At 40.7% G+C, this 119275-nt stretch overlaps 9 protein-coding genes and 1 long non-coding RNA gene across 13 annotated transcripts; all 10 read left to right on the forward strand.

The window, feature by feature from the left end:
* The first annotated feature begins 10188 nt into the window (after positions 1 to 10188).
* On the forward strand, positions 10189 to 24073 carry gprc5c (G protein-coupled receptor, class C, group 5, member C). Of its 2 annotated transcripts, none has more exons than XM_072373563.1 (5): positions 10189 to 10495; positions 15486 to 16546; positions 19415 to 19515; positions 20509 to 20634; positions 22624 to 24073. In XM_072373563.1, exons 2-5 carry the CDS (start codon positions 15562 to 15564, stop codon positions 22654 to 22656), a joined length of 1245 nt encoding a protein of 414 aa, XP_072229664.1. In that variant the 5' UTR covers positions 10189 to 10495; positions 15486 to 15561; the 3' UTR covers positions 22657 to 24073. The 2 variants fall into 2 exon arrangements, with proteins under 2 accessions (XP_072229664.1, XP_072229663.1); XM_072373562.1 differs by having other exon boundaries at positions 10190 to 10495; positions 15524 to 16546.
* A 4116-nt stretch (positions 24074 to 28189) lies between these two features.
* On the forward strand, positions 28190 to 33307 carry LOC140278541 (uncharacterized). The gene is made up of 2 exons (XR_011909201.1): positions 28190 to 28382; positions 30386 to 33307. It is a non-coding gene; the product is annotated as an uncharacterized lncRNA (long non-coding RNA).
* An 88-nt stretch (positions 33308 to 33395) lies between these two features.
* On the forward strand, positions 33396 to 35803 carry oxld1 (oxidoreductase-like domain containing 1). Its single transcript, XM_072373571.1, has 2 exons — positions 33396 to 33720; positions 34830 to 35803. Exons 1-2 carry the CDS (start codon positions 33670 to 33672, stop codon positions 35154 to 35156), a joined length of 378 nt encoding a protein of 125 aa, XP_072229672.1. The 5' UTR covers positions 33396 to 33669; the 3' UTR covers positions 35157 to 35803.
* A 3185-nt stretch (positions 35804 to 38988) lies between these two features.
* pde6gb (phosphodiesterase 6G, cGMP-specific, rod, gamma, paralog b) lies at positions 38989 to 41857 on the forward strand. The gene is made up of 4 exons (XM_072373572.1): positions 38989 to 39060; positions 40148 to 40366; positions 40456 to 40496; positions 40579 to 41857. The coding sequence occupies exons 2-4, from the start codon at positions 40221 to 40223 to the stop codon at positions 40653 to 40655; spliced, it is 264 nt and encodes an 87-aa protein (XP_072229673.1). The 5' UTR covers positions 38989 to 39060; positions 40148 to 40220; the 3' UTR covers positions 40656 to 41857.
* A 1035-nt stretch (positions 41858 to 42892) lies between these two features.
* On the forward strand, positions 42893 to 60480 carry LOC140278499 (uncharacterized). Of its 2 annotated transcripts, XM_072373521.1 has the most exons (6): positions 42893 to 43188; positions 44027 to 44227; positions 44868 to 46261; positions 53717 to 57311; positions 59929 to 60024; positions 60405 to 60480. In XM_072373521.1, exons 2-4 carry the CDS (start codon positions 44113 to 44115, stop codon positions 55004 to 55006), a joined length of 2799 nt encoding a protein of 932 aa, XP_072229622.1. In that variant the 5' UTR covers positions 42893 to 43188; positions 44027 to 44112; the 3' UTR covers positions 55007 to 57311; positions 59929 to 60024; positions 60405 to 60480. The 2 variants fall into 2 exon arrangements, with proteins under 2 accessions (XP_072229622.1, XP_072229621.1); XM_072373520.1 differs by lacking the exons at positions 42893 to 43188; positions 44027 to 44227; positions 44868 to 46261 and adding exons at positions 49016 to 49105; positions 50610 to 50783 and having other exon boundaries at positions 52701 to 57311.
* On the forward strand, positions 49032 to 93611 carry LOC140278860 (uncharacterized). Its single transcript, XM_072373956.1, has 5 exons — positions 49032 to 49105; positions 85466 to 85697; positions 86662 to 87948; positions 91741 to 91896; positions 92192 to 93611. The coding sequence occupies exons 2-5, from the start codon at positions 85583 to 85585 to the stop codon at positions 93592 to 93594; spliced, it is 2961 nt and encodes a 986-aa protein (XP_072230057.1). The 5' UTR covers positions 49032 to 49105; positions 85466 to 85582; the 3' UTR covers positions 93595 to 93611.
* On the forward strand, positions 60517 to 67183 carry LOC140278496 (uncharacterized). Its single transcript, XM_072373516.1, has 2 exons — positions 60517 to 60642; positions 61729 to 67183. Exons 1-2 carry the CDS (start codon positions 60528 to 60530, stop codon positions 65025 to 65027), a joined length of 3414 nt encoding a protein of 1137 aa, XP_072229617.1. The 5' UTR covers positions 60517 to 60527; the 3' UTR covers positions 65028 to 67183.
* On the forward strand, positions 71733 to 75152 carry LOC140278510 (uncharacterized). The gene is made up of 3 exons (XM_072373537.1): positions 71733 to 71822; positions 72328 to 72567; positions 72865 to 75152. The coding sequence occupies exons 2-3, from the start codon at positions 72453 to 72455 to the stop codon at positions 74496 to 74498; spliced, it is 1749 nt and encodes a 582-aa protein (XP_072229638.1). The 5' UTR covers positions 71733 to 71822; positions 72328 to 72452; the 3' UTR covers positions 74499 to 75152.
* LOC140278502 (uncharacterized) lies at positions 80718 to 83690 on the forward strand. 2 transcript variants are annotated; one of them, XM_072373526.1, is made up of 2 exons: positions 80718 to 81016; positions 81324 to 83690. In XM_072373526.1, the coding sequence occupies exons 1-2, from the start codon at positions 80902 to 80904 to the stop codon at positions 83114 to 83116; spliced, it is 1908 nt and encodes a 635-aa protein (XP_072229627.1). In that variant the 5' UTR covers positions 80718 to 80901; the 3' UTR covers positions 83117 to 83690. The 2 variants fall into 2 exon arrangements, with proteins under 2 accessions (XP_072229627.1, XP_072229626.1); XM_072373525.1 differs by having other exon boundaries at positions 81312 to 83689.
* Positions 93612 to 95084: 1473 nt separating the features above from the next.
* On the forward strand, positions 95085 to 114688 carry LOC140278861 (uncharacterized). The gene is made up of 11 exons (XM_072373957.1): positions 95085 to 96211; positions 96832 to 96932; positions 97045 to 97099; positions 97278 to 97515; positions 98083 to 99449; positions 104228 to 104411; positions 106703 to 108277; positions 109584 to 109773; positions 111146 to 111246; positions 111765 to 111920; positions 112446 to 114688. Exons 4-11 carry the CDS (start codon positions 97401 to 97403, stop codon positions 113780 to 113782), a joined length of 5025 nt encoding a protein of 1674 aa, XP_072230058.1. The 5' UTR covers positions 95085 to 96211; positions 96832 to 96932; positions 97045 to 97099; positions 97278 to 97400; the 3' UTR covers positions 113783 to 114688.
* The last annotated feature ends 4587 nt before the right edge of the window (positions 114689 to 119275 follow it).

The following is a 119275-nucleotide window of genomic DNA, read 5'->3' on the forward strand; positions in this document are numbered from 1 at the left end:
TATATATATAACGCCAAATTACAACAAATGTCATCTCAAGTCCAATTCAAGCCAATTGGAGTTCAATTCATTGTAGTCATAATCCAACCAAATGCTGTTAATTAAATTTATACAAACAAAGTCAATTCAAAAACAGTTTCCCAGCTCAGGAAACCAACAGATTGGACCGAAACTTCTCTTTGATCCAATCGCCGTCCTGAGCGTGCACAAGAGAAAAAAACTCCCTTTAACAGGAAGAAACCTCCATCAGAACCAGAACCAGGAAGGGTCCATCTGCCTGGACCAGCTGGGGCTGAGAGGACAGGAAAGAGGGGGCAACAAGCACTGTAACACCAGGCCAGAGATACCTGCTGAGAGAGAGAAACAAGTTAATGACAACAATGATGTCATCTGTACATGGAGGGAGGAGAGGTGCATCATGGGAGCTCCCCCAGCAGGCTGGGCCTATAGCAGCAGAACTATGGGATGTTTCAGGCTCACCTGAGCCATAACTATAAGCTTTATCAGAAAGGAAAGTTTCAGCCTGATCTTAAAGGTAGAGAGGGTGTCTGCAAAAGACAAAATAAATAAATAATCATTTCTTTAGTATTTCATGCTATCAGATTTAAAAAATGACTTCCTAACGTTACACAACATTTCCTAAAACACTAACCGTAACCCGAGGGTCTAAAGGTCCAATTTACTGCTCAGGTCCAACTTTTTGTTGGTCATCACTCGTTAAAGTGGCCAACATTTACCAAACTAAACCTTCCCCCAAATGCTTTTTAAGTCCAGCTACTCACTGGTCTCCTGCTGGCTGACGCCTGATCATCCATCATGTTTAAAAAGACTTCCGTTTGTGCAGAATTATGACGAGTGTCCATCAAGACTGAGGTTGCATTGCAAAAAAATCCGATTTATGACCTCATACTGAAGTGGGCCAAACTGGAATTGAACAAATCAGATTCCATGTGACTTGTGCTGTTCACAGAGTCATGAAAAAATCTGATCTGAGTCACATATGAGCAAACGAATAGGATTTGGGTCACATTTGACATTCAGACTGAACGTGTTTGTGAAAAGCGCGACATAAGTACAGTTCATTTACCTTTTACAATCTGTTTTGTGTCCATAGACACCGATTTCTGCTGTTTTTTCAAGCCATCGATGTGAAAATAACCAACATGTCACAACGTTTTCTGAAATAGTCCCAAAATGACGTCATTTTTCAAAGTCGTAGCTAGCAGAATGAAATCAGGAAGAATCTCATAAGAGTTGTTTGGCTCATCGTTTGGTTTAAGGTGGTCATAAAACTCAATCCAGACTGTTTTAAGGCGGTATTTCTCACATCAAAGTTTAATGTTACCGTGAGTCCTTTGCCTTGTTTTATGCAAACTGAGTCATTCTGCGTTTTCACGTGCACTGTTGTCACTTCCAAACAGGAGGCAGTGGAAGCTGTGGCTGAGAGTAACCATGGTGATGAAGCAGAAAACACACGGTTCAGCTGGACCGTGCAAAAGGAGGAGCAACTAACTGCATTATGGCAACAGAACGAATGTTGTCTTAAAGATGCAGCTGTGGGTAAAAGCTGCTTATCAGTCGACTTCATCGTTGTTAATCATTTCCAACAGATGCACGATGGAAAATAACCTCAGAACAATCCAGTTGAAAATGGTGACCCTGCAAGAGCTCGAGTCATTGCTAAATCTTTCCTCTGTCTCAGAACTCAGTGACTGTCTTTGATGTCAGGGGTCTGAGTGAAGCATCAGACAGAGTTATGTAAGGGAGGCATTAGATGGATGATCTAATCCTGTCCCATTTGTAAAATACACAAACATACTCTGAAAGTCACGCCGGGTCTCACAATTTATGTCCATCAGGATAAAAAGTTTGTTTTTTTACTATGAGATCAGCATATTGTGTTCAGTTTTGTGCAGAAGAGGAAGTGGCGGCTCGTTTATTTGCCAAACTTGAGTTGTGAGCTTATAATAATGTCATTATTCACATGCTGTAGTTTCTGTAACTGAACAACCAAGCCGTGTTGTCTGCAGCTTTTTGTCAACGCCGCTGAAAGGCTTCTTGAAAGCACTGATGGATAAAACTGATTAGGGTTTTGCATCAGCTCCTTCTCATAGGGCTACGGTGACTGGTTTAGATTTTGAATGTGCAGAAAGTGCAGTAACACCGTCTGGAAATGTAGTTTTCAGCAGAAATCTGCCTCAGAAAGATGTTGTGTCTCCTTTGAGGTGAATTTTTCAGGCTATGTTTGAGTAACCTTCCTCTGACTGTTCATTAACTCTCGGATGTTTCTTCTGAGTGAGTGAATCTATCCGTTGCCCTCTGAAGTACTCGGTCTTGTTTGAAGCCTTGTGACACCTGCTGAGCAACAGGAAGGCCTGAATGGGAGCTGAATCATGGGACATCAGCAGGTGTTTGAACAGGCACAAAAGGCAGGTGGGAGGCAGACGTGCTGCTGCAGGGGTTTACCTGCTGTATAGGGTCCTCACCTCCACCCCATCCACCTGCTGTCACACACCAGCAGCAGCAGCTCCAAGCCTTTCTGACATGTCAGTGCAGTATTTCTTTAAATGCTTTCCTTAACTTCCTGCTGTTCTCACTAGCATCGGGTCGCTGCCGCTACACGCTCTCTTACCCCTCCTCTGTTATTGTCAGGCAGCAGGAGACAGCTTCAAAGAAAATGTTCATATCTGCATCTGCGTACCAACTCTCAGAACTCAGTGCGGCCCGACCGAGGGCCACATGGGTCGGCTGAGATGGAGAACCGACGCTGTGTCCGGTTCTGTTACTGTAAACACAGCCTGGGGGGACGGGAACAGGTGGTGGGCCTGCACTGGAAATATTAGACCTGAACAAGAGGAATAAATGGGGAGCATGTACATATAGTATGTGTACACCTCCAAGTGTTTATCCTTCTCGCCCGGTCTCACAGGAAAGTAGAGCAAAGGAGAGTCACTATATTTCCAAGTTACGCTACAGTTATACCTTGACTTGGGCCATTTCATTAGACCGCCATCCTGTGGGCTTTTAAAGAAACCTGCACAGCTTCCTGCTGCCTCTAACTTCCTCTGTGGGAGTGCATGAAAGTCCAGCTGAACTCAGATGAGGCTGTGGTTATAAAATCAGGATTTTATTAGAGCAGAGCGACAGTCTGGAAATGCTTTAAAGGGGAAATCCGGTGTTTTTAAACCGTATTTCTGGCATGAAATACGTTCATCTGCTCACCGAGAACAGTTTGGTGAAAGATGGAAGATATTTAGATATTTGATAAATATCCTGCCATGTTGCACAAAACTAGCAGTAGCAAACTCCAGGTGAAGTTAGCCGACTTTCCGCCTCAGTAGGAGAGCTTGGCCTTGTTTTGTCATCATTCAAAGCTTTTCTGTTTTCCTCCTCGAGGTTTTTTTGTTCATGTTAACTTTCAGAGCTGCACTCATCCTCAGTCGTAGTTACTGAGGAGAGCACTTAGGTTTTTCACAGCCCTGTTAATTTGCTCTGTGAGGAGGTCCTCAACCTGCCTCGCTGTGTTTTAAAATAAATCTGAACCGACCCTGCATTTGTGTCCTGAGGCCGTGATAAATGCCAGTTAATCGTCATTTTCTCAGTCGTCCAGTCGCCCGTTTTGTGAATTTTCTGTTTGGAGTTTGCTAATCCTGCCTCAGAAACCACTTGTTTTCCAGAAATAAAGCTTCACCACCAGTCTTCACGTCCTCCTCTCACTATAGTCCTGCGTTTGGGTCCTTTTCCCTCATTATGATTCATAAAATATGCTGTTGGTGCCTCTAAAAGGGGCCCTTTGACATTAAACTTGGGAAAGCTTGAGGCTGACTTGAATGTTTCAGGCAAAAAAATAACAGACATTAAATCTAGGCTAAAAACATATTTATTTCAGATGGCTTTTAATACCCAGTAGTATGGTGACACTTTTATATTATCTTATTCACTTTTGCTGTATTTCATTGCGTTTACTGTTATTTTATTGTTTTGTACTTATTCTTTTCTTTATTTATTATCTGCTGTAAAGCACTTTGGTACCGAAATGGATTGTTGTAAAGAGCTGTAGAAATAAATTACATTTACAATTACAATTACATTAAAATCAGTCCCATATTATTATAGTTTATTGGTAACCTTGTTCCTGTCCTGGAAATAGTGTGTCTGATTGTTTGAAACTACTGTTGTGATTGTTTTGAATTTATTCGACCTCTAAATTAATTTATGCACATTTTGACGAGTTAGTTGTTGGATTCAAGCATTGATCTGATCTTTTAATGGCTAATTCTAACTATTACGGTTGTAATTCGAAGGGATGAGGAGAAAACCAGACAGAACACCTTGTGGGGCGGCTGAAGCTCAGGAGGAGGAGCAATCGCCCACCAAGAAGGTTGAAGCGTCCTTGAGCGAGACACTTAACCCCACATTGCTTACCGATGTGTGAATGTAGCAGGAAGCACGTAGCTGGATTGACTAAGACGGCCAAACTAGTGTGTGAGTGACTGTGTTAAAAGCACTTTGAGTACAGGTCCAGTCCATTTTACCTGAGCAAGATGGCGGCTGCAGTGACACATTTCAAAAGACCACAGACCGGCATGTAAATGTATCTGTCTGTGTTCACAGACTGAATACAGGTGAGAGTTAAACTGAAAACCACAGTCAGGACAACTACAGATGAGGAAGTGGAACAAGAGGCAAAACAGAACTGAGGCAAGACAAACCCACCCAGAGCAATAATAACAAAGAGTGGAACAAGAAGAAAACAACTAAAGACTTGACTGATCCAAACGGAGGAAATCCTGATTAAAAACCAATAACTTCAGAACACAAACAAACTACAACCTGAAACAAAATGCCAACTAAGGGCAGAGAAATAATCAAACCCAAAGGACAAGAAAGCCAAAACACAGATAACCATTGATCAAACTCAGTGATTTCTTGTCTTGTAATGGGAAGAAATCCATCAGGTAAGATGGATCTGTTTTACTGGTCAAACATTTAGTTCTTTTAACCTTAAACAGCCATTTAATGTTGTATGGATCCTTAATTACAAGGTAAGGATCGATCGCTGCTGGTATCTTTAAAGCAGTTTAAACACCTTGAATCGTGACGTTTGTGCTTACAAAATAAGTATATATTAGATTCATAATGGACCAAAGCCATTTAAAACACACCTGTGGGGTTGGGAGCTCCAGAAAAGAACAATGCTTCATCGCTAAAGTCTCTCTGGGGGTTTGCATCGATCAATAAAACGCAGCCTTAAAGACCTCCACAGATGATGCGATGTAGACGAGCCCATGAATGAGACTCTGTGGAGGTCCGATGTTTCTGATGGATATCTGGAAACGGACAGCTGATGACCACGAGGAGCCCGACGGATGGAATCGATGAGAGAAATTCAACCCACGATAACAGGTTCCAAGGCCAGGCGGAGGACCTAATTACAGAGAATGGAAAGCTAAAAGCATGGCTTCCTATCAGTGAGGGCCAGATGGAGGAGAAAATGTAAGTTCAAACCATTCTGTCGAGATCAGCCTCGCTGAGGCAAATGAAGCAGCAAAAATCAGCTCTTGAGCAACAAGTGTGAGTCTGAGCATGGACTGGTCCTTTAATCATTGACTGAAACCATACTCACATCTCCACAGTCCTGCTGGCATGTACAACCTGTCTCCAGGAAAGCTTTTTATCACATCAGCTTCACAGCTGCTTGATTGAATACATTTTGAATCTGCTTCTGGATCTGTAGTAGCAGTGAAACTTATGCTTAAAGGCAGGAATACTGAGCATTTTCACAAGAAAATAATCACCTGATTCCCTCCTGAAAGCTGAAATTGTGAAATTAATGCTATTAAATGACAGTAAGCAGGTCGTTATCTCTGTCAAAACTGTTTCCTTTCAGAGTCAGAAGCAGCTTTATTGTCCAGGTATGTAAATACTCCGGTTAGCTTAGCTTAGCTAGAAAACCACTGTGGCTGGTTTGAAACAGACACTGTAATAAAGCATCACATCAAAATATATCCTTTTCCTCCCAGACTGAGTCTCAACCCTCCACTGAACACAAAAGGAACCAGGTGCCCCTTGGAGGATGACATATTACAGATGTTCATGAGCACAAATACTATGTTTTCTGTTTGTTCTACGTTTTGATGATCTGTGTTTCTTTTGTCTTTCTTTCTTTAAACACTGCGTCCTTTGGTTCGATGTTCTTAGTTCGCTCACTTTATCTCTGTATTCAGGCCTGTGTTTAGATCTGGTCATTACTTAACTTTGTCCTCAGTTTCCACACCTGTCTCCAACTCAATCAGCCCCAGCTGCAGTCACTTCCTCATTAGTTTCCCTCAGTATATATTCCCCTCGGTGTGCCTCAGTCCTGCTCAGATCTTTGCTGTAACCGTCGTTACCTGGACTTCTGCTGCTCTCTGTGACAAACTGAATCCTTGTGAAGCATTGATTCTTTCTTGCTTCTTGAACCAAAAATTATTTGAAGCTTTGGGGCTTCACTTTTGAGGGAAACAGTGACACCTGGTGGCAGACTGCAATTACAGCAGCGGTTTTGTAATTTGCCCGAAGCACGAGCTCAAAACATTGTTTCAGTGCCAAATGTGGGCAGTAAAACTAATTTAAAGCTGCATGTTCACAAACAGATTTAAAGCTGCCACAACTTTTAGCAATGTGGCTTCTGTCTGTTCTTGTACAACAATAAAAGTAAATGTTAGACAAAGATTTAGAGCCCAAAGTGAGAGGAAAACCATAATACCTGAAAGCAACCTGCGGAGCTACATCAGCACAACTTTTATGCGTTAAATGTTGTATCAGTATAGATTTTAGGCTGCATTTCATTCATCCAAAGGTATATATTATGTTTGTTTTATGCCATATTAGTGAAGTATGATCTGACGGAAGTGTTAATAGGTGTGCTCGTGAACGTTAAAAAGTGGCCCAACGAAACGCTCCAGTGACGTGGCAGCGCGTGAACGACAGAAGCTCAGAAACAACGATTGAAACCAAAGCGCTTCAGGAAGACTGACACAAGCCTCAAAGCCTCCGTATCATCGGCCCATCCCTGTTTAGGGACAGTAAAGAACAGTTTTCTGTGCCACACCTTCCTCTCTGCTGCACTTCTACATGTTTATCAGCTGATTTATATTTAATTTAGTCATTTATCTGTCACTGCAACATATTTTTTTAATAATAATCAGTACTGCAGCAATATAATTCCCCTTTGTGGATTAAAAAAGATTATATTGAATTGAATCCAGCTGAAGTGAACTGTAAGCTCAGAGAAAGGACAGCAGATAAAAATGCTCCATGATAATTCAGAATAAATCTCAAACCCACCTGTTTAATATGTTACTATAGCGCCATCTGTTGGTGAAACCCTGTAAGACTCAGATTTGAACCTGCAGTTGACGTTTAACTACATTTAACACAAAATATATACAATTAACGTTTTGCCTTGACTTCTTATGATAATATTGTATATTTAGAGAAGACTGGGTCAAATGTGCCAGAGAAGTTAACCCAAAAATCATGATTTAGAGACTCTTAACTTTGAATTATTTATAATTCGTGTAATTAGTGCAGAGTATTGTGTTGCATTCAAGTACCAGTCAGGATACACGAGTCATCATTTATTTTTGTACAGTTTGAAGGGAAGGGAAACACATGGGAAAGATTATATTAATTAAAGAAACTGAGCTTTGGGTGTTTGGGCCACTTTCAGGAAAAAGATCTCTCCACAACTTTTCAGGTTTTGACAAATATCATCAAATTAGTGATTCGTGTTTCTAATTTAGACATAAAAACTTATATTTGCATCTGACAGAGTCAGTGTTGGAGCTGTCAAACACGCTGAGGTACTTTTCCCGATTTAATAATCTGTTAGAGCTAATTTCTTCCTTTTGGGGCCAAATCATCAAAAATGTCTTAAACTCTATTCTTGTGATTATCAGTTATTTTAATTTCTTCCTAGATTAGTTGTTATTAATTTAACTTACTTTAGCTTGACCTGTGTTAGCTTCAACATGCAGTCATACCATGGAGATGGGAACAGAAGAGACAAGATGTCCATACTTAATTTAATTTCTATTATGCACCATTCAACTAAACTTTGCCCCATCTGCCCTCTCACCCAGCTCCAACTTTAACTTCCCGTCCCGGAACCAATTAAATGCACATAAACCCCTGGAGAACTCTTTTGTCCACGTGGCCCTAATTTTTATTGATAAAGATACAGATACAAAGATACAGTCCAACTGAAGCCAATTCCTCACTTCCACCACCAGATGTCACTGTACACCACTCCTTTGTTCAGCTAACACGTCTGTGTTGACCTCAAGTGCTTCATTTAACATCCAGTTTGGAAAGTTTCCAGTAGGAAAGAGATTTATTGTCATGTGTAAAAGACAGTTGTGGAGTAAATTGGGATGAACTGCCACGGTGGGGTTTTTGTAGTGTGTCCGAGCCTCATAAGCTACAAAACGACGACATAGTCTCATAAATGAGGAGCGGAGCTGTAACAGGGTGAGCTGGAGGTTCTGTGAGGGTTAGAAGACCAAAAGAAATTCAATTTAAGTTTAATTAAATTTCATTTATAAAGTGCCAAATAACAACAAATCCCATCTTAAGGCTTCAAAGATGCAGTCTAGTTTAAGACCGTTACAGTCATAATCCAATCAAATCTAATTAATTAACTTCTAAATTGGTCCAATTCATACAGAACCAGTTCAAATATAAGTAGCCGAGCTAAAGAAACCAACAGATTGCACCGAAACTACTCTTCAGTCCAATCCCCGTCCTGAGCCTGAGGCGACTGTGGAGAGGAAAAAACTCCCTTTTAACAGGAAGAAACCTCCATCAGAACCAGAACCAGGAAGGGTCCGTCTGCCTGGACCAGCTGGGGCTGAGAGGACAGGAAAGAGGGGACAACAAGCAGCGTAACACCAGGCCAGAGACACCTGCTGAGAGAGAGAAACACAAGTTAATGACAGCAATGATGTCAGAGGGAGGAGAGGTGCATCATGGGAGCTCCCCCAGCAGTCTGGGCCTATAGCAGCAGAACTATGGGATGTTTCAGGCTCACCTGAGCCATCCCTAACTATAAGCTTTATCAGAAAGGAAAGTTTCAGCCTGATCTTAAAGGTAGAGAGGGTGTCTGCTTCCTGAAGCCAAACTGGCAGCTGGTTCCACAGAGAGGGGCCTGATAACTGAAGGCTCTGCCTCCCATTCTGCTTTTAGGGGCCTGATAACTGAAGGCTCTGCCTCCCATTCTGCTTTTAGGGGCCTCATAACTGAAGGCTCTGCCTCCCATTGTGCTTTTAGGGGCCTGATAACTGAAGGCTCTGCCTCCCATTCTGCTTTTAGGGGCCTGATAACTGAAGGCTCTGCCTCCCATTCTGCTTTTAGGGGCCTGATAACTGAAGGCTCTGCCTCCCATTCTGCTTTTAGGGGCCTGATAACTGAAGGCTCTGCCTCCCATTCTGCTTTTAGGGGCCTGATAACTGAAGGCTCTGCCTCCCATTCTGCTTTTAGGGGCCTGATAACTGAAGGCTCTGCCTCCCATTCTGCTTTTAGGGGCCTGATAACTGAAGGCTCTGCCTCCCATTCTGCTTTTAGGGGCCTGATAACTGAAGGCTCTGCCTCCCATTCTGCTTTTAGAAACTCTGGGAACCACAAGGAAACCTGCAGCCTGAGAGCAAAGTGCTCTGTTGGGGAAATATCCAACTGTGAGATCTTTAAGATGTGATGGAGCTCGGTCATTAAGAGATTTATATGTGAGGAGAAGAAGCTTAAATTGTTGGTTTAAAGTGTAGAAATGTGTGAACACAATGAAAAATAGACCTGATAAGCACCCTTTCAGTGTATGTATGTATTATTTAAATGTCTATAAAGGAAAGTATCCCTCTTTTTAATCTGTATTCAGTTAATAGTGACGTGGTTAGTTTGAACCTCCTGTTATTTTGTGCACAACATGCTCTGAGAAGGAGTTTTTAAACCAAAATGACTGAAGAAATCTTACTGATTTTGACCTCAAAATGGAACAAATATAATTTTAAATGTTAAAATAAAAAACTGCTCCAAAATCCCATTGTTTCAAAACAGAGCAGGAAATAACTGGAGCTTTTGGAGGATGATAAATGTATTAAAAACTCATCAGACACGCTTCAAACACAAAAAGGGTTCTTTGGGAAACTTTAGAGCTTCGGGAGGTAAACTCGCGTTAATTGTGCAGTTGGGACACGTTGGTTTCCCGGATATTAAAGTCCTCAGAGGAAAGAAAGCAGGACTGTGTGACAGAAAGCGGGAGGGGTGCAGAGGGCTCGAGAGGAAAGGCTCGTGAAGGGATTCAGAAACTTTGATCGGCGCGCGTGTCTGTATCAGTCCGCTGCGGCTCTTTGCGGGATTTTGTTGCCCACTGCGGATGGTTTCTGTCCAACTGTTTTCTGTCGCAGGTGAAGATCAGCGAGCAGCGAACAGCGAGGTGTAGGCAGCTGAAAACATCCAGGTAGGTCACCATCCTCCTCCTCACTTCCCGAAGCTTTGCTGTGACATCCACGGCTCCGCTGCACGCTTTGGGGTGTTTTTCAGGAGATTTAGTGCAAGTTTTGGGGTGTTTTTCAGGAGATTTAGTGCAAGCTTTGGGGTGTTTTTCAGGAGATTTACTGGAAGCTTTGGGGTGTTTTTCAGGAGATTTAGTGGAAGCTTTGGGGTGTTTTTCAGGAGATTTAGTGCAAGCTTTGGGGTGTTTTTCAGGAGATTTAGTGCAAGTTTTGGGGTGTTTTTCAGGAGATTTAGTGGAAGTTTTGGGGTGTTTTTCAGGAGATTTAGTGCAAGCTTTGGGGTGTTTTTCAGGAGATTTAGTGCAAGTTTTGGGGTGTTTTTCAGGAGATTTAGTGGAAGTTTTGGGGTGTTTTTCAGGAGATTTAGTGCAAGCTTTGGGGTGTTTTTCAGGAGATTTAGTGGAAGCTTTGGGGTGTTTTTCAGGAGATTTAGTGCAAGTTTTGGGGTGTTTTTCAGGAGATTTAGTGCAAGTTTTGGGGTGTTTTTCAGGAGATTTAGTGGAAGTTTTGGGGTGTTTTTCAGGAGATTTAGTGCAAGCTTTGGGGTGTTTTTCAGGAGATGTAGTGGAAGTTTTGGGGTGTTTTTCAGGAGATTTAGACTCTGTTTGACATGTGGAGACCAGCTGTGTCTGCTAATGATAAATCAACTTCATCAATAAGGCAAAAATGACCAATGAAAAGGCAAAATATTGACTTTGAATAGTTTTTTCTGATGATGTGACAGTTTAGACTTCAGTTTCAGTCATTATGCTGTAAAACATAATCTCATTCTGCTTAACTGAAGAGCTCAATGTTTATTTACTCTAATATATAACATATGATTTAGAGGATTAAAAAGAATATTTATGATTCTTATATTTAAAAAATGACTTTTTACATCATGAAAAAGGAGTATCAGAGCTGTAGATCCAGCCTCAGCTGAACTGTGTCTTCATTTATTGAACAAAAACTGAGATAAAACCCAGAAGCAGAGTGTGAAAAACTAAGTGAACCCCTGATCCAGCAGCTTGCAGCAGCACCTTCAGCAGCAGTGAGTGTAAAACTAAGTGAACCCCTGATCCAGCAGCTTGCAGCAGCACCTTCAGCAGCAGTGAGTGTAAAACTAAGTGAACCCCTGATCCAGCAGCTTCAGCAGCAGTGAGTGTAAAACTAAGTGAACCCCTGATCCAGCAGCTTCAGCAGCAGTGAGCTGCAGTGATGGTTTCCTGTGGGACGTTATCAGTCTCTCTCATGGTTCTGGAGGAATCTCGGCCACTCTTCTCTCCAGCGGTTCTTCAGCTCTTTGAGGTTTGCAGCTTTGGTTTCTGCACAGCTCTCTTAAGGTCCCACCACAGCATTTCAGTCAGGCTGAGGTCTGGACTCTGACTGGACCATTGCAACACCTTGATTCTTTTCTTTTTCACACATTCTGCTGTAGATCTGCTGCTGTGTTTGGGATCTTTGTCCTGTTGATGAGCCAGTTTCAGCCCAGCTTTAGCTGTGGGACAGATGGCCTCACATTTGACTCTAGAATACTTTGGTATCCAGAGGAGTTCATGGTGGACTCAATGACTGCAAGGTGCCCAGGTCCTGTGGCTGCAGAACCAGCCCAGATCATCAGCCCTCCACCACCGTGCTTGACAGCTGGTATGAGGTGTTTGTGCTGATCTGCTGTGTTTGGTTTCCTCCAAACGTGCTGCTGTGCATTAGGACCAAACATCTCCACTTTGCTCTGGTCTGTCCAAAGGACATTGTTCCAGAAGTCTTGAGCTTTGTTCAGATGCAGCTTTGCAAACCTAAGCTGTGCTGCCATGTTCTTTTTAGAGAGAAGAGGCTTTCTCCTGCAGCCCTTCCAAACAAGCCATCCTTGTTCAGTCTTTTTCTAACTGTGCTGTCATGACCTTTGACCTTTAACATGCTAACTGAGGCCTGTAGAGTCTGAGATGTAGCTCTGGGCTTCTTCACCTTGGGGTGACCTTTAACCTTTAACATGCTAACTGAGGCCTGTAGAGTCTGAGATGTAGCTCTGGGCTTCTTCACCTTGGGGTGAACTTTAACCTTTAACATGCTAACTGAGGCCTGGAGAGTCTGAGATGTAGCTCTGGGCTTCTTCACCTTGGGGTGACCTTGCTGGGACGTCCACTCCTGGGAAGATTGACAGCTGTCCTGAATGTTTTCCACTTGTGAATAATCTTTCTCTCTGTAGAATGATGGACTCCAGATAGTCTGGAAATGGCCTTATAACCCTTCCCAGACTGATGGGCAGCAGCAGCTGCTTCTCTGAGATCATTGCTGATGGGTGTACTTAGTTTTTCACACACTTACTCCGCGTTTTGTCTCAATTTTCTTGAACACATTTTAAAACCTGTTATGGACCAGATGAACTAGAAGAAGTTGTACTTCTTCTTTCAGATGACTGTCGCCCTCCCACCAAAAAGCTCAGTCCGCTCTGATTGGTCATCCGTAAACTCAGTTAGATACAGAAATCCATATTCTCTGAGAGTAGCTGTTCGCTTCTCACTGCTGATATCCAGTCCCAGTGAAATGGTTTCAAGCTATATTAAAAGTTCCTGTTTCTAATAGTCTGTCAGCACCTCGCTGTCCTTGTATAATAAAAGCAAGATAACACTGGCCTTAGAAGAGATATTGCCATTAAATTAAATTGAATTAAACCTTAGTTTTCCCAGATTATAGTCTGTACAATTCAGTGTAATAAAAGTAGTACAAAACTGACCTGTAGTGAAGTACAAATGTAAGCCTTTTAACTCCTAATTGGACTTCTTACTTATTGTTTTGACCCATTAAGCCATTATTTTAAGGTGTTAGCTCTTCATATTCAGCTTCTTTATTTCCTGACAGAAATGGCATCAAACATACTACCAGAACTCTTTGTTTTCCTGCTCCAAACAAAGGCTAAATGCTGCAGAAAGAAACCAAATGGGAAATTGATCTGTATTCTTTTACAGGTGAGTTATTGTTGCCAGGCAACATGTGTTGTCACAGTCCTTTTTGCACCATTCTGAGACCTCGGCTGTCCCAGCAACACCCCAGCGGTGACGTGGGCTAAGTGCTTGAGAGTTGGGTGGATGACGACAGTGGAGACTGGGCCAATAAATCAGTGTCAAATATAGGCTTCTATCGAGATAAGAGACTCATAAAAACACGTAATTACTGCTGATCACTGACAGCGATTTTAAAGAAGCAGAGGAAAATAACATGTACGCTTTGACTCACAACACCTGGAACGTAAAGCCCTTTTCAGGCTGCTTAAAGATCATCTCAGTGTCCTTTACTGCAGTTTTAATTATTTTTAAATAGCAACAACTGCATCTGTTGTACAACTTAAAGTTTGCAGATTTTATGAGAATAAACATCAGACATAAAGACAAAAAAAGGTGGAAATAAAACCCCGAAGGCTCCAGCTAATATTAAGAATAGTACTTCTCTATCAAGGCTGATTTTTGGGGAAAATATCTACCTGGAACTTAACTGTGGTTAAGTTAACTGTGGTGTTCAATAATCTTTGTTTACATGAACCCAAGCTGCAGCCTTTAATAATGAAAGCTGAGTTTAGTGGTTCAATATTTGCTTTAAGGGTGATTTCACCACTGAAAGTCCACGCAGTGCACTGAACTGTGAACATGCTTTTGTTGGATTTGGTTTCACGCAAACACACCAAACAACTTCTTCCTTATATCATCACCTATGTGGCATAAATGTCTCTAAACTTTAAAGTTACTGGTTTAGAGACTAATTCTGAGCTTTAAATTGACCAGAAACAAGAAAAATAACAAGGAGATAGATCATTAAGTGCCTGATAAGTGAACAATGACACCTTAAAATCAATCCTTGGGTCAGAATTGATCTGTTTGGTCTGTAATTTTAGTCCAGATCAAACTAAATTTTGTCTGAAAGTTCAGAGTTTAGTGGCCAGTCGGGAACTTTCAGAATATCTTGGCTTCCGTTTCAGTCAGAAAATAGAAACAAAGAAAGGCTACTTTCCCTCTAACATCACTGAACCCGCTCAGATTAGTTTGATTAGACAAACTAATCAGAACTAAACAGTATTCAGACTTTAACTGTTTAATTGATCCAGTTTCCTCCACACTGAAAAGAACCGTTTGGTGTGAAAACACCAAAATAATCCTCACAAACGTTAGTTTATAGGATTATTTTGGTTTTATTGTCAATCTACTGATTTGATTGGTTGCTGCTGCAGTTTCAGATTATCTCAACACAACTTTAAGCATGAAAAACACAACCTCTGCGTCCTTGGTCTTATCTCTCTCAGTGGTTTTAGGTGGCTGACTGGTGAGGTACGTTAAATATGTGGAAAATCCTACTTTTCCTAATAGTAGCATGAAAATCAGCCTTGTTTCTGCGCCTTGAGGGATTAGAAACGTCAGTAATGCAGTGAAGTGACTGGTCCTTCAGGTCTCCATTGTCACAGTCCTGAAATGTTGTAAGTCAGATGACAGCGAAGCCAGTTTTTAGTTTGTTACACTCCATTAGGTGCTCAAACCGTGCATGCATGAGCACATGCACAACAGGAAAGGCTGGTATCTTTGAGCCGCAGAATCCGTATCGATTCGGCTCTGAAACCGGGTTCAGTTTGGTGTAAATGGATCTGAAACACAGCACCGGGGCCACAGTCTTCATATCTTTATGTTGTTTCATAGAAAGCATTGGGTTCATTGCACTTTCAGCTCAGTGACCTGTGAATTTTGTGATAAATCCTGTGAATTATTAACATCAGACATGGAAACATTTCAGTTTAACGTTCCTCTGGTCATTTTGGTTCTGACATACCTTCCAGGTAAATGTAATGGCATTATATTTATGTCTGTGTGTGTATTGGCTCATGTCGGTGTAATATTTGCACAGCTGGGTGTGGACCACAGTAATCTGAGTTATCTTTGGTGACGTATTCTGAGTCTTAATATCTCCCTTCATCAGATCTTTCTCAGTCACTCCCTGTTTCTCCATCTGAACAGACGCCGTCAGAGTCCAAGAAAAACTCCTTCTCGCCTCCATGGCCACCAACGGCACCCCTCAGGGCTGCGGCCCTAACATGGACTCCCTTTACTACAACCTGTGTGACCTCAGCGCCGTCTGGGGGGTCGTCGTGGAGGCTGTAGCAGCGGCTGGCGTCGTCTTCTCCTTTGTGCTGTTCGTCTCGCTGCTGGCCAGCCTGCCCTTCATGAATGCCTCCAGCAAGAAGAGGTCACTGGCTCTTCAGGTGTGCTTCCTGGTATTCACCGCCGGCCTCCTCTGCCTCTCATTCGCCTTCATCGTGGGGAAGGACTTTGCCACCTGCGCCTCGCGCAGGTTCCTCTTCGGGGTGCTGTTTGCAGGCTGCTTCGCCTGCCACTTGATGGAGTGTGTGCGGCTGAACGTCTTGGTGAGGGGGCACAAAGAGCCCCAGTGTTGGATCTTGTGTCTGGGCACGCTGGGGCTGTGGCTGGTGGAGGTGGTCATCAACACAGAGTGGCTGATCATTACCGTGGTGCGCCATCCCCTGGGGCCGCCCAACGCCACGGCTGAAACTGGAAGAGCGACAGCGACACCGTGCAACATTGCCAACGAGGACTTTGTCATGGCACTGATTTATGTGATGACCCTGATCCTGATTGTGGTGGTGGCAAGTCTGGCCATCATGGCGGGCAAACACGCTCAGTGGAAGAAGGAAGGCGCTCTTATACTCGTCACAAACCTGCTCTCGGTGGGTATCTGGGTGGCATGGATCGTCATGTACGTGTACGGTAATGAGCGGACTGGGGGTCCGACATGGGACGATCCCACCTTGGCCATCGCCTTGGTGGCAAACGCCTGGGTCTTCATCATCATCTACACCATTCCTCAGTTCTGCTGCATGAGCAGTGACAACGAGGAGCAGCCAGACGACAGCGAGAACGTATACGTGAACCGAGTCGGATACGAGACGATCCTGAAGGAGCAGAGCTCCCAGAACATGTTCATGGAAAATAAAGCGTTTTCCATGGACGAGCCCAGCCAAGGTACGTCACCTCCCAGAATACTTCACGTAAAGGATCATTCAAAAGTCTCTTTACTAACCAGTAACAGTCGCTTTCTTGAGTTTTCTCCTCTTGATTTTGACGCTTCAGCTAATGAAACTGGATTCGGGTTAATAGTGGAGATGCCATCTGAATCCAGAGTCACACCAATTAAACCCAAAGATCATTTAAAAAGACAATAAGATGAGAGACCCGCAGTAAGAAAAGGCCTTCGGGTCTGAGATGGGTTCCAATGACCCAAAAATGTCCGTAAACATGGCAGAAAAGCAGAAAAACATCCATAAAACTTGTCCAAACTCCACATCACAGTCCACTTATTTGCGATCGAGTTCTCCACTGCAAAGCCACAGGCTAATGATGTTTAAAATGTTTTCTTTTTGAGCCTCTATGTCTCGTCTTCTGTCCATGTTTATTGGGATTAATAGTTGGCTAAAGTCACTTTTTATCGGATAAATTTTCAATTTAATGTCATTCTCAACTCGTCACGTTCTTATATTTGGTAAAGAGCCTCTTGCTTTAGTTTCCAACGTGATGGAAACTGCTTTACAGTCACTTTCAGAGGCTCAGGACACTGCTCTTCAGCTGCATGTCGCCTGTTATGATTCTGCACCTGTTGTCGTGTTGGGAGGAGGCGAATAGACATCCGACGCCCAACCGCTCAGAGTTCAACCCTGACACTGCTGGTGTTGATCTGGTTTTTATTCATTTTTGGTCTTTTCTTTCACTCTACTAATGTACTACTTTGTTACACATAAAGGTACTGGGTTTAGCCTGGTAAAACATCTTGGTTAGCTCTTAAAATTCACCTTTCAAAAGCTTATCCATCAAAAAATGACACTTTATCTGTACTTTAATTTTTTTTAAAGTTTAAAATGTGTCAAACATTTTCTAACATTGAAAAGGAGGGAAAAAAAGACCAATTTTGACAAAATGATACTTAAAATTGTTGTTTTTGTTATATAAAAAGGTAAAAACGTAAAAATGAACCCACGAACAAGGCTTTGGAGTTCATGTTTTCCTGTCTGAAATGTCCCGTCCTTCTTTTTCTCAGAGAGAACATGAACATTACGTCAGGCTATGCAAATCATCTCATTTTCATCAGGATGGAAGCGCTATCTCTGTTTCCTGTAAAGCAAATATTTGCCCCGTTAGGGGATTGAAAGGGTTTCTGTTAGTGAGCAAACTGAACCCAGAGGAAAGTTAAGGCACATACTGTTAACTTACTCACATGTGACGAATGACATGTCAGCCACACCTTCTCCTGCCTCCATGAAACCATTCATGAAGGCTTTCTTTCCACATTCTCTGCTTATCAGAGGACCTGCACAGTGCATTTGTTATAATAACACTCAGAAAATGTCCTCTGAAGGTTGTTTCCTGTCTGTTTGATGAGCCCACAGAATCTGATACGTTGCAGTATAAAACCTGAGACCTTCGGTCTGTCGCTGCTGCATGACCACTCAGATTTGACTGATCATTGATGGTGAGGAGGATGGTGCTATATGGCTGCTAACATCCTGAAAGTTTACTCTGTGTTCATATTTCAGACTTTACAGCCACCCACAGGTTTTACTTTTATCGTGAGATAAATTCCATAAAGCGAAGACTGATGACTGAGCAGGAAAATGGCTTCATGGGCTTCATGTCTGAGATGGGTTCCAGTGATCCAAGAGGGTCCGTAAACATGGCAGAAAAGGCCGAAAAACATCCATAAAATGTGTCAAAAAGCTCTCCACTTCAAAGCCACGAACTAAAGATCTTTAAAATGTCAGTCAATGGTTTCCAAAGTTTTTATTCTTGATTTATAGGATGATTTGTGGAATGATTGATCCCAGAATGGCGCTGCCCCAGAGGCAGCAGCTCTGGACATTTTGTGTGTTTCCACAGCAGTCTGGGCCTATAGCAGCAGAACTATGGGATGTTTCAGGGTCACCTGAGCCATCCCTAACTATTAACTTTATCAAAAAATAAAGAGTTTAGTTGTAAAGTTTCCAGAAAGTCAACTTCTCAAAAAATAATCAACTAAAGCTGCGTGTGCAGATGGATTCAGATGCAGCATCTGATGAGATTTTAGCTGAATAAAATCCTGTTTTTCTCTCCCTTTGATAAAAGAACTAACATTTCTGAACAATTTATGTGAAAATGTGGGTTTATTTTGGACATCACACAGTTTTGAGCTTCTTCTTGTTTCCCAGAAATTCTGCAGTGGAGGTGAAGAGTGCAAAGTTGACTCATACAAACACAACAAACTACTCGCAGAAATGAAAGAAACCAATAAAAGAATAATTATCCTTTAAGAATCTGATGGCATTGAGCCTTTGGATGATTTTGGTATCTGAATTTGAGCTAAAAAGCCACAAATAGAAGGACCTGAATGTTTTTTTTGGGTTAATGTTACAACAACAAGGACTATAAATTAAATTCTTGATTCATGTCAGTATAATTTAACAGGGAGCAGCAACATTTGATCATTAATCACCAACTCCTCATACAGTCAGACTGTGTCTTTGTTAGCTGATGTGATCATCAACTCCTGCACAGAGTTTTCAGTGTTTGAGTGAGAAATTCAGAGGGAGTGAACCTCCTGAATCACTCCTGTTAATGTCTAACTGCTGCACCACACCTGCCTCTGATTCCCACCTGAAACATCCCGCTCTGTTTTATATCGTCTCCACAGAGACGAAGGTGTGGCACCGCTTTAAGCTGCTGGATCATTATTTATCATTAGATAGTAAAAGATTATGGTCATCCCAGAGATAAAAGCTGACAAACAGCTAAACAGAAGAGGTGTAAATACATCCTGCAGAGTGATAAAAGTGACATTTGCTGTTTTTTCTCTGTCCACCGCAGCATCCAAGCCTGTGTCTCCATACAGCGGTTACACCGGTCAGGTGCGCAGCTCAGTCTATCAGCCCACTGAGCTGGCTCTCATCACCAAACAACTGGGAAATGTGAGTGTAAAGGTTTTACAGACACTCGTATTTGAATATGTTCTAAAAGCTGAAGCTTTACGACACACACACAAGCAGACTTTTCCTCATGTAGGCAAATTATTATGAAAATGAGGAACCTTTTCCAGTTTTTAGGCATTATTCAGTCGCAAATTTAGAAGAAAAACAAATGAAGAGTCGTTGCCCTGAAGCAGTTCATTTAAAAGCAGAAGTAAGCATGACATTTAAAATGACACGAACAGTAACTTCATGGTAAGAGTATGAGGAAAAAGTTGTGGAATTTCATATCTAAACTATGTGGTGGACATAGTTTCGGTTGGTTTACTTAATCTTGTTGGTAAGATAAAGAATAAACACCCAAAAAATGTGCTCCATCAAATAACAGAGCAGGGCATTAAAGCTTTAACTCCTCGGAGTCTGTAATATAAATGTCCCTGATTGCTATATCTGCTTATAATCATCCTTTACGGCACTTCATATAACCTGATGCCCCATGTGTTGCGGATCAAAATGTGCAGAATAGACTCAGCTACCAAACCGGAAGCGCTAACTAATGTCTGAGACGTCGGAGCACTCAAAAAAATCTCAAAACCCACCCAAAGATGGTGTAAAGGGATGTAAAAAATGATCCCGGGGCGAGCTCAGACTCCGATGGGTTAAAGCTCCACCAGAAAAGTTTCTGAACCTTAAAACTATGTGCTTCTGACTTGTTTTGAAGTACAGAAATAGAACCAACAAACAGAAGTTAAGAGGAACAACAACCACAGGGAAATTACAGCAACAGTGACTGCGCTGACCTGAGAGCTATAAATACTGGAAGGGTTGATAAACAGAGTAATAACAGATGAGGTGTGAATGAGTTGAGATGGAGACCACGACCCTGTCGACACAAAACAAATCCTCCAGGGTTTGATTTGGGGTACGAGGCTCCAGCTGAGCCCACCCCCCGACTCTGTGAATGTTTTTGTGATGCCTCTGATCTAACTCACACAGCATGCTCCGGCCCAGTCCTTTGACATGATCATTCCCAGAGCTTCTGCCGGCTCTGCAGCCAACAGCGGGAGCAGCACCCCCTCAACACACAACCAGGCCGGGAACGCAGCGCACACACCGCAGAGCGTAGGTCGAACCCCCTGACGCCGCTCTACTGCTCTTGTTATCACTCGCTTGCCTCCAGATGCTTTTCTATTCCCTGCCTCTGAGCATGTTGGCCTCTCAGCTCCTGCTGTATCCATAGCAACTTCTTCTTCTGGTTTACTATGAATCACTTCTTTGTCTGGAGGTTTTTTTTTCTTTTTTCTTCCTCTGTAGTGTCCACTCTTTCAAGGCTGTGTATCTTATACCTGCTCTGTGCAATACTCGTGTGGGACTCCATGCTTTTTGTACTCTTACATCATTTATCTTGATAATATGCAAGAAACAATGTTACTGAAAAGGGTCATTTTTTCTTTTTATTGATGGGTCTTCTCTGTGGTCATTATTTGCCTTCTGAAACTTAGACTTTCTTTAAAATAAGACTCTCTGGCCTCAAGGCTTTTAAAGTGGCTCTAAATATCTGTATCCATCTCATTTGTCCTCACTGCAACAATGGACTGTTGACAGACATTGTAACGGTTAAATTAATGCAATCAACTAGTTAGCAATCATGCTAACTAGTGGATTGCATGCTAGGTATTTGGCTTCTGTGATGATAATGTTAACAATGTTAGCAATCAAGTTAGCAATCATGCTAACTAGTTGATTGCATGCTAGGTATTTGGCTTCTGTGATGATAATGTTAACAATGTTAGCAATCAAGCTAGCAATCATGCTAACTAGTAAGCATGATTAGCTACTCAGATTGGAAATTTAACTTAACTAACAAAAATTACAAAATATATTTAGCCATATTTTTGGTACTTATCTAAACATGAATGGCAGTATCTTTTTTTGTCATCTTAGAACAAGTATTCTTATGGTGTAGTGGCAGCTAAACTATACATGTAGCTGGTGACTAACAATTAGGAAACATTTAACTTCCAAAAATAGCTAAAATATTCCTGTAGTTAGTGAATTACAAAATCCAAAGTTTGTATTTAACTATGCTTCTGGGCTAAATACACACATTTTTAAATTTCCTTAGCATAGTTGATTACTGATTTAAAAGTAATTTGACTGTTAACATACAACACTTACAACAACTAACTGACTAAGAGAATTTTTTTATTTGTCATCCATGTCAAAAAAATCATTTAATTTTTGTTTTGTCATATATAATTTTTGCAGCTAAATATCACTTGTAACTACTAATTTACATAGATTATAGTGGAAATTTAGCTGTACTTTGAGCTGAAAACATAGCTATTGAATGCCGTTAGCACAATTAGCTGCTAACTGCAACTAATCATAAACTCTTACATTTTGTCCTTTTTTCATTTTCTTTTTTGCAATTAACTACAAATTAATTGTAGCTTTTGATTTCTGTGTTAATAAACTTCCAATTGTCATTTATCATTTATTTGTCTTTAGCTACTTAAAAGACCCTTCTTGAATTGCATTAGCACAATTAGCTTAGACGATCACATTTCTCAGCGACAGCAGCTAGTCTAATGAGCAACTTAAAGATATTACATTTCTATTTTGCCTCTGTTTTTACTCAACTACAGAAATATTACTTTTGGCTTTTGTTGGCATAATTAGCTGCTCACATTTGTCATTTTTGACCAACATTAGCAGATGTCGTAACACTGCCATACACCAGCTAACATATTGTAGCATTCTATAGAAACTTCATTATGTTTAGCCTTTTCTTTGTAATAATAATAATAATACATTTTATTATTATATTATAATATTATTATTATTATAACTACTTTCCAAGAACGCTATATGAATATTTTTTGTATAAAAGTTGGACATACATATGATAAACTCTACAGTAAAAGCAAAGTAATAAATAAAATGGGAGAAAGGAGGCATTTAAACTGTAATTTCTGTAATATTTATGGCCACATTTTAAGCCATCTGAGATTTATAAAAAAGAATGTTTACTTATATTTTAGATAAAGAGACTAACATCTATTTTATGTTGCCTGTAATTAACACAAATATTTCTCTCTTCTGATGCAGGGTCATGGTTTGAATAGGACGGCCCAGTGGTGAACAAGCTCTCTACACCCGGTCAAAATAACGTCAGTTCATGTCTTCTCATTTTCTGATTGTATGTTTGCTGTTATTTGTGGTTCCCTAAGCTGGCTCTAAGAGGAACCCCCTGGGCCCAACCAGCGAGGTGAATGTTGGGTCATCCCACTGATAGAGACCAGATAAACCTTCTATAGACTGATGCTCCGTGTGCCACCGGGTATCAGACAGCAAAGAGCCTAATTTAGAAGTGAAAGCCCAGGGATGAAGCTTTGGTGCAGAACAAAAACTTTGCATTGTCACCATTTGCTGACTGTGAACTTTGAGCTCTCAGCTGGACCCAAACACACAGATGAAGGGCTGTAAAACAGAATTGTCTAAATGTCTGGACTCAATATTCAGTCTATAACTACCCCAGATCATTGGGTCATTTTTTACTTGCTTTGGCAATGGAACAACTCAATTAAGAACACAATCACATTCGATTACAAAGATGATGGTGTTAAGTTTGATTATGCTAGTTAATGCACATGTTTATTTGTGGGTTGTGAATGTTTTTAATTACAGTGATAAGTTCCAATATAAAATCAGCATCTGGTATTTAACAAATGTACATACGGTGTATTGTTTATGAGTCACTGATCCCACCCTGTGGGGAACAACTGTATGAATGTGTATGTTTAATACTATTTAAAGTGGTACCGTGTGCTTTTTATCTTAAATCATCTCCATCAATTAATCATGAGAGTAGAGAGCTGAAGTCCAGACTGCATTTTGATCTTTCTTTTATTAGATTTCTGAAGATTTGAAAATTAAACCCCTGTTTTGTCTCCTATAACCAAAAGAAAGAACATAAGACTCAATATTAACCTTAAATCCTGCAGCATTAAATATTACCGTTCATCTCTAATTATGTTTAACAAGACGGGAGGATCCAGTAAAACTGAAATACTTTATACCACAACAGAATATCTAATGTCCTTTTACAGCTTAAAGTGTTTAAAGTCATCAGGTCGCACACTAATAACGTTATGAGCAGAATTAATATGCTTTACAACAAGATGAAATGCAGCTGTTGTAGTTAATACTGTAAATATAACAGTAACCATAAAGCCGTTTCTTCTGTATCCTTCTGATTTATTGGGAATTTATTGTTTTTTAGCGTTCTCTGAATTTATTCGGAGATTTTATTCATTTTCTATTGTGGACTCAAAGTCTCGGGTCCACAATGCAACTTGGAAAATCAATGAATGGTCGTTAATCCAGCAGATACATGCATGTGCTGAAGGAGAGATCGTTTACTATCAAGTAGACATGCAGAGGCACCGAAAGCTGTTGTCCAAATGTAGGAGATATTGAAAATATCTCAAAGTTGGTTTTAATGTATGAAATATGAAGCAATGTGATTTATGTGAATAAAGGAAAATAAGTCGTGGAACACGGCTTTAAATCATCCAAAAGTTTTCATTATTATCATCCAGTTCAGTTCATTTACAAAGTGCCAAATGACAACAAATGTCATCTTCAAGGCACTTCAAAGATAAAGTCCAATTAGGATCCAATTAGGATCCAATTAGGATCCAATTGACTGTAATACAATCTGTTTTTAATTTCCCTTTACTCTGGTTTTCTGCTTTGGTCTTACTTCCTGTTTTATTTTGTAAGAACTTCCCTCTTGGTTGTTCTTCCTTTTTCTGTTACTCTTTACTTACTGATTACTCTCATCTGTTTTGCACCCACTCGTCGCTCTGAGCACGTTGGCGCCTGGTTTTCTGTTGTCCTGCGTCGGATAATTTCACGCTGAAGAGAGAGAAGCAGCCGGCGGATCATTGGTCATTGAGCTTTATTTAAAGATTACTGAAAAAAACAGAATTCAGGAAGTAGAATTCAACTAATTTATAGATAAAATAAAAATTCACCTGTGGTGTTGTTCGTAAAGCAGTCTGTCAGTGTGACAGGACGATAGAAATGATAGGAAATATACGACATTTATTCAAATTTAGTTCAGAAAACGTTTGAGAGGAAGGACGAGAGAGTCCTAAAAAAGCTGAATGAAGAGATGGTCGTTTCCTAATCCTAATCATTTCATTTCCATACACCTCACATTCAGCCTGTTTGTTGAAGTGTAGCCAGCTGCAATCAATGAATGGACATGACAGCAATCTGCTGTGGTTACAGCTCATCAACTGGTGCAAACAGATCAATCGATCCGACATCAGACGGCTGCATCAAGGTCATCGGAGGAGACTGAATGAGTTACCAGTTCTCTGCAATATCAAACCAACTTCAGCTCGTCTGTTGGAGACAAAAAGCCTCCTGATGATTAGAAAGTTTATCTAAACAAAGTCTCTGGAAACAGGCTTACGAGGTATTTGCTCAGTAAAGTCCATCGATGAGTCATCTCAGATCTTAAATGTATTTATTGGACTATTTGTTGAACAATCTTTATGAGGCCACTTGGTTACGTGTGGCAGCTGCTGGTGAAGGAGGCAGGAAGTAAACTGGCTGTGGTTTGGTGAGACACCTCTCCAAGGTGTTCGGGGTAAAGGCTTCCCCAGGAGTCTGACCACAGCTTAAAGTTTCCAGGAGAGACCTTTGGATAAGAGAGTGGATGGTTCTGTTTGCAGGAAACTTTTATACCACGACCATGTTGAAAAATGGAAAGTGGTGTTGATGGTTCTGCTGGAACCTAAAAAGGAGGAGCAGCTAACTGCATGATGGAAACAGCACAAATGTCTCTACGATGTTTCATCTGTGGCTAAAGGCTGCTTATCGATCAACTTCATTGTTGTTAGGGATTTCCACCAGGTGCATGATGGGAAATAATCTCTGTGGGCTCATAAATAGTGACCCTGCAAGATCTGGAGTCTTAAAATTCAGCGGCATTGTCTTTAGATGTGAGAGGGTGTCAGGATTTGGAAATCTTTTCCAATGCTTGGAAGGCCACACAAACAAAAATCTAACACGGAGAACTGAAGAGTAAAAGGAAATAGAATAAAGAATAAAGCTCAAACAAAACACCAGAACTCAAAAAGAGACTGAACCGGAGCGTAGAACAGAAACCAAAGTAAAAAATCATGATCGGATAAATAAAGTGAACATAAGAAAGGGTGAAGAATAAAACTGCATCTAATGAATTAAAACACATACATCCACGTTTTATACATGAGGTTTATTAGTTTATTCCACCCAAGTAACAAATGTTAAACCTTTTTCCTGCTTATTCAGTCACGGATGCTTCAGAGTGGATTCCCACAGATCCGAATCACCTCCTCCGTGCTCATTTTTCACCTGTCTTCATTAAACCAGGCCGGGCTGCTCGCTGCTGGTGTGACGCTCTGCTGTGATTTATGACCAACTGCTGTGGCCTGATAACCTCCAGGTGTCCCCAGGAGGTGAAACGGGGCCAGGCTCTATCCGGGTCTATTTTCAGGCTCAGCAGGCCCGTCTGTCACATGTGTTTTTATCAGCGATTCTAATTCTTACAGCACAGTCAAAAAAAATCTGCAAAAAACTTCTGCTGAGCACCAGATAAGACAAGAAGGACTGGATTCTCTTTCTTTTCCACCTTTTATGTCGAGTCAGAGGCTCTGAAGTCGCTGCTCAGAGGGCGCCGATGGCTACGTTATGATCCCTGATGACAGGATGAGTGTCTCCTGGTCTGCTGGCAGACTGTAAATTTAGAATAAGATGCACTTCAACACTTTGATTTATCACTTTTACATTCTTATATTTCAGCTGACGTTTAGCTAAATGCAAAGTTTCCTGAACTGGGTTTATTGTTGTCAGAATTCAACCACGACTTGACAGAATCCGACTGACATCTGATGCTTCTCTCAGCCCCGTGAGGCCGGCTGTCAGCTTGCTGTTGTAGGAGGATGAAGGACGCTGAGGGTTTGTGGAACAGCAGCATCTGCAGCGTGAAGGATGTCTCGCTGTGAGCTAATTGGTGCTTGAAGCCGAAGCCTGCATCCTGCTGATAGAGCATATCCAAGTGGCTGAGTGATTTTCCTAATCAGTTAGTGACACACAAACATTGTGTGCGATGGAGGCCTAAAAATAAACTGCAGTAAAGTCAAAGGAGAGTTTGTGATGCTTTTAATATCCATGCATGTTAATTAGCTTCTGTCAACAAAGAGGACATAAGTCACTTTCCAGAAAGAGTATTTAACCAGTTCAAACACGCTCCCTACTGTCTGCCTCAGTGCACGTGCACGTGCACGTCTTCTGCATAAGTAACAGTGGTTCTGTGTGCAAACCCAACAGCATTCAGGAACCACTGCAGTAAACATGCTGTTAATAGAGAAATAAGGATCCTCATAATCGGTTCATACGTGTGAGAGGATTATTACTGCCGACTCAGGATTATCTCAACTTTAACTGTTTTCCTCCTAAACAAACCGGTTTCCATGCAAAAACAAGCAGTGTTACCTCAGGATAACGGGATAATCAACATGTGGCCTCAAGATAATGACATCAAGTTAGATAATTGCAGGCAGCTTCCGTAACGTCAGGATGGCTGCTTCCATCTTTGATATGCAGCCTGTTTGTTCACTGGAGTAAAGCCTCCTTCAGCTCTCTGTGCTGCAGACTTCTCCAGGTTTAAATGAAGAGTTTAACTATATGTCTCTGATATATTTCCCCAGTTTTTGTTGTGCAAACTGATCATTAGTGGAAGTAAACGATCGTAGAGACTTGAGTGAATGTTTTCGCTCTGCTCTGTTTATCTCAGGACTGACTGATGCAGCCAGAGCAGCTCTGGCACTTCACAGCCTGATTCAAAGCACTTCAGTCCCTCAGAAATAACACCCACCTCCCACCTCATCCAATCTAAACCCTGCAGGCTTTGCTCCCACATCATAAGTCGAGATACATTCATGCCCAAACTGCTGTTTGTTGGTACTAAAGCTGCGCTTCCAGGGCCTGTTGCTCATTAACAGCTTTACATTTGCTGCTCCTGTACAGAGATACCAAAGTGTTTCTGATTAGCGTCTGATCGGCCAGTGCCCCCACCTGACAGAAACATTCCCCGTTACTCAACCATTGCAGACCTTCATGAGCAAAGAAATAAATGATTTACCTGCAGGGTAAACACACAGTCCAGTCACCAACACTGTGGTCAGAAGGTCAGTCCAAACATTCACGTTCAAGCTGCATGAGACACACAGATGGGACTGACCTGCAAAAACAGCAGCTTTTGTTTAAGGCTGGACTGAAAATCACACCTTACGGCGTGATGAGTCTTCTTAACTGATGATTTCTGAGAACAAATTAATCTAACAGACATGATCACCAGTTCTTGGCCACTCAAAGGTCCCTTTTACTGATTTTCTGTTGTTTTTTGTGGACGAAATGACCAAAAAACATGAAAAAGATCATAACTTTTGTTCATAGTTGTGTTCATGAACTCAGAAAAGGAAAAAAAGGGAAAAAATAAAATAAAAGTTGTGGAATCCGAGGCGCCGCCATGCCGTGATGTCATCAGTGACGTCACCACATGAAAATTCGGGTGATTAAATTGAGTCCCTTTCATAAACTTTGGGTCCCAGTTTGACTTTATCTCTGAGCGTTTTTAAGCTGCAGCCTTCTGAACTTTACATGGTGGGCTCGTGTTCCTGGGAGCGGTTCCTGGAGCTCCTCCCCGCTGGTTCGGGTTTAAGTCGCTTCCTCTGATGACTCCACCTTGGTACCGAGTCGCCCTCGGAGGAAAAAGCTTTTGGTCGTTACAATCATCGGCTGCCAGGCATGTGCGAACATACAGCAGCAACATGATGAATAGCAAATAACAGCTAATTTAGCCCGAGAAATAAAGGAAAGTTCATGCTCTGAATATTTATCTGGTTAACTGGTTAAATCTCAGCTTCTCTTCTGTAAATAACTCATTTAACTCAGATTATTAACAGTCAGAGATCAGAGCCTGAATATGAGATATTTTTCTTATTGTTACAACCTGAATTAAGTAACGTTTATCTTCTGTAAGTAAAATTCAAAACGTCATGAAAGTGTGTTTTTGATCATTTGCACTTTCTTTGTGGTCATTATTTGTCTCTTTGCTTCAGTTTCTCTTCATTTTCTTCATTCTCTTCATTCACATTTTAACATTCTGAGTTTATCGCACATCTTTGTGTATATTTTTACTACTTAGTTTCTATTTTTTGCCACTTTGCATCTGTTTTTGTCACTTCTATATATATTTTTGGTCACTTTGCCTTTATGTTTATTCACTTTACATCTGGCCCTTTATGTATCTTTATGTATTTTTTATCCCTTTTTGTAAATTTTCATTCTTTTATGTCTCTTTTTCAGAACTTAAAGTGTCTTTATTGTCACTTTATGTCTCTTTGCAGTCCTTTTATGTAACTTTTTGTCACCTTGTGCCTTTTTTTTATAATTTTTCATTGAACATCTTTTTAATGTCCCTTTATCAGTCTTTTATGTGACTTTATCAATTATCTTTGTCACTTTGCATCAATTTTTCTCACCGTTTCTCACTACTTTACATTTGTTTTTGTCACTTTGTGCCTATTTCCGTTACTTTATTTCTTTATTTTTTGTCGTTTTCCATCTTTTTTTTGCCACTTTGTGTCTATTTTTTTCCACTTTGCATTTAACTTTATATATCCTTTTTGTCACCTTGCGTCTATTTTTGTCATTTTGTCTATATTTTGTCACTTAACATCTGTTTTTTGTCGCTTTGCATCTCGTTGTTGTTACCTCATGTCTATAAATCTCAGCTAAAGTTCAGATCTTTTTTGTTTTTGAGTCTTGTTTCCTGCTTCCTCTCGTACACAAACGAGTTCCTGCCAGTCGTTCCAGGTGTGTCACTCACTTGTCACTTCATGGAAGTGGCGTGGCTGCTCAGGCCCGCTGGTGATCGAACAGTGTGGTCTTTGTGCGCTCAGGACAAAGCCGGCGCTGTGAGTCAGTCAGGAGGACCCTGAAGGAGGACACCTGAGCACTGAAACACCTCCCTGCTACCTTTTAAACCGCAGACACTGAACTGCAGGGACGCTCCTGTCAGCTTCCTGTATCATTTTAATCAGAGGTGAAGTGCGTGCAGCCAAACAGAAAACAACTTGGCGCCACTTTTCAGAGGCTGTCCATCCAGATTGTTGACACAGCTGCAGTAAGGAAATATTTCATTCAGGCTCCACTGTGACGTCAGAGCTGCTTTACATGAGCCCGGATAACAGAAAGTGCTCAGAGAAAAGAGAAAACAGGGACATTTTCCCATGTTTAGGATCAGAAAGAGAAGGAATGACTGTCAACACTGGTGAATTCTTGAATTTTGATCTTTGTTTAGCTGAATGCCTGGAAAGTCATTCCCATACATAGCAGGACAGCACAGTGCGCTGAATGTGCAACAGGCTGTTAGGAATGCCTTATGTGCAGTCAGGCCTGCAGCAGGATTATTGGTGATGAGGATAATCCTGCAGCCAGAGCAAAGCTGGGAGCGTTTTATGTCCCAGCGTTTCCCAGATCCCTGAAACTGAAGCCAGAAGCTCCAATAAAACACTCCCATTTGACTCTTTCTTTTTCATAATCTTAGTAACAACACATCTTTCCAGAAACATCTCCCAGCGCCTCCAGGAATTCCCTCAGCGACCCTGGGAGTCCTCCGTCTGCACTGTGGGTCATGTGAAACCTTTCAGAAGTAACAGGCTGAATTAAAAATAGTCTTCCTCCCTTGAGCTTCTTTTCTTGAGGTATTTGTCATGTGCCTGACTAAATCTGTGTTTTCCTCAGTCAGGGAGCGCGGGGCCCCTCAGGAAACGCCTGCCGGAGGTACAGCGGCGCCCCAAAGGAAAGGTTGTGGAGGGAAACTGAATCCGGGAGCGGCCTTGGATGGTGGAGGTGGCGAGCTGTTTGTGAGGCGAAGCTGGCTGGTGGCCATCTTGGAGAAAATGGACCCTCGGCTCACATGCCTGACATACCGACGAGATTCTCACAAGCTGACAACAAACGCTGCCGGAGCCTCGTCTCTATGACTGAAAAGAATCCAGCTTTGTGTGGTGATGTGGGGTGAAATGAACAACCTCTGATTTAACTTTCTGTGATCATTTCAACATGTTTTCCCGGACAGACCACCCTCAGTCAGGGGGGCAGGTGGTTGGTTTGAGTCTCTTAAGCTGTCCTGTTCCTGTTTTTGGGATCACTTTATATCTGTCTGAGGTTGTCTTTGGGATCACTTTATATCTGTCTGAGGTTGTCTTTGGGATCACTTTATATCTGTCTGAGGTTGTCTTTGGGATCACTTTATATCTGTCTGAGGTTGTCTTTGGGATCACTTTATATCTGTCTGAGGTTGTCTTTGGGATCACTTTATATCTGTCTGAGGTTGTCTTTGGGATCACTTTATATCTGTCTGAGGTTGTCTTTGGGATCACTTTATATCTGTCTGAGGTTGTCTTTGGGATCACTTTCAGTATTTTGTGTGTTTCTAATGTGTCTTTCAAGGGGTTTTATGTCATAATCAGCACATTCACACCAACACTGAATGAAATACTGACGTTCACCGTCTCTAAAGCATCTATATTAATGTCAGTTTAATGAAAATGTATTCTGGTCGTCTTGTATTAGCGGTGAAACGTGAACCTTTTGCTCCACATCGTCATAACAAACCTCTGTGGGATCAGCTGTGTTGACCTGAAGCTGTAAGACCGAATCATTGTTTCTTTTCAGTGATTGTTTGCCCTTGTTTCAGGAAGAACACCAGCAGCGTTTAAAGTGAGTTTGCCTTTAAAGTTGTGAGTTTTTGAAGCGCGTGACTCCTCTCCTCTGGATAGTGTGTCCCCGGGGGACCTGTGAGGAGACAACATGGCCCATCGCACACCTGGCATCTCACACTGATGCCGAGCGGCTGCTGTGTTTCCATACCACGTTACCATGGATGTGAACAGCAAACACTGAGGTCTGTGGGGAAGTCTGCACACTCCACACACCTCCTCATGCATCACTGAAGGGGTCAAACACTTTAGAAAGTGTCATTAAACCAGAGTCACACAAAGAAGAACCACATCAGAGGAGGCCGGGCTGTTTCCCCAAATCTGCTTTGGTGCCTCTGAAGTTTATTCATCATTTAACCAAATCTGGGTCAGTGAAAACAGAACAGGTTCTGCTGATGTTATGCAACTAAAACATGACTCCAGCTTCAGTGCAAGTGTAAAACACAGCGTCCTGAATCAGAAGTGGGAACACCTGGTCTCAAGTCTTTGGTCCAATTTTTGAGCCACATGATTTCGAAGCTGTGATCATTCTTGTTATCTCTGTCACTCTAGTGTTATTCTGTCTGTTACTGATCAGTTTGTCTCTCCTTTCTGTTATTTTTTCACTATTTTTTGAGTAATTGTATGTTTTGTTGTCTTTGTTTTGAGTCTGTGAGTTAAAGCAACACTAGATAAGTTTGTGAACCTTAAAACTAAATACGTCTGACTCATCCAGAAGTACACTAACAGCCTGAAACTGTCCTGGAGTACCGCAGTTATCGCAAAACAATGACCTGCTGCAGGACTCGCTGCACAGTTTTCTAAATGTTTGTGTTGGGATCGTGTAAAAAGCAGGCTGCAGTCCGAGTGAAGCCAGAAGTCTCCGGGGTTAAAGTCAGACTGGACTCGACGTCCACATCTCTGTCCTCTGCAGCAACTTTACTGCATTTAACAAAGTACTGAATGCATTTTCAGGTCAAAAGGACAAAAAATGTTTGAATAAATCACATTTGTGTTGGCATGACTCATAAAGATACAATAGTTATGTAGAGGAGAAACACACCGGGATGGAATTATTAATTAACTTAAAGTGCTTGTGACAGAAATAGAAAGAAGGATATTTCCTACATGAAGGACAGGTGGACCCGCTGATGACTTTTACAACAGAAAGTAGGATGAATGCAGCAAAAGAAAGGCTGATATTGCTTTTATACGCTCATCATGGGTGTGTTTTCCACACAGGCTGTTGATCTGAAGGATTTGACTGACTATAAAGAGACTTTCGTGACTCGTTCGTCTTCTGAACCTCTAACATACCACCTGTTTTCATCTTCAGCACACAAGACCATTTGACATAAAACAGGAAAATCCATGCTTGATGGTGTTTGTTTAAACTGAAACTGAACAGACAATTGTGAGGATTTAGTGCACAATGCATTTAAAGGGCAAAGCAAACACAGAGCAGAGAGGCTCTCATCAAAGTGTTGATCTGTGCAGCTGAATAGAAGCTGTCTGCTCGGCCTCAGCAGCTGATGACATGGCCCTGAGTCGGCACATGCAATCTGTTCATCCAGCTCCCTGTAATCACCTGCACCTGTTAGGATCTGTATGACAGAAAATAAACATGAACCCAGGTTACAATGATTTCTTTCTTACTCCTGACAAAAAAAACATATTTAAAGTGTTTTCTATATGTAAGATGACCTCCTGTTAGTTATATTTTACATAAATAGATTGTTGTAGCATAACTGTGTTGCATTTAAGTGTTGTAGCAGCTCATGGCACTTTTAACTACCTCCATTTGAGTAGTTTCCTTCTGATTTTACATTATTAAGGATTATTGATATGAATCATATTTGTATACATTATTTTGTATTGTAAAATTGTTTTTAAAAACGTTAATATATTAGTAATGTAATATTTTGATCCTTTAATACCACCAATATATTTGAGAAGCGACAACTTTCTATTTGTTTCCTTTCTGGTTCTTTTTAGGAAAAAGGTGAAATGCTGACACCTGGTGGTGTAAACCTGGAAATGTGGCTATATTTTTTTAAAGCCCGCCCCAAATCATACCTTTTCTATTGGTTCAAAGTTTGGCATATCTGAATCTGATTGGTTGCATTCTTTTCTGACGACCAATCAAAAACGTTGTTTACATCTATACGTAAAGGGTAAATTTGGAGAAGAAGAAGCGACGCAGCTAGCCTTTAAAACATGTGAGACGGTGGATTTTATGATCCGACAAGAGAACAACTTTCAGAAATCCTCATTTAAACAGGGACTGAATCTTTGAGAGACATAACCGTGCGTCCTGTCCGCTCCTGTGATGCTGTGTCTGGGTGTTGAAGCCGCGAGGTCGTCGGTTTCTCTACAAAAGGTCGGTGGCTAAGCTAACGGTCAGGCTAATTAGCCTAGCTTAACCTTCTGTATTTACTCCCGTGACTGAATGTTTGTGGTATAATTATGTAATATTTCTATTTCTATTAGGTGTAAGAGGTTTTTAATGTTGTTTTACAACGAGCTACACAAACTGATTTTAACCCTCGTAGACTCAGATATACAAACCACAATAAGTCTGTGAGGATTAGAGACAAGTATTTCTTCAGTAATCTCGTGTCTTAAAACTAATTTACAGTAACTAGGATCAGAATTGGAAGATTTAATGGATTGGCTTATTGTTTTATCTGATTTTAAAACAAAATGAGAGAAAACAGCCAAAGAGTTTCAGATTAAAATCAAAAGATTTGCAGCTTTACTGCGAGAGAGTTCACTTTAAATGGAATCTGTTAGTAGTTTTGGTGGTAAAATATCACCACAACACGTTAATTTATTTCACTGGTTATTTAAGGAAGAGAATCTGATGGTGAGGTGGTGTTTGATTTCAGACACTCTGTGTCTTCTGGACTTGATGAACATAAAAACTGTTTGTAAATGTTTTAAATGTTAAATCAGCCTGAACAGTTTCCCCTCACGTGATGCCAGCGGAATCTTTTTCTAATTTAACACATTATTCATCAGATTTCTGTTAAATTCAGATGTTCCTTTTATGTGTTCAGCTCTGTTGATAAAGCTCACGCCTGTTTTGAGTTTTAAAAAGATTTATGGCTCAAAACTGATCAGTTTATTATTCATAAATGAGAATCCAAAGGCAAGTCCTTCTCCTGGCTCAGATTAACTCATCTTTGTTCGTGAATATTGTGAATTTAGACAGTTTTTGCAGGGATCGTAGATTAGGATTTCACCTAATTTAGCATTGTGGGATCTGTAGGATCCCAGCTGGTTCTGCAGCTCTATGAAGAACTTTACTCCCCTCATTATTCAGCTCATAAACCTGCTCCTACATGTGATAAAAAGGTGCAACACCTGAGTGAAGCGTCGGGTGGAGAAGCTGTGAGGTCACAGCCGGGGTGTCCTGGTTCTGAAATGTGAGGATGGAGTTTTGGTGCTTTTTGGACTTTAAACCTGGACTGGCTTTGTGTTTTCCAGCTTTGCGTCCGTTCCCTGTTGCTGATGAGGCGCCATCGGGCGTGTCCTCTGCAGCCGTGGAGGAGTTCTGGATCTGCGGGACCAGAACCGCCTGCTCCTCCCGACTCTAACTCTAACTGGTCCCCCGATCAGGGCCCCCCGCCGGCCCCCACCCACTGCTGCATGAGCGGCTGCCATAACTGCGTGTGGATCGAGCACGCCGAGCAGCTGCTGGCGTTCTACAGCGACGGAGGCGACCGAGCGCTCGCCGCCATCGAGGAGAACGTCCTCGATGAGAACCTTAAAACTTACCTGAAGATGGAGATCAGACTCCTGAAGAAGGTGTGAGGCTCCAGCGTTAAAAGCAAACTCTGCTCAGCTCCACCCAGAGGTTGGTGTTCGTGGGTGGAGGTTAGTTCAGAACTGACACGGCGAGGAGTTTTAAAGCCCGTTGAGACTTTCCTGCGAAAGCTTTTGATCTTAAAAGTAACTCACAACTTTCCACGTTTCGGGGATACTTGAACTGTTTCGTCTGTTGATCAACCCGACCGCCACGAGCCGTTCGACCCGCTTAAAATCACAGAAAACACGTCTGAAGGTGTGACGAGTCGCTATGAAACCGAGGAAGGCGAGTTTTCCTGGAGAACCGGGCTCAGAAATGCTGCTGCACAGTTCTGCTAAATGTCTGAGTAGAACTCATCATCATCGTACAACATGACGAACCGTAGATGTGATCAACGAGTTTTCCTCTGATTTCCAGCTGCATTTCATGGAAAAACATAGAAGTTAGTCAGGATGATCTCAGAGGAGCGATGACAATCAGCTGCACTTTACAGGAAAACCTCCTTTCTGCATCATTAGTTCAGACTAAAGTCACAGTTGCACTTTTTTTAAAATCTGTGTTGATGTTTGATTGATATTTATTGAAACTTCTTCTCGTTTATTTAAATTCTTTGTTTGAGATTTTACTTGTTGAATAAATGTTTCTTCTGTTGAAATCACAACACTTTATTCTTCCTCTCTGAACCACTGCAGCCACACACGAGTGTTTTAATATCTTTCAGAAACCCCGAATAAAAGTGGGACCTCAGGCCTCACATTTAAGTGTGCAGGAACGCGGGGCGTCCACCAGGGGGCGCCACGTGTCCAACAAACTCAGCCAGTTACACTTTTTATGAAAGGATGAGACGTGGACAGAGAAGCTGAACTTTTCAACAGTCTGTAAAGTTTGTTTCTGTTTCCAAATCTCTGATGGGCTTCAGGCTCGCTGCATTATTGACGCCCTTCATTGACCCCCCCCAACACATCCTCACATGAACAAACTATAATAAGAAGATTTTATGTACCTGATGTGTTAATAATGTATTACATTTACATCACAGTGTCCCACACGGTTTTCTGTTTAAACTGAACAACTTTAGAAAATGATTCTTTCTATATTTTACTCATAAGTTCTCTCATGGCAGAGAGCAGATGAACCACCTGCGTTAGCTGGATTTAGCTCGGTTCACCTGCTCGTCGTCTTCCAGAAAGGAACCAGGTTTTAACCCGGTTAAAACTTTAACCTGGACGTGTTACCATGGAGATAACGGGCCTGTGGCGGCCAAGTGTTCATAGTGGCGTCACTTCTTGATCCTCTGATGGCGGTGGACCGTTCTTCCTCTAATCGGGAACATGAGCCGTTTTACCCAACAACACATCATGATAATAAATAAATAAATAAATCTTTCCTTTAATTTCCCTCCATCTTCGTTTTTCAATAAATGCGTTTCTCACATTTCTTTGAACTTTATCTCGAATCTTTCAGGGCTGCTGTGAAGACTCAGAGGGATGCTCAGCTGCTGCTTTTAGGATAATTAATCTTTAAATGTTGATCCAGAATCGGATGAGAAGCGAAACACGAAGCAGAGACCAGATCAGATGTTTCTTAAAGCTTTGATGGAAGCATGTTGCATCACTTCTTTTGGCACATGTTGTTTTTGTGTTGTTGCCTGATTCTTCCTGGATGTTGTAGAAGGTTTACGTCACAACTGGATCGGATTGTCGGCTAGTGGTGCCAAAACCACGCTTAAGACAACCCAGACTCGTTTTGTATGGTGGAACGGCCAATCAGAGCAAAGGCATCCCTAAACTGTTGCCCCAGCTCTTCAGAGAGCATCTCCTTCCCTCTGTTTCCCTCTATAGCTGCTCTCTGTCTCCTCTGACAGAGCCTGACTGATGGTTTTCCTTCTATGTAGCTTATTGTTAGCTTATTGTTAGCTTATTGTTAGCTGTGATGTTGTATCCTCATTTGTAAGTTGCTTTGGATAAAAGCCAAATACGTAAATATAAGCCGTAAACCCATCTGAGAGCTGGTGCTGGATTATTGCCGTCATTTCTGCAGAAAATCCCACTGATGTGTGAAAGATTTCTGCAGGACGGAGGATTGAGGGCTGTTTCCTGAAGCCGATGGTGAGATAATTTCATGAAATGAAGATAAAGAAGGGGCTGGACCTTTCAGGAAGCTTCCTGTTGCATCTATAATCTGCACGAACATAATCTAATCTGTGTTCTCTCATCCTGCATCACATTATCTGAGATCACTGGTTTAATTAGCTTTGTACTGATGACACAGACACTACATGTGCAAATAGTTACTATATATGATGGATTCATCCCTCCATAAGACCTGTTGCCACTGATTTTCAGTCCACTTCTTGTGTCATTTGGCACAGCTCAGCCTTTTCTCCCTGTTTCCCTTCCTTAAGAACGGCTTCTTGACAGCCACCCTTCCATGGAGACCATTTCTGATGAGGCTTGGGCCAACAGTAGATGGATCAGCTGAAGGTCCAGATGCATCTCTCAGGTCCTGTCAGGTCACAGCTGGATTTTTTCCTCTTTCTTAAGGACATCACTTTCAGATCCTGTTCATCTGCTGTAGATAGTTTTTTAGGCCTGACACTTCTTCTTTTGTCCTCCACTTGTCCAGTTTCCTCAAATGTTTTAAGGACACACTGCACACCATGCTGAGATATGCCAAGTTTTCAGCTAATAGCTCTTTGGGAATCACCTTGTTGCTGCAGAAATCCTGTTTTCTGTCTGTCAAACTGTGTTTTCTTTGCTGTTTTTCATAGATGCAGCTAAAGAAATGGGAAGTACATAAAATACCAAAAACAACAGCATTGTAACTGAATTCTTCAGGTATTATTTGAAGTTCACTGTCAAATTTTTAACCATGGATGAATCTGTTGAACATTTAGTTGATTAACCAATAAGAAGTTTGGTTTGGTTGAACCTTTAAAGTGTAAATCTTTTAGCTAACGTAACATTACTGAACTAACGGCTGCACATGAGTGAGTTAAAATGTAAAAACTTGGGCTCAATGGATCAGAGACACAAGATGTTGAATCACTAAACCAGAAAGAGATTTCACAGGATAACATATGCTACCAGGAGGCCTGTCAGATAGGAGAAGATTATATTGGACTGGGACATTTCTGTGTTATAGAAACACGTCACCGTGCAGCAGAAATAAAGATTTATCCTTAATATACAGCTGGTGTCATTTAGAAATGATGCAGTTTTAACAACATTCAAACATTTTCATCCTCAGAACCAGAAATTCAGCTACATTTGGGCTCAAAAACAATTCTACATTCACATTTCTACTTATTTATGTCCACAGAGATACTTTCACAGAGGCTTTAATGCAGTTAGATGGACTGGTGATGAGGTCATGTCCTCTTTTTCTGATATTGTTCCCCCTAAAAAATGCAAACCATGCATTTAACTGCAGCATGATAAATGTACAGAGGGTGGAGGCATGTAGCCGCAGCCGGAGGATTATTCAGCACCTTCAGGTTGGTGTTCTGGCTCAGCTCCTCTTCCTGGTGAAGCTCTCACTGGATGGATTTAAATTCATGCTTTTTATTCAATAAAATGGGTGAAAAGTTCTCAGTTTGGTGAGTAAACAGCACAATGTTTCCCTCTGAGATGCAGCAGCTTCACTACAGATTGGCATGAGAGTAAAACACAAACTTTTATTGAGAATAAAACAGTTTTGTAGGTTTTGACTCGCAGTTTAAGCTGAACCCAAAGATGTGAAGTGTTGCCATCAGAGTTGGGAGGCGGCGCCTTCGTAATCTCCCTCAGGACTCGGCGTATAAAAGGGGCCGTAAGCCAGGGCTGACCGTCACAGCAAGCCTAGCATAGAAGTCCACTCATCTGCTGGAAAGAGCCTCCAGTCGTCTGGCTGTTCCTCACCAAGCAGCCGGTGAGTAGATCCACATCACAGACCCTGCTGTTCTGCAGCTGCAGAGAACTTCCAGTCAGGTAGATCCAGGCTGGGTACAGGTCAGAGATTTTAAAATGAGGGAGTTCGTGTAAATCTGCTACAACTTGGGATTTTCAAAGAGGAAGCTGAGCAGATATTCTTTGTTGGTGCCTTATTTGGCTGTGAGTTCATCTATCAGCTTCGTTTTCTTAAGGATTCAAGCTGTGTGTTTTTTGCTCAGTTTTTAACATTAAAACAAACTTTTGCCTTTCTTTAAAAAATGTTTCTTTCTACTAAACCATTTAAAACCATTTTAAATGTTTTCTCTACAAACAGCTGTGGACATTTTTTAGATTATGATAGAAATTAGCTAAAAAGGAGAAAAAACATGGATGCTCAGCTTCCTGAACTGCAAATAATCTCCTAAAGCTGTAAAATAAAACGTGCACCTACTTTTCAGTTTGCACAATCTAAATTCTAGAGATTTTGAGACTTTTTCATGTAAAATTGCTTCAATTCTGGAAGTGAAGGAACGTTTTTGACTACGAGTCTGACTCAAACAGCCACACGCTGCATATTTAGTGACTTTCACTTCAATAATGAACTTTTTGAGATGGCTCAAATCTACACCTCCCTGTTGGTATCAGCATTTCGGGTTAAGACCTGCTGGGGACGGTGGGTCATTATCGCAGGGTCACAGTGAGCGGATTGATCATTTAGACCCTCAGTGCGGCGCTCAGCACTTCTGCCGTGTCGTCCTTCATCTAACAAGATTACACGAGCGCAATCGGCTTGAAACAGAGAGGGTGAGGACTCATCAACTTGAGCCAGGGGATTATGGGAAATTGGGTCATCTTTAAAGGACGATCTGGAGTGCGGTCCACTCAGTTAAATGGGGGGGTTCGTCAGATCTGTAAGAGGATTGCAGGTGGGAATGTCAGATGGAGGTGACAGCTGCTGCGTGCAGGCATCAAATGAACGTCGTAGCAGAGCATCTTTGGTAAAACTTTGGGATTTGGGAGCAGCAGATGAGCAGCGGGGGGGTCTTTGTTCGCGCGCCCGTTTAACTGTTTTCTCTTTTGTTCAGATTTTATCACCACGACCACACTTCTGAGAGGTGTCTCTAAAGCCTACACACGCGTCACTTCTAACAGCTCAAAATGAATCTTGAGCCACCCAAACCTGAGATCAAGTCAGCCACCCGTGTCACCGGAGGCCCCGCCACCCCTCGCAAGGGCCCCCCCAAGTTTAAGCAGAGGCAGACTCGTCAGTTCAAGAGCAAGCCTCCAAAGAAGGGAATTCAGGGGTATGCCTACAATAAGCACCTTGTTTTCTCCTCAGAGTTTTTAGAATTTATAACCAGATACGGTGAGTAATCTGCGCTTTTCTCTGCAGCTTTGGTGATGATATCCCTGGCATGGAGGGCTTGGGCACAGGTGAGTTTCTGTTAGTTTGAAATATCCGTCTGTATGACTCGTAGGATCCACATCAAGCTCACATCTCTGCCTCCTTTCGCAGACATCACCGTCATCTGCCCATGGGAGGCCTTCAACCACCTGGAGCTGCACGAGCTGGCCCAGTACGGCATCATCTGAGCCTTCCCACATCTGCCTGCGGTGCCGCGAGGATGACGGGCCGTTCACCCCGGACCATCTGCCTCAGGCCCAGAGCTGGAACTGGAACTACTCCACACAAGAAATCCTACCGATAAACTGCAACAAACACAAAAAATGGAAAAAGAGAAAAAAAAGAAAGAAAAAAATCTGTTCTCTCTCTCCGGACTCTTCCTCTGACTGCAGCTCACACACAACATCTGCTCATGTTTAGGATCCGTCCAATTCTTCCTCACGTGGTAGATCTGCTCCGTCATTCCCTGAAAAACACACCCGCTCTCTTCTCTGTCGCTCTCTGCTGTCTTTCTCCTCCTTTTCTCTCCTTCTCTCGGACAAAACAAGAAACTTACGCAAGCAAGGCAGCCTCACAGTGAGTTTAAGTGACAGACCCGTGAGGTGGGTGGGCTCCCATCTCACGTGCCTCGGCGCCTCTTCGCCACCCCGGAGGCTTCCTCCGTCGGCGCCGATCGTATAAAATCCCAAACCTGAGTTCTGTAGAGAGCAGACACCAGCTTGCCATTGTTGAGCGTAACCTTTGAGTGGGACAAACACAAATCTTTTCCCTCTGTTTGCATCTTTAACTGCACCCGACGAAGCCAGAAAACATCCCATTCTCTGACGTTCTCTGGCATTTTAAGATGTTGGCGTCTGCTGGTAGTTGATGCGTGAAGTTTTGAAGTTTAGCCGAGACATTTGTCTTCATTTCACAGCACAGACTAAGAGTTAAAGCACTTTAAATTCAGCTCAGCCGATAATAAATGTCCAGAAAAGCTGAATTTCTTCAGCACAGCTGCCAGTGGTGTGTTTGTGGATCGTGTTAACAGTAGTATTTGTGTGTGATATCGGTGTAAATGTGTTGTATATTCATTTAATGCCAACCTCTGCTTCTTCCACTCGACACTGTTGTGTTTATTTGGTGTTTTGAAGCCCATTGTTGTAGCTCTTGTTTTTCTCATGTAGAGTTGTACATTTTCATTTTTCCATCATCTGCCATCCGTAGTTCAGCGAAACATCTGTATTTCATCTCCATCTTCTCTTTATCGACACCCCATCGAGCCTGACAGTTACTTTACTCCAGAAGACACGACGAGACGAGCCGATGAAGGAAGAGTCGCTCTGTAGTAGTCAAAGATGGCAGAGGGATGGATGTTTGAAGAAATGTACCAGTCTGATGAGACGTATAATGGAGCAATGTCCTCTCTACAGGATGATGGAAAAAAATAAAGCATAAAAAGTGTAAAATATAAATGAGGATTCGTTTATTCATTCCTACATATTGCACATTTAAAAGCAAACACTTTTAATTTAAAGACATCTGATTTTTTTTTAAATGCCACATGCCATTTCTTATATAATAAATACAGGAGAAATATTTCTGTTTAAGTAGTAGAAGCTCTTTATTTGTCCCAGTTTGGGCAATTATTGTGCAGTAGGAGTCCAACTCTCACACACACATTCACACTACAAATATAAAACACATAAAAACACATAAGGGATTAAAAAAATGTTGAATTTCAGTAAACTTTGGTTCATTTTAAGGACATCACTTTCAGATATGGGTCATCTTCTATAGATCGTTTTTTAAGCCTGACATTTTCTGACATGTATCTTTTCTAGTATTGAGCTTTAAGAGAGGTGTCAAATTATGTGTTTGTTAAAACAAGAAATCCAAAAATTGTTCAATCCTCCTCTTTAAGTGGACACATTGTTTGGTGGCACCATTTTCAGACCAAATTCACCGCTATGATGTACAAATTACAAATAAAGAAGAAAGAAAGTCTCAGGATTCATCTGTTGTGAGGTAAGATGTCCCGTTTAAAGAAGAAGAATTAAAGATAAAACCTTCCAACTCATGCAAAGATTAAACTGATTTGCTATTTCTTTTTAATATATCTTTAATTGTTGTATTTCTTATCAAAACTAAAGTTAAAAGAGGAGGAAACAGGATAAATAAGTATCACATATTCAGCAGAGATAAAGTCAAATCTGTGTGAATGAGTAAATATTTCCATAAAGAAAGAGCTGTGTCCACCACATTCACTGCTGCAGTTACTGTTTTATACATATATACGTTTGTGTGTGTGTTCTTGTTATCCTCTCATGTGCTTCAGAGGAAATATTTTACCCAGAAATGCAGTTTCAGGTAAAAATACGGTCATAGGAACCAATGTGTTCGCTGCGCTGTGTTGCAGGGGGGAGCAAAATAAAGGTGGGATCAACAAGCAACAAGCTAACTGCAGTGTTTTGAGCCTCCAGCAGAGTTTTTACTTTCTCTACAGAACAGTTTCTGCTTCTGATTAAACATTTAGTGCAGTGAGAAGTTTTAAAGCCAAACTGTGACAGATGAAGGATCAAAAGAGCCGAAGAAGAAGCGAAGAAGCGGAACCAAAACTGGAAAAGACGACGGAAAGAAAACAGGGAGAAACGTTGGTGTGGCCTTTCCCAGCTGGGAATAACTGATGAGGGACAAATGATTTCAGAGAGACGTCGAAGTTGTCTGTTTTCTGCTGGACAGGTAATTTAACCCAGCAGTGGAAATGTAACCAGCTGTTTGATAGCGTTAGTTAGAACATGGTCATGAGCAGAGTTACCGACACAGGAAACCTTTTTCTGACTGTTAGCAGGGTTGGAAGTTAACACAGGAAACCACACAGGAAAACGACGGTGAAATTGGCTCCGATTTACAGTTTTAAATTCGGGAAATAAAGGGATAATGAGCCATTCCACAGCTTTTTTTTTTCATTTGGACGCAGATCAAACTGTGAAGTTATGATTTAGAATAGAATAGAATAGAATAGAATAGAATAGAATAGAATAGCCTTAAATCCGATGCCACTCCTGCTGGTGCAAATATGCAGAAAATAGAAAATTAAAATCTTCACAAACAAAAGAGAGGAAAAAAACATTTAATTAGGTTAAATAGAATAAAAATTTAAGAAATATATATATATATATATAATAGATATACAAAAAAAAATCATTGTGACCCAAAACGGTGGCAGTAATACATTAACATTATTGTTATTGGACATGAGTGAATTCAGTTATTGCACAAAACAGTCTTATTGGACAGGGATTTTTGTGACATGTAGCGCCATCTGGAGGGCAACAGGTCAAACGCGTGGTGGCTGGGGTGGAATGGATCCTTGATTATGTTTTTGGCTCTGCTGAGGTGGCAGTTGCATCCAGATGGTGGCTCCAGAACATCACGGGCAGCCTGTCCTCCAGGAGTCGCATTAAGAATGAAATTAAATTAAGAATTTAATGCTATATCCACTTTAAATGTTGACTCTTAAGTTCTCGGTTGTTTTAATGATTAACTCACTGGATGGTTGCCTTTTGTGTATTTACAGTTTGAGACTGCTGCTCTGGTAAAACATCAGAAGATACAGAGTAACAAACCAGGATTGTGAAGAGGAGAATCACAGGTGGAGCAGGGATGCCTCGAAGGAGGAGCCTCCAACCAGATGAGCCCAGAGGACCCAGTCTGGTGCCCCCCATACCTGCAGCATCCACATCAGAACTGGAGCAGACACAAGACAGCAAAGATCTCAGTAAGTGACTCACTTTGAGGAAATTCATCTGCACTCAGCTGCTGCAGTGTGAAATGATTTAAACCTTAAGATGTTCCTGCTTGTGCTGTAAGAACCGTGAGAAAAGCCACAATATTCAGTCCTACTGGAGAACTTTACAGAGAAACTGACGAGTTTTGTGATAACATTTCATTAACTATATGAAATACATTTTGATAAAGGAAAATTAGTTCTCAATTAATTTGTTTTGAGTCCTTTGCTTATTCATTTAGTTGATAACCTGATCAATCATCCTTCATCCTGGAAAGGAAGCAACAGACTTTCAGAGCAAAAGTCTAGTTTAAATTACAAATCAATGGTTTCATGTTGTGCCTCCTAACTGACATAGAACTGGAGTCAACACTGTGTGTTTGGGCCTCTGCGGTCCTTCGTCTAAGTTCTGTCTGTTGAGTAAATTAAATTAATTACACATGGAAACATGAGTTATAGATACTGTCACTTGTATAAATATTGTAAGCTTAATTTCTCATTTTTGGCTTGTTTGAAATGGGCCACAAACTTTCCTTTTAACATTTTGAATGATACTCTGTGGACGATCAGCGTCGATGCATCTAAGCTCAGTGGTCCTTCATGTATATTTGTGTTTTAATGTTTCCTTCAGATGTCAGTCAGCTGCTGATGAGTAAAGAAGAGGTTCCCTGGAGCTGCAGTTTGAACCAGCAGGACCCAGAGACCGTCCACATAAAGAAGGAAGAGGAGTCACTCTGGATCAGTCGGGAGGAAGAGGCTGATGTCACTGGATTTCCATTCGCTGCTGTTACTGTGAAGAGTGAAGATGATGAAGAGAAACCTCACGTCTCCCAGCTTCATCAAATCAAAACTGAGGACAGCAGAGAAACAGAGCCTCCAACCAGCAGCTCGGCTGAATGGATGAAAACAGAAACTGATGAAGAGGACTGTGAACCAGCCAGGAACCCAGATCCACTAAATGCTGATGAGAGGACTTCAAACTCCTCTGAGACAGAAGTCAGTGATGATGATTATTGGCAGAAATCCTCAGATTCTGGACCCGAAACTGAGGACTGTTTCAACAATTGGAAACGGATGATGGTGTCCGAGTCTGGTGGAAACCGTGATGACGCTGCCAAAATATCCTTCAGCTGTCCCGACTCCGGGAAACATTTCAACGAGCTCTCACTGGAGAAACACATGAGATTCCACACGTTAGAGAATCAATTTGGCTGCAGTGTTTGTGGAAAAATATTTAATCTTAAGAAAGGTCTTAAGAGACACGTAAGACTGCATGAAAGAGAGAAATCATTTTGTTGTTCTCATTGTGGTAAAAGATTTAAGCAAAATTCAGACCTCAAGAAACACATGCGAGTTCACACAGGAGAGAAACCCTTTGGCTGTGATGTCTGTGACAAAAGATTTAGCGAGCGAGGAACTCTCTCGAGTCACATGAGGGTCCACACAGGAGAGGAACCTTTCACCTGTGCTGACTGCGGAAAGAAATTTAAAACCAACACCAATCTGAAGACGCACATCAGAGTCCACACAGGAGAGAAGCCGTTCAGCTGTGACCTTTGTGGTAAAAGATTCAAAAGAAACGTACATCTTAAGACACACCTGAGGGTCCACACTGGAGAGAGACCATTTGGCTGCGATGTTTGTGGGAAACGATTTAATGAGCGAGGGACGCTCTCAAGTCACATGAGGGTCCACACTGGAGAGAAGCCGTTTTGTTGTGATGTCTGTGGTAAAAGATTTACCGAGCGAGGAACTCTTTCAAAGCACATGAGAGTCCACACAGGAGAGAAGCCTTTCGCCTGCACTGATTGTGGAAAAAAATTTATAACGAACATAAATCTTAAGACGCACATCAGAGTCCACACTGGAGAGAAACCGTTTGGCTGTGATCATTGTGGCAAAAGTTTCAGCAAGCGAGGAACTCTCACAAGTCACTTAAGGGTTCACACAGGAGAGAAACCATTTGGCTGTGAGATTTGTGGTAAAAGATTTCGTGCACATGGACATCTTTCAAGACACAGGAAAGTTCACACCACAGAGAAGGTTTTGGCTCATGATGACTGCGGGAAAAGTTTAACACAAATCTTAAGCCCCACATGAGTCAGCAAAGGAGACAAAAACCATTCGGCTGTGATGTTCAGTTCATTGTAATAGAATCTAATGGAATTAATTGGCAGGAAAATACGACCGCGCCGCAATGAGACTTTAACCCTCAGCTGTGACGCTTGTCTGCAACACTGAAACTTTTAATGTTCAACTAAAAGTGCTTTCGATGCTTCATCTGTTTCAATCTCATCACATTGTTACATGAAAATGATCTGTTATGTATCATATTCAAGATAATATAAAAATAGAATATAACTTTATCATCGAAGCACTTAACTGAAAAAGGACAGAAGAAGAGAGAAAAGTGAAATATAATGCCGTCACAGGCTGCTCATTCTCATCCTCCTGTCCTCATATTTATCCACATGAATCACACTTAGTACGACTGGATGAAAATACTTGAGCGTTGCTATAAAAGCTGCAGTTTATCTCTTCTCATTTAGGATTGTCTGGTGTTTCCTCTGCTAAAGGAGATCATTTAAATTCTAACAGCTCTTATCTTGGCTGCTTCTTGGATACTTCTGGCTCATTTTACTCAGGAAGGTTCCTAAGTAAATGTGACTGTTCGACTGGAGCCTGTATCTTTCCTCCTCAAACACAGCAGGGTTGTTGGGGACCATTTTATAGCAGCTGGGACTTGCTGATATCTGATCATAGAAAACAAAGAAAGCCACACGTGATTTGCTCATCGGTGACTTGGGAAAGGTTTCCCAACTATTGTCAGTGCAGCGTTGCAACAATCTAATTTTTTTTTCTTGCATAATGTATTAATCTTATGCATATTTACTGGAGTTAACACTGTACATACTTTATTTTTACTCTGAGATTCCAACGATAGAAAAACTTGAGACAAAGTTTCTGGGAGCAGGAAGAGCATGACCGCTGTGTTCAGGAGTCAAGAACCAACTCAGGCAGCTGGATTCCTTCTTTGGATTTAAGCTAACATGAAACAAAAAACAGTCCCTGTTTGACGTAAGAAGTGACATTTTTTTTCAAAGGGAAACTGGCATTTCATAAAAATATTTTTAACTTTATTTAGAGGATTTCACCAGTTATTTTTCTAGTTTCTAAATAGATCCTTTCAGGTAATTTCACTCGATTAGCACCAAGCAAAAAAAGACCCATCATCTGGAAATCCAGCACAGTGAACACTGTCGGGGGGGCTGCGAGCATCAGACAAAACCCCAGAAAGTTCATTTGAATTTTTTACTTGAAAAATGTGAAATGATAAGTGTTTAATTACCATTTGTGTCTGTGATTGTTTTAGCAGTAGCTGTGAGGTGGGAACAAAGACCTACAAACAAGGCAGAAATGTTAGAGCTGGTTGTACATGTTAGCTTTTAACGTATGAAAGAAGATGCTGTGCAGCAATATTAAAAGCTAACAAGGAGAGGGTGAAACACAGTAGAGCAACCGGACTCTTTCTTTAAAATCTACTCCATGTCTGAGAAAAGCAAAGTCAGGAATTTGTGTGTAAAAGAGTTTAATGTGTTGGGCTGTTGATGTTAAAACAGAGAGCCGGCTTTTAATGAACTGGACTGTTTTTCATCAACTTTCTGCATAGGATTTAAAAAGCCAACCCCCTCTGTAAGAGTTGAGCATTAATTAATCCATGAGCCTTTGAGTTATCCTCTGGAAGGATGTTTTATTTATTCCCAGAAGGGAAACGTTCTACATTGTTGGTGAACACCGTCGCCTCAGCAAAAGGGTTCCTGGTTCGAACAAAAACAGATATTTGATTCAGATTTGGTTTGTCCATGAGGTTTTGCATTAAATAGCTAAATTAATCGACATATTTAGTTTTCTTTGCAACAAGATTGCTGATCAGACAAAAATGTGTCTTCACTGGCTGCCAGAATTTGCAGAATGAGTGATTAAAATGACATTTTCTGAGGAGAAAAGATGATATTCAGCCTCAACGCAGATCTGCCAACACACCGGCTCAGAGGAACAGATCTGTGATCAGTGGATCAAAGGGTCAAATTGACTATCTCGACCCACACTGGGACTGTATGACCATGAATTTACAGGAGTTACTACTCATTGGATTGATTTAGTGAAGAGCTGCAGCACATCGACTGAGATAAGCAAAGTTTCAGGAGTAACTGCGCTCAGCAGATCAATGTGCAGACCACACGAGAAACGCTGTTTCATTGACTCATCACTATACCAAAGCATGTGTTTCACTGCATAATGTACAAATTAAGAAAAGGAAGGAAGAAAATCTATGGATTTATACAGTTTGTTGTCTTATAAGGTGTCAAATTTCAAGAAGTGAAGATAAAACCTTATATATTTTGCAAAGATTCAGTTAATTTACATTTTCTGAAATGTTTTTGTAAAATGTTTTTGTATTTTTCGAGTTAAAAAAATTCTACCATTATTTATTCACGTTCTTCATGAAGAATACGGGCAAAGGAACCTATTTGTCTGCTGCGCTGTGTTGCAGCGGGGAGCAAAATAAAGGTGGGACTGACCAACATTATGCTAACTGTTGAGTTGTTCCAAGTCTCCAGCAGAGTCTTCACCGTCTCTACAGAACAGTTTCTTCTTCTGGTTAAACATTTAGTGTTGTGAGAAGTTTTAAAGCCAAACGGTGACAGATGGAGAATCAAAGCTGAAGAAGAAGCGGAACCAAAGCTGGAAAAGACGACGGCAGAAAACCAGGAGACACGCTGGAGTGGCCTTTCCCAGCTGGGAATCACTGATGAGGGACAAATGTTTTCAGAGTGACGCCGAAGTTGTCTGTTTTCTGCTGGACAGGTAATTTAACCCACCAGTGGAAATGTAACCAGCTGTTTGACAGCGTTAGTTAGAACATGGTCATGAGCAGAGTTACCGACACAGGAAACCTTTTTCTGACTGTTAGCAGGGTTGGAAGTTAATATTTCTGCTCCAAAACCAGGACTTTTGTTTGTTTTTAACCCAGAAGATGGTTCAGGAGTTATTACAACAAATCAGCCTCGACATCTCCAGGGTTTTTGTTGGTGATCTGGTTAAATTAACCATAACTAAGACGTCTCTAAGCGGTACCGCGACACTGAAGTTGGCTTCAGGCTCCAGAATTAAAGCGACTTCTTAAAGGGCCATTTCACTACTTTTTTGCATGCAGATCAGCCTCGACCAGGTCCTGTATGAAAACCACATTAATTAGACTGCTCAAATCGGGATTAAGCTATTCTTTATGTATATATATATATACACACATATACATAAGGCACAGATTCTTTAAAACACAGTTTGTGATTTATAAAAACTTTATTTAATTTGTTAAAACTAGGGATCGTCTAATGAAGCCCATTAAGGTTGATTAGTCGTGACGTCATCATTAAACTAACATTAATCACCAAAGCAGTTATTTGTTCTTATCGTTAACTACAACAAAGCCAGTTATTTTCCATCTCGTCTTTTAGCTCCTGAAGCTTTTTTTGTGACGGTTTAGTCAGTGAGTCGTCATCCTGCTGGTGGAACTGTGGTAATATAGCTTCATGCCACATACTGTGCATTCGACTTTGTTGTCCAGGTGCAACGCGAGTCTCCTCCTCACTCAAACTAAAATTAGTCGACTTTGTCCTTTCCGACTAATCGATTAGTTCTGATCCTGAGGTCCACTAATGATGGGCTTTCCTTTATATCCTTTAGTTACTGGCTTCACTTTCCCTCATGCTTGGGAGGGAGTGGGGGGAGGTAGAGTCCTCAGCCTGGTTTTGCGGGGGAGAAGGATTCAGTCTTACCGGACACGCTCTCCCTGGTTCTGTATTGATTCAGAACCAGGGATTCAGAACCATTGGTTCTCCGTCTTCTGTTGATGATGGAGAGTCATCCCCAGCACATCCCAAATTATCCCGAAAGTTCTCTTTGACCAGTTCAGCCTGAAGAATCCGGACATTGTCACTCCTTGAATTGAGTCGTCAAGACAGAAAAATCATTTTTAAAAATCCATTGAAAGAAACATTTGCTCATTCTGTGCATTCAGGCACTCAGCTGAGCTCCTTTTTGGGTTCATGTGACTGAACATCGAACTCACCGAGTGAAACAGTTTAACTCCAGTGATGAGTTTAATTTTAGCTGTTTAACAACCAAAAAGTTGCTGATTGATGTGTTTTTCTTTCTAAACTCATGTTCACTGTTGTGTCTCTCTGTGTGTGATGTGTTGTATGTGTAACTATGGTTATTCTTTAGAGTGTCTCTGCAGAAGACAGAAATTAATTTGATTTCATTGTTTTAATGAGTAACTGACTGAATGGTACCTTTTGTGTAATTACAGACAACATCTCTGAGTTTTACACCAGGATTGTGAAGAGGAGAATCACAGGTGCAGCAGGGATGCCTCGAAGGAGGAGCCTCCAACCAGATGACCCCGGAGGACCCAGTTTGGTTCCCCCCATACCTGCAGCATCCACATCAGAACTGGAGCAGACAGAAGACAGCAAAGATCTCAGTAAGTGACTCACTTTGAGGATATTTTAGGTCATCAGTATTAAATTTACCTACAAAAACAACACTTTTCCCACATTATTAGTGATACTTAAGTTAAAAAACAACAACATCTGTCTCCTATTCAAATACATTATGTACAAAAAACAAGTATTTTGAATGATCCTTTACTGAAGCAGTAGCGGAGCAATGAAGTCAAACACAAACTGTTTCATAAAACATCTTCAGTGTCATGCTGATGTTTGTAATGAGTGAGATGGCAGATGAATAAAGAGCTCAGCAACCAGCGTTTTGAATGTGTTCACGCTAATAACAGAAAGCACAAACTTTACAGATTAAAACAGTTTGTAAATTCTTTCTTGCTAAAATTGAATACTTTGGTCACACAACTAACGCCAAAAGAAAAGAAAAATAAAGAAAAACAGTAATCCAATAATAAACTCATTATATTCAGTAAAATTTTATTTACAAAGTGTCAAATCCCAACAAATGTCATCTCAAGGCACTTCAAAGATAGTCCAATCTAAGCCAAATATAATGTAAATCCTTGTAATACAATAATAATCCGATTAAATCAACTTTGTTAAATTCCAAATTAGTCCAATTCATAAAGAGCCCATTTAAAAAGTAGCCAAGCTAAAAGAAACCAACAGACTGCAGTGAAACTTCTCTTTAATCCAATCCCCCGTCCTGAGCTGCACAAGACGACTGTGGAGAGAAAAAACTCCCTTTTAACAGGAAGAAACCTCCATCAGAACCAGAACCAGGAAGGGTCCATCTGCCTGGACCAGCTGGGGCTGAGAGGACAGGAAAGAGGGGACAACAAGCAGCGTAACACCAGGCCAGAGACACCTGCTGAGAGAGAGAAACACAAGTTAATGACAGCAATGATGTCATCTGTACATGGAGGGAGGAGAGGTGCATCATGGGAGCTCCCCCAGCAGACTGGGCCTATAGCAGCAGAACTATGGGATGTTTCCAGTGATTTCCAGCCTGTGTCGGAACAAACACCCGAAACCAGCTTGTAGGCCTCTTTGACTGGATGATTCTCTCCTTTCAGTCACACACTTCTGTTTCTGTGGCTCATCTGTTTTTGCACCTTTTTGTTGCTACATTAGAAAAGTAGGATCACTTTCCTCCTATACATTACGTTTACATTGTAGCAGAAACTGCTGAAGGTGGTGGATCCATTTCAGTCCTTTTCAGCCCTCAGAGAGCTTCACAGTTGGAGCTTACAACTTCCACTCCAGTTCAACCAGATTGAGCATGTGTGTGTCTGCCTTGGATAATGAAGAAGTCTCTGTACAGATGAATATTACTTCATTGATTCAGACCAAATATTCCACCTCGTGCTCACTGCTTCAGAAGGAAACTTGAAAAAGCTCAACCAAGAACAGATCTCATCCACGTCAGTAGAGATGCTATTTCTGAGAAATAGTTGTAGTACTGCTGTGTCTCACCCACTATATTGATGATGTGCAACAATGGGTCACATGCACGCTGTTGAAATGCTCCTTCCAGTCTGTTGCTGTGGAGGGGGCCCAGTACTGCTGAGAAGGATTCAGATTATGACCTGAAATAAACAAATTCATAATTTCTTATTGGCATATTAAACGAATGCATTACATAATTATAATATATACAGATTAATGGATGACATTTCACAATACATTTGATTTGTGTTATATTAAATTAATAAAGTTTTTCTCCTAATTCATAGAAATCATTTGGATATTGGTTTGCTCTAAAGTTAGCGTCTCAGAGGTGGAGCTGCAGCAGGCAAAATAGAACTTTTGCTTGTTTTGTTGAAATGGGCCACCAACTTTACTCTTAATATTTTGAATAATACTCCAAACTATGGAGGATTGGGGTATATGGATATGAACTCAGTTGTCTTTAATATGCATTTGTGTTCCTGCAGATGTCAAACAGCTTTTGGTGATTAAAGACGGGGTTCCCGGGAACTCCAGTCTGGACCACCAGTACCCAGAACCGCTGCACATAAAGGAAGAGGAAAAGGGCTGTACGAGTCAGGAGGGAGAGCAGCTCGATGAACAGGAGACTGATATCAGCGAGTTTTCATTGGCTGCTGATACAGTGAAGAGTGAAGATGATGAAGAGAAACCTCAGTTGTCACAGCTTCATCAAATCAAAATTGAAACCGAGACAGAGCCTCCAACCAGCAGCTCAGCTGAACAGATGAAAACAGAAACTGATGGAGGGGACTGTGGAGGACCAGAACTAACCAGCAATCCACAACCAAATAATAATTTACAGACAAATAATGTTGAGAAGACTTCAGCCTCTTCTAAAACTAAAATCAGTGATGCTGATAGGCAGAAACTTTCAGATTTTGGACCCGTAACTGAGGACTGTTTCAAAAATTGGAAACAAATGATGGAACCCGAGTCAGGTGTAAATAATTTTGTAGCTTCTGACGCTGCCAAAATATCTTTCAGCTGTGCTGACTGTGGAAAACAGTTTATTTACCAACAGCTTCTTAAGAGACACATGAGAGTTCACACAGAAGAAAAATCATTCATCTGTGATCTTTGTGATAAAAGATTTAAACAAAATGCCTATCTTAAGAAACACAGAAAATCACATATAGGAGAGAAGCCGTTTTGTTGCGATGTTTGTGGGAAAATTTTTTATCGAAATGAATATCTTAAGAATCACATGAGAGTCCACACAGGAGAGAGACCATTTGGCTGTGATGTTTGTGGAAAGAAATTTAAACAAAATGCCTATCTTAAGAAACACAGAAGATTACATACAGGAGAGAAGCCGTTTTGTTGTGATGTTTGTGGAAAAAGATTTAGCATGCGAGGAACTCTCTCAGGTCACATGAGAGTCCACACAGGAGACAAACCATATGGCTGTGATGTTTGTGGTAAAAAGTTTAGCTTTCAAGGAACTCTCTCAGGTCACATGAAGGTTCATACAGGAGACAAACCATATGGCTGTGATGTTTGTGGTAAAAATTTTAGCCTGCGAGGAACTCTCTTAGGTCACATAAGAATTCACACAGGAGAGAAGCCATTTAGCTGTAATGTTTGTGGTAAAAGATTTAGTGGACGAGGAACTCTCTCAAATCACATGCAAATCCACACAGGAGAGAGACCATTTGGTTGTGGTCTTTGTGGTAAAAGATTTAAGCGAAATGCCTATCTTAAGAAACACAAAAGATTCCATACAGGAGAAAAGCTGCTTTGTTGTGAGGTTTGTGGTAAAAGATTTAGCGAGCGAGGAACTTTATTGAACCACATGAGAATCCACACTGGAGAGAAACCTTTTGCCTGCACTGACTGTGGAAAGAGATTTAAAACAAACACAGATCTTAAGGCACACATCAGAGTTCACACAGGAGAGAAACCATTCGGCTGTGAGGTTTGTGGCAAAAGATTTAAACAAAAAGGAAATATTAAGAAACACATGACGGTGCACTCTGGAGAGAAGCCATTTAGCTGTGATCTTTGTAGTAAAAGATTCAGCAAGCGAGCGACTCTCTCAGGTCACATGAGAGTTCACACAGGTGAGAAACCATTTGGTTGTGATGTTTGTGGTAAAAGGTTTGGTGAAAGAGGAACTCTTTCAAGCCACTTGAGAGTTCACACAGGAGAGAAACCATTTGGTTGTGATGTTTGTGGTAAAAGATTTGGTGAAAGAGGAACTCTTTCAAGCCACATGAGAGTTCACACAGGAGAGAAACCATTTAGCTGTGATGTTTGTGGGAAAAGATTTAAAGAAAATTCAGATCTTAAGAGACATATGAGAGTCCACACAGGAGAGAGACCATTTGGCTGTGAGGTTTGTGGGAAAAGATTTTATCGAAATGAGAATCTAAAGAATCACACAAGAATCCACACAGGAGAGAAGCCATTTGGCTGCGATGTTTGTGGTAAAAGATTTAGTGGGCGAGGAACTCTCTCAAATCACATGAGAGTCCACACAGGAGAGAGACCATTTTGCTGTGTGGTTTGTGGTAAAAGATTTAAAGAAAAAGCTAAAATTAAGACACACATGCGAATCCATACAGGAGACAAACCATTTGGCTGTGATGTTTGTGGTAAAAGATTTAACCAGAGAGGAAGTCTTTCAAGCCACATGAGAGTCCACACAGGGGAGAAACCATTTGGCTGTGAAGTTTGTGGCAAAAGATTTAAACAAAAAGCAAAGATTAAGACGCACATGAGAACCCACACAGGAGATAAACCGTTTGGCTGATATTTAGGGTGAAGGATTCAAACAAAATGCAGATCGTAAGAAAAATATGAGGGTCTACACAGGAGACAAATCATTCTGCGTCAAAATTTGTGGTTAAAAGTTTATTGAGTGAGGATGTCTCACACGAACACAAATTTTAAGCCACACATGAGCCCCAAAAGCAGAGAAATTTGTGAAAAAATATTTCCAACTTCTGATTTGGTTTGTTTAAAAAAAAAAAAAAAAATTGTATCACATGATCACCTTCATCACATAACAAAGCAAAAGAAAGTAACTCCTGTGAAATTTCCACATCTAATTTGTTGTATGACTGGCTGTAGTCTGAGTATAATTTCTTCAAACACAACAGGGTGTTTTGGACCATGTTATAGCGACTTGCTGATATCTTACTATAGAAAACAAAACAAAAAAGTGTCAAGTGATGGGATTTCTTACTTGGTAACTTTGCTATGCTAGGCTACTGTAGAAATATACCTGTTGTATTTTATTTCTAAATCTCTGATGTATACAAAACAATAGTTGAGACAAAGTTTCTGGGAACAGCTAGATCTGGTCACCTCAGTCCCAGGCAGGGGCCAAAAAGCCACTCGGGGAGCTGTATGTTCTGGGTCCTGCACTTTGATTCTTCTACCAGATTTAAGCTAACATTACACAAGAAGGAACCCCTGTTTGACCTAATGGGCCCAATTAACAAAGAAAAGACTTGATCTGGCTCAAGTGAACTTTTTTCAAGGGAAAACTGATATTTCACAATAAATATATTTTTAAAGAGCATTTACAGGGTTTGACCAGCTCTTTTCATAGCTGCTACTTAGGTCCTTGCGGGTCATTTCAGTCAGTTATGTACCTTCCCCGAGCAAAAAAGACTGGACAGGAGCCTTCATCTGGAAATCCAGGATCCTTCAAGGCTACTGTAACCAGACCAAACCGAAGAGATCATTTGTGTCTGTTTACTTGAACGAAGGGAAATAAGAAATGTTCCATTGCTATCCATGTCTCCATGATTGTGTTAACAGAGTTAAAAGAGTAGCTTTTGAGATAGTTACAAAAACCATAAACATGTTTAAACTGGTAGTGCAAATGAAAGGGCCTGTCAAATTGTCCTTTTTGCTTGTGACAGTTTCTAGCTGAGTGAAACTGGCGGCTAGTAAAAGAACTGGTGAAATCCTCTGAATACTGTTTACTTGATCAAAAAGACTGCTGCCATATTCTGTACACTCTGCATCTACAGCGAAAAATTCCACCTCAAATCTGAGCAAGCACCTTGCAAGCCGGTACAGGAATGTGAAACTCATTGAGAAACCCCCTTGCTGACATGACCACTGTGATTCGAAATCCAATTCCACCGAGTAAACCACCGACTGCCCCTCTCCTGCTTAACAGGTGTAAATAGACTTAAAAGGAAAAGATGTTTTGAAAAAGAGACTGTTTCATTGGATTCAATTCTATATGATGGGATATGCAGAAAGAATAGAATTAGCCTGAAAGATCTATTGCTTTACAGCGCACTCGGATAGTGCATCATGTTTTTTAAAACTAATTAAGTAAAGTAATTATTAAAGTAACTAATTACTTTTGAAAATAAGTCATCAGTAAAGTATCTGGATTACGTACTTGGAGAAGTAATCAGTAACTAATTACTCTTTCCAAGTAACTTGACCAACACTGGCCCCAATATACGCATGCATGTAATGGTACAAGGAATCATAATGTACCATTAAGGCATCTGATATGTACAAACCATATCAGAATCCTTTTGTCTCACCTTGTCCTGTCTGGAATACCATATTCGCTGCAATAAGTGGAAAGGAGGTGAGTCCTCTTCCTCCTGTTTTGTGAATTTAAAATGTATTATTCGTCATTATGTAAAATAAAAAAATGGAAAACTGCGAGAATCATCTCGCAACAGATAGCTAAAAACTTTTTGTTCTAAGTCTGTGGTTTTGCTCATTGCTTTTCTTTAGTTGTTTATTATTTTCCATCATCTATGCCCCCTGACTTGTTATCTTCCATGAGAGTTTGGATCCTTGAATCTCATTTATGTTTTTGTATTGTTTTGAACTTCTAATAAAGAAAGAAAGAACGAAAGAAAGAAAAAACCTTGTCCTGTCTGGCTTGTCACCCAATCATCATTCAGGCAGAATGGATAAAAGCCGGCCGCGTCCCTCCCGCTTCCTGCCTCTTCGGTCCTTCCGCTTCCGGCTCGTTGTGCCCGCCTCTCACCTCGGAGAAAAGCGAGCTGTTTGTGCACATTCATCAGGGACACAAAAGACTAGGAACCGGAGTTCACGGACACAAAAGCCAAGTAAGAAGAGTCCATATTAACCACGGCTATTCAGCCACGGCTACTTTGTTACCGCTGCTTCTCTGCCGATGCGCTACTTTGTTTCCGCTGCTTCTCTGCCGATGCGCTACTTTGTTACCGCTGCTTCGCTGCCGATGCGCTACTGTGTTTCCGCTGCTTCTCTGCCGATGCGCTACTTTGTTTCCGCTGCTTCTCTGCTGATGCGCTACTTTGTTACCGCTGCTTCTCTGCTGATGCGTTACTTTGTTACCGCTGCCGATGCGCTACTTTGTTTCCGCTGCTTCTCTGCTGATGCGCTACTTTGTTACCGCTGCTTCTCTGCCGATGCGCTACTGTGTTTCCGCTGCTTCTCTGCCGATGCGCTACTTTGTTTCCGCTGCTTCTCTGCTGATGCGCTACTTTGTTACCGCTGCTTCTCTGCCGATGCGCTACTGTGTTACCGCTGCTTCTCTGCCGATGCGCTACTGTGTTTCCGCTGCTTCTCTGCCGATGCGCTACTGTGTTTCCGCTGCTTCTCTGCTGATGCGCTACTTTGTTACCGCTGCTTCGCTGCTGATGCGCTACTTCGCTTCGCTGTCAGTCTATTGCTGCTACTCCGGTGCTTCTGCTGCTTTGCCGGCTTGGTTCGGGGATCTGTCGGCTGTCTCTGGTCGCCTCGCTTTCTGATGCTGACCCTATTTCCTATAACTGTTGCATGCGGTGATCTCCGTTCAAGCTTTTCTTTGTGTGCACATCACGATTTTTGCTGTGTGAGTTGGGTGCTCCTCTTCTTGTTTGGACGTCATTTTCCCTTGTCAACCCCTCCTCCAGCCGGTAAGCCTCAGCCTTGTGACGACCCCTCATATTGGATGCTGGGCTCTTTGTGTTTAGTGCTGCAGGTGCCCAGTAGGCTGGTCAAGCATTGTGTGTTGGGAACACCTGGGGCCCAGTGTTCCCACTATAAAATGGCTTCCTTGCTGTTTGCAAGGAGAGAGGACTGGGTTCAGAGAGGGAACCTTTGTTCCTTTTCAACTGCATGTTCTTTGGTTTTTACACCAAACCTCACCCATCATTAGTCACTCACTCATTCATCCCTCACCGCTGACTGACGCAGCTCATGCATTTCTGTCTGTTTACTTGAACGAAGGGAAATAAGAAATGTTCCATTGCTATCCATGTCTCCATGATTGTGTTAACAGAGTTAAAAGAGTAGCTTTTGAGATAGTTACAAAAACCATAAACATGTTTAAACTGGTAGTGCAAATGAAAGGGCCTGTCAAATTGTCCTTTTTGCTTGTGACAGTTTCTAGCTGAGTGAAACTGGCGGCTAGTAAAAGAACTGGTGAAATCCTCTGAATACTGTTTACTTGATCAAAAAGACTGCTGCCATATTCTGTACACTCTGCATCTACAGCGAAAAATTCCACCTCAAATCTGAGCAAGCACCTTGCAAGCCGGTACAGGAATGTGAAACTCATTGAGAAACCCCCTTGCTGACATGACCACTGCGATTCGAAATCCAATTCCACCGAGTAAACCACCGACTGCCCCTCTCCTGCTTAACAGGCTTAACATTGTTTGGACGTCATTTTCCCTTGTCAACCCCTCCTCCAGCCGGTAAGCCTCAGCCTTGTGACGACCCCTCATATTGGATGCTGGGCTCTTTGTGTTTAGTGCTGCAGGTGCCCAGTAGGCTGGTCAGGCATTGTGTGTTGGGAACACCTGGGGCCCAGTGTTCCCACTATAAAATGGCTTCCTTGCTGTTTGCAAGGAGAGGGGACTGGGTTCAGAGAGGGAACCTTTGTTCCTTTTCAACTGCATGTTCTTTGGTTTTTACACCAAACCTCACCCATCATTAGTCACTCACTCATTCATCCCTCACCACTGACTAGCTGACTGACGCAGCTCATGCATTTCTTTCTCTTTTCAGGAGTGAGGTTGGTTTGATTACTAAATAAACTAATTCCTCATTCCTTTATGTTGGTGTTGTTCCCTGTAATTTGTCATGATTCAGAGCTGGTCGTGACAGCCTGTACCTCCCTTTTCAGTTGGGCTCCCTTCTTTTTGTTTTTTTGTGCCAAACCTTGTGCTTATTTTAAACAAAATTTTGTATGTGATCATTGAACTTCTTCTCCTGGCCACCCTGAGTGTTCTTTTATAAGATGTGATAATTGACCTTTAGTATGGGTCCTTGGGCCCTAACCCAGGGTGGTGTTGTCAGTGAAAAGAAAAAGATCTTCTGATACATAACCTAGTAATAACCCTCGCCTGCGCCAGCCCCATACTGAGGTTGGACTTACCGACTGTAATTGGCCAGTTACTAGTGACATGAACAGGCCAACCACTGTCCATGTTATGTTCTATCTGACAAGACAGAGAAGCCTCATCTGTCCCTGTTATTAGTCCAGTTCTAACCAGTACTGCTCTCTTAAAGTCTTGGACCATGCATTGTGTCGTATGAGCAGGTGGTGACTTTTACATGAATCAGTCTTACCCACAAGCATAACCTTGATGAAGAAATGCGTTCCTGTAATGTTTCGTTCACATTTATTACACAGAATGATGAAATTGCACATGAATGTCTAACAGAGGTATGTAACTGTGTCGTGTAGCACTTATTTTCTCATGTTTCCGTTAGTTTCTGCAGCTGTGAGAGACGTCTCACAGCATCGACTCCCATGAAGAGAAAACGGCTCCAGCACTCCTGCACTGATGCTTCTAGTGGAACAAACAGGTGAGTCATCACAGTGACATAATTATTACACAATCCGAGCAAAAAATAAAATGAAACTCCTTTTGTTGGACCATCTTTAGCTTTGATTTTGATTCTTTAGCTGTAAAATTTCCAGACTCATCAAGACAGAAAAGATGTTTTTTAAATCCATTAATAAAACGTTTAGTTTAGTTTATGATCAGATGGTGTTTAACAAACCTAAAGTTGCTGATTGATGTATTTTCGCTGTCGTGTCTCCATGTGTGTGACGTATCATGTATAACTATGGTTATTCTTTCCAGAGATTACCATCTGAATATCACTGCTGAAGACACAGAAATTAATTTAGAAAGTTATTTAATGGATAATTGACTGAATGGTGGACATTTGTATATTTACAGTTTGAGATAGCTGTGCTAGAAACAGCAGAAGATGCAGCAAGTACATCCTAAAATCTGAAAAACCTCCAGATACATCGGATATAAACCAGGATTGTGAAGAGGAGAATCACAGGTGCAGCAGGGATGCCTCGAAGGAGGAGCCTCCAACCAGATGACCCCAGAGGACTCAGTCTGGTGCCCCCCATACCTGCAGCATCCACATCAGAACTGGAGCAGACACAAGACAGCAAAGAATTCAGTAAGTGACTCACTTTGAGGAAATGAACCTGCAACTAAACATCACAGTGCATGTGCAAGGTTTTCACTGCAGAGAGGTCGTCAGAATTACAAAAATTCTTACAAAAACAACACTTTTGCTGCATTATTAGTGATAAGTAAACACATTTGCTGCAGAAGGGGGTCCAGGAGGGAAACTAAGATATTCCTCTGCCCAGCGACACTCTCCAGCTCCTCCTGGGGGATCCGGAGGTGTTACCAGGTCAGATGAAATGTATAACCCTTCCACTGGGTTCTGGTTCCTACCGGTTGGACGTGCCTCCAAAAAGGAGGCGAACGGGGGGCATCCTAACCAGATGAACCACCTCAGCTGACAGCAATGCTGTTAGTTCCCCTTTTCTTTTCATCACATGTTAAACCTTAAAATTAGAAGAGGCTGCACTTTATTTTAATTTAATTATAAACTCTTTACATACAGCACATTTTCTCTGCCATCACTAACTGATCAACACGTTTGGGGCATTGTGGGGTTTGGGTCTTGCGCGATTGACATTGAAAGATCAATCCTGCCAGTCTCCAGTGTTTTTGGCGAAACACCAAGTTTCTACCTAATGAACCACAGCTGTTCCACAACATTACACGCTCACACACAGACACGTGGTAATTACAATCAGTAATTAACTTAATATGCACATCATTGGAGTGTGAGGGGAAAGAAAAGCCATACAAGCACAGGGAGAACACTGAATCTCCACAAATGGAATCCCTGTGTAAGATTCAAACAGTTACGCCGTCTTCTTCCCTTCAACATGACCATCAGAAAAAGTCTTTTCATAAGTTTGATATTTAGCAGCCGTCATATCTTACCTCTGCAGCACTTCACACATTTTCAGTCACTTCTGGTGCAGCTTGTGGTATAAAGTAAGTCACTCATGTTGTCTCAGTTGTATACATTTTTTATGTTTAATTTCTAATTTTTTGCTTGTTTTGTTGAAATGGACCAGCAACTTTGCTTTTAACATTTTGAATAATACTCCAGCTGTTGAGGATCAGGGTAAATGCATTTATACTAAGTTGTGTTGTAATATAATCTATATTTGTGTTTCAGTTTTACCTGCAGATGTCCAGAAAGTGGTGGTGATTAAAGAAGAGGTTCCCTGGAGCTCCAGTGTGGACCAGCGGGATGCAGCACTCGTCCAAATTAAGGTGGAAGAGGAGGACTCCTGGACCAGTCAGCAGGAAGAGCAGCTTCATGGGCCAGGAGAGACTGATATCACCAGGCTCTCATTCACTGTTCTTACTGCAAAGAGTGAAGATGAAGAGAAACCTCAGCCCTCACAGTTTCACAAAATCAAGACTCCAAGCAGCATCTCAGCTGAACAGATGAAAACAGAAACTGATGAAGAGGACTGTGAAGGACCAGAACCAGCTAGAAACCCAGATCCACACGATCATTTACAATCAAATATTGATGACAAGACGCCAGACTCTTCTGAGACGGAAGTCAGTGATGATGATTATTGGCAGAAATCTGGACCTAAAAAAGAGGACAGTTACAAACTTTCGGGGCGGATGATGGTACTCGAGTCGAGTGTAAAACATGATGAGGTTTCTGACGCTGCCAAAACATCCTTCAGCTCCTCTGACTGTGGTAAACAGTTTGTTAACAAGACAAGCACAAGCGTCAACACAGAAGTGTTTTGTTGCAGTGTTTGTGATAAAATATTTAGTAGCAAAGAAAATCTTTTAAAACACACGAGAATCCACACAGGAGAGACAACCTTTGTCTGCACTGAATGCGGAAAGAAATTTAAAACAAACAAAACTCTTAAGATGCACAAAAGAATTCACTCAAGAGAGAAGTCTTTTTCTCGTGACGTTTGTGGTAAAAGATCTCGTGAGAACGAAGCTCTTTCCAGTCATATCAGAGTCCACACATTTGGCTGCGAGGTATGTCATAAAGTATTTAAACGTAAACCACATCTTCATAGACACATGAGAGTCCACACTGGGGAAAAACCATTTGGCTGTCGTGTTTGTGGAAATAAATTTAGCCGAAATGAAGAACTGAAAAAGCATATGAGAGTCCACCCAGGAGTGTTTTGTTGCACTGTTTGTGACAAAATATTTAATACGCAAAGTACTCTTACAAGACACATGAGAATCCACACAGAACCAAAACCACTTAGCTGTCATGTTTGTGGTAAAACATTTAGTGGGCGCAGAACTCTGACAAAACACATGAGAGTCCACAGAACAGAGAAACCATTTAGCTGTGGTGTTTGTGGTAAAAAATTTCGTGAGCGAGGAATTTTTTCAAGACACATGAAATTCCACGCAGGAGCGTATCGGTGCACTGTTTGTGATAAAATATGTACTACACAAGGAAATCTTGTATTACACCAAAAAAGCCACACAGGAGAGAAACCTTTTGCTTGTGAGGTGTGTGGTAAAGCATTTAAACTAAAAACACATCTTCAGACACACATGAGGGTCCACACTGGGGAAAAACCATTTCGCTGTGATGTTTGTGGGAAAAAATTTTGCCAGCAACGAGGTCTTTCAAGACACATGATAGTCCACATAGAAGAGGCGCCATTTAGCTGTGGTATTTGTGGGAAAAAATTTAGTGAGCAAGGAATTTTTTCAATACACATGAAATTCCACACAGGAGCGTATTGTTGCACTGTTTGTGATAAAATATTTACTACACAAGGAAATCTTGTAGTACACCAAAAAAGCCACACAGGAGAGAAACCTTTTGCTTGTGAGGAGTGTGGTAAAGCATTTACACTAAGAGCATCTCTAAAGAAACACATGAGGGTCCACAATGGGGAAAAACCATTTGGCTGTGATGTTTGTGGAACAAGATTTTGTATGCGAGAAAGTTTTATAAGACACATGGCAGTCCACACAGGAGAGAAGCCATTTAGCTGTGGTGTTTGTGGTAAGAAATTTAGTGAGCGAGGACTTTTTTCAATACACATGAAATTCCACACAGGATCATTTTGTTGCACTGTTTGTGATAAAATATTTACTACACAAGGAAGTCTTTCCAGACACACAAAAATCCACCAAGGAGAGAAACCATTTGGCTGTCATGTTTGTGGAAAGAATTTTAACCGAAATGAAAACCTGAAGACACATATGAGAGTCCACATAGCAGAGAAACCTCAGCCCTCACAGTTTCATAAAATCAAATCTCCAACCTGCAGCTCAGCTGAACAGAAGAAAACAGAAACTGATGAAGAGGACTGTGAAGGACCAGAACCAACCAGAAACCCAGATCCACATGGTCATTTACAGTCAAAGATTGATGACAAGACGTCAGACTCTTCTGGTACTGAAGACAGTGATGATGATTATAGGCAGAAATCTGGACCTAAAACAGAAGACAGTTACAAAGATTCTGGACAGATGATGGTACTCAAGTCAAGGGTAAAACATGTCGTCTCTGATGCTGCCAAAATACCCTTCAGCTCCTCTGACAGTGGTAAACAGTTTGTTAACAAGACAAGCACAAGAGTCAACAAAGGAGCGTTTTGTTGCACTGTTTGTGATAAAATATTTACTACACAAGGAAGTCTTTCCAGACACACAAAAATCCACACAGGAGAAAAACCATTTGGCTGTCATGTTTGTGGAAAGAATTTTAACCGAAAATGTATCCTAAAGTTTCATATGAGAGTCCACACAGGAGAGAAACCTCAGCCCTCACAGTTTCATAAAATCAAATCTCCAATCAGCAGCTCAGCTGAACAGAAGAAAACAAAAACTGATGAAGAGGACTGTGAAGGACCAGAACCGGCCAGAAACCCAGATCCACACGGTCATTTACAATCAAAGATTGATGACAAGACGTCAGACTCTTCTGGGACTGAAGACAGTGATGATGATTATAGGCAGAAATCTGGACCTAAAACAGAAGACAGTTACAAAGATTCTGGACAGATGATGGTACTCAAGTCAAGGGTAAAACATGTCGTCTCTGATGCTGCCAAAATATCCTTCAGCTCCTCTGACAGTGGTAAACAGTTTGTTAACAAGACAAGCACAAGAGTCAACAAAGGGGCGTTTTGTTGCACTGTTTGTGATAAAATATTTAGTACACAAAGAACTCTTTCAAGACACATGAAGGGACACACAGAAGGGAAACCTCAGCCCTCACAGTTTCATAAATTCAAGACTCCAACCAGTAGCTCAGCTGAACAGATGAAAACAGAAACCGATGAAGAGGACTGTGAAGGACCAGAACCAGCCAGAAACCCAGATCCACACGGTCATTTACAATCAAATATTGATGACAAGACGTCAGACTCTTCTCTGACTGTGGGAAACAGTTTGTTAATAAGACGCGCACAAGAGTCAACAGAGGAGCGTTTTGTTGCACTGTTTGTGATCTTTTAAGACGCATAAAAGTCCAAACAGAAGAGAAAGCATTTGCTTGTGATGTTTGTGGAAAATTTTTTAGCCGAAATGAACACCTGAAGACACACATGAGATTCCACAGAGGAGAGAAACCATTTAGTTGTCATGTTTGTGGTAACAGATTTTGTGTGTGAGGAAATCTTTTTAGACAATGGAGTACACAGTAAGAAACATGTTGCATCTTAATACACAGAGAATTCTGAAAGGAAAGAAACCATTTGGTTGGGATGTCTGTGAAGTTTGAGTCACTATTTTCCTACAGATGCACAGCTCTCTGTTGATTTGGCAGAGGTTGTGTAGTCACCAGCTTAATGTCTATGAGTGTAAATGGCAGCTAATTTTGTTTATGGTAAATGATGCAGTTCTGTCGCTCTACATTGTGTTTTTATTTTGAAGAGCACCGTTCTTCTTGTGCTACTTCCTGTTATTGTAGACATTAGACTTCCTGCTACCATCTCATCATCACGACATGTGCACTTGCTCCAGAGGTGGTAAAAACAGAACAAATTAATTACTTATCATATTTTGTGTTGAAACTTGTGGAAGATATTTTATTGTGGTTCGTTTTATTGTGGTTCGTTTGTATGTCACATGCAAAGGCTGTCACTGAGAGGTGTGTTGAAGAGAAGTTGCTAACAGACACAGCCCAAACTTAGTGCCCTTGGAAGCAGAAGGAGGTAGGAGGAGATAAATGGTGTAGTCATAAAAAAAGGAGTGATTCATTTAATTTAAGACAAAAGGAAATTGTCATCATTATATTATTTTCAATAAGAACTGTAACTCATTAAAGGGTTAATATCATGTAAAATCATTACTTAAGTTACTAAAATGATTCGTATTAAGCTTAAAATGTAAACATGGGTTTATGCATTATCTGAAATATTATACTCTGGCATTTGTATGTTTTGTGTCCATTTTATAGTTTTCATGGTGTCAAAATGTTGGTGAAAAGAGGAGGATTGTTTATCTTTAAGTGTACCCTATTAAATGATGTCAGAAAAATTCTCTCAAAATCAGGCTCAGAGTCGCTGGATACGATTTACACAAAACATTTATTTCTTGCAAGAAAGAGATAAGTCCGCACAGCCTGTCAGAAAGCTGCTCAGAGTTGTCTGACTCACAAAATGGTGCTATTGCTATTTATGTTGTTTAAGTTTGCTGGCCACAGTGTTATGGGAAACTAACATTGCTAGCCATTCAATGTTATGGGAAAACGAGTTAAGACAATCAAAAACAATTTTGCTTGCTACATAGTGATGTGAGAACCAAAAGATAGAAGGAAGCCTTCCCCCATCACATGAGCCTTTATTCTTGCAGCTTTTCTCATACACTGTAAACCCGATTAGTTCAAAATGCTCAAAATGTTTGCTGTAACCTAAGAATATTTAAGTTATGGTAATAAAATTTTAAGTAAACTAATAACGTAAAAACTGTCTACATACTACTAGTCAACTTAAAATGTACACTTTAATTCAACTTAATAAAACAAATAAAACTCCATTGTTAATATTCAATTTTTTTTACTATATAAACTTGAAACTTCTGTTGTATCAATGTAACAACTTCACAATGTACATCCACTTATGTGACAGAAACCTTTTTCAAAAAGGTAAGGCACTTAAGGCTTTAGAAAAATGTAATCAGAATTTTCTTTTCCCAACATTTTATAGACCAAACAACCGTAAAAACAATTAGCTGTAGCCCAAATCTCTAGCAGTGCCCTTAAGAAAAGAAAAGAAAAGAAAATGTCACAGCCTGATTTATTTTAAAAGCAGGGATTAAGAACACAGATTCCTGAACAGTTCTCTAAAAACTTAACAAGTTTACAAGTCTTGAAGAACTTAGAGTCATCCTCTCTTGGGTACACAGGGAGAGCACGAAGGGCCAGACTGCGTCTCATGTTTACATTGTTGTTCCTAGACTGAGAACCAAAACATAATTATCATTATAGAAATATTTACCAGCACATCAAGCCAGTTCAGTTTACATAACCATAAAATTATCAATAAGAACCATCATTGTGCTCGCAGCAAAGTTAATCTTAAACTCACATGGCGGTCATAAATCCTGAAGATCTCTCGCGTGCCTCTTGCCTGTCCGTGAGGCTTTCTCTCTGTACAGGGCAATCAGTTGAATTGTGTATCTGTCAAGGTATATATATGTATATATATATATATATATATATATATATATATATATATACACTAAACACTAAATGTGTTTGGAGTGTGTTTATCATTTACTCAACTTGCATATGTTTACTTTTTCAAATATTTGTACTGTCATAACGAAATGTTGTTCTCTGTATTAATATATCTACCTGATGGTAATTGATTTTTTTATAATATGTATTACTATTGTGTCATACTTTCTCTCTTACCTTCCTCCTGCTTAACTGTCTGTCGTGCTATAAAGATGAAAAGTGTTTCTGAAGAGGGCAGATGTGTCGCTGCTTCCTCCTGCTCCTTACTGCTTAATTTGCTTTTAAATCATTCTCTTTCTTTCCACAAGTCTTGGATATCATTTTATTCTTTTTCTTTTAAGTGAACCAAGACTTTTTAGATAATTGTAATAATTTTTTATTCTTTTTACAACTTATCTAACGAGCCAGCAACTCCGTGTGCGTGGCCTACACACAGCTGAAGCCTGATTTATAGTGTCCAGGCACCTAGCACTCAGCTAAAGCTAAATAGCCTAGAAAGGTGCTAACAGTTAGGCTAACTAGCAACAAGATACCTCCTTTCACAGATGACTACTACAGCCTCCTGCAGAAGATCGCAGTACTGGAGACGAAAATTAATCGCTTAGAAGTAAATATGGAGGTAAATGGACTATGTGGAAATGAAAATCCTTGCCATTGATTCAAAACAGCGGAGATGAACAAGCTAACACACAGCTAAGGGGCACAGATAACACAACCAAGAAAGTAGACTCTTTGCATTATAATAAATCAGTGAGTAATAATCCTCCCTGGAACTGTCTCTGTGCAAAACCAAAGAGTAAATCATGTCTCCTGAAAGTGGGAGGACGAGAAACCGACTGGCCTTCACTCCCTACGAGGCAGAGGAGCTCTTCTACCCCTGTACATGGGAGGAAACAGGACTGGACATCTGTGAATGGGAAGGTGAACAACAAACCTCCAAAACTACTGAGTGTAAAACTGAAGAACAGATTTGCTCCACTATCGAAGGACTCTGGATCTCTATTGGATGACCATTCATCCCAAGGCAAGGCAAGGACTGAAAACCTGTTAAAAAGTAAAAGGCCACGGGGAAAGCTAAAGGCTGGGCCTCAAACTCTGATTGTGGGTGACTCTGCCGTAAATGATGTTCAAAGGATGTGCGGTAAGAACACTAAAGTCCTCTGCTTTCCCCGGGATATGGTTAACGATCTGAAGGAGAGAATTCTTGGAATTGCAGATGAATATCCAACTGTGACAAACATTGTTCTGCATACAGGGTCAAACGATGTGTCCAAGCAACAATCCGAGGTTCTGAAACGGGACTTCGTTGGATTATTAAACACAGTGAGCTCGCTGAATGCAGCTGTATTCATCAGTGGACCTGTACCACCAGTCCGAGGAGAGGAAAGATTCAGCAGTTTGCTGGCACTGAATAAATGGCTTTTATTGGCATGTGCTGACCACTCAGTGCATTTTATTAATAATTTTAAAATTTTTTTGGGAACGCAGGCAAATGGATTTAATTTTAACAAGTCAGGGGTGAAACTGTTCACCTCCAACATATTTTATTTCCTACGTCATCCATCTGTGCTCGGTACCAAGGCTGAGATAAACGAGGAGTTATCTCTTTGGGCTGACTCAGCATGTAACAGAGCCCACGCACAATAGGGGGCACACTCTAGACTTTGTGTTCTCTAAGGGTCTGAGCATTTCAAAAATGTCTGATGTGGGCCTGTCTGACCATTCCTGTGTTTTCTTTGAGAGAACGATCTCAGTGCACACAAATGTCTCAACAGCAGTGATCTCAAAACGGTGTATAACTGAAAACAGTAGTAAGATCTTTAACCAGGTCTTCTCTTTAACACCTGCCCTGTCCGGGGGTTCAGTCAGTGAGCTCGTCAGTAGCTTCAATGCTAAAATGTTAAATGTACTACTACTATACTATTGCTCCCATTAAGGTGAAGGTTATCTCTGGAAGGAAGAAGTCTCCATGGTGAAATTCCACACTGGTGAAACATGGGAAAAGAGAGTGTCGGAAAGCTGAGCGCAGATGGAGAAAAACAAATCTCGAGATTCATTATGACATCAATAAAGAGAAACTTCACTCTTATAATTTCACAACTGAGGAATGCAAGGAAATCCTACTTCTCTGACATCATCACCAAAAACAGTCATAATGCTCAAGTCTCATTTGCCACAATTGACAGGCTAACAAATCCTCCTGTGTCAGTGGCAACTGAACTCCATTCCACCACGGTCTGCAATGACTTTGTAGATTATTAAACATGATTTGGTGGAATGAACTCTACAAATTAGCTTTTCATTCAGTTGGGGTGGAGCGCTTTGCTTCGCCATCCACCCTTTTCTACATGCTAATAAAATTTGTGATTGTTCCACCATCATCTTGGCATGATGGGCCCCCTTCCAGGATGTCAGACACCTGGTCAGTTACTTTGAGTCCTGTAGTGGTTCTGCTGCTGATGCAGTTAATTTAACCTGTGGATGAATGTTGGCACAAACAAGAACCGAGCAGCACAACAATGCAACATATCATCTTTACAATGTTCTACATTCAGGAATGACCTATTCTTAACAATAATCTGACATGAGTGCACCCACCTTCTCACCCGTACCCCTGTGAATGAAACATGTATAATTACCCTTATAAGCCAACGCTGAAGGCGGTAAATCTCTTTTCTATCTATCTATCTATCTATCTATCTATCTATCTATCTATCTATCTATCTATCTATCTATCTATCTATCTATCTATCTATCTATCTATCTATCTATCTATCTATCTATCTATCTATCTATCTCTATCTCTATCTCTATCTCTATCTCTCTCTCTCTCTCTCTCTCTCTCTCTCTCTCTCTCGCTCTCTCTCTCGCTTATTAGCCAATCATCATTCAGGCAGAGAGGGTAGAAGGAGGCCAAGTCCCTCCCCCTGACCTCTCGCTTCCTGCCTCTTTGGTCCTTCCGCTTCCGGCTCGTTGTGCCCGCCTCTTACCTCGGAGCACAGCGGGCTGTTTATCCACATTCGTCAAACGTTTCATCCAACTCAAACATACCTCCTTTACAGATCTGGGGCTTTCGTCGAGGTGATATATTGGTCGTGTACCACCGCCAACCGGAGCATAGGATAGTCATAGTGAGCCTCCGTTGCTAATTGTTTGTAGCGAGGTGCTAAGCCCCTTCCCGCTCCTCCCACTCTAACATGGTATGTGATGGCTGCCTCTCCCCCAACGCCGACTCTCCTCACCCCTCTAACTCTATGGATGGGATGCAAATGAACCGGAATTCATGGACACTAAAGCCAAGTAAGGAGAGCCCAGTGTAATCACGGCAATTTACCCACGGCTACTTTGTTACCGCTGCTTCGCTGTCAGTCTATTGCTGCTACTCCGGTGCTTCTGCTGCTTTGTCGGCTTGGTTCGGGGATCTGTCGGCTGTCTCTGGTCGCCTCGCTTTCTGCTGCTGACCCTGTTTCCTATAACTGTTGCATGTGGTGATCTCCGTTCAAGCTTTTCTTTGTGTGCACATCACGTTTTTGCTGTGTGAGTTGGGTGCTCTTCTTCTTGTTTGGACGTCATTTTCCCTTGTCGACCCCTCCTCCAGCCGGTAAGCCTCAGCCTTGTGACGACCCCTCATATTGGATGCTGGGCTCTTTGTGTTTAGTGCTGCAGGTGCCCAGTAGGCTGGTCAGGCATTGTGTGTTGGGAACACCTGGGGCCCAGTGTTCCCACTATAAAATGGCTTCCTTGCTGTTTGCAAGGAGAGGGGACTGGGTTCAGAGAGGGAACCTTTGTTCCTTTTCAACTACATGTTCTTTGGTTTTTACACCAAACCTCACCCATCATTAGTCACTCACTCATTCATCCCTCACCACTGACTAGCTGACTGATGCAGCTCATGCATTTCTTTCTCTTTTCAGGAGTGAGGTTGGTTTGATTACTAAATAAACTAATTCCTCATTCCTTTATGTTGGTGTTGTTCCCTGTAATTTGTCATGATTCAGAGCTGGTCGTGACAGCCTGTTCCTCCCCTTTTCAGTTGGGCTCCCTTCTCTTTTTGTTTTTTTGTGCCAAACCTTGTGCTTATTTTAAACAAAATTTTGTACTGAGGTTGGACTTGAACATGAACAGGCCAACCACTGTCCATGTTATGTTCTTGGAATGTGACAAAGGATGTGTGTGTTGTTTTTAGGTGTGTATCTAATGTAACAGACCTATCTGACAAGACAGAGAAGCCTCATCTTAGTCCAGTTCTAAGCAGTACTGCTCTCTTAAAGTCTTGGACCATGCATTGTGTCGTATGAGCAGGTGGTGACTTCTACATGAATCAGTCTTACCCACAAGCATAACCTTGATGAAGAAATGCGTTCCTGTAATGTTTCGTTCACATTTATTACACAGAATGATGAAATTGCACATGAATGTCTAACAGAGGTGTGTAACTGTGTCGTGTAGCACTTATTTTCTCATGTTTCCGTTAGTTTCTGCAGCTGTGAGAGACGTCTCACAGCATCGACTCCCATGAAGAGAAAACGGCTCCAGCACTCCTGCACTGATGCTTCTAGTGGAACAAACAGGTGAGTCATCACAGTGACATAATTATTACACAATCCGAGCAAAAAATGAAATGAAACTCATTTTGTTGGACCATCTTTAGCTTTGACTCCAGCAGTGGCTTTGTGTGGATAAGCTTATGAAGTGCTGCATCATTCTTTCTCCCAGGGTTTGAGCCTCAAGATGCCTCAAGTTCTCTGAACTACTCTTCAACCATTTAAGCCTGAAGAATCCTGACATTGTCACCTGTAAAATTTCCAGACTCATCAAGACAGAAAAGATGTTTTTTAAATCCATTAATAAAACGTTTAGTTTAGTTTATGATCAGATGGTGTTTAACAAACCTAAAGTTTCTGATTGATGTATTTTTGCTGTTGTGTCTCCATGTGTGTGACGTATCATATGTATAACTATGGTTATTCTTTCCAGAGATTACCATCTGAATATCACTGCAGAAGACACATAAATTAATTTAGAAAGTTATTTAATGGATAATTGACTGAATGGTGGACATTTGTATATTTACAGTTTGAGACAGCTGTGCTAGAAACAGCAGAAGATGCAGCAAGTACATCCTAAAATCTGAAGAAAACCTCCAGATACATCAGATATAAACCAGGATTGGGAAGAGGAGAATCACAGGTGGAGCAGGGATGCCTCGAAGGAGGAGCCTCCAACCAGATGACCCCGGAGGACTCAGTCTGGTGCCCCCCATACCTGCAGCATCCACATCAGAACTGGAGCAGACACAAGACAGCAAAGATCTCAGTAAGAGACTCACTTTGAAGAAATTAACCTGCAACTAAACATCACAGTGCATGTGCAAGGTTTTCACTGCAGAGAGGTCGTCAGAATGAAATTTTCTTACAAAAATACTTTTGTTACTCATGTTGTCTCAGTTGTATACATTTTGTATGTTTTTAATTTCTAATTTTTTGCTTGTTTTGTTGAAATGGACCAGCAACTTTGCTTTTAACGTTTTGAATAATACTCCATCTGTCGAGGATCAGGGTAAATGCATTTAAACTAAGTTGTGTTGTAATATAATGTATATTTGTGTTTCAGTTTTACCTGCAGATGTCCAGCAGCTGTTGGCGATTAAAGAAGAGGTTCCCTGGAGCTCCAGTGTGGACCAGCAGGATGCAGCATTCGTCCAAATTAAGGTGGAAGAGGAGGACTCCTGGATCAGTCAGCAGGAAGAGCAGCTTCATAGGCCGGGAGAGACTGATATCACCAGGCTCTCATTCACTGTTCTTACTGTAAAGAGTGAAGATGAAGAGAAACCTCAGCCCTCACAGTTTCACAAAATCGAGACTCCAAACAGCATCTCAGCTGAACAGATGAAAACAGAAACTGATGAAGAGGACTGTGAAGGACCAGAACCAGCCAGAAACCCAGATCCACACGATCATTTAAAATCAAATATTGATGACAAGACGTCAGACTCTTCTGAGACAGAAGTCAGTGATGATGATTATTGGCAGAAATCTGGACCTAAAAAAGAGGACAGTTGCAAACTTTCAGGGCGGATGATGGTACTCGAGTCAAGGGTAAAACATGAGGTTTCTGACGCTGCCAAAACATCCTTCAGCTCCTCTGACTGTGGTAAACAGTTTGTTAACAAGACAAGTACAAGTGTCAACACGGGAGCGTTTTGTTGCAGTGTTTGTGATAAAGTATTTAGTAGGAAAGGAAATCTTTTAAAACACAAGAGAATCCACACAGGAGAGACACCCTTTGCCTGCACTGAATGCGGAAAGAAATTTAAAACAAATGTAAATCTTAAGGAACACATGAGAGTTCACACAGGAGAGAAGCCTTTTGCGTGTGTGGTGTGTAGTAAAACATTTAGACAGAAAACACATCTTCAGACACACATGAGGGTCCACACAGGGGAAAAACCATTTAGCTGTAATGAATGTGGGAAAAGATTTCGTGAGCGAGGAATTTTTTCAAAACACATGAAATTCCACAAAGGAGTGTTTTGTTGCACTGTTTGTAATAAGCTATTTACTACGCAAGGAAATCTTTTAAGACACATTAAAATCCACACAGGAGAGAAACCATTTAGCTGTGATGTATGTGGGAAAAGATTTATAGAAAATGCAGAGCTTAAGAGCCACATGAAATACCACACAGGAGAGTTTTGTTGCGAAGTTTGTGATAAGATATTTAGTACAAAAACAACTCTTTCAAGACACATGAGTGTCCACACAGAGGAGACACCCTTTCTCTGCACTGATTGCGGAAAGAAATTCAAAACGAATGTAAATCTTAAGAAACACATAAGAATTCACACAGGAGAGAAGAGATTCTGCTGTGATGTTTGTGGTAAAAGATTTCGTGACCGAGGAACTCTTTCAAAGCACATGAGAGTGCACACTGGAGAGAAACCATTTGTTTGTGAGGTGTGTAGTAAAACATTTAAACAAAAAACACATCTTCAGAAACACATGAGGGTCCACACTGGGGAAAAACCATTTGCCTGTGATGTTTGTGGAATGAGATTTTGTTCCCAAGGAGCTCTTTCATGTCACATGAGAGTCCACACTGGGGAAAAACCATTTGGCTGTCATGTTTGTGGGAAAAAATTTAGCCGAAATGAACAACTGAAGACGCATTTGAGAGTCCACACAGGAGAGAAACCTCAGCCCTCACAGTTCCATAAAATCAAGACTCCAACCAGCAGCTCAGCTTAACAGATGGAAACAGAAACTGATGAAGAGGACTATGAAGGACCAGAAACCCAGATCCACACGGTCATTTACAATCAAATATTGATGACAAGACGTCAGACTCTTCTGAGACAGAAGTCAGTGATGATGATTATTGGTAGAAATCTGGACCTAAAACAGAGGACAGTTACAAAGATTCGGGGCAGATGATCGTAGTCGAGTCAAGTGTAAAACATGTTGTTTCTGACGCTGCCAGTTGGGTAAATGCATTATCCCAATAACTCTTTGAATTTGTTGATCAGGTATGTCTCAAAGACACGCTATGCAGAGTATTTAAACTCATACCAAGTTAACCCCTCACAGTCTTGGCTTTTCACTCAGAAGTTTGAGTCACTACTTTCCTACAGATGCACAGCTCGCTTTTGGTTTGGCAGAGGTTGTGTCGTCACCAGCTTAATGTCTATGAGGACTACTAAAACAGCAATCATTTCAAATCACTGTTGGACATTTTCACATAAACTCCACCAATTGAGAACCCTTCCATTGGATTGTGTGGAGGTGAGGGCTTGTTTATCTTTAAGTTTACCCTATGAAATTATCAATAATTTACACATTTCTTAAATAAAATTGCTAAATTGTTCTATGACTGGCTGCAGTCTGAGTCTTACTTCCTAAAACACAGCAGGGTTGTTGCACAACAAGCAAAAATAATGCCACAGGTTATAGGATTTCCTTTTGTGAGTAATTTGGGGAAAGTTTAAAAAAGGCACCACAATTCTCTTCTTGGCTACTGCACAAACAGGTCAGTTCAATGTGGCAGCAGTCTTGTTTATTGAGTAAAGGGTATTCAGAGGAGTTGACTAGTACTTTTACTAGCTGCCAGTTTCCCTCAGCAAGAAACTGTCACAAGCAAAAAAGACAATTTGACAGGGCCCTTCATTTGTAACCCCAGACTTAATTGTTTTGGGGGGGGGGGGGGGCTACAATCATCCAAGTGTTCCGTTACCATCCGTGTGACTGTGGCTGTGTAAACCTAAACAATGGCTTAGAGATGGTTACAAAAACCTACAAACATAATGGAAATGTTTGAACTGTTTGTACATTTTGAAATAACTTTCACATTCATGTTAATTGAGCTTCTTTGTATCGTGAAGAAGTAGTTCCTCTTTCTTTCAGAAAGGTGAGAACTTCCCTTCTCAGTGTGTCTATAGCTGCACAGCTAACTCTATGACTGTCAGAGGTTGAAAGGGCTGTTTGAGAATTTGGATGGTTTTATTATCATCTGTGGTTTTTATAATACATTTAAAGTAAAGCCCTGCAGGAGTTGTGGTGACAGAGCTCTTGTGGGATCTCCGTCAGCACGAGCCCCGATCAGTAATGAGCAGCAACACGTTACTGTAATCCAATTACTTTTTTCAAGTAACGAGTAACGGAACCGATTACAAGTGCAAACAAAAGTAATTGGATAACTGTTACTTTCCCGAAAGCAGGCTGCGTTACTAAACCGTGGTTTTGTTTGTGAGTGTGTCTCATGACAATCACGTATGAGCGGTGCATCGTCAGTGAGTCTGTAGATCAACAAGAGGTAACATGGAGTGCGGGAGAGAGCAGGATCATGCAGCGTTAAATGCTTGGAAGTACCAACATTACTCTGAGCTTGACTTGGTAAAAACTGACAAAAACATTGGCATCAGCTGTACACTCTGCATGGGGAGACTTTTTTTTTATCTACAGCAAAAAATTCCACCTCAAATCTGAGCATGCACCTAGCAACCCAGCACAGGAATGTGAAACTCATTGAGAAACCTCCTGATACCCACACTGACATGACCGCTGCGGCTACCACATCCAATTCCACCGGGTAAACCGCCGACGGCCCCTCTCCTGCTTAACAGGTGAAAATAGACTTAAAAGCAAAAGATGTTTTGAAAAAGAGACTGTTTCATTTGATTCAATTCTATATGATGGAATATGTAGAAAGAATAGAAGTAGACTGAAAGGTCTATTGCTTTACAGCGTACTCAGGTTGTTTTTGAAAAGTAACTAAGTAAAGTAATTATCAAAGTAACTAATTACTTTTGAAAATTAGTAAAGTACCTGGATTACTTTCTTAGAGAAGTAATCAGTAACTAATTACTATTTCCAAGTAACTTGACCAACACTGGCCCCAGTATACATATGCTTGTAATGATACAAGGCATCGCTGCCATATCAGACTCCTTCTGTCTCACCTTGCCCTCTCTGGCTTATTAGCCAATCATCATTCAGGCAGAGGATAAAAGTAGGCCGTAGGCCCAATAATACCCAACTGCAGCCACTACAAACTACGCTCCCTACAAACTACGCCCCTATAATCGACTCCTGCGTGTTGCAAGACAAGACAGCAATGGCGATTCCGGTAAGACACATTTATATTTTTACATTTTGGGAAGATGTTGACGTTTAATGTAATGTTTAAGACATCTTTTGCTTGTCAGAAAGAGTATTAATGACTGTTTTTCAAAGACAGCCGACTCTATTTGTAAAAAAAACAAATTTCTTCAAACTCAAACACATTTTGTATCGTCTGTTACATGTTTTATGAAAATCAAAGTAACGAGTGAGCAAGGGATGATAACAGAAGCATTGGGGGAACACGGCACATAGACGTAATAGGCATCATATTCCATCTAAAATAATCCATAAGTTCAATCAGGAGGCATTGCCAAGCACTGAAAGATTGTTATAGGGTCGGACAAGATTTGCTTCTCGAGCTGAAATGGACTAAAATAGACAAATTGTCAGTGAAATCAAAAGGAAAGGGATAAAGAAATAAATCCTCCTTGTTGAACTTACGAACTTAGGAAATAATAAATATTTACCTATTTGCATGGTTCAGTTCTTAGATATGTTCCCATTTGTGTGGATTACAGATTTGGATACTGTTCATATTGTGACATACCAGCCGTTTGTTTTTTCTCCCCAACAGAATCATAGCAGTGTATACGTTTTACATTGCTGTGTTCTTTGTTACTCAGAGGTGTTGCAGGAGGCTGCTGTGGGAGCCTGGACGGAGAAGACTGCTCTGGATTTGGAGGTATTGCCTGTAATATCACTATAAAACTGATTTGGAATGATCTACTATTCATTGACTGTAACTGTCTGTCATACAGGGTGTTCTTAAGCAGACACATGGCAATGATTGTGGTGTTTTCATGATAATGGTGAGTGAGCTTTATAAAGTAATGTGGCACATGATTGTTTTTCTTTCTTTCTTTTTTTTTTGATAATTAATTTGTAATTGCATCTTTAAGCCATGAATGAAACCACACAAAGACTCAGCAACACCCCCTACCGGCATTGCAGAGCAACGTGTTCCCTCGACGCAGAACTTCGAATGCTCAATGAAGACGTCACGTCGACGTCGTCGACGTTCTGGAAAAGTAGCTTTGGCGCCATGGGGCCTCTACAGCCAGCTGGGGGCGTATTTTGTAGTGGGCGTGGTTTCTGTGGATCGTGGTTTGCAGTGGCTGTGACTGCAGCCAGACTCCGTAGGCCCTCCCCCTGACCTCTCGCTTCCTGTCTCTTCAGCCCTTCCGCTTCCGGCTCGTTTTGCCCGCCTCTCACCTCGGAGGACAGCGTGCTGTTTGTGCACATTCCTCAGCGTTTCATCTAACTCAAACATAACTCCTTTAAAGATCTGGGGCTTTCGTCGCGATATATTGACCGTGTACTACCACCGTGTACTGCCACCGACCGGAGCATAGGTGAGTCATGGTGAGCCTCCGTTGCTAATTGTTTGTAGCCTCCCCCTCCAGCAATCTGCTGGTCGCATGGTTTGTGGTGGCTGTCTCCCCCTGTTACGCCGACTCCCTTCACCCTTCTATCTCTTTGGAACCCGAGTTCATGGACACTATAGCTACGTAAAAGAGCCCAGAGTAATCACGGCTATTTACCCACAGCTACTTTGTGTCTGCTTCTTCACTGCTGGTCTGTTACTGCTACTTCGCTGCTTCACTGCTGCTCTGTTTCTGCTACTTTGTCTGCTGCTTCACTGTCGGTCTGTTGCTGCTACTTCGCTGCTTCACTGTCGGTCTGTTGCTGCTACTTCGCTGCTTCACTGTCGGTCTGTTGCTGCTACTTCGCTGCTTTGCAGGCTTGGTTCGATGTCCTGTCGGCTGTCTCTGGTCGACTCGCTTTCTACTAATGACCCTGTTTCCTATTCCTGTGTGTGTATGAGGTGATATCGATGTCAAAACAACCACAGAGATACGCAACGTGTGTGTGTACTTATTATTATTATTTATGCGTGCATGCATGCGTTGTTACGTGCAGATTGTATTTCACATGTGACAATAAGCTGCGTACGTATGAAGCAGCGTGTGCACGTCTGTCTGTCACTGTCACAGATTCCTACGCGACCGGAAGTTTATCTGCACCTTGCTCACCACTCTGCGTACATGAACGCATCACGTAGTTGTTCTGTTCCATTTTCATGTAGTAGATTTTTTTGTTTTTATGTTCCACATTGGAACAAGCTCCCTGAAAACCGTGCTGCAACTCACAGTTCCCTTAAATCGGGGCTGAAGACTTTCCTGTTCGCTGCTGCCTTTGATTAAATCAAATCTGAGCCTTCCTCTCACACTGCACTGAAACTTTTATTCTGTTTTATCTGCCTTGTTTAGTTTGTATATCTGTCTCCTATCCCATATACTTAATTGTTGGTACATTATTGTGATTGTTAATGTGATGCCTATTGCTTTTACTTGCTGTATATTTTATGTAACACACAACATTGCCTTGTTGTTGAAATGTACTATACAAGTAAACTCGTCTTGCCTAGTGAGCTTTACAATAATGGCTGATATTGAAGTTAATACAATAGGCTTCAGACTTGCCGAGAAGTGCCTGACTGATGTTCAGCTCCCACTTTAGGTCCTGGGAGATGATAGTTCCCAGGAAGCGGAAAGACTCCAGGGGGTGATGGGGGTGGCTGATGCTGAGTTCTTCCTGAAGTTCACAACCATCTCCGCTTTCTTTAGAGCTTGACGGACTGATGACTGGAGGTGCAGCTGTTGGTGTGCAGGGAGAAGAGCAGAGGAGAAAGAACACAGCCCTGGGGGGAACCAGTGCTGATGAGCTGTGAGTCGGAGACGTGTTTTGTGACTGCGTCACAGGATTAACTAACCAAAAGAAACAAAAATCTGTATTAAGGTTAATAAGTTTCTGTCCGTGTTTTTCCAATTGGGCTACATCTAATAATATGTAAATACAATTAGACTATCATCGGCCGGGAGTGTGTTGCAGCGATTCAGGTGAATAAACCTAACGCACCTCTGCAGCGCTCCCAGCAGTTCTCAATTAACTGATTGATAACCTGCGGAGGCGTGATTAACTTACAGATGTTTGTCATTGATTTTGTATCTTCTGTGAGAAAGCAAAGTAAAAGAAACGTAACTTTTTGTCTGTCCTCATCTGTCCCTGTTATTGAGTCCAGTTCTAAGCAGTACTGCTCTCTTAAAGTCTTGGACCATGCATTGTGTCGTATGAGCAGGTGGTGACTTTTACTTGAATCAGTCTTACCCACAAGCATAACCTTTATGAAGAAATGCGTTCCTGTAATGTTTCGTTCACATTTATTACACAGAATGATGAAATTGCACATGAATGTCTAACAGATGTATGTAACTGTGTCGTGTAGCACTTATTTTCTCATGTTTCCGTTAGTTTCTGCAGCTGTGAGAGACGTCTCACAGCATCGACTCCCATGAAGAGAAAACGGCTCCAGCACTCCTGCACTGATGCTTCTAGTGGAACAAACAGGTGAATCATCACAGTGACATAATTATTACACAATCCGAGCAAAAAATAAAATGAAACTCATTTTGTTGGACCATCTTTAGCTTTGACTCCAGCAGTGGTTTTGTGTGGATAAGCTTATGAAGTGCTGCATCATTCTTTCTCCCAGGGTTTGAGCCTCAAGATGCCTCAAGTTCTCTGAACTACTCTTCAACCATTTAAGCCTGAAGAATCCTGACATTGTCACCTGTAAAATTTCCAGACTCATCAAGACAGAAAAGATGTTTTTTAAAAATCCATTAATAAAACGTTTAGTTTAGTTTATGATCAGATGGTGTTTAACAAACCTAAAGTTTCTGATTGATGTATTTTTGCTGTTGTGTCTCCATGTGTGTGACGTATCATATGTATAACTATGGTTATTCTTTCCAGAGATTACCATCTGAATATCACAGCTGAAGAAATTCATTTAGAAAGTTGTTTTAATGGATAATTGACTGAATGGTGGACATTTGTATATTTACAGTTTGAGACAGCTGTGCTACAAACAGCAGAAGATGCAGCAAGTACATCCTAAAATCTGAAAAACCTCCAGATACATCAGATATAAACCAGGATTGGGAAGAGGAGAATCACAGGTGGAGCAGGGATGCCTCGAAGGAGGAGCCTCCAACCAGATGACCCCGGAGGACCCAGTTTGGTGCCCCCCATACCTGCAGCATCCACATCAGAACTGGAGCAGACACAAGACAGCAAAGATCTCAGTAAGTGACTCACTTTGAGGAAATGAACCTGCAACTAAACATCACAGTGCATGTGCAAGGTTTTCACTGCAGAGAGGTCGTCAGAATTACATTTTCTTACAAAAATACTTTTGTTACTCATGTTGTCTCAGTTGTATAAATTTTGTATGTTTAATTTCTAATTTTTTGCTTGTTTTGTTGAAATGGACCAGCAACTTTGCTTTTAACATTTTGAATAATACTCCAGTTGTTGAGGATCAGGGTAAATGCATTTAAACTAAGTTGTGTTGTAATATAATGTATATTTGTGTTTCAGTTTTACCTGCAGATGTCCAGAAGGTGGTGGTGATTAAAGAAGAGGTTCCCTGGAGCTCCAGTGTGGACCAGCAGGATGCAGCACTCGTCCAAATTAAGGTGGAAGAGGAGGACTCCTGGACCAGTCAGCAGGAAGAGCAGCTTCATGGGCCGGGAGAGACTGATATCACCAGGCTCTCATTCACTGTTCTTACTGTAAAGAGTGAAGATGAGGAGAAACCTCAGCCCTCACAGTTTGACAAAATCAAGACTCCAAGCAGCATCTCAGCTGAACAGATGAAAACAGAAACTGATGAAGAGGACTGTGAAGGACCAGAACCAGCCAGAAACCCAGATCCACACGATCATTTAAAATCAAATATTGATGACAAGACGTCAGACTCTTCTGAGACGGAAGTCAGTGATGATGATTATTGGCAGAAATCTGGACCTAAAACAGAGGACAGTTGCAAACTTTCAGGGCGGATGATGGTACTCGAGTCAAGGGTAAAACATGATGAGGTTTCTGACGCTGCCAAAACATCCTTCAGCTCCTCTGACTGTGGTAAACAGTTTGTTAACAAGACAAGTACAAGCGTCAACACGGGAGCGTTTTGTTGCAGTGTTTGTGATAAAGTATTTAGTAGGAAAGGAAATCTTTTAAAACACACGAGAATCCACACAGGAGAGACAACCTTTGTCTGCACTGATTGCGGAAAGAAATTTAAAACAAACGTAAATCTTAAGAAACACATGAGAGTTCACACAGGAGATAAACCATTTGGCTGTGATGTTTGTGGGAGAAGATTTCGTGAGCGAGGAATTTTTTCAAGACACTTGAAATTCCACAAAGGAATGTTTTGTTGCGCTCTTTGTGATAAGCTATTTACTACGCAAGGAAATCTTTTGAGACACATTAAAATCCACCTAGGAGAGAAACCATTTAGCTGTGATGTTTGTGGGAAAAGATTTATAGAAAATGCAGAGCTTAAGAGCCACATGAAGTACCACACAGGAGAGTTTTGTTGCTCCGTTTGTGATAAGACATTTAGTACGCAAACGACTCTTTCAAGACACATGAGCGTCCATACAGAAGAGACACCCTTTTCCTGCACTGATTGCGGAAAGAAATTTAAAACAAACATAAATCTTAAGAAACACATAGTAATTCACACAGAAGAGAAGAGATTCTGCTGTGACGTTTGTGGTAAAAGATTTCGTGACCGAGGAAGTCTTTCAAAGCACATGAGAGTGCACACTGGAGAGAAACCATTTGTCTGTGAGGTGTGTAGTAAAACATTTAAACAAAAACCACATCTTCAGAAACACATGAGGGTCCACACTGGGGAAAAACCATTTGCCTGTGATGTTTGTGGAAAAAATTTTGGTGCACAAGGAGCTCTTTCATGTCACATGAGAGTCCACACTGGGGAAAAACCATTTGGCTGTCATGTTTGTGGGAAAAAATTTAGCCGAAATGAACAACTGAAGACGCATTTGAGAGTCCACACAGGAGAGAAACCTCAGCCCTCACAGTTTCAGGAAATCAAGACTCCAACCAGCAGCTCAGCTGAACAGATGAAAACAGAAACTGATGAAGAGGACTATCAAGGCCCAGAACCAGCCAGCAACCCAGATCCACATGATCATTTACAATCAAATATTGATGACAAGACGTCAGACTCTTCTGAGACAGAAGTCAGTGATGGTGATTATTGGCAGAAATCTGGACCTAAAACAGAGGACAGTTACAAAGATTCGGGGCAGCTGATGGTAGTCGAGTCAAGTGTAAAACATGTTTCTGACGCTGCCAGTTGTGTTCAATGAATTATCCCACTAACTTTTACATTCTTGTTAATTGAGCTTCCTCGTATCGTTGGAAGTAGTCCCTCTTTCTTTGAGAAAGGTGAGAACTTCCCTCTTTGGTGTGTCTATAGCTGCACAGCTAACTCTATGGCTATCAGAGGGTGAAGGTGCTGTTGAAGAATTTGGACTGTTTTATTATGTTGAGGCCAGATGCATGACAAATTTGTACCCACAAAACACATGAAAATAAGTTTTCATACATACAAACTGGTATTTAATTAAGTTTTATTGATTTAACACCAGTTCACATGTGTTATCTCAAGATCATCGCCTCCGGGATCAAGAGTACTACACAGGAAATACGTGAGAAGTTACTCACAGTAGAACAGAGACCTTTGAAATACAAACTGTATTTTCAGACCAATTATTAGCGAGACAGTCACTGTGGTCAAACATCGATATTCACGAGCCCTAAGAGAAGTCTGTACCCATTTAGGTGTTACACGTTTTATTGATTTTTCAGCGAATGAATCGCACAGAAATAATTATGCCATCAATTAATGTTAATTGACGTAAAAATTATATTTGGGCCGATTCAGTTGATGAAAGATAAATAAAACTTAAATAAGAATTCAAATAAGATTCAGTTAAGTTATTTCACCATTTTGTCTTCAAATTCAATTTGTTATAACTTATAACTTAGCAGCTAATCTATTATTAGATTATAAAAAAAAATTCATTAAAAAAAACAAGCAATTCATTTTAAAAATTAAATTGAACTTTAAGTGTTCTTTTTGTGTTAAATGTACCGATTGTTTTGTCATGTGTGCCAGAGGAAATCTGTTACCCGGAAATAAGTGTGTAGTACTGTAATATATAGGAACCATTTGGTATGTTGCTCAGGGGGGAATAAAATAAAGGTGGGACTGAGGAGAATCAAGCTAACTGTTGCGGTCTTGTTCCCAGCCTCCAGCAGAGTTTTCACTGTCTATACTCAACAGTTTCTTCTTCTGGTTAAACATTTAGTGTTCTGAGAAGTTTTAAAGCCAAACTGTGACAGATGGAGGATCATAGCAGCTGAAGAAGAAGCGGCGAGGAATCGTGAAGAAACTGAACCAAAGCTGGAAAAACGACGGCAGAAAGTAAGAAGAAACACTGATGAGCGAAAGATTTTTCAGAGTGACGCCGAAGTTCTGTTTTCTGCTGGACAGGTAATTTAACCCACCGATGGAAGTGTAACTAGCTGTTTGATAGCGTTAGTTAGAACATGGTGATGAGCATAATTTCTGATACAGAAAACCTTTAAAAGTAGAATTTCTGTTAGTTTTTTAGTCACAAAAGATCCGGGGCTGTTAGCACAAAGCATGATTAGCTGCTGAGAGATGTTTACAGTCCACATCCAGACTGAGATGGTTTCAATCAGTTCATACACAGTCTCCTCTGATGCCTTCCTTGTTTTCTTTCTTTCCAGTAAAATCAACTGTATTTAAATGGTTTTGTCTCCACTGTGTTCCACTCCTAGACTCTCCTAGAACCAGAGTTCTGCTTAGAAACCGCTGTTTTACAGACAGAAACCTGCAGCAGACCTTTGTTTTTGTGCTTTGATTGTAGAACAACGCAAACACAGAAATGTAACTGTTCACATCAGTGTGGGTCACTTCTATGGACTGCAGTGTAGATTCTGCACAACACTATGAATCAAACGTTGAGAGTTCAATGATCTTAGTTTGGTGTGATTTCCATCCACAGAGTTACAGACACTTTTCATCCCGCAGATCTTCCAGGTGTGTTGATGACAGTCGGTCTTCAGATCAGGGTGTGTGTTGTTCAGTCCTTTAGGGTGGTTTAGACTTTTCAAGAATCACTTAATAAATGTTCATTTATAAGGAACTGTGGACAAAAGGAGGAACTTGGACACGCTGAAGTGAAGCTGAAGTCCAACCGACTCCTTCTGCATTAGGAGGTGGAAGTACTTTGGCTTGAGAAATCACTTTATCTGTTTCCACCTCGAAAGGATGAAATTCAGCTGGCTGTGGTTGCTGCTAACCAGTGAAAACATTGTCCTCACTTGCAAAGCTTAAAGAATTGATATATTGATTGAAAAACCTATTTTTTTCAGTATTTTCTGCTTGTCAGCTGATCTCTTTGTTTCCTTGTTCTTGAATTTTTTTACAGAGATGAACATTTTAAATATCACTAAAATTCCAACAAACATTTCAACTGTCAGAATGTCTTTGCTTTTCGTGTCTTCTGTATCTTTTATGCTGATAATTTACATATTTTTAATGGTTTTAATGTCCACTTTAAATGTTCACTCAAGGTTGTCAGTTTTAATAAATAACTGACTGGTTGACTTCTGTGTATTTTCAGTTTCAGACTGTGGCTCTAGAAACACAGCAGAAGATTCAGCGTATACACCCTGAAATGTGAAAAACATCAGAGTTACAAACCAGGATTGTGAAGAGGAGAATCACCGGTGGAGCAGGGATGCCTCGAAGGAGGAGCCTCCAACCAGATGAGCCCAGAGGACTCAGTCTGGTGCCCCCCCTACCTGCAGCATCCACATCAGAACTGGAGCAGACACAAGACAGCAAAGATCTCAGTAAGTGACTCACTTTGAGGAAATGAACCTGCTCTGCACTGTGAAATAGTGTGAAATAAATTAAAGTCATGTACCTTAAAACTGAAGATTATGGGAAAACTTCCTCCTGCTCCCGTATGTTTTTCATTGACAGATTAAGTGCACCCAATAACAGAGAAACTATGAAAGCTTTGTGTTGAAATTTTATCAACTATTTAGAATACATTTTGAAAGGAAAATCAAATCCATTTTCAATTAATTGATTATGAGTGTTGCTTATTCGTGTATTTGTTAACCTGATGCTCAAAGAAACAGTGAAAGACCCAAGAGCTACATCTCAGACTCTACAGGCCTCAGTTAGCATGTTAAAGGTTAAAGGTCATGACAGCACAGTTAGAAAAAGACTGAACAAGGATGGCTTCTTTGGAAGGGCTGCAGGAGAAAGCCACTTCTCTCTAAAAAGAACATGGCAGCACAGCTTAGGTTTGCAAAGCTGCATCTGAACAAAGCTCAAGACTTCTGGAACAATGTCCTTTGGACAGACCAGAGCAAAGTGGAGATGTTTGGTCCTAATGCACAGCAGCACGTTTGGAGGAAACCAAACACAGCATATCAGCACAAACACCTCATACCAGCTGTCAAGCACGGTGGAGGAGGGCTGATGATCTGGGCTGGTTCTGCAGCCACAGGACCTGGGCACCTTGCAGTCATTGAGTCCACCATGAACTCCTCTGGATACCAAAGTATTCTAGAGTCAAATGTGAGGCCATCTGTCCCACAGCTAAAGCTGGGCTGAAACTGGCTCATCAACAGGACAATGATCCCAAACACTGGAGTCAAATGTGTAGTTGCTACACTTCACAGTCACATGCCTTCATAAATTATAAATAATTTGAGTTGTTTGAATGTTATTTTTTCTTCTTTGCTTTGTGGAAATCAGCCACCAACTTTTGACTGTTGTCCTCAATGTATACGTGTGTTTCAGTGTTAGCTGCAGATGTTCAGCAGCTGTTGGTGATTAAAGAAGAGGTTCCCTGGAGCTCCAGTCTGGACCAGCAGGATCCAGAACCCCTCCACATAAAGGAGGAAGAGGGGACCTGTCTGGAGGGAGAGCAGATTCACAGACGGAAACAAACTGATATCAGCAGGTTTTCGTCCACTGTTGTTCCTGTAAAAAGTGAAGATGAAGCTGAGGTTTCTCAACCTTCACAGCTTCATCAAATCCAAACTGAAGACAACAGAGAGACAGTGCCTCCAACCAGCAGCTCAGCTGGACCAGAACCATCCAGGAACCCAGATCCAAACAGTTGTATGCAACCAAATGCTTATTTCAAGGCTTCAGACTCATCTGAGACTGAACTCAGTGATGATGATTATTGGCAGAAATGTTCAGAAGGAACTGAAACTGGGGACAGTTTCAAAGATTGGAAACCGACAATGGCACCTGAAGCAAGTGTAAATCATGATGGAGGTTGTAAGGCTGCCAAAAAATCCTTCATCTGCTCTGACTGTGGGAAACAGTTTCTCTATCAACAGAATCTTAAGAGACACACTATCATCCACACATTAGATAATCAGTTTGCCTGCGGAGATTGTGGAAAAATGTTTCGTTACAAGTCACATTTACTCAGTCACATTACAGTTCACACAGGAGAGAAACCATTCAGCTGTGATGTATGTGGTAAAAGATTTAAACAAAATGGACATCTTAAGAGACACATAAGAATCCACACAAGAGAGAAACCTCTTGGCTGTGATATTTGTGGTAAACTATTTGCACAAAATGCAGATCTTAAGAAACACATAAAAGTCCATACAAGAGAGAAGCCATTTTGTTGTGGTGATTGTGGTAAAGGATTTAATCAAAATGCAGCTCTTAAAAGACACATAAGAATCCACACAAGAGAGAAGCCATTTTGTTGTGATGATTGTGGTAAAAGATTTGCACAAAATGCAACTCTTCCGACACACATAAGAATCCACACTGGAGAGAAACCATTTTGTTGTGATGATTGTGGTAAAAGATTTGCACAAAATGCAACTCTTAAGAGACACGTGAGGATCCACACAGGAGAGAAACCATTTGTCTGTCACGTATGTGGTAAAAGATTTAGCGAGCGAGGTACTCTCTTGAAGCATGTGAGAATCCACACGGGGGAGAAACCATTTGTTTGTGATTGTGGTAAAAGATTTAGTGAAAGAGGAAATCTTTCAAGACATATGAAAGTCCACACTGGAGAGAAACGTTTTGCTCTTGATGAGTGCGGAAGCAGTTGAACCCAAATATTAAGACACATGAGTCTACACGGGGGAAACCATTTGGCTGTGAAGCGACATTTAAATTCAGTCATCCACGCGTTTTCTAGACCTGCTTAATCCAGTTCAAGGTTGAATGGGGCTGGAACCTATCCCAGCTGCCATTGGGCAAGAGGCGAGGTTCACCCTCACCAGTCCAACAACCATTCACAGTTAGCGACATTTAAATAATATTAAATAGATTAAAAAAAGAGTCCTTCTGGTTATTTTTCTATGCTGTATCCCCTTTATCCTTTGAACTTGTAAAGTCATCTAAAAGACTTTACGTTGTATTCTTTAATAAACACAATATAAACTCATCCTAAATTAACCCCTCACTGTCTTTCCTTTTCACTTAGTAGAAGTGTGTGATTGTCAACAAGATCTCCAATTTCCCAGAGGAAGATGCAGCCTCCAGAGAAAAGGGAGATTTCTTAAGTAGAAACACAGTGGATTCAAATGTGGTTGGAGGCACTAATCGTCTAAGATCAGTTTCTGCTATATTAAACCTCAGGGAGCAGAGGTCATCCCCCTCCTCTAAGAGAAGTTAGATTCCTATTGGTAAGCATAAAAACAGATTTCTCAATTCCATAATCATGCAAATGTAAGTAAAAACGGTTCCATAGTAATGTCTGACTGAGCAAACTAATTTCCACCTTGGAACCAAGCAACTCTTGTTCCTGCAGAATCTCTTTTAAGGACATCAGAAGGAAACGGAGAGTAGACATGAAGATCACACAAAGCTGAACATTACCTTAAAAGCAAGGTGCTCCGGACAAGGTATCATCACCTACATAAAGAGTTCAGGAACCTAACAAAACTGGACAAAAGAGCCCAACAAATTGTCTTTTTCGGTAAGAATAGTTGTCCAAACCAGAAAAAAAAAATCTAAAATGAGAAGAAAATTGAGAGAATACATTTTCTGTTTTCATCTCTGGAAATATTTGGGAGGACGTCAGTCATATGAGCTCAATGTTTGTTGCTTCACACCAGAAACAGCTGATGAGTCATGTGATTTTTAATCTCTGCAGGTCAGAAACACTTCAGAAAGTTGTTCTCATCCTCCCTCAGGTTCATCTTTACTTTCCCACATCTTCTAAATATGAGGGGCAAAAAAGGCAATGGGAACTTTGCTAATGGCAGAATGATTAAGTTGGTCTGACTTAAAGTTCCTTTAGACAAAACTCACAGGACGTTCATCCTCACCTGCAGCTCCTATACGCCCAGGACAGGTGAGTGCTGGACAGTTTTCATGTTTTCAAAGGCTTGTTTGGTTGTTTGTTTGGTTTTGGTTTTGGTTTGATGAGAAGCTAAACAGAAGTACTAAAGCCTGGCCTTCGATAGGAAATTCTAGCAGAAAAAGCCTGTTTTCAAGTCCGACTGCAGCCTCCAGTCTGTTGTGGGGTCCTGACTGACTGATAAAAATGAGCCTGGCAAAGGACCAATAAGCCATATCTATGATGAACAGATGAGCTCTTACAGCCTTTACAGCACACAGTGATCAGGAGGGAGACAGATGTGGTGGTCCCAGGAAATAACAACGATTGATGAAGTCTTGTTTGTATTTCAAGTCCCGTTGGAGAGGTTTTACCCACTTATTTATTCTAACAAAATAAAACGGCGTCACACTGACTGAACTCTGTGAAATTTCCTGTTTTGTTTTATGGTAAATCATGTGGCTGTTTTATTCATTTCCACCTCATATCAGAGTTACATTACCTTAAAACACGCACACACATGGTCACAACGCATTCATTAAATGTGATAAACAGCAGTTTATGTGGTGAGAAAGGTGTACACAGCCAGTACATTCCAAGGTAAATGTAGTCTGACTTTATAACCTGGGATTTCAAAAGGGTGTTTATATTTGATAACGCAAAAAAATCCTTTAATCTATTAAGATAATCTTTTGTTGCTTAAATGTAACATTACTCTGTGTGTTTTAGGACCGAACTACCAAATTACTATCCACTACAATATGTGTTATTAAAATCAATCTTAATGCCTGCATTTTAACATTTTAACACTGCAATCAAATGTTTTTTTTTAGGTCATCATTTCTAGAACATTGACATGATATGTAAGAGATCTGATCTATATTTCCACATGCTAGTAACAGTAATTTGACTATAATTACTTCAGTGTCAAAACATTTTTTTACTGGTTCCTACAGCATAAAGTTTAAGTGGAGATATACTAATTTCCAGTCATTTAATTCTTTATCTTGGGTAAATCTAGCCTGGTTTGCACACTTCATAACTCCAGTTTGTAATTAGTTCAGAACAAGGGAGAGATTTCTCTTCGGGGTGCCTCTTCTTAAGAACTTGAGGATATGGGAAAAGGTCCTCGAGGGCCGCTGTCCTGCAGGTTTTAGATGTTTCTCCGCTCCAACACACCTGATTCAGATCGATACCTCATTAGCTGGTTTGTGCAGAACTTTACAATCGTTTGAAGAGATCCATTACATCTGAATCAGGTGTGTTGAAGCAGGAAAACATCTAAAACCTGCAGGACAGCGGCTCTCGATGACCGGAGTTTGACATCTCTGTCCTAGAGTTGAAGGGGCTGAAAAGTCAATGATGATGACTGGAGAACATTTGCTATCCCACCCAAAAAAATTCTAATAATTCATGCACAAAACACCAACACATGCACTTCTAGTGTTATATTTATCCTGAGACAAAATGTTTTACAAACACATTTTTTGGTATGAATCTGTTGATATGTGTGTCTTTTGCGCTGTGTTGCAGGGGGAACAAAATAAAGGTGGGACTGAGTAGCATCAAGCTAACTGTTGTGGTCTTTTTCCGACCTTCCAGCAGAGTTTTCATCGTCGCTACAGACGAGTCTCTTCCCTTTGGTTAAACATTTATTTTTGTGAGAATTTATAAAGCCAAACTGTGACAGATGGAGGATCATAGCAGCGGAAGAAGAAGCGAGGGAGCGTGAAGAAGCGGAACCAAAGCTGGAAAAGACGACGGAAGACGAAGAAAACCAGGAGACACGCTGGAGTGGCCTTTCCCAGCTGGGAATCACTGATGAGTGACAAATGTTTCCAGAGACATGCCGAAGTTGTCTGTTTTCTGCTGGACAGGTCATTTAACCCACCAATTGTTTTATAGCGTTAGTTAGAACATGGTCATGAGCAGAGTTACCGACACAGGAAACCTTTTTCTGACTGTTAGCAGGGTTGGAAGTTAATATTTCTGCTCCAAAAGCAGATTTTATCTGTGTTTAGAGATAATTACTTCTCAGTGCATTCAAGGACTCCTCACAAACTCAATAATTTACAGAATTCATCATCAAACAACGTGTGAGATTGTTTTAAAGCCAACAGAACATGCTGTGGTTATTCTTTACAGAGATGAACACCTGAATGTCTCTGCAGAAGACAGAAATTCAGAGTCTTGAACAAAGGTAACATTTCAGCTGTCAGAAGCTCTTTGATCTGCATGTCGTCTGTTTTGTTTCTGTATTTTTTTATGAAGCATATTTGACATGAACATTGTTGAATAGATGAAGGCAAAAAGATGAAGATTTTACATTTGAAACATCCACATTTACAGCACAAACACTGTTTATTAAACCAGTGTCTTGTATGCAGCTGATTATTTATGTGAATGTTCACTCTGGGTTTTTATTTGTTGGAATGAACAACTGAGACTGAACAGTTGACATTTGTGTATTTTCAGTTTCAGACAGCTGTGCTACAATAACAGCTGAAGATACAGCGTATACACTCTAAAATTTGACAAAAACCTCCAGATTTAAACCAGGATTGTGAAGAGGAGAATCACAGGTGGAGCAGGGATGCCTCGAAGGAGGAGCCTCCAACCAGATGACCCCAGAGGACCCAGTCTGGTGCCCCCCATACCTGCAGCATCCACATCAGAACTGGAGCAGACACAAGACAGCAAAGATCTCAGTAAGTGACTCGCATTGAGAAAATGAACCTGCTCTACACTGTGAAATGATTTGAAGTTATGTGCCTTAAAACTGTGAAGAACATGAGAAATCCCACTTCCTCCTGCTCCTGTATGTTTTTCATTGACAGATTAGGTGCACCCAATAACGGACAAAGTTTTGTGTTGATAACATTTTTATTAACTATTTAGAATACATTTTGAAAGGAAAATCAAATCCCTTCACAATTGATTATGAGTCTGATGCTTATTCGTGTATTTGTTAACCTGATAGATCATTCCTTACAGTCCTTACAGATGTTGATCAGCTGTCGGTTATTAAAGACGAGGTTCCCTGGAGCTCCAGTCTGGATCAGCAGGACCTAAAAGCTCTTCACATAAAAGAAGAAGAGGAGGAACTTAATGGAGAAGAGGCAGCTGATGTCATCAGGCTTTCATTCACTACTGTGAAGAGTGAAGATGATGAAGACCCTGAGTCTTCACAGCTTCATCAAATCAAAACGGAAGATAACAGAGAGACAGAGCTTTCGACAAGCAGCTCGACCAATCAGATGAAAGCAGAAACTGATGGAGAGGACTGTAGAGGACCAAACAGGAACCTAGATCTCAATAATAGTTTACAGTCAAATAATGACGAAAAGGTCTCAGACTCTTCTGAAACTGAGGTCAGTGATGATGATTATTGGCAGAAATCTGCAGATTCTGGTGACAAAAGCTGGAAACGGACAACAGTAACTGAGTCAGATGTGAATCATGATGTAGTCCATGACGAGGCTGAAATATCCCTCAGCTGCTCTGACTGTGGGAAACGGTTTCTTTACAAACTGCATCTTACGAGACACATGAGAGAACACGCGTTAAAAAAAACATTTGCCTGCAATGACTGTGGAAAAAGATTTAATTATATGTCCCGTTATAAAAACCACATGAGAGTCCACACAGGGGAGAAGCCGTTTGGCTGTGATGTTTGCGGTAAAAGATTTAGTGAGCATGGAACTCTTTCAACTCACACGAGAGTCCACACAGGGGAGAAACCTTTTGCCTGTGATGACTGCGGAAAGAGATTTAAACAAAATTCAACTCTGAAGAAACACATGAAAGTCCACACAGGGGAGAAACCTTTCAGCTGTGATGTTTGTGGTAAAAGATTCAAAGAAAATGCTAATCTGAAGGGACACATGACAGCCCACACAGGGGAGAAGCCATTTGGCTGTCAACTTTGTGATAAAAGATTTAGCAAGCAAGGAGCTCTTTCAAGTCACAAGAGAGTCCACACGGGTGAGAAACCTTTTGTCTGTGATGATTGTGGCAAAAGATTTCACACAAACTCGAACCTTAAAGCACACATCAGAGTCCACACTGGAGAAAAACCATTTGGCTGTGATGTTTGTGGTAAAAGATTTAATCGCAATGAACACCTTAAGACGCACTTGAGAGTTCACACGGGAGAAAAACCATTCGGCTGTGACGTTTGTGGCAAAAGGTTTAGTGAGCGAGGAACTCTTTCAAGTCACACGAGAGTTCACACGGGAGAGAAACCTTTTGTCTGTGATGATTGTGGAAGAAGGTTTAATACAAATTCACATCTTAAAAGACACATGAAAGTCCACACAGAAGAGAAATCATTTGACTTTGATGATTGCAGGAAAAGATTCACTGAACGACACCCAAGAGAGTCCACAAGGAAAAAATGTAGCTAGAATATATCTGCTTTTCTTAATCACACATTCACATAAGCAAAGTGCTCCTTCATGGGCGTAATTGATCACATACTTGTGCCTGTTACTGGAGGATTCCACTAGGGGGCACACGATGACTAAGGATGGAAAAAACACACCACTGGCACTGTCTCTGCTTCATTTCTCCAACATTTTTCTCTGTGTACAGATGCTAACATCTGTGTACCAATTTCTCACAAGCATCAAAGATGCAGGTAACTGCAGACTGACCCCAGGACTGCACATCTGGCCTGACACTGACCCTGCTGGTTACCTACATATTGTAGCTTTATTTTGGAGGATGCACACGACTCTCTGAAGAAACGCAGGATATGTGAGGTGATAAACGTGTGTAAACACACCGTAAAACGTATAACTTTAAGGTTTTTCTTTGTACAACATGTTGCACGAGGCTTCAACATCTTCGTCATCTCCAACATACACAGATACATTTTATATGATGCACACGGTTTGAACTGCAAAGACTTGAGTAAGATTTGACTATTTGATATCTTAAGTTCTTATTTTGTTTGAGGAACTTTGAGCAACTATCAGAAGAACACTTAGATTTCGTGTAACTGATAAATTTAAACCAAATACTGGTTAAAACAAAGTTATCTGAAGATGCTGTAATAATGGTTATTTACTTATTTTTCTTCTGTTTTTGTAGTGTGGGATTCGAACTGTCCGGGTCAACCCTTTAATCTGAAATACTTTAATTGCAGTGGTAGACATTTACTTGAGTACTGTATTTAAGCACATTTTTTTGAGTATCTGTACTTTACTTGAGTATTTGTTTTTTCAGAAACTTGTGACTTTCACTCCACAACATTTCAGAGGAAGCTTGTCGTTCCTTTTAGGCTTTGTAATCCGCTGTTGCTGTTTTTCTTTCCTGAAATGCAATTGGCCACATCAGAGTGGTGGAAAAAGATCTGGAGTCTCAGCAGAAAACTGGATTTGGCTGCAAGGCGGTTTTCTGCCGAGACTACGAGTGTTTTGTGAACTGAAGATCTTCATCAGAGCAGATTTGTAGTTTGTTCGCGGTAATGGACTCAACAGTAAACCTCTACTGCTTAGTGAATGTGTGGGGAGGAAAAAAAAGGCTGGGTGGTGATGTTTTAAATAAATTTTTTATATGAATGGTTTTTTTTTTATTGCATTTTTATGCTGAAATTTTACAGGTGGTACAAACCTTTAGTAGCAGAGTGGTTCTACATTTCAGTGCATCATCATGTGGTTTCAGAGAGTTGCATGGTTCTGTAAAAGCACTCAGAAAACAATGCAGCAATGTGCTGATATTAGAAAATTTAGTTTTGAATACTGAAGTATTTTTGTAAGTAAGTACTTTAACTTGAGTAAAATTTTGACAGAGAAACTTTTACTTGTAGGGGAGTAAGATTTGACATGAGTATCAATACTTTGACTCAATTACTCGAGTTGAGTACTTTGTCCACCACTGTTTAATTGTAACAGGTGAGGCCATCCCCTGCATTATGATGCAAATGTACCGTTCCACCACATCCCAAAGGTGCTCTATTGGATTGAAATCTGGTGACTGGAGGCCATTGGAGGGAACTCATTCTCATGTTCAAGAAACCAGTTTGAGATGATATGAGCTTTGTGACACGGTGCATTATCCTGCTGGAAGTAGCCATCAGAAGATGGTGCGCTGCGCTCATAAAGGGATATACATGGATGGATGGATATACATATACTGTATATTTACCTTGCATAAATGGTTATATAGATATTAACTTCAATTAATACTGTACATATGCTGGCTGTTAATTTTCTATCTCTACAAGTTTTATCTAAACAAAAGAAAAAGATGTAGGAATAGAAAACGGACAAAGTCATGAACTTTAGAAGTTTAGAGTTATACTTTTTGAGCTTGTAAAGTAAAGTTTACAATGAGGTAATATTTCACAAAAAGGTATTAATGAATCTACAGCCTCTTTAGAATAATTCCATCCAGATTTGAGCAGTGTAACTATTGTAGTTTTCATACAGGCCAACTTTAGAGTGATCAAAATGCAGTGAAATGGCCCTTTAGGCCCATCCTTTTAGGCCCTTCCCTTTCATTTTCAAATCGGAAGCCAACTTCAGCGTCGTTGTTTCAACAGCACAGATGTGAAATAGAGGAAATATGGTTTATTTCAAATTCAGCTTCTTAACGCAGATAACGTAATGTTTAGTTTATGAGAGCACAAGAAAACCAGTGTCGGTTGTTCGGATCTTTTTCCAAATGGAGGTTATGGACGTTAGCTGCGCTTTGTTTCAGGGGGAACAAAATAAAGGTGGGACTGACTAGCATCAAGCTAACTTGTGGTCTTTTTCCGAACCTCCAGCAGAGTTTTCACCGTCTCTACAGAACAGTTTCTGCTTCTGGTTAAACATTTAGAGTTGACAAAGTTTTAAAGCCAAACTGTGACAGAAGGAGGATCAAAGTAGCTGAAGAAGAAGCGGAACTAAAGCTGGAAAAGACGACGGAAAGAAAACAAGGAGAAACGTTGGTGTGGCCTTTCCGAGCTGGAAATCACTGGTGAGGGTCAAATGATTTTCAGAGAGACGCCGAAGTTGTCTGTTTTCTGCTGGACAGGTAATTTAACCCACCAGTGGAAATGTAACCAGCTGTTTGACAGCGTTAGTTAGAACATGGTCATGAGCAGAGTTACCGACACAGGAAACCTTTTTCTGACTGTTAGCAGGGTTGGAAGCTAATATTTCTGCTCCAAACCTGGGCTTTCTTAATGTTTTTTTTACCCTAAAAGACAGTAAAGTTTAATGTTAAAAATGTGTTCACTTTAGATAACAATTAAAATAAAATTAGTCCTGCTGGAAAATGTTAATTTGAGCTGATTTTAAAATGAAATGTGCAGGTTGGAGGTGAATATGCTTCATATATAGTGCGTTAATTTTTATCTCTGCAGACAGTTTGTAAAAATTACAATCAGCCGAGATTTCTTCATAAATATCTTCAGCTTATAGCTTGTAGAGAAGTTGTAGATGTTCTTTGTAGGTGATTTAAATCCACAGAGTTACAGACATCCAGCAGATCTTCAGGTTGGCATGTGTCCGTGTTCAATATGTTGCTTTTTGTTGAGCTGCTCTTGATTTATCGTGTTTGTCCAGGCGAGCCAACCCTCCCACAGAGGTAACAGAATGTATAACAGTGTCACGTAGCACTTATTTTCTTGAGGTTTCTGATTGTTCCTCCAGCTGTGAGAGACGTCTCACAACATCGACTCCCATGAAGAGGAAACCTTTCCAAGTCCCAGCTGCAGCAGAGTCTACATTGATGCTTCCAGTGGAACAGACAGGTGAGGCATCACAGGGAAATAACTGCTGTGGTGTTTTTCTGTCTAACCTCGTGTTCACTGTTGTGTCTCCATGTGTGTGATGTGTGGAACATGCTGTGGTTATTCTTTACAGAGATGAACACCTGAATGTCTCTGCAGAAGACAGAAATTCAGAGTCTTGAACAAAGGTAACATTTCAACCTCCTCTGTTTTTGATTGATTTAATTTAAGTATTTTCATTGTTTGAATATGTGAAGCTTACATGACACAAACGTCGTTCAAAGACTCAAAAATAACATTTTACTCCTTTGAATGTAATTGTCTTTTGTTTTAATGAACAACTCTCTAACTCGTTTGTGTCTTTAGTTTCAGACAGCTGTTCTAACAGCAGAAGATACAACGTGTACACCCTGAAATCTGAACAAACCCACGGATACATCAGAGTTATAAACCAGGATTGTGAAGAGGAGAATCACAGGTGGAGCAGGGATGCCTCGAAGGTGGAGCCTCCAACCAGATGACCCCAGAGGACCCAGGTTGGTGCCCCCCATACCTGCAGCATCCACATCAGAACTGGAGCAGACACAAGACAGCAAAGATCTCAGTAAGTGACTCACATTGTGAAAATGAACCTGCACTCAGCTACTATAATGTGAAATAATTTACAGTCATGAGAAAACCCTTAATATGCTCAATATGCTGCTTCTGTGTTTTGTCTCAGTTTTTGTTCAATAAATAATGACAGTGTAATATGTGATGTGTTGTTTTTACATGATTTTAAATTCCATGCATGCTCACTCTCCCACCTGTGGTCAGTTCAGGATCACCAGTAAACTAAATCTGTCTGTATTTAATGTGTTGGCTGAAAGGAAACCCATGAAAGCAAAGAAGAACCCAGACAAGATTAGAACACCATCAAGTTGCCCTCAACCATGTCAAAGATTTGGTATTTTGGGTCTGTCCCCTGCCTGAATAGAACTGGAGTCTAATATGTAGTTTTCTACACCGGAGCACTCCACACACCATCACATGACATTGTTAATTATGAATCATTTAACTTGTTTCTACATGATTTAATTTATTTTTCTCTTTTGTTTGCTTTGTGGAAATCAGACACCAACTTGGCTTTTAATATTTTGACTGTTGTGCTCAATGTATACGTGTGTTTCAGTGTTACCTGCAGATGTCCAGCAGGTGGTGGTGATTAAAGAAGAGGTTCCCTGGAGCTCCAGTTTGGACCAGCAGGACCCAGAACCCCTCCACATAAAGGAGGAAGAGGAGGAACCATGGACTAGTCAGAAAGGGGAGCAGATGGAAACCGATTATATCAAGCTCCCATTCACTGTTGTTACCGTGAAAAGTGAAGATGATGAAGAGAAACCTCAGTCCTCACAGCTTCATCAAATCAAAACTGAACATGTCAAAGAGACAGAACCTGCAACCAGCAGTTCAGCTAAAAAGATGAAAACAGAGACTGATGGAGAGGACTTTGGAAGACCAGAAACAGCCAGGAACCCAGATCCAAATGGTTGTTTACAACCAAATGCTTACAACAAGGCTTCAGAGTCTTCAGAGACTGAAGTCAGTGATGATGACGACGACGACGATGATGATGATGATGATTGGCAGAAATGTTTAGATTCTGGACCTGAAAGTGAGGACAGTAACAAAGACTGGACACAGCCGACAGTACTTGAATCAAGCACAAGTCATGATGGAGGTTGTAACGCTGCCAAAAAGTCCTGGATCTGCTCGGAGTGTGGTAAACGGTTTCTTTACAAACAGTATCTTAAGTCACACATGAGAATCCACACAAGAGAGAAACCTTTTGGCTGTGATGTTTGTGGTAAAAGATTTAATCGAAACACACATCTTAAGAGACACATAAGAGTTCACACAGGAGAGAAGCCGTTTGGCTGTGATGTTTGTGGCAAAAGATTCAGCGAGCGAGGAACTCTTTCAAGTCACATAAGAGTTCACACTGGTGAGAAGCCTTTTGTGTGTGATGATTGCGGAAAAAGATTTAATACAAACACTAATCTTAAGGCACACATAAGAGTCCACACGGGAGAGAAACCGTTTGGCTGCGAGGTTTGTGGTAAAAGATTTAAACAAAAAGCAAATCTTAAAACACACAGGAGAGTTCACACTGGAGAGAAACCTTTTGGCTGCGATGTTTGTGGCAAAAGATTTAGCGAGCGAGGAACTCTTTCAAGTCACTTGAGAGTCCACACTGGTGAGAAACCTTTCGCCTGTAATGATTGTGGGAAAAGATTTAATACAAACACTAATCTTAAGGCGCACACTAGAGTCCACACGGGGGAAAAACCATTTGGCTGTGATGTTTGTGGAAAAAATTTTAACCAGAATACAACTCTTAAGAAACACAAGAGAATCCACACGGGAGAGAAGCCTTTTGTCTGCGATACCTGCGGAAAAAGATTCAGCAAAAAGTCAAATCTTGAGACACACAAGAGAGTTCACACAAGTGAAAAAACCTTTAATTGTGAAGAATTGTTTTGCCAAAATGCAATGCATCACATGATTACTTGATACAACTACTGAAGTGTTGATGAATGCTGCCATTATCTAAATATATTCCTCATTGTAGGATCTTCCAGCAGTTTAAGATGCATCATCCCAATGACCCTTTAAGCCTATAGTTTAAGTGGGTTTATAGGCATGCAGAATATTACTGAAACATTATATAGGCTTAAATATCAAACAAACCCCTCTTAGTCTGTTCACTTAGTAGAAATGACCATATTTCTGTAGAGACACAGCTCTTTGTATATATATATCCTCATTCTTCTTATTTTGATGTATTTGGGACATTTTTGGACTTCAACCTTTGTACAGAGTGTTTAGACACCAGCCAATAGCTACGATGACTTGAAAAACAAAGCAATAAGCTCAAATCACTTTCACATAATATTTCCCAGTTGGTAAACCTCCAAACAGGTCATGTGGATGTGTTTAATGTTGTAAAGTGTAACAACTGTGAAGCAGTCAGCCATTTCTGATTTATTTCTCTCATTTGCTGATTTGTTCTGTGACTGACTGCAGTCTGTCATACTGCCTCAAGCAGAACACCAGCGTTGTGCTGCATTTTATAGCTGCTGGGACTTACAAAAAGCCAGCATCGGTCTTTTTGAGGCTAAACATGTCAATGCAACATGGTGGCAGTTTTATTTATTACCCTGAGAAATGTGTGATACGGATATTAACTAGAGATAACTAGCAGATTGTTTTTCTCTTATCAGTGATTTGAGACCAAAATAACAACTTGGGACACAGTTTCTGTAACGAGGAAGATCACCACCACCACTGTCGTCAGTTCTCTGAGGAAGCTGAATAAGCTGGACCCTGTGCATGAATTCTTCCTCTGGACATCAGATAAGCTCACAATAAACAAAAAAGTCACTGTGTAACTCTACTAACTAAAAAAACCTAATCCGAAAAGACTTGATCAAATGAAATCTAACATTTTGTAATGAATATTTCTGAAGAGCTTTTAACCAAATTCAAATTGACTTCATTCAGGAGCCTTGATAAACATAAATGATTATGTGACAGAACCCTTCAGGAGCTGCAGGCTCACAGGCCTTCTTTGGGGCTTCAGCACCAGAAAACACCTGAGAGTTCATGTGTGTGTTTCCTTGAAAGAAGGAAAATAAAATTGTTGCATCGTCATCGCTGCATCTGTGTGTTTTATGGGGAGGAACTCAAAACGATAGATCGCTACAGAAAGCCATGAATATGATGTCAGAATTCATGATAGATCTTAATAGAACTATTTTCCACCTTATTTATCGCATTTTGTGACGAGTCTTTACAAGTATATTTATATCAGTTAATAAGTATGTATGCATATTAGCTGAAATGTTCTATTTCTGTCAGAGACTTCCCAAACCACCTCAGCATGTTTTCAAACATCATTTGAAGACATATTCCCACTACATCTGTATCTTAATGCTTAATGAAAATAATTTGAGGTCATTAATTACATAATTGCTGAAGCATCGACAGAATGCAACTTGTAAGAAGGTGTTTCACATGAATGCCTTCGGCGTCTTGTCTATGTGGAAAGGAAAGATTCCACAATTCACAGTTTGTTCCAGACTTCTTTTTCCACATGCTGGTTACAGTAAGTTGGTGTTGATGACTTGAGCATAAAAACATTTTTTTCAGAGACCCAAGGAAAGATTTTATAGCAGAGCTGTCCACATCCGGTCCTCGAGGGCCGCTGTCCTGCAGGTTTTAGATGTTTCCCTGCTTCAGCACCTCTGATTTAGATCAATGCATCATTAGCAGGCTGCTGCAGAACTGAACAACCTTTTGAAGTGATCCGTTTCATCTAAAACCTGCAGGACAGCAGCCCTCGAAGACATCCCTGTTTTCTAGTGTTAACAGTTCGCATCCTCAGTGGTTCCAGGTTAGTATTGTGCATGAACGCATTAAATTAGAGTGTTTGTCAGTGCTTAAGTTTCAACTGAATGAGGAAGTTTTAAACTGGTTAATATGAAGTGAGTGCAGATGTGACCACAGATGTGTGGTCAGCGGGGACAACGAGAGGCTTGACGAATGGTTTGCCAAAGTTTAGTCCGACATTAAAGTATACTGTCTTCTGTTTCCTGCAGATCTGGTGGACAACAATGTTTCTTTTTACTTGATAAATTACATGTTGCATGTTTCTCACAAAGTCAGTCACAGCCATCTGAACTTAAGAAATGTCTAAAAAACTTATTTATGGCCAAAACGACAGAAAAACAGAGTTTGTGGGTGGGGGCTGCATAGATGGAGTGTAAGCCTGAGGCACCATAATGGCACCATGTGAATGCAAAAGTGTCCACAGTCAGGGTTTCTGCAGTATGATAATGAGCTTTATTGGCCTTTCAGAACATTGTGGCCAACAGGCCTATTTCATATTGAACATTTGAACTTTTCCACTGAATCTATATGGGCTACTTTCCTCAACATAAAGCAACAACTGAATAAATGAATGAATAAATACAACTGAATAGAATTTAATTTAGAGCCATTAATGTTTTCTTTAACTTGACAGAAACAGAATTAGCATCAGAGAGATGTTGTGAGTGTGACTTCTGAGGGCAAAGTCAAAAAACGACAGCGTTCAGATGAGCTGTGCTGAAGCTCAGTCACATGAAGCTGGTTACACACTGAAAACAATGTTTTTTTTTGTTTAGCTCAGATGGCTGTGGTGCCATATTCAGGTATACTTCATAGCACTGATCTCCATATAAAGAGGATAATTCAGAGCAAGTCATAAAAACTGAGAATTGAACCTTAACTAAATAATTTTAGGACTGTGAGCTACGATCTTGATCTTGATGTTAAGAGCTGCTTTTTCTGCAAGTAAGAGCACATTGTGATTTTCTACATACAATAACCAAAGTGCACAGAATATATTTGTGTACAAACATCTTTATATTGCATCAGATCATTTATCCCTCTGATGATCTTTAATTTTTTTTGGCTGGATGAAATGATTGTAATTATTTAAGCAGCAGCCATGATAAGAGTTAGTACCAACCTCAGTACTTCCTCTATTATCTCCCTCAGCATTACACAAGATCAACCTTTATGAAAAGAAAGGAGATATTTCCATCCCACAAGTGCCTCCAGCCACAGCTCACAGATCAAGGCTGTGCGGCTGTAATGTGGATAAATATGAGGAAGGTTTTTATTTTTCACTTTTGTGCCTTTTTCTTCCCTTTTTTGAATGAGCAACCTTTATGATAAAGCAATATTGTATCGTGTACATATATTGTTTGGCTTCTGAGTAACGTGATAAGATTCCATTAGATGACGTATCTGAAGCTCTTTCTGTTGAATATTTGTAGTTTCAAAGCTGCAGACCCACATCCCAGCTGACGAAGTGTCAGATTCTCACTGCAGAGTGGTTATAAATGATAATATTCTACATATAAATATTGGCCGTTGTTTGCTGATTTGACACTCGCCTGTTTTTTGTTACTTGTTATCTCCTGCCTCAGTATATACTCTGCCTGAGTTAGTTTGTGCTTAGTCAGATGGTTGTCACACCACCTGTTTGTTTTAGTCCTGATCAGTTATTTTGGAATATGTTCTGTTGGACTTTATCTTCTCCGGTGTTCCTTCCTTTCAGTAAGTCATAAAAAGTTTGTTCCACATCTTTCTGCCTTAAAGAAGTTCCTGCGTTTGGGTCTGCTTCCTCCACCCACCACTCCATAGCATGGTGTACATGACTGCACATGCAGCTGTATGCACAAAGGATCAGACTCTGCAGATAAGTTATAGATTTAAAGTGTAAAATTTAGAGAAATTAGTCTTTTTGATCAGCAAGGCTCATTCCATGGTGTGCGAATTGTTTGATCAAAAGTCTTTTTACATGTTTTATTATCTCAAAAACCAACCTGCTACAAAGCAGAATTACTGTGATCAGAAAGGTGACATGAATGTGACTTTTGAGGGCCAAGTTGTTGCTTTTTAACCTGTAAAAATGACAGTCGGGTCTTAAATCCCTTCTGATCAAATAAAATAGGTGATTTACTGGTAATAGAAACAGTTTGTTTACAATGATTGATTACAATGATTATGATAATTCAGCTCATTAAGACGATTAAATAACTGAAAGGGGAGATTAACCGGAGGGAGGGGGATTTTACATTCTCGCTCCACGTTTTTAAGCAGTTGGGGAACCTTTTGCTCCTTCCGCTTTGTTGAAAGGGGGACGAAAATAAAGGTGGGACTGAGTAGCATTAAGCTAACTGTTGTGGTTTTGTCCCGAAACTTTTCCCTTCTCTTCAGAGCAGTTTCTGCTGAACCAAAGCTGGAAAAGACGACGAATAGAAAACAAGGATAAACGTTGGTGTGGCCTTTCCCAGCTGGAAATCACTGATGAGGGATAAATGTTTTCAGAGTGACGCCGAAGTTGTCCGTTTTCTGCTGGACAGGTAATTTAACCCACCAATGGAAATGTAACCAGCTGTTTGATAGCGTTAGTTAGAACATGGTCATGAGCAGAGTTACCGACACAGGAAACCTTTTTCTGACTGTTAGCAGGGTTGGAAGCTAATATTTCTGCTCCAAACGTGGGCTTTCTTAATGTTTTTTTTACCCTAAAAGAACAACAGAACATGCTGTGGTTATTCTTTACAGAGATGAACACCTGAATGTCTCTGCAGAAGACAGAAATTCAGAGTCTTGAACAAAGGTAACATTTCAGCTGTCAGAACTCTGTTCTTCATTTCCTCTAGTTTTAAGTTGTTTTAATGAATAACTGACGTAATGGTTGACATTTGTGTGCTTAACAGTTTCAGACAGCAGATACATCAGAGTTACACTCCAGGATTGTAAAGAGGAGAATCACAGGTGGAGCAGGGATGCCTCGAAGGAGGAGGCTTCAACCAGTTGATCCCAGAGGACCCAGTCTGGTGCCCCCCATACCTGCAGCATCCACATCAGAACTGGAGCAGACACAAGACAGCAAAGATCTCAGTAAGTGACTCACATTTTGGTTTTTACTGAAGAACATTAACTTGTACTGTAACTTGTATTTTGAGGCTCTTTACTTTGGGAAAAAAGTTGTAAGCAAAATTATTTTAAAGAACATTGAGATCATGTTTTAAACTGTTAACCACTGTCTTTGGAAATGTGAGGCGTTTATTAAACTTAGAGAAAAAGTTATTTGTGGTTTTTCATTGCAGTGAAATTCAAAGTGTTTAAAAACTGCTGAGTTTTTTTTTTTTTTACATGTTGACTAAAGACTTTCTTATATCCTGCTGAACTAAACTTGCCACAGTCATGCAGTCGCTCTACTCGCATGTTAATGATTTTTAATGCATCTGTAGTTGAATCTCAGTGTCCTACATCCTCAAATTATTATCTAACCACAGATAGACACTGCTTTTTCATTAATAGGAGTCCGATCATTCTGAGTTCCCTTTTCATTTGGTGCTTTCAAATACCTGAGAACTGTCTTTGGGGTAAAAAGCTGCATCTTTTTTTCAGTATCACTGCTTCAGTGGTTCTGTATGTTGCATACGAGTCAGTGGCCACAGATGTCCACAAGTTGCATGTAATAGGGCTGACACTTCTTCTTCTTTCTTCTTCTTCTTCAAACTTCAAACAACCTTTCTAAGTTGGGGAAACTTCAGAGCTTGGAAGTAAACAGACTTTTTCATTCATACAAATGTATTTTAATAAAAGTAAAGTTTAATAAGGTTTTAAATCATCCAATGCTGTTGATACTGATATAATCTAATGCCACATGTGTCTCCTGTAAAGCTGGGCCTACTCTGAATATGCTCCCCAGTAACAGCGAAGCCCCGCACCCACCTTTCTCTCAGGTTGTCAGCAACAAGCTGAGCTGCACTTGCTTAAAACTTGTCTTCATCATTGTCTACTTAACGACTTTGTTCATAAAAAAAAGCAACCAGCCTTGTACATAGAGCTGTGACAATCCACATTGAGAAGGGATGTTGTTTTGTGGTTTATATATTTGTTATTTGCACAGATGTGTCTTTAAATGTCTTTGTGACTTCACGTGTTTGACCTTGAACTTAAACTGAACTCTTAGCCTACTTCGTATAAAATTCAGCACTATGTTATGCAGAAGGTGGGGCACTATTGTCCGTGTTCATAAACTTTTGCACAAATGGCTCCAGTGCAGTCCCCAGCACTGAGCCAGCCTTCCTTATCAGTTTGTTCAGTTTCTTTAAGTTTCTGGCTCTGATGCTGCTGCCCCAAAAGATACTGCAAAGCAGATTACACTCTGCACTGCAGACATCTAGAAGATATGCAACATCTTGTTGCAGACACCGAAGGACCTTCGCCTCCTTAAGAAGCACAGTATTTTTTGTGTCTCTCTTCTTGTAGACAGCCTCAGTGTTGCATTTCCATTCCAGTCTGGTTCCAGATGTTTGTAGTCAGGTTGTGGTCGAGGCAGATGGCCACCCTTCCTGAGTCTGGTTCTGATAGTTTAGGTTTCTTCCTGTTAAAAGGGAGTCATTTCTGTCCACAGTCGCCTCATACACGCTCAAAACGGGAGATTGGACAGAAGAGAAGTTTGGATTGTAAGACTGGCTCAATGAAAACTTTAAAAATGTCTAGAAGGTCAGAAGTTAAGCTGCCAGAAGTTTTTTTTTTCTTTCTTTTAATAAAAAAGAATGTTGCTTAAATGTCCAGACAGCAAGTTGAAGGGCTCAGTTGCTCTATGTTTTCAAGGTCATATTGGTTGATTGGCTAGTGAGACATTGCATTTCCAGTGACAGTTTTTTTCATTGATTGCTTGTCTAATGTCCAAGATATTGTCTATGAAAAAAGCAGCTTTCTTAGGTTTTGATTCAGGCTACTGACACAGGTGGATTTGTTAATATTTCAACAGTAGCAAACAAGGTGTGTGGATTATTACTGTTCTTACTGATAATGTCAGAAATGGACTGTCTCACATTTTCCAATTATAAATGTCACGTTTTTGGGTTTTTTTGCCACTCAGATGAAGCTTTGCAACTCTTTTTCCCACTCTGACTGATTTGGCGATTCCCTGTGGAGATCTTTTCTTACCAGAATCCTTAAGTGGTGCAATAACATCCTTTACCTTTGCTATTTTAAATTTTTGAAGTTGTGCTGCAACTTCAATAAGACGTGATTGAGCTTGTAAAATAAATCACACAATCCCAATTGTCTCACTTCTATGTCTAAAGTTCTTATAAACATTCTCATTTCCGGATTTGTAAAAATGAGCATCCAACTTTGTAATATTTTGCCCTTATTTATATCTGTTTCAGTTTTACCAGCAAATGTCCAGCAGGTGGTGGCGATTAAAGAAGAGGTTCCCTGGAGCTCCAGTTTGGACCAGCAGGACCCAGAACTCCCCCACATAAAGGAAGAAGAGGAGGAACCATGGACCAGTCAGAAAGGGGAGCAGCTCCCATTCACTGTTGTTACCGTGAAGAAAGAAGATGATGAAGAGAAACCTCAGTCCTCACATATTCATCAAATCAGAACTAAAGACAACAGAGAGACAGAGCCTCCAATCAGCAGCTCAGCTAAAGAGATGAAAACAGCAGCTGATGGAGATAACAGTGGAGGACCTCAATCAGCCAGCAGCCTAGATACAAATCGTAATTTGCAACCAGATACTGAGGAACAAGAGTTTTGTGAGACTGAGGTCAGTATTGGAGATGATGATAGTGATTGGTCAGATTCTGGACCTGAAACTGAAGCCAGTGACAAAGATTGGAAACAGACACCTGAGTCGGACGTCAATCATGATGGAAGCTGTAACACTGCCAAAAAGTCCTTCAGCTGCTCTGAGTGTAGAAAACCGTTTCTCTCCAAACAGTCTCTGAAGTCACACATGAGAGTCCACATTGGAGAGCAACCATTTGCCTGCATCCACTGTGGAAAAAGATTTATTCATATTTCACATCTTAAGACACACATGAGAGTTCACACAGGAGAGAAACCTTTTGGCTGTGATGTTTGTGGTAAAACATTTAGTGAGCGAGGAAATCTTTCAAGTCACATGAGAGTCCACACTGGTGAGAAACCTTTTGGCTGTGGTGATTGTGGTAAAAGATTTAATACAAACACTAATCTTAAGGCACACATAAGAGTCCACACGGGAGAGAAACCTTTTGGCTGTGATGTTTGTGGTAAAACATTTAGTGAGCGAGGAAGTCTTTCAGGTCACATGAGAGTCCACACTGGTGAGAAACCTTTTGTGTGTGATGATTGTGGTAAAAGATTTAATACAAACACTAATCTTAAGGCACACATAAGAGTTCACACGGGAGAGAAACCGTTTGGCTGCGAGGTTTGTGGTAAAAGTTTTAAACAAAAAGCGAATCTTAAGACGCACATAAGAGTCCACACAGGTGAAAAACCATTTGGCTGCGATGTTTGTGGAAAAAGATTCAGCGAGCGAGGAACTCTTTCAAGTCACACAAGAGTCCATACTGGTGAAAAACCATTTGGATGTGATGTTTGTGGCAAAACATTTAGTGAACGAGGAACTCTTTCAAGTCACTTGAGAGTCCACACTGGTGAGAAACCTTTTGCCTGTAATGATTGTGGGAAAAGATTTAACACAAACACCAATTTTAAGGCGCACACTAGAGTCCACACGGGGGAAAAACCATTTGGCTGTGATGTTTGTGGAAAAAAGTTTAACCAGAATACAACTCTTAAGAAACACAAGAGAATCCACACAGGAGAGAAGCCTTTTGTCTGCGATACCTGCGGAAAAAGATTCAGCAAAAAGTCAAATCTTGAGACACACAAGAGAGTTCACACAAGTGAAAAAAACTTTAATTGTGAAGAATTGTTTTGCCAAAATGCAATGCATCACATGATCACTTGATACAACTACTGAAGTGTTGATGAATGCTGCCATTATCTAAATATATTCCTCATTGTAGGATCTTCCAGCAGTTTAAGATGCATCGTCCCAATGACCCTTTAAGCCTTTGGTTTAAGTGGGTTTATCGGCATGCAGAATATTACTGAAACATTATATAGGCTTAAATATCAAACAAACCCCTCTTAGTCTTTTCACTTAGTAGAAATGACCATATTTCTGCAGAGACACAGCTCTTTTATTTATATATATATATATATATATATATATATATATATATGCTCATTCTTCTTATTTTGATGTATTTGGGACATTTTTGGACTTCAACCTTTGTACAGTGTTTAGACACCAGCTAATAGCTACGATGACTTGAAAAACAAAGCAATAAGCTCAAATCACTTTCACATAATATTTCCCAGTTGGTAAACCTCCAAACAGGTCATGTGGATGTGATTAATGTTGTGAAGCGTAACAACTGTCAAGCAGTCAGCCATTTCTGATTTATTTCTCTCATTTGCTGATTTGTTTTGTGACTGACTGCAGTCTGTCATACTGCCTCAAGCAGAACACCAGCGTTGTGCTGCATTTTATAGCTGCTGGGACTTACAAAAAGCCAGCATCGGTCTCTTTGAGGCTAAACATGTCAATGCAACATGGTGGCAGTTTTATTTATTACCGTGACAAATGTGTGATACGGATATTAACTAGAGATAACATTGTGCAAATGAAGATTGGTTTTGCTTTTATCAGTGATTTGAGACCAAAACCTGAAGCTGGTTACACACTGAAAACAGTGTTTTTTGTTTAGCTCAGATGGCTGTGGTGCCATATTCAGGTATATGTCATAGCACTGTGCTCCATATGAAGAGAATAATTCAGAGGAAGTCATAGAAACTGTTTTGTCTGTTTGTTTGTTTTTTAATAAATAATGACAGTGTAATATGTGATGTGTTGTTTTTACATGATTTTAAATTCCATGCAATCTGCCTGTATTTAATGTGGTGGCTGAAAGGAAACCCATGAAAGCAAAGAAGAACCCAGACAAGATTAGAACACCATCAAGTTGCCCTCAACCATGTCAAAGATTTGGTATTTTGGGTCTGTCCCCTGCCTGAATAGAACTGGAGTCTAATATGTAGTTTTCTGCACCGGAGCACTCCATCACATGACATTGTTAATTATGAATCATTTAACTTGTTTCTACATGATTTAATTTATTTTTCTCTTTTGTTTGCTTTGTGGAAATCAGGCACAAACTTGACTTTCAATATGTTGACTGTTGTGCTCAATGTATACGTGTGTTTCAGTGTTACCTGCAGATGTCCAGCAGGTGGTGGTGATTAAAGAAGAGGTTCCCTGGAGCTCCAGTTTGGACCAGCAGGACCTAGAACCCCTCCACATAAAGGAGGAAGAGGAGGAACCATGGACCAGTCAGAAAGGGGAGCAGATGGAAACCATTTGGGTCTGCTTCCTCCACCCACCACACCATAGCATGGTGTACAGGACTGCACATGCAGCTGTATGCACAAAGGATCAGACTCTGCAGACAAGTCATAGATTTAAAGTGTCAAACTTAGAGAAATTAGTCTATTTGATCAGTGACACTCATTCCCTGTAGTGTGAATTGTTTGATCAAAAGTCAGTCTTTTCACACATTTCATTATCTCAAAAACCAACCTACTACAAAGCAGAATTACTGTGATCAGAAAGGTGACATGAATGTGACTTTTGAGGGCCAAGTTGTTGCTTTTTAACCTGTAAAAATGACAGTCAGGTCTTAAATCCCTTCTGATCAAATAAAATAGGTGATTTACTGGTAATAGAAACAGTTTGTTTTTAAATTACATTTTGATTACAATGATTATGATAATTCAGCTCAGACGATTAAATAACTGAAGGGGGAGAATAACCGGAGGGAGGGGGGTTTTACATTTTCGCTCCACGTTTTTAAGCGGTTGAGGAACCTTTGGCTCGCTCCGCTTTGTTGAAAGGGGGACGAAAATAAAGGTGGCGTTCAGTAGCAGGAAGCTAAGTGTTGTTCCGACCCTCCAGCAGAGTTTTCACCGTCACTACAGATCAGTTTCTGCTTCTGGTTCAACATTTAGTGTTGTGAGACGTTTTAAAGCCAAACGGTGACAGATGGAGGATCATAGCAGCTGAAGAAGAAGCGGAACCAAAGGTGGAAAAGACGAAGAAAACCAGGAGACCCGTCGGTGTGGCCTTTCCCAGCTGGGAATCACTGATGAGGGATAAATGTTTTCAGAGACACGCCGAAGTTGTCTGTTTTCTGCTGGACAGGTAATTTAACCCACCAGTGGAAATGTAACCAGCTGTTTGACAGCGTTAGTTAGAACATGGTCATGAGCAGAGTTACCGACACAGGAAACCTTTTTCTGACTGTTAGCAGGGTCGGAAGTTAATATTTCTGCTCCAAAAGTAGACGTTCTGTTAGTTTTTTTTATACAAACGACCCGGGGCTGTTAGCACAAAGCATTAATGGTTAACGGAGTTCACTTGAGATTCAGCTCTGGATGTTCAGGATCTCAGAGTTGGTTCACCTCTTATGGCGGTGGATCATCGTCACCATGGAAACCTACATTACTGCGATCAGCTGATGAGAGATGTTTACAGTCCACATCCAGACTGAGTTGGTTTCAGTCGGTCCCGTCTTCTTTCTTTTCTTTCTTTCCAGGAACTTTTTTTTCCTAATCTCCACTATGTTCCACCCACGTTCTCCTAGAACCGCAGTTCTGTTCAGAAGCTGCTGTTCCATTGTTTGAAGTCCACTGAGAAACTCGACACAAGGGGAAAGAAACCTGCAGCAGACACGTAGCACTTATTTTCTTGATGTTTCTGATTGTTCCTCCAGCTGTGAGAGACGTCTCACAACATCGACTCCCATGAAGAGGAAACCTTTCCAAGTCCCAGCTGCAGCAGAGTCTACATTGATGCTTCCAGTGGAACAGACAGGTGAGGCATCACAGGGAAATAACTGCTGTGGTGTTTTTCTTTCTAACCTCGTGTTCACTGTTGTGTCTCCATGTGTGTGATGTGTGGAACATGCTGTGGTTATTCTTTACAGAGATGAACACCTGAATGTCTCTGCAGAAGACAGAAAATCAGAGTCTTGAACAAAGGTAACATTTCAGCTGTCAGGAGCTCTTTGATCTGCATGTCGTCTGTTTTGTTTCTGTATTTTTTTATGAAGCATATTTGACATGAACATTGTTGAATAGATGAAGGCAAAAAGATGAAGATTTTACATTTGAAACATCCACATTTACAGCACAAACACTGTTTTTAAACCAGTGTCTTGTATGCAGCTGATTGTTTATGTAAATGTTCACTCTGGGTTTTTATTTGTTGGAATGAACAACTGATACTGAATAGTCGACATTTGTGTATTTACAGTTTCAGACAGCTGTGCTACAATAACGGCAGAAGATACAGCGTATACACTCTAAAATTTGACAAAAACCTCCAGATTTAAACCAGGATTGTGAAGAGGAGAATCACAGGTGGAGCAGGGATGCCTCGAAGGAGGAGCCTCCAACCAGATGACCCCAGAGGACCCAGTCTGGTGCCCCCCATACCTGCAGCATCCACATCAGAACTGGAGCAGACACAAGACAGCAAAGATCTCAGTAAGTTACTCATATTTTGTTTTTTATTGAAGAATATTAACTCGCCCTGTAACTTGTATTTTGAGGCTCTTTACTTTGGGAAAAAAGTTGTAAGCAAAATGATTTTAAAGAACATTGAGATCATGTTTTAAACTGTTATCCACTGTCTTTGAAAATGTGAGGCGTTTATTAAACTTAGAGAAAAAGTTATTTGTGGTTTTTCATTGCAGTGAAATTCAAAGTGTTTAAAAACTGCTGAGTTGGTTTTATTTACATGTTGACTAAAGGCTTTCTTATATCCTGCTGAACTAAACTTGCCACAGTCATGCAGTCGCTCTACTCACATGTTAATGATTTTAATGCATCTGTAGTTGAATCTCAGTGTCCTGCATCCTCAAATTATTACATAACCACAGATAGACACTGCTTTTTCATCAATAGGAGTTCCCTTTTCATTTGGTGCTTTCAAATAACTGAGAACATTCTCATTTCCTGAGTATTATGTAATGTTTGTAATATTTTGGCCCTTATTTATATCTGTTTCAGTTTTACCTGCAGATGTCCAGCAGGTGGTGGTGATTAAAGAAGAGGTTCCCTGGAGCTCCAGTTTGGACCAGCAGGACCCAGAACTCCCCCACATAAAGGAGGAAGAGGAGGAACCATGGACCAGTCAGAAAGGGGAGCAGCTCCCATTCACTGTTGTTACCGTGAAGAACGAAGATGATGAAGAGAAACCTCAGTCCTCACATATTCATCAAATCAGAACTAAAGACAACAGAGAGACAGAGCCTCCAATCAGCAGCTCAGCTAAAGAGATGAAAACAGCAGCTGATGGAGATAACAGTGGAGGACCTCAATCAGCCAGCAGCCTAGATACAAATCGTAATTTACAACCAGACACTGATGAACAAGAGTTTTGTGAGACTGAGGTCAGTATTGGTGATGATGATAGTGATTGGTCAGATTCTGGACCTGAAACTGAAGCCAGTGACAAAGATTGGAAACAGACACCTGAGTCGGTTCTAAGTCATGATGGAAGCTGTAACACTGCCAAAAAGTCCTTCAGCTGCTCTGAGTGTAGAAAACCGTTTCTCTCCAAACAGTCTCTGAAGTCACACATGAGAGTCCACATTGGAGAGCAACCATTTGCCTGCATCTATTGTGGAAAAAGATTTAATCATAATTCACATCTTAAGACACACATGAGAGTTCACACAGGAGAGAAACCTTTTGGCTGTGATGTTTGTGGTAAAAGATTTAGTGAGAGAGGAAGTCTTTCAAGTCACATGAGAGTTCACACAGGAGAGAAACCATTTGGCTGTGATGTTTGTGGTAAAAGATTTAGTGAGCGAGGAAGTCTTTCAAGTCACATGAGAGTTCACACTGGTGAGAAACCATTTGTGTGTGATTATTGTGGTAAAAGATTTAACCAAAACGCAAATCTCAAGACACACATGAGAGGCCACACAGGAGAGAAACCATTTGGCTGTGATGTTTGTGGTACAAGTTTTAACCGAAAAGCACATCTTACAACGCACATGAGAGTTCATACAGGAGAGAAACCATTTGCTTGTGATGTTTGTGGTAAAAGATTTAACAGAAAAGCACATCTTACCACACACATGAGAGGCCACACAGGTGACAAACCATTTGGCTGTGAAATCTGTGGTAAAAGATATAGTGAGCGAGCAACTCTTTCATGTCACATGAGAGTCCACACCGGTGAGAAACCCTTTGCCTGTGATATTTGCGGAAAAAGATTTAATTATAAGTCACACTTTAAGAACCACCAAAGAGTCCACACGGGAGAGAAATCATTTGGCTATGATGATTGTGGAAAAGATTTAACTAAAACACAAGCCCTGGGGGGCTGTGAGGTGTAGCTCTGCCAAACAGAATCATCCTACAGCTCTCTTTGCATAATCTTAGTATTTATGAATATATTAAACCTGGAATTGTGAGGAATAACAGATACAATGGAATCCACATTTAACATTATAGATTTCTTTACATCTGAAAGCTGACCCCTTGATAAAATATGTATAAACCAGTCAATGGCTCGATTCTACCATTAATATCTGTTAGTAAGGTTTTGTTGCAGATGCTGACCAGTAAATGCTGACACACATCACAAAGGTAGAGCCTTAATTCCATTTTAAGTAGCATGTTAGCTAGCCCCCTGCCTCAAACCCTGCTCAGTTCTAGGGGTGAAAGCGGTGAAAGTTTTTTATTTGTTAAATACAAAACATGTCTGACAGCTAACGCTGGCTTGGTTTAAATGCACCATCAAACTTAAGGTGTGGAAGTTAATTGGTTTTCGTAAAAAACTAAAGAACACCGGACAACAGTCAGAGCATTGATGAAGTTCTGGGGAAGCACGACACAGCTGAACACTTGCCTGGTTGCAGGTCATAGTGAATACATGGAGACTGATTTAAAGCAGCACATCATGAAGACACCGACATTAAACACGTTTTCCAACCACATCTTAGAAACTCCAAAATTAAACTCAGTTACATTTTTCCTGTGCTTTGAGGCTACAAAAATAATGATAATTAGGTCTCTTACTCAATATATTTAGTTGTTTATTATTTCCTACAACTGTAAGGAAACTCTCCTCACTATGAATAACTTCTTCCAGTTCTTTGTTAGTACCATTAAAAAATGAGAAGACCTGTTGTTTTTTTTTTTTCTTCCTGTAATGTAGCACCGCCAAAATCGAGCAATAAACTGAATATTTAAAAAAAGTGAAGTGTACAACTGGCATATATTTTTCAGTTTTCCAGTGACGAGACAGTTCTGCATAGAAATATATATAAATATAATACAATTTAAATTGTTTGCATAGCTATAGGCTTTAGTGTTGAAGTATTAAAAGGACCCTACGGCTCGGTGCTGCTGCTTCCTGTTCATGGACATGCAATCAGACCACATTGTAGAGGTGTGACTAATGCAATTCTACTGTAAAGTCTTGCATAAAGCAAGCAGTCATGTTGTTTTTCTTCCATTTTAATCAGGTGTGTCCTTACAACTATTTGGGCAGTAGGTCTGGAGGACCTTCGCAGACTGAGGAAGAAATATTAGTCGGAAAGACGTCACAGTTAAGGAACCGAAGCGTAAATTCTTCATTACTTAACGCTTGCTTTTGCCTGTCATAGAAGAGTAGATAGACTTCATGGAATATATGTAATAGAAAAAAAATCACTTTCTCACTTGTTTTATAAATAAATTTACAGATTTACAGAGCTATGACCAAATTTGGCCTCTTCCATACAGCAAAGACATCCATACCTTCAGAAACTTAACAGATTGTGGGGAATTGCAGGTCCCTCCTGACAGGCAGTCAGCTGAATATCGAGGAAAAGTCACTTCAGTCTCCTGCAGGGTTGTCTAGGAATCATTTGGACAACTTCCTGTATATCTTGAGTCTCTCTATTTAATTATATTTGATATCAATATAGGTAGGTGTGTGTATATATGAATATGTGTAAACATCTGAGAAAAAGAGACCTTGCAATCATCCTTTGAACCTGTAAATTAGATTAGGTTTTAAAGGTATGTCATTCAACAAATTCCCTAAAAAACTGCATAGATTCATATCAGCTTAACCACTCTTTTTCGTCCTTGTACAAAGGTTGGTTGTGTCTATTTCCTTTCAGAGATGCATCTCTGTTCTGTTATTTCCCCTGATTCTTCTTTGCTGTGTTTGACACATTTTGGGGTTTCACCTTATGGTAAGAAGATGTGTGACACCTTTCAGTAGCTGTTTGTACTACACAAACATACCTGTCAGTTAAAATCACTTTTCAATCACATTTTCAAATAATTTCATGTTGGAGCACAATGGTACTGTTCGGAATTTGTAGAACCACCAAGCATTCACTAGATGGCAGCAAAAGACTACAAATTAAACTGAGATTTAGGGTTCAATCTCTGCATCATGGGTCTCCACACTGTCTGTGCAACATGAGGAATCATATAGACAGACTCAAAATGAACAACAAAGAGTAAGATCATAGTATCTGTTGCTTTTATTACAATTCAACTTTATTTAGAAAGCACCAAATTACAACAAACGTCATCTGAAGACACTTCAAAGACACAATCCAAACCAATTACAATCCAATTCATAGTCATACAATGAACATTGGACATTAAGAGCTTTATATGTGAGGAGAAGAATCTTACATTTTATTCTGAATTTAACAGGGAGCCAATGACGCAAAGCTAAAACTGTAGAAATATGATCTGATTTAAATATGCAAATAACTTTAGAAATGTGTGAAGCATACTGGTTGTTGAATAAGTTTCGTTATGTGTTCCTTGGAGATGGAGAGAGTTTATAACAGAATAGTTCAATACAATACTCAACATGGCAGAATCAAACAGGCTGATTGTATGATGGGGAAAGTGGGGTAAGATGAGCCGGTGGATAAGTTGAACCACCTCCAGTATCTTAGTAACCATGCACTGTTATTGTCATTTGACCATTCATTTTGGAAGCACCCAACATTTCTGCCAGACTGTGAAAAGAATAAGAGAAGTGATGGGCACCAATTTCCTTTAAAAACGTTTTTTGTTCATCAAAGTTCAGTTTTGACACATCAAATGTAATTGCTGTTAAGTCTAATGCCAACTTATTCAAGATGAGAAGTATTTATGTCTCATGTTTATAATTTGTAGCATGAAATCATAAAAAAATAATTTAGATAAATATTTACCTGAATTGGTAAGCTGGATATTTGTTTTCCAGCCAAATGCTGAGTGGGTTAATCGAAGCAAAGAGGGAGCGATTATTCATATTTAAATACATGTCATTGTAAGGTTCACAGCTTCACTTTTTAAACTGCTCCTCTTGTTCTTTGTGAAAGAACATTTTGCTCTTCTCATCAGAAATAGGGACGTGGAACCATTTTGTTTTCTGCGCGGTGCTGCAGGGAGGACGAAAATAAAGGTGGGACTGAATAGCATTAAGCTAACTTGTGGTTTTGTCCCGAGCCTCCAGCAGAGTTTTCACCGTCTCTACAGAACAGTTTCTGCTTCTGGTTCAACATTTAGTGTTGTGAGAAGTTTTAAAGCCAAACGGTGACAGATGGAGGATCATAGTAGCTGAAGAAGAAGCGGAACCAAAGCTGGAAAGACGACGGAAAGAAAACATGGAGACAAATTGGTGTGGCCTTTCCCAGCTGGAAATCACTGATGAGGGACAAATGTTTTGAAAGAGACGACGAAGTTGTCTGTTTTCTGCTGGACAGGTAATTTAACCCACCAATGGAAATGTAACTAGCAGCAGCTCAAAGATTAAGAAAGGGAGCTTAAGGAATAAGACTTTTAGACGCAATATCTCAGTATTTTCCTCTTTTCTGACCTTTGACTTGCCTCTTCATCTTCTTCTGGGAACGGCACGCAATCTGAAAGTGTAGAAGTTTCCAGTATTTTACTTTAAACAGATCTAAACTTACCCTGAACCTAGTAAACAGAACAGCAGACCCAACAAAAGGTTAGAGACAATATTAAATAACTTCTTCTTAGTGTTACATGAATGCAATATGAACAGCAGATCTTTCTAATAGTTGTGCTCCTCACTGGTCTCCTTTGGTCTGATCGCCACTCTTTTGGAGGCATCTTTGCTAGTTGTAGTGTTTCAGTTTAAACTGCAGAGCCCAGATGTTCGTGATCATCAGGTCATAAAGCAGCATAAATTCACTGATGGCTGGCAGCTCATTTATTATTTATTTTCATGTTATTTCAAAGTTAAACTTTAACTGTGTGTGCCAGGACATAAAGTTAGTGAGAACGTGGTCAGCAGCAGAGATGCCCATAGAAACCACGACTGATTAAAAGGTCATTTCACTGCTTTGTTGACATAAATCCACTTTGGGTCAGAAGAGTTTACTGTGAAGTTCTTTTTGTTTGCTTTTTTCTCAACAAAACACAAATCTCTGCTCAGCGATTACGAACAGGCGCTGTTGATCGATCATAACTTTGGCTTTCCTCTTCAAGCTCTGTGCACACTGACCTGAAACAGGTGTTTAAAGCGCCATTTGGCGCTTCTTCCGCTCAGAAGTCACGATCAGCTGACACCTTATTCATAAGAAGAGAAACGAATATTAGATTCATTACAGAAAACACAGTTGCTGCAAACTAAATTGTTATTTATTATTTCTTATTGCTTATAACACTGATTCAAATTAATGGGTCGTCCTCAGCCTTCTGCAGAGCTTAAAGACCCGACCCATTCATTTGAATCAGGTGTGCTGGAGCAGGGAAACATGGAAAACATGCAGGGCGGGGTGCCTTGAGGACCAGGATTGAGAAACACTGGCTTTACAACTTGACACGTAAAGCTCTGAAAAACAACTAGAGCAAACTAACTATCCTACTAAACATTTGTACCTTCGCTGACATAGCTCATAAAGAACAAAACACTGTTGGCTTGGTGTGAAGAGTCCCGACAGAGTTTTCTTTCACTCTTTGTTGACCTGTTATTTGGTAAAGTTTATTCTTTACAGAGATGAACACCTGAATGTCTCTGCAGAGGACAGAAATTAAAAAGACAACATTTCACTCTTTAAACGTCCACTATTACAACACAAAATCTGTTTTGTATGAAATTGGTTATTAAAATGTCCATAAAAGGTAATTTGGTTTTAATGAATAACCGACAGCTGTGCTAGAAAAACAGCGCAGATGCCTCGAAGGAGGAGCCTCCAACCAGATGACCCCAGAGGACCCAGTTTGGTGCCCCCCATACCTGCAGAATCCACATCAGAACTGGAGCAGACACAAGACAGCAAAGAATTCAGTAAGTGACTCACATCTGTTGGTTTTGTAGCGTATTAGCTTAGATTGTAACTTATGATGCTGCTTTATTGTACTAATAATCACGATCAAAAATTATTTTAGTGAATATTGAGAAGATGCTATTTAACAGTTATTTCCTGACTGTGGAAACATTGTATATTTATCGAACCTTTGGAAACCGCTGATAGTTGTTCCTTAACCCTGTGACGTCCTGCTCAACTGTTAGAACACATTTTATTATATCTTTTTATACCTGTTCAGGTCTGTAGGCCTAATTCTGAAAGTGAGGACATTTTATGCCTTCATGTTGTCACATTTACATGTTTCAAAAATCATCTCAGCCATTCATTAAAAGGTTCAAAGCAACATGCTTTGAACCAGCAGAATGATGGTGGTTCTGTTATGTTTTCTGACCTTTGATCATCCGGAAAGTATTCACATACTGTAACATAACAAAATGTGGAAAAAGTGAAGCTTTCTGTCTGGACTGTAGTTCTGACATAGCATGCTCAGTATATACAATCACTTCAGTAACATCTGGGTTGTGTGCAGATGTTCTCTCGCTCTCACTC

This window comes from Leuresthes tenuis, unplaced genomic scaffold (assembly GCF_036924035.1).
Source record: "Leuresthes tenuis unplaced genomic scaffold, fLeuTen1.0.hap1 SCAF_20, whole genome shotgun sequence".
NCBI lineage: Eukaryota > Metazoa > Chordata > Actinopteri > Atheriniformes > Atherinopsidae > Leuresthes > Leuresthes tenuis.

What these genes read in the sequence shown, in the direction of transcription:
- gprc5c (XM_072373563.1), top strand. Translation starts at nt 15,562, where the DNA reads ATGGCCACCAACGGCACCCCTCAGGGCTGCGGCCCTAACATGGACTCC. An exon ending in CATGGACGAGCCCAGCCAAG is followed by an intron (nt 16,547 to 19,414) that starts GTACGTCACCTC and finishes TGTCCACCGCAG; the next exon opens with CATCCAAGCCTGTGTCTCCA. An exon ending in TCACCAAACAACTGGGAAAT is followed by an intron (nt 19,516 to 20,508) that starts GTGAGTGTAAAG and finishes TAACTCACACAG; the next exon opens with CATGCTCCGGCCCAGTCCTT.
- oxld1 (XM_072373571.1), top strand. Translation starts at nt 33,670, where the DNA reads ATGCTGTGTCTGGGTGTTGAAGCCGCGAGGTCGTCGGTTTCTCTACAA. An exon ending in CGTCGGTTTCTCTACAAAAG is followed by an intron (nt 33,721 to 34,829) that starts GTCGGTGGCTAA and finishes TGTGTTTTCCAG; the next exon opens with CTTTGCGTCCGTTCCCTGTT.
- pde6gb (XM_072373572.1), top strand. Translation starts at nt 40,221, where the DNA reads ATGAATCTTGAGCCACCCAAACCTGAGATCAAGTCAGCCACCCGTGTC. An exon ending in CCAAAGAAGGGAATTCAGGG is followed by an intron (nt 40,367 to 40,455) that starts GTATGCCTACAA and finishes TTTTCTCTGCAG; the next exon opens with CTTTGGTGATGATATCCCTG. An exon ending in CATGGAGGGCTTGGGCACAG is followed by an intron (nt 40,497 to 40,578) that starts GTGAGTTTCTGT and finishes CTCCTTTCGCAG; the next exon opens with ACATCACCGTCATCTGCCCA.
- LOC140278499 (XM_072373521.1), top strand. Translation starts at nt 44,113, where the DNA reads ATGCCTCGAAGGAGGAGCCTCCAACCAGATGAGCCCAGAGGACCCAGT. An exon ending in ACAAGACAGCAAAGATCTCA is followed by an intron (nt 44,228 to 44,867) that starts GTAAGTGACTCA and finishes TGTTTCCTTCAG; the next exon opens with ATGTCAGTCAGCTGCTGATG. An exon ending in ATCTTTCAAGACACAGGAAA is followed by an intron (nt 46,262 to 53,716) that starts GTTCACACCACA and finishes GGTCACATGAAG; the next exon opens with GTTCATACAGGAGACAAACC.
- LOC140278496 (XM_072373516.1), top strand. Translation starts at nt 60,528, where the DNA reads ATGCCTCGAAGGAGGAGCCTCCAACCAGATGACCCCAGAGGACTCAGT. An exon ending in ACAAGACAGCAAAGAATTCA is followed by an intron (nt 60,643 to 61,728) that starts GTAAGTGACTCA and finishes TTTGTGTTTCAG; the next exon opens with TTTTACCTGCAGATGTCCAG.
- LOC140278510 (XM_072373537.1), top strand. Translation starts at nt 72,453, where the DNA reads ATGCCTCGAAGGAGGAGCCTCCAACCAGATGACCCCGGAGGACTCAGT. An exon ending in ACAAGACAGCAAAGATCTCA is followed by an intron (nt 72,568 to 72,864) that starts GTAAGAGACTCA and finishes TTTGTGTTTCAG; the next exon opens with TTTTACCTGCAGATGTCCAG.
- LOC140278502 (XM_072373525.1), top strand. Translation starts at nt 80,902, where the DNA reads ATGCCTCGAAGGAGGAGCCTCCAACCAGATGACCCCGGAGGACCCAGT. An exon ending in ACAAGACAGCAAAGATCTCA is followed by an intron (nt 81,017 to 81,311) that starts GTAAGTGACTCA and finishes TTTGTGTTTCAG; the next exon opens with TTTTACCTGCAGATGTCCAG.
- LOC140278860 (XM_072373956.1), top strand. Translation starts at nt 85,583, where the DNA reads ATGCCTCGAAGGAGGAGCCTCCAACCAGATGAGCCCAGAGGACTCAGT. An exon ending in TCTTGATGAGTGCGGAAGCA is followed by an intron (nt 87,949 to 91,740) that starts GTTGAACCCAAA and finishes ACCTCCAGATTT; the next exon opens with AAACCAGGATTGTGAAGAGG. An exon ending in ACAAGACAGCAAAGATCTCA is followed by an intron (nt 91,897 to 92,191) that starts GTAAGTGACTCG and finishes CAGTCCTTACAG; the next exon opens with ATGTTGATCAGCTGTCGGTT.
- LOC140278861 (XM_072373957.1), top strand. Translation starts at nt 97,401, where the DNA reads ATGCCTCGAAGGTGGAGCCTCCAACCAGATGACCCCAGAGGACCCAGG. An exon ending in TTTGCCAAAATGCAATGCAT is followed by an intron (nt 99,450 to 104,227) that starts CACATGATTACT and finishes TGTGCTTAACAG; the next exon opens with TTTCAGACAGCAGATACATC. An exon ending in AATGCATCACATGATCACTT is followed by an intron (nt 108,278 to 109,583) that starts GATACAACTACT and finishes CGTGTGTTTCAG; the next exon opens with TGTTACCTGCAGATGTCCAG.